At 44.5% G+C, this 141949-nt stretch overlaps 9 protein-coding genes across 15 annotated transcripts in view; 4 read left to right on the top strand and 5 right to left on the bottom strand.

Annotated features, from left to right (window-relative positions):
* plxnb3 (plexin B3) overlaps positions 1-20299 on the bottom strand; it is a 52629-nt gene extending 32330 nt beyond the window's left edge. Inside the window, exons 1-2 of one of the 2 annotated variants that reach the window (XM_074681061.1) lie at positions 20155-20299; positions 4335-4399 (exon numbers count right to left, since the gene is read on the bottom strand). The gene's annotated coding sequence lies outside the window, so the exon portion shown is untranslated. Of the gene's footprint in view, positions 1-306; positions 419-4334; positions 4400-20154 lie in introns of those variants that run through there. The other variant, XM_074681063.1, reaches the window with a different exon arrangement.
* A 1297-nt stretch (positions 20300-21596) lies between these two features.
* Positions 21597-32921, bottom strand: abcd1 (ATP-binding cassette, sub-family D (ALD), member 1). 2 transcript variants are annotated; one of them, XM_074681116.1, is made up of 17 exons: positions 32793-32921; positions 29778-30029; positions 29596-29705; positions 29243-29400; positions 28616-28803; positions 28145-28319; positions 27887-28077; positions 27421-27601; positions 27200-27342; positions 25854-26028; positions 25602-25696; positions 24266-24411; positions 23993-24138; positions 23377-23461; positions 23119-23244; positions 22936-23023; positions 21597-22491 (listed from the first exon to the last, which is right to left on the bottom strand). In XM_074681116.1, exons 2-17 carry the CDS (start codon positions 29904-29906, stop codon positions 22378-22380), a joined length of 2250 nt encoding a protein of 749 aa, XP_074537217.1. In that variant the 5' UTR covers positions 29907-30029; positions 32793-32921; the 3' UTR covers positions 21597-22377. The 2 variants fall into 2 exon arrangements, with proteins under 2 accessions (XP_074537217.1, XP_074537216.1); XM_074681115.1 differs by having other exon boundaries at positions 29778-30033; positions 32793-32893.
* A 76-nt stretch (positions 32922-32997) lies between these two features.
* On the bottom strand, positions 32998-51856 carry ccdc120a (coiled-coil domain containing 120a). Its single transcript, XM_074681117.1, has 11 exons — positions 51503-51856; positions 42178-42361; positions 39694-39808; positions 39325-39452; positions 39075-39188; positions 38817-38958; positions 38541-38597; positions 38336-38435; positions 37443-38218; positions 35985-36249; positions 32998-35905 (listed from the first exon to the last, which is right to left on the bottom strand). The coding sequence occupies exons 2-11, from the start codon at positions 42223-42225 to the stop codon at positions 35800-35802; spliced, it is 1851 nt and encodes a 616-aa protein (XP_074537218.1). The 5' UTR covers positions 42226-42361; positions 51503-51856; the 3' UTR covers positions 32998-35799.
* A 2402-nt stretch (positions 51857-54258) lies between these two features.
* hcfc1b (host cell factor C1b) lies at positions 54259-68493 on the bottom strand. 3 transcript variants are annotated; one of them, XM_074681331.1, is made up of 32 exons: positions 67702-68493; positions 66599-66747; positions 64817-64977; positions 64537-64739; positions 64309-64393; positions 64117-64223; positions 63842-64021; positions 63423-63746; positions 63186-63334; positions 62962-63096; positions 62565-62792; positions 62382-62480; positions 62086-62281; positions 61888-62003; positions 61668-61797; positions 61424-61587; positions 61188-61338; positions 60854-61041; positions 59050-59181; positions 58721-58804; positions 58554-58637; positions 58405-58471; positions 58180-58322; positions 57861-58046; positions 57582-57768; positions 57234-57374; positions 56932-57134; positions 56493-56609; positions 56190-56375; positions 55130-55427; positions 54951-55005; positions 54259-54794 (listed from the first exon to the last, which is right to left on the bottom strand). In XM_074681331.1, exons 1-32 carry the CDS (start codon positions 67868-67870, stop codon positions 54755-54757), a joined length of 4857 nt encoding a protein of 1618 aa, XP_074537432.1. In that variant the 5' UTR covers positions 67871-68493; the 3' UTR covers positions 54259-54754. The 3 variants fall into 3 exon arrangements, with proteins under 3 accessions (XP_074537432.1, XP_074537433.1, XP_074537434.1); XM_074681332.1 differs by having other exon boundaries at positions 63192-63334; XM_074681333.1 differs by having other exon boundaries at positions 54260-54794; positions 61197-61338; positions 67702-68492.
* Positions 68494-69898: 1405 nt separating this feature from the next.
* On the bottom strand, positions 69899-76779 carry irak1 (interleukin-1 receptor-associated kinase 1). Its single transcript, XM_074681506.1, has 14 exons — positions 76510-76779; positions 75862-76029; positions 75503-75705; positions 75259-75426; positions 74819-74883; positions 74026-74137; positions 73806-73924; positions 73496-73703; positions 73339-73407; positions 73157-73244; positions 72920-73014; positions 72044-72701; positions 71007-71105; positions 69899-70473 (listed from the first exon to the last, which is right to left on the bottom strand). Exons 1-14 carry the CDS (start codon positions 76610-76612, stop codon positions 70394-70396), a joined length of 2235 nt encoding a protein of 744 aa, XP_074537607.1. The 5' UTR covers positions 76613-76779; the 3' UTR covers positions 69899-70393.
* A 2854-nt stretch (positions 76780-79633) lies between these two features.
* mecp2 (methyl CpG binding protein 2) lies at positions 79634-89620 on the top strand. 2 transcript variants are annotated; one of them, XM_074681753.1, is made up of 6 exons: positions 79634-79747; positions 81877-82054; positions 82170-82381; positions 82461-82654; positions 82743-82879; positions 83770-89620. In XM_074681753.1, exons 1-6 carry the CDS (start codon positions 79716-79718, stop codon positions 86239-86241), a joined length of 3225 nt encoding a protein of 1074 aa, XP_074537854.1. In that variant the 5' UTR covers positions 79634-79715; the 3' UTR covers positions 86242-89620. The 2 variants fall into 2 exon arrangements, with proteins under 2 accessions (XP_074537854.1, XP_074537852.1); XM_074681751.1 differs by having other exon boundaries at positions 82167-82381.
* Positions 89621-90884: 1264 nt separating this feature from the next.
* LOC141799688 (uncharacterized) lies at positions 90885-97682 on the top strand. Of its 2 annotated transcripts, none has more exons than XM_074682001.1 (10): positions 90885-91136; positions 91627-91800; positions 92807-92964; positions 93047-93245; positions 93381-93477; positions 93582-93753; positions 94108-94151; positions 94241-94397; positions 94483-94634; positions 97604-97682. In XM_074682001.1, the coding sequence occupies exons 1-10, from the start codon at positions 90901-90903 to the stop codon at positions 97640-97642; spliced, it is 1428 nt and encodes a 475-aa protein (XP_074538102.1). In that variant the 5' UTR covers positions 90885-90900; the 3' UTR covers positions 97643-97682. The 2 variants fall into 2 exon arrangements, with proteins under 2 accessions (XP_074538102.1, XP_074538101.1); XM_074682000.1 differs by having other exon boundaries at positions 97593-97678.
* A 7918-nt stretch (positions 97683-105600) lies between these two features.
* fgd1 (FYVE, RhoGEF and PH domain containing 1) lies at positions 105601-124585 on the top strand. Its single transcript, XM_074681373.1, has 18 exons — positions 105601-105924; positions 110268-110570; positions 112338-112536; positions 112632-113364; positions 113458-113547; positions 113620-113768; positions 113844-114000; positions 114077-114215; positions 114307-114365; positions 116516-116662; positions 116742-116834; positions 116927-117006; positions 117080-117110; positions 117201-117302; positions 117456-117584; positions 119503-119661; positions 119795-119941; positions 120034-124585. Exons 1-18 carry the CDS (start codon positions 105867-105869, stop codon positions 120301-120303), a joined length of 3045 nt encoding a protein of 1014 aa, XP_074537474.1. The 5' UTR covers positions 105601-105866; the 3' UTR covers positions 120304-124585.
* Positions 124586-127342: 2757 nt separating this feature from the next.
* Positions 127343-141949, top strand: part of tfe3a (transcription factor binding to IGHM enhancer 3a) — a 15473-nt gene continuing 866 nt past the window's right edge. The window contains exons 1-11 of the mRNA XM_074682282.1: positions 127343-127678; positions 133297-133395; positions 133831-133893; positions 134096-134258; positions 134343-134522; positions 134975-135073; positions 137797-137911; positions 140266-140322; positions 140456-140531; positions 140641-140788; positions 140890-141949. The exon at positions 140890-141949 is cut by the window's right edge and continues 866 nt beyond it. Coding sequence (XP_074538383.1) covers positions 127530-127678; positions 133297-133395; positions 133831-133893; positions 134096-134258; positions 134343-134522; positions 134975-135073; positions 137797-137911; positions 140266-140322; positions 140456-140531; positions 140641-140788; positions 140890-141276 — 1536 coding nt within the window. The 5' untranslated portion in view covers positions 127343-127529 and the 3' untranslated portion in view covers positions 141277-141949. The remainder of the gene's footprint in view (positions 127679-133296; positions 133396-133830; positions 133894-134095; positions 134259-134342; positions 134523-134974; positions 135074-137796; positions 137912-140265; positions 140323-140455; positions 140532-140640; positions 140789-140889) is intronic.

The following is a 141949-nucleotide window of genomic DNA, read 5'->3' as shown; positions in this document are numbered from 1 at the left end:
TTTACACTGATCTCCTCCAGCTGTCATCACACACACACACACACACACACACACACACACACACACACACACACACACACACACACACACACACAGTCTCCATGCTCGGCAGCGAGGCGTTCGTGTGCCGCAGTAAACTGAAGCGTCTGAGAGGGAACTTATCCTCAGAGAGGGAGAGAGAGTCACAGACGGTGTCTCTCTACCCCTGATCTGATTCCTGCAGCGCTAATTAGATCAGAGCAGAGTTAACGAGCGTCAGCTGCCAATCAGCTGATCACAGACAGAGACGGAGAAGGAGACACTTACTTCACGCAGAACCAGCCCGTCTTCCTTTCATTCCTCCAAAAACAGGAGCTGCTCACTGGGCGAGGGAGAGAGGGGAACAAATGAGAGGGAGAGAGAGAGAGGGAGGGAGGGGGGCGGCGAGGGAGGGGGGGCGGCGAGCAGCCGGCTGTAATCCCATTATTCTGAACGACACATTGTTCTGAGCCAGAGAGGAATCCAGAGGGAGCCGAGGGGGGCGGGGCTTGTGTTAAAACAGAGGGGGTGTGGCTTCAAGGGGGCGTGGCCATGACATTAATATTAAATCAGAATCAGAGACGTGAGACACTGAGCGACTCTTCCCTCTCTCTACTCTGTGATGCGTTATTTTCCTGATCTCTGATTGGCTGCTGAGCTTCTGCTGGTGTGAAAGTCATCGTTTATTATTCTGATGAACACACACACACACACCCAGTCATTTATACACACACACACTCACACACACTCACCCTTTAATGTTTCATCTCATCCCGTCATCATCTACTTCCTGGAGTTGAGGATGTGTTTCCATAACAACGGGACATTATGGGATGGTGATGATAGTTTCAGAAACTGGTCTAAAGTGTTACCATGGAGACAGAGTTACAGTTTGTTAACTGAAACATGAGGCCAGCAACAAGACCAGATCCACCCAGGACCAGCAACAAGACCAGATCCACCTGGGACCAGCACTAAGCTGAGTCTCTGCCCAGGTGTGATCTCTGTCCTTTGATTGGTTCACAGCTGACAGGTCACAGCAGGTGACATCACAACATGTTCAGGTCATCGCAGTGACTACAGACTGACAAAGGGTGTGTGTGTGTCTGGTGTGTGTGTGTGTGTGTGTGTGTGTTTATCAGCATCATCTTATCTGTGACACACACTCTGCAGGTTAAATGAGAGCATGTGTGACCCTCATTCATGCATGTGTGTGTGTCTGTGTGTGTGTGTGTGTGTGATAAATATTACATGAGGGGCCTGGTGAGTAGTGGACACACACCCCCAGCTGAGCTCCCTCACACACACACACACACACACACACACACATAGACACCCACACACACAAGGATAGAGTCACATGCACCACTGAACACACATCAATCAAACACACAAAGAGCAAAATACACAAAGCCTGGGGTCTGGGTGTGTGTGTGTGTGTGTGTGTGTGTGTGTGTGTGTGTGTGTGTGTCTTTAAATGTCTAGGAACTGAACTGACCAATAACTGTGATTGTGTCTGTGATGAATCTTAATGTTTGGATTAAACCTTTGATATCTCAACACACACACACACACACACACACACACACACACCGAACACACACACACACGTGAACACATGATGCTCTCCTCTGTAATCACCCAGTTCGCCTTCCAAACCGATCAACCGTCTCAACCACTAACCAACCAACGATATAACCAACGAACTAAATAACAACGTTACCAATTTAACAATTCAACAATTAACCAACCAAATAACTTACTCTTAGTCGGGATGCAGGATTAACCTGTTTCAATATCGGAATCAGCCGATGTTGGTAATTTTTTTAACTTATGAGTATCAACTGATATTTACTAATTGGCTGCCAGCCTTTTTTAGAGCACCTTAAATAGAGGTAGACCGATATATCGGGCCGATATTTGGACATTTGTCTCTATCGGCCATCGGCCGTATTTTCTTTTAAAAAGACGATTTTTGATCCGTTGTATAAAATGATGCAATTTTTGATCAGGCACAAAAAAGATGAGCACCTCAAACTTGTGGAACCACTTGGATACATTACATACTTTTGTTCAAATTATATTAATAAGTTTAAATTTCTTTTTTGACATTTTAAGAAGAGTGTGAATGTTTACTACTGCTTGTTACATTGTGTGTTTACTCAGACAAAATATGTCATTGTTTTGAGAGCTGAATAAATGTTCAGAGGACTGGACACGACTTGTTGTAATAGATTTCTTTTAGTTGCTCAGAAATTGCTGCGTTTCACAAAAATGTGATAAATACATATTTATTTAACAATCGGCCTGAATATCAAATTGGAAAAATCGGCTATGCATATCGGCATCGGATGCCCAAATTTGGAAAGCATCGGCATCGGCATCGGCCCCCAAAAAACCCATATCAGTCGACCTCTAATCTTAAACGATCTTTCAAGACCCTAATAATCTTGTTTTCTCTGACTATGTAAACACCAAAACTACCTAAGAAGAGTGGACTCTCTTCTTTTATGTCTCTCTTCCTGTTTTTGATCCAAAAATTGTACTTTTTTTTTGATTGGTTCGTCTCCGGCGCTCCATCCTTTGATCCTCTCCATGATCTCCGTCGCTCTTTCTCTCTGAACTACCTCGACACATCATCTCAGGGGGCCAAAAGTTTTGTTGCATTTCAGCCTCTCGTTTACACGGAAATGGTGTTTTAGCCTACATCGGCCTAACAGTAAGCCGGCGTTTTCAGTGGAAATGCTGACATCACACTCCGCTTCGTTACGATCGTCGTGGTCTACCGTGTTGAGCTTGTGCTGCTCAATCTGCTGAATCTGTGACTGTCTTAAACAAAACGAGCATCTGTTGCTCCACTTTTGCTCTTAGCATTCACCAATACACCAGATGATCGGCTCAACTCTACTTCAGGGGAGATCTACCAAAAGCTGCTTCTGGATAAGACAGTTATAGCACCACCTACAGGCCTGGCATGCTTACTACAGTGTTTTCAGTCCCTCTGCAGATTTTTTTCACTGCATTTTAGTTTTTTCAGATCAAACATTGTCGTGTAAACGTAAAGGCCTCAGATTGTATTTTTTTCCAGTATTGATATCAGTAAATATTGATTATTAGCCATAATAACAATATTAATGTCGGATATTGGTATTGGCCAGAATTTTCATTTCAGCGCACCCCTCCTAAATAGCCAACTAACCAACCAACCAACCAAAAAATCAAGCAGAACTAAACCAATCAACTAACCAACCCAGCCGATGCTCCAACCAGCAATCAACAGATCAACGCTCAGATCAGGATTTTTTTTTTGGGACAGAATTTTTTATAAATTTTTATAAAGATTTTATCATTTCAGCAAAAAAATGTATAACTGTTTCTGGGTGTGGTATGTGTGTGTGTGTGTGTGTGTGTGTGTGTGTGTGTGTGTGTGTGTGCACATGTTTGTGCGTTTATCAGGTGCAGCAGAAACAAAAGATGAAGGACGAGTGAAGAGGCTTTAAAGAGGAGGAGGAGGGGTGTGTAAGTGTGTGTGTATGTGTGTGTGTGTCTAGAGAGCGTGAAAAGCGGCGTGTAGAGAGCGAGCAGTGAGGCGATGATGAATGGGGGGTGGCGGGGGAGGGGAGGGGTCAAAGGTGTCACAGTAATTGGGAGGAAATGTAGAGAGGAGATGGAGGTTGATCAACACGTCAACTTTACCCATCCTGAAGCTTTTCAAAATAAAACACACACATTAGGAACACATTGAGAGAAAAGACGTACGGAAGCCCCGGAGGCACAAAAACGCTCAGTGTGACAAAGACAGGTCCCATATTAAAAATAAATCACTAAAAATCAACCTCTGTTCACCCGTCAGACACCTCGAGTCAGCGTCTCTGCTCACTGTCACATCATTAACACCCACTGTGATGTCATCAGGTACCCTATGACATCATCACTGAGGTGAAAGTGAGTTAAATCTCCAGAGGGAGGAATCATTTGACTCATCAGAAACTTTGTCGGAGAGAAACAGAGAAGCCAGTGTTCTGCAGAGAGACAAAGACTGCTCTGTTAAACACACACACACACACACACACACAGAGTTCAGTGACACTGAAACAGACAATCTGATCACAGCAACTCCGACAACAGCAACCAGCAGCTCTGAGACTGAGACTGAAACAGACCGAGTTGAGCAACACGTTGAGTCGACCCAAACCAGCTTTTGTTGACGGATGATGACATCATCAGTTAAGAGAAGGCAGCAGCTCTGATGTCATTGGTTACTACAGCAACCGGCATGTTGATTCAGCACATAGAGGGATTATATTTGCACCAACCTGTTCAGGCAACCTGCTGCTGTGTTAGTGGGGAGGGGGAACCTTCGTCATCAGGAGGACGTTTCCTGTGGGAACACAAAAAGAGACGCACATCAGGTCAGATTTATTCAGGATGGGCAGAAACAGCTTCCTACGACCTAAAACTGTGAAGCTAAAGCCAAAGCTGTGTTTCAAACTGCAGTTCCTGGAGTGTCCACTGGGGGCTGTGTGCAGTAACAGCAGGAACCACATACACAGCCATTCAAAAAATCTCTACAGCAGAAATAAACATGTTGACACTTTTCAGATCATTTCCCTATCAGCACACACACGTTTTGTCCGTATAAGGGCATGGCTGTTTGATTGACAGGTGGGCGGTGGCTGAAGCCCCGCCTCTTTACCTCATGCTAACTCCAAAACCACAAGTCAGTCTGTTTCTTTTCTGCTGTTATTCATCAAGAAGTTGAATGGATTCAAGTTATGTTTTTAAATGATGTAATGGGTTTGCATAGCTCCACAGAAACAAGCTAGCTAGTGTTAGCTCATGGATGCTATCAAGCTAACCTGTGGCTAATTGTGACTAAGAAAAAGTCTAGATTTCTGATTTCTTTTATTTCTCCAGGAGTTTAAGGCCAAATTCATCACTGACAAGGCCTCATAAACATATCAACTCAAAATATTCGGCAGTATCAGTCTTTAGCGCAAACACATCATCAGCGGAAACCAGAAACTCCGAAACAACCTATAGCAAAGGAGGATTATTAATAATTTAAAGACCAATTTTTATCCATTCTACTTCAGGTTTTGGAGCTCCAGGTGAACTGGCGATGTCTAACGCTCAAGGGTCTTGAACGTCCGGTGAGGTCCAGCTAGGAATTGGTGCCTTTCACATTTAAAACGATACGGTACTGGTGCCCACGGTACTAATTTTACTACTTTTGTGTGTTAATATGGTGATAAATTTTAATTTTTTTAATAATAAAATCTTAATTTTTTTCAGTTAAACATATTTATTTATTAATTTATAAACTTGCAATGCTGTGTTCATGTCCAGTTAGGGATGGGTACCTTTCACATTTGAAACGATACGGTACAGATGCCCGGTACCTGGCAAATACGGTGCCAATTTTTGGGACTTTTTTGTGGTCATATGGTAAAAATGTAAATTGGTTTTATAACAAAACATCTTTTTTTTTTCGATTTAATATATTTATTCTTCAATATATAACCTTCCAATGATGTGTTCATGTCCAGCATGGAAAATCACCAACTCTTCCACTCCCTCACAGTCACAAGGATGCATTTAGATACTGGTACTCAGTACTACAGATGGAATTCAGTCGGTACCTATAAAAGTACCCAATTTGATACCCATCCCTAGGCCCAGTGAAGAGCTGTGGTATTTTTCAAAATATGCAAATGGTATGCAAATTATGCCCCCCAGCCCTTCCTGCTCCAACCCTCCCCTCCACGGCAAAAGAGTGACGGAGAGTTGAAGCTGAAAAAAGACAGTAAGCAAAAAAAAAGTGTGATTGAAAAAAAAAGTCTTCAAAATTATAAACTCTCTTTGATAAATAAATAAAATAGGATTTTAAAACACCAGAATGCAAAGATTTGTATAAATGAAATGATATAACATTTACCTTTCACATTTGAAATTATACGGTACCGATGCCCTGTAACTGGCAATCGGTACCGGTACTCAACAATACCAATTTTCGGTACTTTTTTGTGTTTGTGTGCAAAAAAAAAAATCAATTTGTTTAATAATAAAATATATATATAGTTTTTTTGATTTAACATATTAATTCCTCAGTTTCTAACCATGCAATGCTGAGTTCATGTCCAGCATGGAAAACCACCTCTTCCACTCCCTCACAGTTACAAGGATGCCTTTAGGTACCTAAACATGGTACCTTTTGATTTTACCTGAATTGGTACCCGGTACTTTTGACAGAATTTGGTCCGTATCCATCCCTAATTATAATATTATTGTTATAATACACATTTTTCATGCCAGTGTTATTTTTTGTAGTCTCTTGTTGTGTTAACGATGCCAAATTTCATTTTTAAAACCAAACATTGAAGCCATAGTTTTGGATTCATGGAAGATGCTCCATGATGGAGGAGGACCAGGACCTGATTAAAGACCCAGAACCCTGTGCCTCTCTTTGTCCCATCAGCCAGCTGTCTGAGGGTCACCTGGGAGGTCAGGTAATGAATCACTTCCTGTGTGTTTGTGTCTCCTTGAGCGAGTTAATGAACAGATCATCAATCAATGAGCATATTGACCTACACACACACACACACACACACACATGGTGTGATCTCCCCTAAAGGTAAATTTCTCTTTAATGTTGTTTTTATTACTAATTAATGTATTTCATTTACTTTTATTACCCTCACACCTGCTGGTTCGCCCAACAGCCAATGAGAAACTCCGGCTGTTGCCCCGCCCCCTGTCCGTCACACAAAGACAATAAAACCTGAAAAGATGCTCAGCTGCTTCTCACACACACACTTAACCACACACACACACACACACACACACAGATAGTGTACTCATGAACATGATGGGACACTGAACCGTGTGTGTGTGTGTGAGTGTGTGTGTGAGAGGTAGTGTATTGCTCAGTGTTGCATCATCAGAAACTCGTCAGGAATATTAGAATATGTTAGAGCTCACAGAGGACTTCATGAACTCATTGAGAGTTATCTTCATCCTGCTGAACTCATCATCATCATCATCATCATCACCTCACTGTGTGAAGGTGAGTCCCTCTGAAGACCCACACCTGGTCTGACCGACAGGTTCAGGTGTTTCTGGGGGCACAGAGGGTCAGATACTCTCAGTCTGATAGTAAAGAATAATGAATAATGACACCCCTCAGACTGTTCAGGATCAGAATCAGGATCAGGATCAGGATCAGGAGGATGGGACTCATGAGCATCTGACAGAAAACCAACCCCGGACCTCATCACCTCACTTCCTGTCCCAGATTGGATCCAAACTCAGATTATTTCTTATTTCTGAGCATAAGACAAATCTAAATAGGCCACCAGTCGATTAAACCTCCATTAAACCTGACCCTGAAACACACACACACACACACACACACACACACACACACACACTCACAGAGGGTAGATTAGGCTGCCTGCCTTCATTCACTAATCTGTGGAGTTAATCTGATGGTTGTAACTCTGAAAACTGAGACATTAGAGCGCTCTAATCTGCATATATGGAACACACACACACACACACACACACACACACACACGCACACACGCAGCCATATGTGCAGCACTCAGACGTTTGGTGCAGATTTTCCTTCCTCTGCTTTTTGTCAGATGAAACTTGAACAGACTCAAATCCAGGTCTTCATCACCTTCAGACTCTGACACACTTAGAGCATCAGTGACATCACTTCCTGTTACGTCTCCTTCACAGTAAAGAGAGTCTGAGAGTTTTCATGATTTCTGCTCTCTGCTCGTAGCTGCTCTCAGGTCAGGTTGGTAAAGGAAACTATGAAACTGAGCGCTGGGTTTCTCTGAGGTGAGAGGTCGTCAGACATCAGAGTGAAAAAAAACGAAGCCTGATCAGATGATGAACTCTAAATTAGTGGGTGATGACAAACGAGGTAAGAAATCACAGAAACACGCCTCTGTGATTCGTCTGGCTGCTCCTGTTTCTTTGTTTTCAGTAAAAACCTCAAAGCTCTGCCTCCGTGTGTGTGTGTGTGTGTGTGTGTGTGTGTGTGTGTGTGTGTGTTTTCTAAGTTGGGGGTGTAACAGATGCCGATGACTGAAGACAGCTGCACTCTAAGATACCAATTATAACACACACACACACACACACACACACACACACACACACACACACACACACACACACACACACACACACACACACACACACACACACAAACACACACACTCTCTCTCTCTGTCAGTCAGTGTATAATCTTCAGTGTAATGTGCTGACATTATTCAACAGCCTGTAATCTAAGGGGGGGGAGGGGGGTTTAAAGGAGCAGTCCGTCTAATGGTGACTGTTTCTTTAAACAGTTAGCCTGATGCTAACGTTAGCATCATGCTGTCAGCTGATCCACACAAAATATCACAGAATATTAACAGGGGACACCTGTGAGACATGTGAATGACATCAGGGCTGCACCTATCGATTATTTTTTCGATTAATCGATTAATCACAATTATTTTGACTAAAAAATAAATTATAATTAAAAATCTTAATTAAAACTCAAAAATAATTATTTTGATTAATTTGACCTTTAAAATGTGCAGACCTTTAAAATTCAACCTGTGTGTTACATTTTCACTGTATTTACCCAGAGTTAGGTTCTCACCTCTGATTGGTCAGCCCTGTGTTATGTCATGTTTCTTTGTTTGTTTGTTTGTCTTAATATAATTCAGGATGACGTAAAAAATATAAGTACTATACAAAAAACAAAACAAAATAAATCTTCAAATAAAGAAGCAGTTAACAAGGAAATAAAGTTGTTTAGGTCTCCATGACAACGCATTTAGAATCGTTTCACTACATACACTACTTACACTTTGCTCATGTGCACTCCACCCCTCCTCCTCCCCGCTAAGTGTTAGCGCTGCAGTGTGAGCTTGAGAGTGAGAGCTCCTTCAGATAAATGTCCTCTCTTTTCAAAAGTTAGGGGAGTTTTGACACTAGTTTGTGACTCAGATCCTGAAAAACTGTTTAAAACGGAGAGTGGAGAAGACTCGCTAAATCACGTGATCAGACGCTAAACTCCAGGAGCTGTCAGGCTGTCCAAGCCGGAGATACAGAGCCTCCGTCAGCGTGCAGCGCTCTCTGGGAGTGGAGTTTTCTCCTCATCAATATTCTTCATGTATGAACTTAGTGATCTTTTCCCATAAAAGTATCCAATAACTGAAGTTACAGATGAGCATTTACCCCCTGGTATTTGATTTCACCATGCGACAATAACAATAAAAACAAAAATACAACGCGTCAACTGTTAAAATTGGCGTTGATGAATCGATTAAGTTGTCTTATCATCGCAGCCCTTAATGACATCAAAACACTGGACACCTGTAAGACATTTGAATGACATCATCAAAATCTGTGAAACATCCGCATGACATCACAAACACTACACACCTGAGGGACACTTGGGAAACATCACAAACACTGGACACCTATGAGACGTCTGAATGACATCACAAAAAATGGACACCTGAGAGACACTGGACACTTCTGAGACACCTGTGTGACATCAGATACACTGTACACATGTGAGACACTAGTGTAACACCTGTGTGACATCACAAAAACTGGACCTCTTTGAGACACCTTGGTGACATCACAATTACAGAACACCTGAGAGACACCAGTGAGACACCTGAGTGACATCACACACACTGGACACCTATGAGAAACCTGTGTGACATCACAAAGACTGGACACCCATGAGACACCTGAGTGACATCACAAACACAAGACACCTGTGTGACACCTGTGTGGCATCACGAACACAAGACACCTGTGAGACACTAGTGAGACACCTGTGTGACATCACAAACACAAGACACCAATTAGACACTTATGTGACATCACAAACGTTGGACACCAGTTAGACACCTATGAGACACCTGTGTGACATCACATGCACTGTACACCTGTAAGACACCTGAGTGACATCACGAGCATAAGACACCTGTGAGACACTAGTGAGACACCTGTTAGACATCACACACACTGGACACCTGTAAGACACCTGAGTGACATCACGAACACAAGAAACCTGTGAGACACTAGTGAGACACCTGAGTGACATCACACACTTGAAAACCTGTGAGACACTAGTGAGACACCTGAGTGACATCACACACTTGAAAACCTGTGAGACACTAGTGAGACACCTGAGTGACATCACAAACACAAGACACTTGTGAGACACCTGAGTGAGACACCTGAGTGACATCACATACACTGTACACCTGTGAGACACATCAAATGATAAAACTATTCATCCCCCCATCAACAGGAATTAACAAAGTCGACTGAATCTGAACCCAGCAATAACCAACTGATCAAAACATAAACAATATTTACTGTTCTGGGCCTTATTGTACTGGTCCATTTTGTTCTGTTCTCATTGTTCTGGTTCTTTTGTTCTGGCTCCTTTTGTTTTGGTGTAAATCATTTTGGTCTTGTTCTTGTTTTTGGTCGAACTGCTTTGGATCTTGTGTTCTGGAGTTTATTCTTATAGGACTTATTCCTCTGGGTCTCTTTGTTCTGGGTCTCATTGTTCTGGTTCTCTCTGTCTGGATCACGTTGATGGGTTCCTGTTAGCTGGTTCTTGCTGACTGGTCTTGGTCCTCAGGCGTTCTGTCCTCACTTTAACTTCAAAGAGAATATTTCATCACACTCAATTACAAACACACACACACATTTTGGTTTCACTATCATTCTGAAGTCCACCTCATTTTGCCGTCAGCTACACTCCTCATCACCACCGTTACCTCGCCTGTCTCCATGGAAACCCCAACCATCAGAGGGACACGCCTGACTGTAACCATGAACACACTCTTATTCTCCTCGATCCAGGTTTCTGTCGACACTCCCGACATCAAACATGAACTTCACCGCTCACCAACGGGGGACGACCTAAACCTGCAGTTCTCTGAGTGTCAACCAGAGTCCGTCCTGGATAGAGCACCATGTTAAAATAAACTGCAGTTCCCTCAGTGTCCACTAGAGCAGGGGTGGCCAACCAGTCAGAGACCAAGAGCCACAAAAACTACCATGGTACTACAAAGAGCCACACCACACACACACACTCCCTCTCACACATAAAAAAAGGACATAAACTAAGAGTAAATACATTACAATTTTCAAAGCAACATTTAAATGTGTTTTTAAATGTGTTTAAATTTGTAGTTGGAGCCGTGTCAAAGACAAGTTTCTGTTTTTACTGCTGAAGATATTAAGTTCCATCTATCTAGATAGCTATGAGCACAATAGGGATGTAGAGAATAGAAACTGAAACTTAAGTATCAATCCCATCACCCAACGTTGTGATCAATACAGAACACAACGTTGGCATCAATATATCAGGATTTTAGATTGATTGGCACACCACTACACATTACAATATAATATATACGTTTTTTTTTTATGAATGGACCAAAGAGCCGCACACCCAAAGGCAAAGAGCTGCATGTGGCTCGTGAGCCGCAGGTTGGCCACCCCTGCACTAGAGTCCGTCTCTAGCAGTGAGTCAGTCCCCATAGAGCTCCATGTTAAAACAAACTGAACAGAAGGAGGATTAGTGGGCGTGGCCTCTTTGACTGACATGACAGGCAGGGCTGCTAAGTGTCCTCTCAGCTGATCCAGTCCCTGACCTCTGACCCCTGTTCTGTGTTTGTGGTGTTGGAGTCTTTTGGAGGTTTGATCGTTTTAGTAGAGTAGAAGACATCAGGATGTACTTTATATAACCCCGATTTCAGAGTGACAGCAGCAACACGAGAAAGTGTATGGAGCAAAACTTCAATGATATATAAATAGAATATATTTTGGATTTTAGGAAGATAAAAAACGAAGTAAGAAATTTCTTGAAAACAATCAGATCAGAAGTTTAAGACTTCAGCCTTTTAAGGACAAAATCTGCTCAGAAACGTGGATTTAACGTGATTTCCTGTCAGATATTCACTCTGTCATGACCTGCTGAGAGCAAAACGCTTTCTTTCTTGCTGTCTCTGCTGAGGTTTGACGCAGTAAGACCGCTATTTCGAATTTCTTCAAAGATCCTGAGGGTTAGGGAACAAAAAGGTCAAGAGGTAGACCCAAAACCATTTCATCAGAGCTGAGCAATCATTTGCTATTTCCTTCCAGGTCTAAGCCACGCCCACCTCGATGAGGTCACACATTTCTTAAAAGGTAAAGTATTGGTCAATGTTTTGTTTTAAACTCCTCAGTCTTCTCTAAATGATGAAGATGAACGATGAAGAGTGGGTGAGTACACAGACTCCTTCAAAATAAAACAACCTCTGCTTCTCAAACTCTTTCTAAAATAAAAGCCCGTTCTTGTTTTCAAACAGTAATTAAATCCTGTTAAACTTCCTGCAGCAACACACAGCTGTCTCACAGGATGGGTGTGTGTGTGTGTGTGTGTGTGTGTGTGTGTGTGTGTGTGTGTGTGTGTGTGTGTGTGTGTGTGTGTGTGTGTGTGTGTGTGTGTGTCTCCACAGGGAGCGATCGAGGGAAACCAGCTTCTTTATGGATTATTAATGTCACCTCCAGCTACACTAGCAGTGTGTGTGTGTGATCTCACACACACAGGGGAGAGGGGGAGGTGTGTGTGTAAGTGTGTGTGAGTAGGGGGGTGTATTCGAGAGATGGGGGGGGGTTGTTCAGGGCGTCTCAGTAGTTTGTGCGATCAAGGACACTTTATTCACACTCCACTTAGAAGTGTGTGTGTGTGTGTGTGTGTGTGTGTGTGTGTGTGTGTGTGTGTGTGTGTGTGTGTGTGTAATCTGCGAGGAGGCCACGCCTTAATCCTGGATCAACAATAGACCCCCCCCCCCAGTCTTCAGCCACCCGCTTTCAGGTCTTTGTGCTTCTTATTTGTTTGTTCCTGTCAGTCCAGGTTCAGGGTAAACCGAGCGTAAGACCGTCCTGAATAGAACAGGAATAATCCAGAATAATAACACATGTATAACCAAATTAATCCAGTATAATAACACAGGTATAACCAGATTAATTCAGAATAATAACACATCTATAACCAAATTAATCCAAAATAATAACACATCTAAAACCAAATTAACCCAGAATAATAACACATCTATAACCAAATTAATCCAGAATAATAACCATCTATAACCATATAATCTAGAGTTATAACACATCTATAATAGAAATAAACCAGAGTAATAACTGATCTGCAGCAAAAAGTAGAGGAATAACACCTATAACAGGAATAGAGCGAAGTAATAACACATCTATAACAAGAATAATCCAGAATAATTATACATCTATAACAGGAAAAATCCAGAATAGTAACACATCTATAACAGGAATATTCCAGAGGAATAGCATGTTTATAACAGAAATGAAGCGGAGTAAATTCATTTCTATTAAAGGAATAAACCAGAGTAATAACATATCTGTAACAGGAAGGAATGTACCGATACAGGTTTTTTGACTGCTAATCCTATCCAATTTCGACAAATCATATTTGTTGTATTAAAGTGAGCCCTGTCACCTCACATAAAAACTGGATTAGTCTCATCACATAAAGAAATTCGATGCTATCTGATCCTCCAAAAATAGCCATATTAGTCGCCAATACCGGATCAGGACTTCCCTAACGACAGGAATATACACCAGAATTATAGCATATCTATAATAGAGAATAACTCCAAATTAAAAATCTATAACAACTTTAAAAGAAAAGGATACCAGAATAATAACACATCTATAACAAGATTGAAAACACAACTAAAACTAAACAATACTTAATTTAGATAACAGACTTATTACAGAGCTATAACACATATGTATTTCTGAGTAATTAAATGTCTATAAAGCAAAGTAAAAACACATCTATATGAGAAATAGATACATGACTTATATCTAGGGATGGGTACCTTTTACACTTGAAATGATGCGGTACTGATGCCCGGTAATTTTTGTGTTTATGTGGTAAAAAACATCAATTTGTTTAACGATAATAAAATAAAAAAAATTCAATTCGAAAAATGTATTCTTCAATACAATGCTGTGTTCGTGTCCAGTATAGAAAACCACTTACTCTTCCACTCCCTCACAGTAACAAGGATGCATTTAGGTACCTAAACATGGTACCTTTTGGTTTTACGTGAATCGGTACACTGTACTTTTGACAGAAATTGGTCAGTAACTGTAAAAGTACCTAATTCGGCACCCACCTACTTATAAGACACATCAATAATAGGAATAAATAGCAAAGTCATAACCTATCTATATAGCAGAAAAATATACCTGAATAATAACGTATCTATTACACAATAGAGGCGTAATAAATAATCTATAACAATAATTGATACCAGGCGCATTACACAACTATAACAAGAATTTATTCCTAAATAATAATATGTCTATCACACAAATAGATCTATTAAAGGAATATATACTACAGTAATAACATTTCTATAACATAAATGTAAATACAAGGGTAATATCATATCTATAAAAAATGTATACACAAGAGTTATAACATATCTTTAACAGAAATACCTGAATGCTTATGTATCTTTTTTAAGAGTAAGATGTAATAAATAATCTATAACAATTATTGATACCAGGCTCATTACACAGCTATAGCAGGAAAATATTCCTAAATAATAATGTCTATCACAAGGTTGGATCTCTATTAGGAATATATACTACAGTTATAACATATCTATAACAGGAATGTAAACACGAGAGTTATAACAAAGCTATTAAAGAAATGTATACACTTAAGTTATTACATATCTTTAACAGAAATATATACCAGAATAATAATGTATCTTTTGCAGGAATTATGTGTAATAAACAATCTATAGCAATAATTGATACCAGGCACATTACAAAACTACAACAGAAAAGTATACACGAGAGTTATAACATAACTTTAAGAGAACTATATACCTGAATGATTACGGATCTATCTTAGGAATGAGGTGTAATAAATAATCTATAACAATAATTGATTCCAGGTTCATTACACAACTATAACAGGAATTTATTCCTAAATAATAAGTCTCTCACAAGAATCTATACTAGGAAAATATACTACAGTAATAACATATCTATAACAGGAAAGTATACACAAGAGTAATAACATATATATAATGGGAATATATACTACAGTAATAACATATCTATAACAGGAATGGATACCTGTGTAATAACTAATTTATTACTGGAATAACTAGACCACATCAATCTGTATTAAACTTCAGCAAACCTGGTTCTTTGGGTTGGTCTGACATCATCATCTCAGTAATGATGTCATCCATCAGTCAAACCCAGACTGGCACTGAACAGGTTGTTTGACAGTTTGAGGCTCGGCTTTATGTTCTAATAATCTGTCAGTGATAACGAGGAGCATCATTTAATGAGATTATAATTCAGATTACCAGAACAGATTATTCATACAGACGCTCTCAGGCGATGTTTTTACAGACTGATCAGCTGCTGTGGGACTGAAACAACCGCTCCATCGCTCCCTGGCTTAGTGTTCAGATTAAAGCATCAGTTACTGAACGCTATCAATACAGAAACGCTAAAAACCACATGACATCACATGACCTGATGGCATCACATGACATTTTATGGCAACAGTGACTTAGTTTAGCTTAAAGACTGAGCGCGCCTTTCTTTACAACCACACATGTGCTGGTATGTGAACATCAATAATACATGTGACAAATCCACACACACACACACACACACACACACACACACACACACACACACACACACACACACTGAACGCAGGGTGTCTAAAGTTGAGATAAACAGATGGTGGAACAGATTGTATTAGAAACTGACTACTAATCAGACACACACACACACACACACACACACACACACACACACACACACACACACACACACACACACACACACACACAGTGTTGTTGAACTTCCTCTCTAACAGTATTTTCATCTTTGAAAAGCAGAATCTGATCTAAGGACAGCTTGTGATCATCAATCAGACGATCACTGAACGTATCAGCAAACGTTGGATCGATCACTCAGATCCTGGTTCCAGACTCTGATGGAGACTCGGCTCTTTGGGTGTTACGGAGGCGAGCTGCTCAGGTGGGCACGGCGTCTCTGTGGAGGAGCTGTAAGGATGTTTACGTGGGAGTCTTTTATGTGGGATCTTCAAAGGAAGAGCTGTTAAATTTAACACATGGGAGACTAAAATATTTTACACATCTTAAACACTTCACCACTCGAAACAACCAGGGGCCTGTACTACGAAGCTGGATTAGCTCTTGGAGAGATAACTTCCTGGATAAGTTTCGGGTTTTCCGTACAACGAATGTGGATCTCTTTGTATCCAGACACGTTGCCCCGGTAACTGATGCTGAACGCCAAACCTGGTCTGGAGCAGGTTAAGTTCCAGGATAAGAGCTCACTGGGTGTGACAGACCGCCCGCTGACCAATCAGTTCTCTCGGACGGGCATAAAAGACCTCACAGTCACCAATTTGCTCAGTGCCCACGTCCTTTTTCCCCACTGCTATTGCATCTGTAATACAAACTGCCTGTAATGAGCGTTTTCCTTGGGATTTGTAGGAAAGTGGACTCTTTCTAATTATGAGGTCAGATATGATGCTGATCACACACACACTGACTGACAACATGAATGAATAAGGACCTGACTGCCCGTGTTGTCACATGATGAGATAGGTCTATTAATATCAGCATTTTGGAAATTTACGCGTTCACAGAGTCAGTGATTTTTTGCAGCAATCCCTCCGGCTTCTCGCAGCTGCAGTCGTGTTGCTCCTGGCCTGGATAATACTGCAGTACTCCTCGTATTTTTACAGGATTATTTGCTGCTCCTGCGCCGTAAAGTAGGCTGCTCTCCTCTCCATTGTGGATAATGCTCCGGGGTCGCTAACCACGCGCATTTTATGTGTGCGCGCACAGATCCCAGACAGAGTCACTTATCAAGTTGATAATGAGCTTCGTAGTACAGCAGATCTGGATGACGGAGATCCGGTGAAGTTCAGTGAGTTGTCGCAGAGTTATCCTGGATGACTTAATCCAGCTTCGTAGTACAGGCCCCAGGTCCTACAACAACCAACTCCTACAACAACAACCAGCCCCTACAACAACCAACACCTACAACAACAACCAGCTCCTGCAACAACCAACACCTACAACAATCACCAGCCCCTACAACAAACAACTTCTGCAACAACAAACAGCTCCTACAATAATTAACTCCTACAACAAACAGCTCCTACAACCAACTCCAAAAACGACAAGATCCTACAACAACCAACTCCTGCAACAACCAACTTCTACAACAACACTAATCAGCTCCCACAACAACCAGCTCCTGCAACAACAATCAGCTTGTATAACATCCACCAGCTCCTACAACAACCAACTCCTACAAAAACAACTAGCTCCTAAAAAAACTAACTCCTACAACAACCAACTCCTACAACAACACTAATCAGCTCCCACAACAACCAGCTCCTGCAACAATAACCAGCCCCTACAACAAACAACTTCTGCAACAACAACCAGCTCCTACAACAACAAACTCCTGCAACAACCAACTCCTACAACAACCAGCTCCTACAACCAACGCCTGCAACAACAAGCTCCTACAACCAACTCCTGCAACAACCAGCTCCTACAATAACCAACTCCTACAACAAACGGCTCCTACAACCAACTCCAAAAACGACAAGATCCTACAACAACCAACTCCTGCAACAACAATCAGCTTGTATAACATCCACCAGCTCCTACAACAACCAGCTCCTACAACAACCAGCTCCTACAACAACCAACTCCTACACGAACAACTAGCTCCTTAAACAACCAACTCCTACAACAACACTAACCAGCTCCTACAACAATTGGCTACAACAACAACAACCATCTTCTACAACTCTTACAACAATAATCAGCTCCCACAACAACCAGCTCTAAAAACGACAAGCTCCTACAACAACCAACTTCTACAACAACCATCAGCTTATACAACAACAAATATCTCCCACAAAAGCAATCAGTCTGTACAATTACCTTCTGTATAATACTTATTTTATTTTAATTTTGTGCTTCACTTAATTTTCCAGTTGTTCAATTATCATTCAAGATTTTTATTTGTTTTGAGATTTAATTCAAGAGGAAAACCTGAGAAAACATTCAGCAGAACTATTTGTAAAGAGGGTTTTTAGATCTCTGATAAAAGCCCCTGCAGTCTGTGGGACCCTGAGGTGTCAGGGAGAGCGTTTCACTGCCTCTTTTATTTCTCATTTTGCTGATTTGCTTATTTTGCTGATGTTGAGGATGTTGCCTTAAGTTGTTGATCTTACTAATGTTGCTCACATTGCTCATGTTGCTGGTTAAGTTTCAGTTAAGTGTGTATGAAGACCTTGAGTTTACCCTGCAGATTAAAGCACATCAAATATCTGTGTGTGTGTGCGTGCGCGCGTGTGTGTAAGTGAGTGTGTGTAGATTATAGGTGATTAAACAGTAATCTGAATCTGGACTCAGACTTAATCCCACAGATTAGTCAAATGGATGTTTCGGTTAAATAATCTCCATCGCACTGATGGTGATGATGAAGATGATGATGATGAAATTGAAGGTTTGTAAATTAGGGGCGGAGCCTGATGATGTTCGTGATCAATGCAGGCCCTGAAAACCTCAATCAGTCCTCACCTTACACCAAAGACACAACAGCCAATCAGCATTCAGCCCAGACCATGTGACCACTCAGCACATAAAATTCAAACTGTTATTAACCTAAATTTTTTATAAATATTTTCTGATGTTGATCTTCAAGAGTTTATAAAAAACACTAATTTACATCAGCTTGAATTTTAAAATAAAGTTAAATGATTGTACACTCACGTTACAGCGCCCCCTCTCCACAGCCTTGACACGCAGCTTTTTGATTTAAACTTTATTTAAACTTTGTTCAGAACAGAGACGCAGGACGAGGATTTTACCCAGACACCACATCACCATCAGTGACAGGGAACCAATCAGAGAGTGACATCAGTTCAAGCATCTGTCGGACTTCAGTCAGTACTGAGCATGTGCAAACTCTCCTGGGTCTTCGATGGTGCCAGTGTGACATGATACACCTGACCCCTGTCTCCCCTACTCCGCTTAACCAAAGGCTCCCATTACCAATCTGAACAACTGCAGAGCCCACACACACACACACACACACACACACACACACACACATTTCCAGTGACCAGTGACACTTGTTTAAGAAAAAATCTTAAAAGTTAAAAAGTTGACTTTGTGTGTGTGTGTGTGTGTGTGTGTGTGTGTGTCGCAGGTGTTGTCTTTTTAATTGTTTATGTTTGTGTTCAGAGGGTCACGTGATGCAGACATTACTTCAGCAAAGGTGACTTCTCAACTCCTCTGCCACAAAAAACACATCAGTGTGTGTGTGTGTGTGTGTGTGTGTGTGTGTGTGTGTGTGTGTATGTGTGTGTGTGTGTGTGTGTTGGAATGTCAGCTATTCAGTATGTGGCTGCGGGCTGAGCAGTGCCGTGCCAGGACAGGCTCACACACTGTCTGTCTGCTTACAGCCTGTCTGTCTGTTTGTCTGTCTGTTTCCTGCCTGTCTGCCTGTCTATCTGTCTGTCTGCTCACAGCCTGTCTGCCTGTCTATCTGTCTGTCTGCTCACAGCCTGTCTGTCGGCTCGGAGTGTGAGCCAGTCTAACTCTGTTGGAGTCTGAACTCTCAGGACCAAACCCCTGTAATGAATCGTGCTCCTCCGCCCGGCGGACAGCAGGCTGCCGGTAACGGCTGTGAGAGTTTAAACACCGGTCACGGCTCAGATATCACACATGAGATCAAACTATCTAAGCCGAACTGAAGGAGCTCCAGTCCCGGGTCTAAAGTCCGTCCCGGTGTTTCCCCTCCCGTGTTTGTAACGGCAGGATCACCGGAAAAGCTCAAACCGTCACTTTTTAAACGGAGTCTGGCGCGCGGCTGTCAGACACGCCTGACTCGCACGCGCCTTCCTTCCTGCAGCAGCTCGAGACAAGTCCTGTCTGAGAAACGGGACCGTGAGGTCCGGGTCAGACTTACCTGAGCTCGGCGGAGTCCACCCGGCTCGACGAAACTTCCAGAAACCACAGAGACCCGCAGAGTCCTAAATCCGCTCGATCCGCACTGCGAGCCGCACAACAGGTCCGACAGAGACCCCGCCCCACTCAGCGCGACGCCGGGAGGCTTTTCTGTCGCTCCGCAGAGCCACTGACGGATCCACGACAGGGAATCGAACCAACGAGCTGCTGCAGGGTGAGAGTCCGGACCGGAGGGGTCAGAGGTCACTCAGCACAGGTACAGGTGAACAACCAGGGCCGGATAGAGGACTGTGATTTCATTATCTCCAACAAGATTACACTTTAAAAACTCCCCACCGACTTTAGTCCCACCCAGAGTGATGAATGCTTTTATTTATCAGCAAGAGAAAATAAATATTCTCTTTAAAACACACCCATCCTGCCCCTCTCTGTCCAATTATTTATTCATCAGACAATTTAATTTTTATCTCTGTAAAGGTTGAAAAATAAGGTTAAAGGTTATGTAAAAAAAAAAAAAAAAAAAATCACACAAGAAATCATTGCGAGGCAGTTGTGAGTAACCAGCAGAATAAACAAATGCAACAAAAAAAATTAAACAATGAAAAACAAAAATAAAAAATCACACAAAAAATAATACAACAAAAAATAAATTAATATATAAACAAAAAACGTAACAAAATAAAACCAAAAACTACAATAACACAAAAAAATGAAAAAAAAATACACAAAAATATATGTAACACAAAATACAAAAAAATACACATAAACACAGCTAAACTTCAAAGTTACACAACAAAGGAACAATTTTAAAACTTACACAATAAAAAAATAAGCACAACAAAAAAACAACAAACAGTCAATAAAAATATACAAAAATATTGATAATAATACAACAGAAATTTAAAAACAGTCCAACAAAGTTAATAAATAAATAAATAAATTTATTGTTACATGACAGGGCACAGGACAGGTGTTTAGTCACCCTAGGCGCCCCCCTCTGCATTGACCAGGTACTGCATTTTAACTGCATGGGACACAGGGCAGGTGAGAAATGCCTTCAGGTACAGTCAGAAAGTTAGAAAACGAAGTCAAACCTCTGAAACACCTGAACTCTTCTTCCTCTGACCAGAACACTCTGACGTTTCCTGTTTCCTGTTCTGTCTGCAGGACTTTATTTTGAAGAGCTTAAGACTGGAAAATGCTTCATTGTTTTATCTTTTTTTCAACTGTTTGGTTTTTCCAGGAAGCGTCTGACTCTTACGTGTTCAAACATCCTGAAGTCGAGGTCTCACAGAAAAGCAGCTCCATGTTTTTAACCTTCCTGAGTGAGGATTCATTTCCACAGCAGCTTTCCTTCCTCCAGCCAGAGCAGAGGAGCCACAAAATCCAACAAAAGATCCAAAACAAGGACTCATGTAGTGAAGAAACCAAACATGACAGGTGTGTGTTTTTCTCCAGCAGCAGTTTATTGGTTTCTGATCAGCTGATTGATAAATCATTATTTATTTTATTTATTTTCAGTCAAACGCCTTTCATAAAAACATTTATTATAAAACTATAAAATATCTAAAATGGCACTCATTAAAAATCACTCACATGACCTTTGACCTCATGTGACCCTGATCTGTTATATTCATAGAGACATGCTGACCATACTGTGTGTGCCTGTGTGTGTGTGAGTGTGTGTGTGTACACGCGACAGGAAGTTGTGATGTTTCAGTGTGTCTACTTCCTGGTGGTAACCATGAGAACTATCAGCTGCTACCTGCAGGTGACCCGAGAGACACACCTGCTTCAGTGGGGATGTGTTTAAGGACACAGCAGAGTGTAGGAAATTTTAGGCAGTGACATCAGTGATGAGATCAGAATCCTCCAAAATGAAACGAAGATTGTTTACGCTCTAAAATATGAAATGTGTGGACGGTGACCCTGTGATCACCTGCGATCACCTGCGTCAGGTTAAAATAAAGTAAATGTCTCATTAAATGGTCGTCTAATTTCATTCGTATGTTAATCATCAGTGATTATATTTGAACAACTAAAACTACCTATGAGAGGTGACATCATCGTGACATCATCGTGACATCATAAGGCTCTTTGCTCCACAGGTAATCTGAGAGATCAGCTGACTGCATGTTTGTCCACATCTCAGTTTAAATAAAGTTATTTTAAATAACCTTTACACAGAGAGCTGCGTTTGTATGTGTGTGTGTGTGTGTGTGTGTCACTCTCCCCCCTCCTCCCCCTCCCTCTCCCCCAGCAGCACACACAGCTCGCTCAGCCTCTGCTGCATCTTGGGAATCCCAGAAAGTTGATTCTCCAAACGCTGCTTCTCCTCCTACAGGAAACAGGAAGCAGGAAACAGGAAACAGGAGGCACGGCGTTAGGCTGAGTTTAATTTAAGTTTCAGAGAGCTGGCTACAAAACAGATCACATGACCTCAGAGGAGCTGGCTCATTGGCTCAAGTTCACTCACCACACACACACACGCACGCGCTCACACACACGCAAATGCAGTAAACCTAAGATGTGTTGATGGCTCTTGGTTACCATAGCAACAGAGAAGGATGCATGTCAGCAGTTATTTTAACATCCTCACACCAGTGTGTGTGTGTGTTTATCAGATGTCTCTGCCTGATCTTCCTGCTCTGGTTGCTGACTCTCAACACTCTTCCTTTGGTATCCGAACTCTTCACCCTTAACCCGAGTCCCAAACCCTGAAAGTCCTGCACCCTGGACCCTGAACCCTGAATCTCAAACCCTGATCAGGAACAAAACTCACCTGTAGAGAGAGACGCGTCGAAGCATCAAGAGGCTCAAACCTCCACCCTCCCTCTCCATCAAACTGCAACAGGTGAGAGTGGTACTTCCTGTGGGGGGGGTAAAAACATCATTCACACCTGAGTGATGTTCACCTGACACATACAGTGAGTGTGTGTGAGAGTGTGTGTGTGTTTGTACTGACCAGAGTGAGGGTCTGTGTGTGATTGACAGCAGAGCTATCCCAGCATCCTTTGCAGCCTGGAAGATTCTTCCCTCCACGTCGATGCTGACGGCGCTTGTACACTCATCCAGGAGAGCGTAACGGGGACTGGGCGAGAGAAAGTCACACAGAACACAGAGAGGAGGGGGAGGGTATCACACTTTGGTTTGGTCTTTCTGAGCTGAGGGACCAGCTGAGTCCACATGGATCTGATCTGATCTGAGCGGTGCTGGTTTTTACCTGTGGTAGAACATTCGCGCCATCCCCATCCTCTGTTTCTCTCCTCCAGACAGGACGTCCTTCCAGTCCCTGACTGACTCCCAACCTGACACACACAACACCTGTTACTATGACAACAACCACAACAACAACAACAAAATCTGTTGGTACAACACCTGTAACTACAATAACAACACCTGAACAACTACAGAACTCCTAAAGCACTTTTATTTGTGGATGCAAATTTATAGTTACTCTTACTCAAATTTATGGTCATCTTTCTCTGTGACTTTGAATTCGTTTTGCACCAAATTTACCTTCATACACCTGTTGCTACAACAACCATGACAGCAACTGTTACCACAACAATGATACAACCACACCTGTTACTACATCACTACAACCACAACAAAACAGCAATAACTGTTACAACATAATACAATGCTTGTTACTTAAACGATACACATCACCAGTTAACACAACAACCACCAACATCTGTTACCATAACAACAAAAATAAAATGATTCCGTCATCGAACAACAACTTTACATTAAGACTGTAGTTAGCCACAGCCCGCTAACATGCTAACAGCCCTGTGTTGTGTTCAGGGACGTGGTCCTGATGGAGACTCTCTCACCTCCCTCTCTGTCCAAGATGTAGAGTAGGTGGACCGTCCCCAGGATCTGCTCCAGATCTGAATCTGTGACTCCTCTCTGAACCATCTCCTCCACAGAGTCCGGGTAGATCACCTGGTCCCTGAGAGTCCCCTCGGACATGTAGGGTCTAAAAGGCAAACAGGACCACATCATCATCTACTGGACTACCACAAGTCTACAACAGGACTACAGCAGTAGTTTGTATCAGTCTCTGATGTGGTCTGTATCAGAGTCTGTGTCGGTGCTTCTCAGACCTCTGTGGGATGTAGAACATGTTTTGGGGTTCTGGTCGGTACAGGACTCCTCCGTAGACCGGCCACAGTCCACTGAGTATCCTGAAGAGAGAACTTTTCCCACAGCCGTTTGGACCTGTGATCAGCACGTTCATCCCCTCATCCACCTGAGACACACACACACACACACACACACACACACACACACACACACACACACACACACACACACACACACACACACGCAGAAAGAGGGTGTAAGTGGGGCTGTCTCTGGTGCATGTGTCTCTCAGGTGTTTGTGAACCTGATCCAGTCTAAGGTAGATCTTCAGAGGAACAACCTGTTAGACCAGCTGCCTCCAGAACCCGGGTCCCTCAGATCCAGTGGGACAGGAATGAAGCCCAACCTGACTCTGTGTGTGTGCGTGTGTGTTTGTGTGTGTCTGTACAGAGAGCTGGTCTGTATCTGAAGCGTGTTAAACTGTCTTCATACATGTGACTCCCTGACAGAACTGACCAATCACAGAGCAGGAGTCAGAGCCAGAGGTCAGAGGTCGCGGCGCAGACAGCAGAGAAGAGTTTCTGTTTCCATCAATGTTCTTTTTCTTCTTCTGTGGTGTTTCCGTCTGTGTTTCCTTCCTGTCAGTGAGAGCCCTCTGAAGAATCGCTCCATTGTGTGTGTGTGTGTTTGTGTGTGTGTGTGTGAATGCTAATGAGCTGCAGCTCTGACCTTTGACCTCAGACAGAGAGTGGATGAAAGGGAGCGATGGAAAATGTGATAGAGGAAGGCTTGGGGGGGTTGCACTGAGCACGCTCAGTAGTGACATCATAAGAATGCTGCACAGACACAAACATGAGCAGAGCAGCAGGATCAGAGCTCGGTGATGAAGAGTCCCCCTGAAAGGATTTTTATCAAAGAGGAGATTAAAAACGGGGAAACAAACAGGACTCAGCAGAACTGATCTGAGAGCTGTGAGCAGCTCAACACTGACCCCCTGTGGTCACTGACACACACTGCAGCACTCTGCAGCACTGTGTACCAGTCTGCTCGTATCTGACCCAGACAGACGCAGGGAGGGCTCTGTACACCTGCTGAACCTGAAGCAAACCAGAGTCACTCTTGATGCTCTCACATGAAGGAGGCGGAGTCAGCAACACCTGACCATTAGGAGTTCAGCATCAGTTACCATGGCGATCTACACAGATACGCCCTGAAGCTTTACATTACTTCCTACATCACTGTGCATGAGTGTGTTCTCTGTGTGTCTGTGTGTGTTTGTTACTCTGTCTGAGCGTGTGTGTGAGTGTGTGTGTGTGAGTGTGTGTGTGAGTGTGTGTGTGAGTGTGTGTGTGTTACCTGGATGTTAAGACAGGAAACCACCACGTCTCCAGTTGGTGTGATGATTGGCAGATTCTCACAGCGAATCTCATTCTCTGTGGTGATCACATTACCTACACACACACACACACACACACACACACACACACACACACACACACTCAGAGCAGTTAGCTCCTCCCTTTCTTTGTGCTGCGCTCTCAGACAAGTGTCTTGGTCGCCCTAGTGTTTAGGTAAAAACGTGTTTCCTGTCAAAGATCAGCTGTTTACCTCTGATCTGCAGAGGACCACAGACCCTCTGACCGTGCTGAATGACAGCTGCTCCTTCTCCTCCTGTGAGCTCCTCCTCGGGGTCTGCAGAGCGACGGTAGATCCCGTTGTTCACGTCCTCAAACACATCCAACATCTCAGACACACGGGAGGTGTAACCTGCCAGCTCTGTTACCTGGAGAGGTCAGAGAAGAGGTCAAAGAAAAGGTCAGAGAAGAGGCCAGAGAGCAGTCAGAGAAGAGGCCAGAGATTAGTCAGCGAAGTGGTTAGAGAGGAGTCAAAGAAGAGGTCAGAGAAGAAGACAGAAGAGGATGGACAATAAGTCACAGAAAAGGTCATCAAGGAGTCGGAGAAGAGGCCAGAGAGTAGACAGAGAATTGCCCAAAGAGGAGTTAAAGAAGATGTCAGAGAATAGGTAAAAGATGCATCATATAGGAACCAGAGATGAGTCACAGAAGAGGTCAGAGATGAAGGCAGAGAGAAAGACAGTAAGGCTAAGAGAAGAGGCCAGAGAAAAAAAAGAAAAGGAAAGATCAGAGCAATGTCAGAGAAGAGGCTAGAGAGAAAGATAGAGAAAAGGCATGAGAAAGGGTCAGAGAATAGAGGAAAGGAGGTCAGGGAACAGGGTGGATAGGAGGTAAGAGAAGAGGCCAGAGAGTAGGTAAGAGAAGAGGCCAGAGAGTAGGTAAGAAAAGAGACCAGGATGTAGGAAAGAGAAGAGGCTAGAGAGAAAGATAGAGAAGAGGCTAGAGAGTTGGTAAGAGAAGACGCCGGAGAGACAGATAGAGAAGAGGTCAGAGAAGGGGTCAAGGAATAGGCTGGAGAGGAGGCCAAAGAAGGGGCTAGAGAGTAGGTAAGAAAAGAGGCCAGAGACAGATAGAGAAGAGGCTAGAGAGCAGGTAAGAGAAAAGGCCAGAGAGTTGGTAAGAGAAGTGGTCAGAGAGTAGGTAAGAGAAGAGGCCAGAGAGTTGGCAAGAGAAGAGGCCAGAGAAAGATAGGGAAGAGGCTAGAGAGTAGACAAGAAAAGAGGCCAGAGAGTTGGTAAGAGAAGTGGCCAGAGAGTAGGTTAGAGAAGGGGTTAGAGAAGGGGTCAGAGACTTGGCTGGAGAGGAGGCTACAGATGAGGCTAGAGAAGACTCAGAGTAGAGGCCAGAGAGAAGTCATCAAGGGGTCAGAAATGAAGTCAGAGAGGAGGACAGTAAGGCGTCAGAGAAGAGGCCAGAGAGAAAGACATAAGAAAAGTTCAGAGAGGATTAAGAGAAGAGGCCAGAGACGAGTAAGAGAGGAGGTGACCAGAGTTACAGCCGAGGTTTTAAGGAGGAGCTGAGGAGCTGCAGGAAGTTCACCTCCTTGTAGGAGCTCATGATCCTCTCCACAGCGTCGGCAGCTGCGTTGAGGAGGTTCCTGGCCGTTGTGAAGGCCTGCGTCCTCTCGCTCACAAGCTCCTCCTCCTTCATCACCAAAGCCGCCTGCTTCACCTCCTCAGAGTCTGAGGACGCCAGAGGTCAGAGGTCACACTGTGTGTTTCAGTGTTTGAAGTGTGTTTGTCTGTGGTGTGTGTGTTTACCAGATTCTGAGTATCCTGTGGCCGTGATGATGGGCACGGCGACCATGACGAGTCCAGACGCGCTCCACACGTACTTCATCATAAACTGCTCCAGCATGATGTACCAGAGACGCTTGAGCAGGATCTGATGGATCTGAGACGACAAGGAGCTGTAGCTCCTCTGCAGCTGGGCCATCTCCACCTACGAATCAAACACACCCATCATCATCATGATCATCATCATCATCATCATCATCATCAGGGCCATCTCCACCTACAAACCAAACACACCCATCATCATCATCATCATCATCATCATCATCATCATCATCATCATCAGGGCCATCTCCACCTACGAATCAAACACACCCATCATCATCATCAGTCTCCTTGTTTGTTAGTTGTAGTTCAGGTGTGTGTCCACCAGGAGGCGACCTGTAAAGCTGTGGTCGTCATGGTTACCTGTAGCTCAGGTGTGTGCGCTCACCTTGTGTCCTCCGTAGAAGGCGATCTCCTCTGAGTTGGCGATGATGCGTGAGTGCATGTATCTCAGGTCGCCTTTCCTTCGCGCCTCCTCGGCCACCAGCTTCCCGAAGCGAGGCGAGCAGGAGCGCAGGACCTTTGCTGTGAGCGCCACCACCAGGCCTGCGATGACGGAGGGCCAGGTGGTGTTGGCTCCTGCAGAAAGGTGAGGGTTAGTCAGGACTGTGGATTCTACAGATGGACTCAGGCGGACTCTGCATACCTTTGGACTGGGCGGTGCGCAGCAGGGTGTAGCAGGTGACCACCACGTCCAGGATGGGTTTGGTCAGGTTGGAGTACAGGTGAGCGATGGAGGCTGAAAACATGACGATGTCCTCGGTAAGAGACTGATCTGGATTGGACAGACGGCCGTCCATGTTGCTGACACGGTAATACGTCTGCAGAGACAAAAGGAGACGCCGTCTCTAAACGTTCACAGGAAGAGGGGGCGGAGTCAGACAGGGCACACCTGGGCTGACAGGTGCCTGACATGTTGACCTGGTGTCTGTCATTCTACCTGAACTCACACCACTCAGTCAGTGGATCACCTTTAAGTCGTTTCTGTTATCTGGAGAATTTTCATGGTCGAACAGAAAAAGAAACCAGAAGTGACCATATTTGGAGCAGGGGGAGGAGCTAGAGGATGCTGGATGCCCCGCCCATCTGGTAAGAACAGCCAAGGACAGCATGTTACCTGGTTGGTGAAGTAGAGCTGGTAAGCATGGTCGACCAATCGGCTCCTGAAGCTCAGAGTCAGCTGACCTTCAAGGAACCTGATGGCGCTGTTGATGAAGGTGGCGGGAACGGCCACGAGGAGCCACTTGGAGAGCTGTAGGACGAACGCCTGAGGGTCCTTCTGCACGATACACCTGACAATCACACCTAAACACACACACACACACCTGATCAGTATATAACACACACGTGAATTCTTTAATCAGGGAATGATTAAAGTCAATCAAGTCCATGGGGCCCTCCATGTCCTTGTAACTCATCTTCCTCAGAGCTAGACTGGCCTTCCCTGGGTCCACTGTCTCTTTCCCAGAACCAAGGCACGAGACAGTGCTAATCTTGCACGTGGTAACTTAACACAACTAAATGCATTTCCTCAAGTTCTGTACTTTAGTTTGATTTAGAAAAAAGTGAATCCATCATTTAGTCCACTTTGTCCTGGATTTGAAATCTTTTATGGTCAATTGAAGCTTATTTGTCCCACAGTGGGGAATTTACAGAGTAACAGGAACAAACAAGAAAGTATGAAGTGAAAAACATTACAATAGGTAAATATTGAACACACACACACACACACACACACACAGACCGTCCAGAGAAGCCACGTAGATGGACAGGAAGGTTCTGGACATCAGGGTCAGAGAGTGAAGGACAAGCAGACCGATCTCTGGACACAGTAACCGTGGAAACAAGAGCTTCAAGAGACGAGACAGTCTGAGGAGGAAGTCCTTATTGACCGATGGAGACCTACACACACACAGACACACAGACACACACACGCACACACACACACATACACACACATATTTAGGGTCTGTCAGAGCAACAAGAAACTGTGACGTGCACACACACACACACACACACACACACACACACACACACACACACACACACACACACACACACACACACACACACACACACACACACACACACACACACCTGTTGTTCCTCTTCTTCTTCTTTCTGGCGTCATCCACACAGGTGGAGGTGTTTCTGACCTCGTCCACAGCCAGGTGAGCACTGCTCAGCTGTTTACCTGGAACGCTCCTCTGAGAACAGAAACAATAATCAGTTTTAATCGCTGACACACACGCACCTGTACAGGTGTGTACCTGTCTCACCTGCAGCCTCCTCCAGACGTACGGCGTCAGTTTCTTGACGGCGTAGGCGGCGAGCAGCACAGCTGTCAGCTTCCTGAGTCTGGAGCTCCGCCTCAGGTGAGCCGGGAGCTTCTGATAGGTCAGCTGCATGCTGACGGACAGGTGATAGGTGACCAATCAGAGCACAGCAACAGCAGCGTGTCACAGGAGGGGTCTGTGGACTGAGGCCTCGTCGTCATGGACACCAAATGATGACCTGTGATGTGTGAGGGTCTACCTGCCGACAAAGATGACACCTGCTCAGGTAAATAATGAGAGAGGTCAGAGGTCAGACAGCTGTGATCTTCTTTAACAAACACCTGAGCTCTTTGATCAGGTAACTGGACAAGTCAGCGGCACCCTCTGCTGGATGATATCATGAACTACACCAAACACCCTGAGGTGAGTGTGTTCTCACATTCAGTCAGCTGATGAGTGAAAACAGGCCCCTCTGTGCTCTTAACACCACTTCCTGTTTGTGGCTGATCCGGTCTCTGCAGGACACTGATCACATGGTTTACTGAGTCAACTCCACATCCTGATCCCTGAGACCCTCACACACACTGAGACCTGAAAACACGTCACTGACAGGTTCAAAGGTTCCTGCAGGTGTCACAGCAGTGAGGTCACTGTGACATGTTTCAGGTGTAACCCTGAAGCTCTAACCCACAGCCCCACCTGCTCGTGTGTTTATCATCTCATTAAGTTATTAATACTTTATAAATCATATGTTTATATGTTGGTAAGACTCTGTACTCTGAGTGATTCTGGCTTTAAAACCTCACCGTACGATCTTTGAACGTGTCCCCTTCCTGAGTTTAACTTGTTTGGTTCAGACTGACCCTCTAGCCCTCGTGTTAGGATCTGTTATCGGTCAGACCTGATCATATCTCTAACCTTTGAGCAGCTTGCTGTGCTGATGGGTCGTTCAGGGACAGTGAGGCCCCTTTACACCTTGACCTGGGACAATCTGTTCATCAGAAGCAGGACTCAGGTTTATGTCAGATATTTAGACTATTTTAAGTTTTAAAATAATATTAAAGGGGACATATCATGTTTGTTTCTCCTTTTCACTATGCCAGACTAGGATGCCTGTAAAGCATTTCTGCCCTCAGTACAAGTCATTTAGTTCCTTCATTGCCCCACAATAGCGTTCTCAATAGCCTCAGTTTAGGCCATTCTGAAGATCTCGTTGAAACGCTCCGTTTGGAGAATGACCTCCAGTAACCTCGCAATGTCACAGCCCTTTGTGCTCTGATTGGTCAGTTCTATCAGAGGGGCGGAGGGGGTAGAGCCAGGGGGCGGTTTTTGCAGCATGGCAGTATTGACAAAATCACCACATTGAATGGAGCAGACCGAGCGAGTTTGCTGTTTGCCAAAACTTCACCGTAAGGCATTAATAGCACTAATAAAATGGCAGAGTGTAGGATACGTCCTTTTGTATTGGACCCAGAGTCAGACCAGGACGGTTCTGCAGCTCAGGAGGAAGAAAATCCACCTGGACACAGATCATCTCAGGACGCTTCAGTGTGGTGAGTCAAACCGGTACTGTAACATGTATAGTTTATACGTGGAAATATAGGCAGACTTCACCAATAAACTATTTCTATAACAGGGCTCCATCCTGCTCCTTCACTTTTCTCTGTCTGTTTTATCCATCATGCTGACAGTGTAGTCTAAAGATCGCCTCTACCGTCAGTTCCTCACTATGTTATTACCACAGCGTTATTGTGGTCCAGGTTCACAGTGCATGTCAGAACAAGCATGCAAATATCACAGTCTCACAAGTATTACGACGTCTGCTAAAACTACAGCGTTTTAACTGCTAATTCACCATGTAAAGCCGAGCTGCTCAGCAGAGCAGAGTCCCTGCATCCAGCATCTGAGGGGGGATACTCGGCTCTTGGTGGGTGTATCCCTCGGTGGTGGTTGTGTGACTAACTGACATCACAGAGGAGGAGCTGCTTTATCAGATTACTCCAATAAAAAGAAAGGATCCTCGTGTCGTCACGAAGGTTGAAATCTCGCGGCCAAATGGCAATGACCTATTTTCAGAGGCATCAAATCTCGTTCTAGGATATCAGAAAAAATACAATATCTCATTTTTTGAAAATTCAGGGGGTGAAAGGTCTTGTTTTCAAATTTATTATATTATATGTAAGTATTAAATCACGGATCTGCATGATATGCCCCCTTTAAGTTTAACTGTCATCAGCATGAACAAGGAACCATGAACAGTGAAGATCTGAAGGGTTATATATAAGGGTCTGTTTGGCCCCATCAGTCTGGAAGTAAGCTGGACTCCTCAGTCCAGACCCCAGCTGGGCCCCACAGTCTCAGAATCCGAACGGGTCCCTGTTAAACACCACAGTTAATAGACTGACTGTACCTACGTTACCCTCCTGACCTTTGACCTCCCAATTAAACCGGCTCAGACACCTGTTGGACACCTCACCTGTCCACACTGAGCAGACCAGGTGCACTGATGCGACCTAGCAGCGGGGGGAGTGCAGCACTGACCCGGCACAGGAGCTCAGACCGGGACCAGGTCGCTCCGGTGACCGTTAGCTTCTAACTGTACAGTAAGTTAGCCCGCAGGCTAACAGTTCAGAGCTAACGGTCCCGTCATTAACAGCGGTTATTTAACGACCTGTGTCGAAAACCCGAGAACTATGGTTTCTGGTACCCCCCACCCCGAGCCGATACCGGACCGGACTGAAAGTTTAACCCGGGTTTAGACTCCGGGAGCTAACAGAGCGATGCTAACAGAGGCTACGTGCTAACAGAGCAGGAACTTTGTTGTTTCTCTGATGTTGGACATGAAGAGGTCAAAGTTTCCAGCTTTAAACTGCTGAACTGATCCCGATCAGACCTCAAACTCTTCAAACACACATTAAACACCCTCCTGGGTCTCCTCCCTGCTCCAAGTCCCGTTTTTTACCAAGTTCGTTTAGTTTAATGTCAGAAAGAGAAGAAGAAAGTTCAGCATCTGTTTACCTGAGAGCCGGCCGCGTCCCAATAAGTTCAACTGATCCCTCCTTCTTCCCTTACCTCACTCCCTACGCACATGTCCTTCCTCCTACTCCTCCTCACACAGTGTAACATGTACAACAGCTCAAACTCACTCGTTTTAATGAAGCTTTACAGCATTAATTAAAGTCTGCTTAATGACAGGCAGGGAAGCAGTGAGCAGAAAGCTTTATTTAAAAACAGCTTGTTTACAAACAGCTTGTTTACAGCCTGTTTATCTTTATGTACACAAAGCGTCTTCAGTTCAAACAGCACAAAGTTCAGAGTGAAAAAAGTACAAATGAGCAAAGAGTCCAAAAGATAGAAAATGATTCTTACAGTGTAACTTTTAGAAAACACAGAAACACAGACGTACAGAGTGCACCTGAATGCATCACACTGACAGACACAGCTGGACAACAGCTGGTCCTGGACCTGAAAGGGGACACAGACCAAACACTGGTCCACCAGAGCACTTCTGATAAACTGAGAAGGACTCAAAGTTCTATGTGAGTGCAGCAATAAATCCTGTCCACGTCAGGGACTCTGAGGGAGGAGACTTAAAACCTGTTTCCCCCCTGACAGGATGAAGTCCTGCTGTCAGAACGAAGACCTCCTGTCGGTGGCGCGGTGAGACAAACATACATGAAGTCAAACTCAATAAAACATGTCTGAAATATTTAAATCTGGGTCCAGGGTTTGGTCGGCTGGTGTTTTTCTGTAACCCTGAATGTTTGACTGGCAGAGTCACCTGATCCTGCTCTGTTCAGACTATATTTACACTGTGTGTGAGTGTGTGTGTGCTGCTTTGGTGTAACACAGGATGGAGGAGAAGAGGTGCATGCTGGGAGTCATATGACAGCTGCAGGAACCAATCAGAAGCTCAGGATGTTGAATGACATCATACTTTCAGGTAAACACTGATCAATAATCGATGAATTGATCTGTCCGTCAGTCAGTCGGTCGGTGTGGGAGGCTGAGGAGTCTTTGGAAGGGGCGGGGCTTGTTGATCATGTTTCCATGGTTTCAGGTCATGTGACGCTCCAAGTAATCAGGACTTCATTTGTTCTTGTGTTTAAAAAAGTGCAGATCTGAGCCATGTGACCGAGACTTCCTGTGGGAGGAGTTCTCTGACAGATTTTGGTTCAGAGTATAAACCGATCATTTTTAACTATCATTAAAATAATTAATCAGCCTGACCAATAATCAGACATCCGACAAGAGCTGGTTTCAAAGAGTTACAATTCATTAACAGTGACAAGTTTATAAAAAAGTGTTTATAACAAATCACTGACAGGAAACAGATCATCAATAATCTGTGATGTCATAAATACTGGTAATGACATCATCAGTACTCACCACAACATCACTGAAATGCACAATGATGACATCAGCGAACACTTTGACCTCATTGGCTAAGACTGTGACATCATAAGCCAACACTGTGACATCATTAGCTTACACTTCGAAGTCATTACTTTATGCTTTGATGTCATAAGCTAACACTTTGATGTCATACACTAACACTGTGATGTCATCAGCTAACACTTTGATGTCATACACTAGCACTGTGATGTCATCAGCTAACACTGTGACATCATTAGCTTACACTTTGAAATCATCAGTTTACGCTTTGATGTCATACGCTAACACTGTGATGCCATACAATAACACTGTGATGTCATCAGCTAATACTGTGATGTCATCAGCTAATACTGTGATGTCATTATCTGATTGTCACTGCAGAGTTTTTCACTTGGACACTCTAAAAGCTTTGCGGACTCTCCGGTCCTGTTATTGCTCTCACTCTGGATCTGGATCAGACCCACTCCCGCAGAGACCTGACTGTGATAACATGAGGATGAGGCTCAGGTCATTCTGTCTAATGTCCAGCAGGGGGGGTGACTTCCTGTTTTTTCAGGCGAGGACTCTGAGCAGTCAGCTGATCGACTTTAAGGTTTACTTTTTGAGTCCTGTTTCAGCTGCTAGCTGAGGATTAGCATTAGCCTCTGATGTTTGTGGTGCATCCTGCTAACCGCTAGCTTTAGCCTTTTCTGATATCTGAGCGCTGACCATTCCTCTCTGTTATCTCCTAAACCAGGTGACGATTAAAGAGCCCGATCTGCTCAGGTGTCCGCTGAGGGAGTGTCCTTCAGAACGTGTTCACCTGTTCTCCACCTGCTGTCACGCCGATCCCTGATGATTGTTTCAAAGTTTGGCATTAACACATTTTTGGCGTCTTATTTCTGAGTTTCATCCCTCACAGTTTCCTGGTGATGACACAGAAACACCTCATGCTCCAGGTGCTCCAGGTGTTCCTGATGATCCAGGTGTTCCAGGTGGTGTTAGTGCTGCAGAGGTTCAGGTGTGGTCTAGATATTCCTGTGGTGCGGAAGCTCAAGGAGTTCCCCTGTGGTCTGGGTGTTCCAGGTGTTCCAGGTGTTGTAGGTGGTCCATTGGTCAGGTGCGTCTCCTGCTCCATATACCGGATCAGCTGACTGGTAGTGCAGAGATTACCTGAAGAGTCTCACCTGAGGATCAAACAGTTCACCTGATGAGTTTACGGTACGTCCAATCTGCTGGTCTGAGCGTGAGCTGGTGATGTCAGCTGGTGGCCGTGTGACCTCAGAGAGTGCAACAGCTTCGTCTTCATTCGTATGAAATCTTCGTATAAAAGCTGGTTTAGTTCTGATTGTCTGAGCGGGGACCGACGCACAAACGGCGAGGAAACAAACACACGCGTCATCGAGGAAACAAACACACAACATACAGAATCTCAGTTTTTTTTTAGCAGTTTCAGACCGAGCCGCAGCCACAGCAGAGTCGATCATAAGGTCAGAGTTCATCCAGAGCTGTGACATCATCACCCTCTGAGTGACATCACAGCAGGAAGAGCTGCAGGTGAGGTTCCCCTGAAGAACCAGCACAGTCCACTCAGGTGTTCACCCCAGGGACCTGCCCGGGTTTGTCTGCCTGATTCTGATTGGCTGGTGAGTCAGACCAGAGTTCCTGGAGACGGCTGGTCCAGGGTCAGGTCTCTGAGAGGAACTTCCTGTTTCTGAGACGGAAAGGAGCTGTGGTAGAGCGTACCATCTACAGACCTGAGAGAAAGACAGGAGGAGAGGCGGTGAGAGGAGGAGCAGCAGTAGGAGTGTACCTGAGCAGGTGGGCGTGTCCTACCTGCCGTGCAGCGGGTGTCCGTGGAAGGTGGCTGAGTGTGGCAGTGACTTCTTGTGGTGACCGGTCTCTGAGTGACAGGTTGTCTGCTGGATATGAGTCTTCAGTCTGTCAGGGAAACCTCCTCCTCCTCCCCCTCCTCCTCCTCCCCCCGACTGACCTTTGACCCCTCCTTTCACCTTAGTGTTCACTCTGCTGGAGGTCTTTCCGTTCACCTGGTTTTCATTCGAGGAGCCAATCGTGTTCCTCAGGTACCAGTCCCTCAGACCTGTCAATCACAGAAGGTAAAATTACGCACTGTACCTTTAAATACTGCACACAGCACCTTTGAATAACACAAACTCTACCTTGAGATAATGAATACGTATAATTAGATATTATTTTAAATGTTGTTGTTCTGCGGTGTGTCCACCAGGGGGCAGCTCCTCCTCTCTGAACGCTGCAGACTGAGGGCGTTTCTGCTGCATTGACCCAGATTTATCTCCTCATCATTAAACATTCATCACACCAATCCTCATACTGTACTGTACTGTAAAGTCTGATCAGCTTCAGGTGAAACACACACACACACACACACACACACACACACACACACACACACACACAAAAAAAACACACACACACACACACACACACAGAATTGACTGGGACACAGAGTGATGAAATCTAAACACACCTTCAGCATCCAGAAAACAAAATCTACGACTGAAGAAGGTTTCATTGTCATCATCAATCCTCAGGTCTGCACATGCTCAGTGAGACTCATTAGCATCAAACACCTGATGCCGATTGTTAAAGGTGAGCAGTATGATTTAAAGTGGTCTGTAGTCTTTCAGGTGGTCTGTAGTCTTAAAGGTCAACTACACGTTTTAAGGTGGTCTGTAGTCTAAAGGTTGTCTGTACTCCTAAAGGTGGATTGCATGTTTTAAAATGGTCTGTAGTCTCTAGGGTAGTCTGTAGTATTTAAGGTGGACTGCATAGTTTAAGGTATTCTGTAGTATTTAAGGTAGTCTGTAGTCTAAGTTAACCACGTGTTTTAAGGTGGACTCCATGTTTTAAGGTGGTCTGCAGACTTAAAGGTCTGTGGGAAAAGGCAGCCACTATGTTTTAAGGTGGTCTGTATGTTTTAAGGTGGACTGAAGTCTTAAAGTGGACTGAATGTTTTAAGGTGGACTCCCTGTTTTAAGGTGGTAAGTAGTATTTAAGTGGACTGCATGTTTTAAGGTGGACTCCCTGTTTTAAGGTGGTCTGCAGTCTTTGAGCGTACAGCATGTTTTAAAGCAGACTTCATTATTTAAGGTGGTCTGTAGACTTAAAGGTCTGTAGTAAAAGACAGCCAGCATGTTTTAAGGTGGTTTGTATGTTTTGAGGTGGACTATGGTCTTTAATTGGTCTGCATGTTTTAAGGTGGTCTGTAATTTTTGAGATCTTTAAGGTGGACTTTCCCCCTGTGATGTTTACCTTCCAGGGCGAGGGCCTTGTGGAGGCTGCGGGTGGCGTCCTCCAGCTGAGCGTCCTGGGTGGGGGGAAGTTGTGGGGGACGAGGCGGCAGCAGGTGGGGGTGGGGGTCTGGCTGGATGGCAGTCAGTGGAGGATTGTGGGTCTCGTTCTGGTCCTGGTGCACCGGGAGGAACGGCCCGCAGGACTTGGTGCGCGTCACTTTGACTCTCCGCTGGTCACCCTGGTGACCACGGTAAGTGGGCGGGGCTACAGAGGGTTGCTGGGAGGAGTAGCTGTTGTAGAGCAGCTGCTGGTGCGACGTGATTGGCTGTCGGTTGTTGGGCTGGGACTGCTGTCTCTGCAGCTGCTGCTGCTTCCCCCAAACGTAGTCCAGCAGGACCTCGCTGTACCCGCCCCCCCCTCTCCCCGCTCCTCTTCCTCGCCCTGCCCCTCCCCCCTCCGTGGCACCATTGGTAGTCCGACTCCGCCCATCTGTTAGTGTCTCTGAGCTCCTGAACACGCCCCCTGTGCTGGTTCCCCTGGACCCCTGCAGACCGTTCAGCCACAGCCCCCCCTGCTGGGCACCCCCCTCCTCCTCAGGGGGGGCGATGCGGTCCAGGAGACCGTCAGAGCTGTTACTATGGCGAGTGGCGCTTATCCTGACCACGCCCTCTCCTGCAGGGTCAGAGGGCGCCGAAGAGGAGGAGGAGTCCTGAGAGCGAGGAGGAGGAGGGGGAGGTTGGGAGGGGGGAAGGGGGAGGAGCTTATGGGACTGAAGGTTCTCCAAGTGGTCACCCCTAAAAACCACAGACCGAGGTAAGTCAGGTGAGCATATGACAGGTGTGTGTGTGTGTGTGTGTGTGTGTGTGTGTGTGTTTGTGTGTGTGTGTGTGTGTGTGTGTGTGTGTGTGTACCTGTTGAGCACAGAGTTCCTCCTGGGTTTGTTTTGGTAAAAAACTTCAACAGGAGAACCAGCAGCGACCAGCGGGGGGCGACACTGTGACACACCATCATCTGAGACACACACACACACACACACACACACACACAGGTTGTGGTGTTAAAAATGTTTTAGTAATCTGTGTTTTTCTGATCAGATCTTAGAAGTTGTCAGGTTACCGTTCTCATGTCCTGTTGAGTCTGACGTGGAGCTGCTTTCTGACCTCACTGCGTTGTCTGAAAACACACACATGCACATACACACAAACACACACACACAGAACACAACAGAGTTTCAGAATAAAAGCAGGAAGGAGCTGATTTCCTCATCTTCCTGAACTCAAAAACTTCTCATCTACTGCCAACAGTGTGCATGTGTGTGTGTGTGTGTGTGTGTGTGTGTGTGTGTGTGTGTGTGTGTGTGTGTGTGTGTGTGTGTGTGTGTGTGTGTGTTACCTGTGTGGCAGCCTCTGTGTACAGTCCTCTTGCCGTGGTGTGTGTGTGTATGTGTGTGTGTGTTGTGTTCAGAGTCGTTGTGTTTCCTCAGAGCTCCGCTGAACAGAGTTTTCTTCGGCTTCGAGCGCTGAGACTCCTCCTCCTGAAACATTCAGCAGCCAATCAGCTGTCAGCATCTCATGACTCACTCACAGGTGATCAGACAGGTGTGATAGCTACATTAGCATGAGGAGCTAACTCCTGGTCACATGATCTCACCTCTGCTCGACACTTCCTGTTTGTTTGGCGAGACGTCCCCCCTCTGCGGCGCACACATGGCGGTTTCTCTCCCGCCTCCAGAGGGAAGTCAGTGGGCACCGTACCTGTCAGCTCCTGACCAATGAGAACACAGGAAACACTCCTCAGGTGGGTTCAGAGTAAAATTCAGAAAGTCGGACACCAGCAGAGAGCTCAGCTGTGATTGGACGAGCTCTGCTAGAGGGAGGAGCATAATGATGACATCACTCACTGCCTCCTGCAGACAGATCCGTCTCAGCTCAGCCAGTCGTGTGCTCAGGAGCGCCTGAAGGCTCCGCCTCCTCTCCTGCAGCTCTGCCATTCGCTCCCTTTGCTTCCTGTCCGTACAGGTGAGAGGATCTGTACACACACACACACACACACACACACACACACACACACACACACACACACACACAGTAACATCCGTCAGCCTCTTTCACTCCATGGTCCAATGACAGTTGAGGCTGAGCTAACTATGCTAAATGCTAAGTGCTAGCTGCTACATGTGTGTTCAAACAGGTGAAATGAAACTCTGCCTCCATGATGATAACAAACTGAGCATGTGCAGAAATGACTCAGTGCAGACCCGTCTTCTTACCGGGTGCTGTGATGAGTTGACCTTTGACCTCCATGGCTTGTGTTTCCCATGTGACCCCGCCTCCTCCCTCCTCACCACTGGACTCGCGATCGTCCTCCAAAACACAGTCTCTCACCTGCACACACACACACACACACAAAATTAATTGATCAGACACACACACACCACAGAATATACAGCAATACCTAAGTTAAATTCAAAACCTTTTTATACTTCCTTTAGATTTTTTATTTTATTTATTTTATTTTTTTCCCCTTTTATTTGAATGAATGTCAGTATGAAATTGGTGTACAATTATGTTTGTCAATTTGTCAACATTTGCCATACAAATATAATCAAATCTCTCCTCAGGTATCACCTTCAAGGATGTGCAACTGGGAACTGGTATACAATCATTTTACAATAAAAAAATCTATAATTAATATGATAGCAGTAATTAAAAAAAGATAACACCAGGAAATGAAATATATAGTTGAAAATGATTAAATACGCCTATGACTCTAATTTTAAACCAGGAACCCTAAACCAAAGGTTTAAATAATGGGCGTCTAGAGGCGTAACAATAATCGACAGATTAATTGAAAAAGGAGAAATAAAAAGCTTCATTAAACTGAGGAGAGAATACGACCTGGAGAACAGAGATTTTTACATGTATCTACAAATAAGGGATTATTTCAATAAAGAGATAAAGCCTGATTCCCCATGTGAACTAAATGGATTGATTACAACATTATGCAGTGCATATAGAGGCACAGTCAGGAGAGTAGTTTCAGTGCTGAACCAAAACACGATAAGAAACAGAACAACTTCCACTCTCTACATTAGAGACAAGTGGGAAAAAGAACTAAAGAGTAAAATAACTAAAGAAGAGTGGCATAACATGTGTAAGACGCAAAGTAAAACATCAAGCTCTAGAACGTGGAGGGAATACGGCTGGAGAAATATAACTAGATTTTTCATCACCCCAAAAATCAAAGGAAAATCCTCACTTGTCCCACAACCTTGCTGGAGACAGTGTGGGGAGCATGATGTGGACCACGCTCATGTGTTTTGGCAGTGTGTAAAAATGAACAAGCACTGGGATGAAGTGTGGAAAGCAATGATAACAATCTTGGGTTTTGTACTTCCTAAGACATGTGAAGTGTTGTATTTGGGAAACTTAACGCAAGAAATTATTCAAAACAAAGACAGATACCTGGCTGGAATATTACTTGTGGCATGTAAAAAGGTCATAACAAGAAAATGGTATGATGAGGACCCTCCCACTTTGAATAACTGGATGAACATTGTGGAGAATTTACATGACATGGAGATCTTTACACACAATTTGAGACTTCAATAATCTATTTGTCAAAAAAAATGGAAAAAGTGGATGGACTTTAAAACCCAGCTGAAAGACTGAGGACAGCTGACTATTTACAAGGAGGCTACATGAACATTTGTTAACTGACACCAAGTTGTTATATAATTTGTTTGTTTTTTGCTGTAACCTCATTAAAACGCGAATAAGATATAAGTATTAAAAAAAAAAAATTAAATACATTTTTAAAAAAAATCCATCAGTGTTTTTTTAAGTATCACAACTCTGAGTTGTACGGTGGCATATCGTATTCACCTGAAAATAAAAAAAAGCTTGATCTTTATGAGATAACTGTGAAAACAGGATTTTTTATTCATTTTTGATTTACCTGTCTCGTAAAAACAGAAATCTAAATAAAAAAAAAAATTCTGAAAATCTCTGATCGCCATCTCGATGAAGAAACATGAAACATGTAACTGTTAACTTAAACACAATAAAAACCTTCTTTCAAAATAATTTGCATTTTCCCATGACAACGATGATCTGTAAATCAAAGAGAAGCCGGCCAGTTTGCTAACCAGCTGAGCGACCACTGAATATGATGTCATCAAAAGTAGACTATGACGCTGAGAATAACCAATCACTAGTTCATATTTAAACGAACTTGCGCGACCAAGACTCTCATAATCTTACAAAACTAAAACCTTTTTTTAAATATCTATAAAACCCCATTCAGCACTTTTACTGGCCCTAAATTTATCACGTTTGATTTATCACCTTTTAATACTTTGATACACACAGACATGCTGACAAACAAACACAAACTGTAGTGGCTCACTGAAGTTTCATTTTCTTTCTGAAGCTTTTCCAAAACATACTTCTTGTTTTACTTTGTTGAGTCGGCGTGAGGCCTCCGTATGTACGGTAAAATAACCATGAAGTTTGCTGCACGCGTTTATTGATCAACAGCACAAAAAACTTCACTACAACACACTTTGTTTTCTGAGCCTGTCACATGACTACAGGAGCCTCCAAGGACAGAAAACACGCATCAAATAAGAAAGACTCAAAAAATAAACAAAATGTTTTTTTTTACTATTATTCAGTAAATAATGATTTCAAAATATTACAAAATAAAAATCTTCATCATTACAGGGCGCAAACACACAGAGTCGGCCTCTCACCTTGAAGCTGGGTTCATCAGAGCTCCAGTAGTTGACTCCTGTGGCCATCCAACACCTGGACACCTCCAACACCTGGACACCAGCCTCAGGAGTGCTGTTAGCTGTTAGCCGTTAGCCGCTAGCTGGAGAGTCAGTTCCTGGGTTGGCCAGCAGAGGGAGTCTAACAGTCTTCAGAGCGTGTGACCTGAAGAAGAGGACAGAAAGGACCAATCAGCTTCCAGGAACAACAACAGGATGAAGATCTGATCGTCCTCAGTGAAACAGTCTGGGTGTGTGTGTGTAAGATTAAAAGATGTGGTATCATGTAGACTACACACACACACACACACACACACAGTCTCTCTGCAGACATAACAGTGTGTTATCTTCAGTGATCTGCCAGAGTCAGTAAACACATCGTGTGGAGGCAGAGTGCTCCTCTGTGATTGGCTGCTGGGGTCAGCTGGTTTGGCGCCTCCTGCTGGCTGAAGCCGATAAGGACATTTTCAACAACATCTTCCTTAAACCAGAACAAAGAAGTTATGTAACCAAGCCCAGAGCAGACTGCCGACCTTTGACCCCGCTCTGTGACCGCAGCTCTGACTGAACGACCCTGAGAACAGGAAGTGCAGCCCAACAGGAAACAGGAAGCAGGAAACAAGCCATGAAAACCAGGAAACCAAGAGGGGGGGGGGGGTGTTCTCAGCAACAGTGGAGTACAGTAAAGACCCAGAGTGTTAATTCTCAGAGCCTCCTCCACTGTTGTTCTGCTGCAAAACCAGATATTTGGAGTTACAATTATTACGCCCTTATAAGGCGATTCACCAATCAGTGATGTCACAGATTGAGCAGATTTAATAAAAACAGCTGTGACACAAAAAAACAAAGGGCTGCAGGTCTGAGGATAGCAGACTGACACACACACACACACACACACACACACACTCACACACACTCTCCATGTGGTGTGTCCATAAGCACCCGACCTCCCCTCCTCCTCCTCCTCCTCCTCCTCAACCTCCTCCTCCTCCTCCTCCTCCTCCTCCTCCAACATTCCAGCTGACTTTGTTCAGACCTGCAGACTGAAGATCAGAGCCTCCATCAGCTGATCAGCGACATCTGCACGTGTGTGTGTGTGTGTGTGTGCGTGTGTGTGTGTGTGTGTGTGTGTGTGTGTGTGTGTGTGTGTGTGTGTGTGTGTGTGTGTGTGTGTGTAATTTTCTGTCTTTAGTTCAACTTACCTCTGATGAAAACACAGGATGTCTGCTTGTTCTTCTGTTTCTACAGGTGTGTGTGTGTGTGTGTGTGTGAAAGTGTGTGTGTGAGTGTGTGTCTCAAAATTAATTTTTTCACCTTTAAACCAAAACATTTAATTTGAAGTCTTTAAAATGTTTAATGTGTGTTTTCATGTTTATAGAAGTGCATGAGTGTAAACACACACACACACACAGTCACACACACACCGACACAGTCTCACACACACACACACACACTCAGTGGGGGATGAAAGGATGCAGCTGCAGACAAAGACATGAATACTGAGTTTAAATATTCAACACACAGTCACAATGAGAGAGAAAGGGAGGAGGGTGGGTGTTTGTACCAATCTCCAGCCTCCTTGTTTCCTTTCCTTGTTTCCTTTCCTCGCCTCCTGCTCCTGCACAGTAACCCTGTGTTGAACCAGGCTGTAAACATGTTTGTTTCTGCTGTAAAGATCAGTTTTATGAATGGTTGTGTATGAGGTTTCCAGCTATTTCTGCACACAGCCTCTAGTGGACACTCGGGGAACTGCAGCAGAAATGAACTTACAGTTAGTTCATGTGTGTTTTTGACTTTTTAATGCCATTTGACATTAATTTAAGACCAACAAAAATGGAAAAAAAATACCCAGCAATTAAACAGGGTAAGGGACAATTAATAGAGTCCCAGCTGCAACCACAACAATGTTTGTTGGTTCCGCTATCATGATTGTGTGATGCTACCACAAGAGTCACTCAGTAAATTACTCAAATAAAAAATTATATATTAGCATTTATTTTGAGATTTGGGACTATTTATAATCATAGTAACATGTTTTAACACTTTTTAAGACTTTTAAAGATGAATTTTAGACGTTTTAAGGCCATCTAATGCCTTGTTTTTAGATTCATGAATGAAATACCTTTAAAGCCTCTTAGCTTCATTGAAAGCAACATGAACTGGATGAACTCAACGTACACAGGAGGCAACATGGGACACAAATAAATAAACACAGTTTGTACCAAGATGATGATGATGACGACAACAACAACAAACATCTGAGATCTAATAACAAGTCAAACAACATGTTTCTGCTTCTCTGACACAACAACAAACAAACAAACAAACTAGTGTTGTTTACTTTACTCATCTCTCAGACTGAAACTCATGAACCAATCTCTGCAGAGGTAAATATAAACAGGAAACAGGTGTAAAGGTTTACATGGAGACAGTGGTTCCTGGAACCAAACCTGACCCCCAACACCTCCTCATGATGACCTCAGAGTCTGCAGGGTCTGCAGGTAAACCCTCAACCTGAGACACACCTGGACCCAGCAAGCTCAGTCTGACTTAGTCTGAATAAGAGAGCTTTAAATACCTGAAAACCATCTCTGGACCTCCAGAGTCCACACAAAGTCAACACAGGTCAGGGGGATCCACACACAGGAGGAATCCAGATTAGATCCAGATTAAATCCAGATTAAATCCAGATTAAATCCAGGGGGAGTCTCCAGATCAGGTGAGTGGGGCAGGTAAACCTGTATCTGAGCTCGGTGTAACCCGGTCTGATCGCTCTCTCTGTCTCCCACTCTGTTTCCCACTCTGCTGTCAAACAGCCCACTGTCACATGACTCACTTCCTGTCTACACCTTCACAATAAAAGCTGAGACAACATTCTTAAATTGCTGTAGGATGAGTTTCTGGCTGTGTGTGTGAAATTCACGGATCAGATGAACGCTATGTGTCCTGATCAGAGCGTCTCTTATCATCATCCTTACATTAAAATATACATTCTTTACAAAGGCTCTTATTTTGAAGGGGATACTTCCTGTGTTGTCACCTATAGCACCTTAATTACGCTTCCCTTTTTTGCTCTCAAACACCACAGAAGAAGAAAGTCTAACAGCTCAGGTGTGTCCCTTTAAAACCTGTCTGACCTCAGACCTGTGATGTCATACAGATGTGACTTCACTGAAACACCTGGAGCAGAAAAAAGTGTTGATCTGATCTGAGCTGAAACTTTGTGAACACACACACACACACACACACACACACACACACACACACACACACACACACACACACACACACACACACACACACACACACACACAGTATTAGCAGGACAAAGACACACACATAGGACAGTTGAATGACAATGATCAGTGTGTGTCTTTGTCCTGCTAATACTTTGTGACTGTGTCTTCCCAGCAGGACTCTGCCTGCAGTGAATTCTGGGTAATGGTCCATGGTGGTGAATTCAGACAGAGGAACAGCGCCCCCTCTCTGCAGGTAAAGGTGAGATTCCTGCTGCTCACCTAAGATCATCGAGGGATTCATTCTTTTTAAAGAAGAGGCTTGAAGGATAGGAAGTAAAGCAAAGGTGGCTCCACTGGAAAAGAACTTGTAGAGTAAAAATGAACATCAAATGATTCATTTTTGAGACCAAAAACTAAGTTGAAAACTTTTCAAAAATGAACTATAGACGTGAACTATCTCATTGAAAGTGGTGTGAACTAAATGTTGAACTAGCTCACTTCTTGTGTGAGATGGAACAATACTGATGTTGTTGAAAGGAAGTAAATTAAGGTTTGTGTTGTTTACAAGAAGTGAAGTGTAGTGTATTGTACGTGAGGTGTAGTTTTTTGGAAGTGTAGTTAGGGGAAAGTGTTGTTTTTGGGAAGTGTAGTTCATGGTAAGTGTAGTTTATAGGAAGTGTAGTTCATAGAAAGTGTAGCTCATGGTAAGTGCAGTTTATTAAAAGTGTAGTTTATATGAAGTGTTGTTTATGGTTAGTGTAGTTTATGGTAAGTGTAGTTTAGAGAAAGTGTAGTTTATGGTTACTGTAGTTTTTAGGAAGTGTAGTTTATTAATAGTGTAGTTTATATAAAGTGTTGTTTATGGTTAGTGTAGTTTATATTAAGTGTTGTTTATGGTTAGTGTAGTTTATGGTTAGTGTAATTTTTGGTTAGTGTAGTTTGTGGTTAGTGTAGTTTATAGGAAGTGAAGTTTATTTGAAGTACAGTGTTTGAAAATGAAGTTTATGGGAAGTGTTGTTTAGTGGTTAGCAAAGTTAATAGGAAGTGAGGTTTATGGGAAGTGTAGTTTATATTAAGTGTAGTTGATGGTTGGTGTAGTTTATAGGAAGTGAAGTGTAATGTATGACAAGTGTAGTTAATTGTAAGTGAAGTGCTGTGTTTATGAAGTGTGGTTTATGAAAAGTGTAGTTTATGGGAAGTGTAATTATTGGTAGGTGTTGTTTATACGCAGTGAAGTGTAGTTTGTTGTAAGTGTAATTTATTTGAAGTATAGTTTATGGTCATTCAGATGTAGTTCTTTGGAAGTGACTGCCAAACTATGACCTCAGAGAGAGTCAGCATTGTCTCTGACTGTCTGTCTTTAATGCCATTGAGAATGCGACTGATCAGGGAACCCAAACTGTAGTTTGCTGCTACCTGTTGGTCCCTGAAGGTACTGCAGGAGGATGCTTACAACAAACACAGAGCTTTTTAAAATTATTATATTATATTAAATTATATATTATATTATATTATATTATATTATATTATATTATATTATATTATATTATATTAAATTATATTATATTATATTATATTATATTATATTATATTATATTATATTATATTATATTATATTATGATACAAAACACTGCTTGAAAAATTAGAGAAACACTTTTTAATCAGAGTACAGCAAACTATCAGTCAATCTTCTGGGGTATTGATCTGCAATTATGAGACGCCCCCGAAATGGGAATAGTCTTCCAGGTCCTCTGACATTTCCTCCCTCTTTGTCTCCTCTGGCTGATTCTTACTGGCTGATTTTTTTTTCCAGGAGAGCTGGACAGGGCCTTACGTGGTCCTTAAACCCTCAGAGGGATTGGTATCTGCTCCTTTCTGCGCCTTCCACACGATAAGGAACGTCCTGTGGTGGGCCCTGCTCGCTAACTAGCATCATATTGATACCACTGACGGGCCCCATGTTCACCTGACCTAAAGCCAACAGAACACCTCCAGGACATTAAGTTTTGGTCAATCAGGAACTGCCAGGTTGCTCTTCAGACAGATATAATATAATATAATATAATATAATATAATATAATATAATATAATATAATATAATATAATATAATATAATATAATATAATATATCGTATCATATAATATCATGTAATATAAAATAATATAATAAAACTATTTCTTAGTGACATTGCTATAATAACAGTTTTTTTTTAAAGAATAAGATAACGATCATTTAGTGGTCATGTGATTGTCCTCCTGCTCTCTGATTGGCTCCCTGATGCTCTGTCTGTGTCCATGTGTTTATAAAGTTAATTCAAAAACCAACAAACAATAATTCAGAGAGAGGATGGAGGGCTGTCGTAAGGTCACAGCGGAGATAGAGCACACACATACACACACACACTCTCTCATACTCACACACACTGCTGGGTGCTCTCAGGTGCTGCGCTGTGTGTGTGTGTGTGTGTGTACGTGTGAATACGTGCGTTTGGTTAAGAGGCATGCAAGCATCTTTATCTCCCTGAGTTTTCTCTACAGAATCGGGGTTGAGTGTGTGTGTGTGTGTGTGTGTGTGTGTGTGTGTGTGTGTGTGTGTGTGTGTGTGTGAATGTAGGTCAGGCTGCAGATTCTCTGCATGGTAACAATGTAGAAATCCCAACTCTGAATCCTTGCGTCTGATTGGCTGAGAGCTCCAGCGAGGCAGCCAATAACCTTTCAACCTGAGGGCATGGTGTGTGTTCATATGTCTGTGTGTGTGTGTGTGTGTGTGTGTGTGTGTGTGTGTGTGTGTGTGTGTGTGTGTGTGTGTGTGTGTGTGTGTGTGTGTGTTAGTGTAAATCAGTGTGTGTGTGTGTGAGATCATGATGACATCACACTTATGTGGGCGGAGCCACAGACAGGAAGTCTCCATCAGGTGTTGAACCTGGGGGGTCCTGGCACATTTCAAACTCCAAATCCCAGAATTCTCTGCTCCTGAACTGTCCAATCAGAGAGCAGCAGGCGCTGTTGCCGAGCAGCTGAGGAGTCAGAGGTTTGTTTTACTGTCTGAGTATGATGTCACTGTGATGTCACTGCTCTGGATGGAGGTCTCCATAGCAACAGCTGCTAGGGCTCATGGGTACTGTAGTACAGCAGACAGACATAGAGGAGGGATGGAGATAGAGAGAAAGAGAGAAACAAAGAGGGAGACATAGAGAGACAAGACATAGATGCTGCATGTGTGTAGAGTGTGTTTATCTGTGCGTACATTTGTTTGGCAACCAAAAGATGTTTTTTACGCCAATTAAGTTTTTTTTTTTAATGAATTAACAAAGACAGAGACAGAGAGAGAAAAAGAGACGGAGCCTTGAACACCCCACAGTGAGATACCTGACTGTGGCACCTAAACACATCTTCAGCAGGACAGAGTCCAAAACTCGGCTCCTCTTCCTTGTTCATCAGTAAATATAACAACAAACCAACTCTGCTCACCTGGTTTACAGGTGAGAACGAATTCACCTCCTGCTGACCAAGTGACCTACAGCTGTCCAGGTGATCTGAGTGTTAAAATCCAATCACAGTTACCGTGTAACAGGTAACAGTCCAGGTAACTTACTAGATAGATAGATAGATAGATAGATAGATAGATAGATAGATAGATAGATAGATAGATAGATAGATAGATAGATAGATAGATAGATAGATAGATACTTATTGTTCTTAACAGGAAATGTGTTACCTGTGTCTGTCCAGGTAAAAGTCCACTTAACGGACCAGGTCACAGTCAAGGTCACAGTCCAGGTTGCAATTCAACCAACAGACCAGGAGACATACCTGGGATAAACCAGGGAACAGACCTGGGAACAGACCAAGTAATAGACCTGGGAACACATCTGGGAACAGACCAGGGGACAGACCAGGTAACAGACCAGGTAACAGACCAGGTAACAGACCAGGTAACAAACCAGGAAACAGACCTGGGAACGGACCAGGGAACAGACCTAGGGACTGACCTGGGGACAGACCAGGTATCAGACCAGGGAACAGAGTTCCTATTGGCCCTCGAGAGACTTTTGTTCAACACACTCAGGTCTTTTCAGGTGTTTTTGTTCTGCAGTGGGCCAGTCTTCCTCGCATCCTGTTTCCCACAATGCAAGGTGCGAATCATCTCATTTTTCTGTTTATTGCTGGAGGCACTCAGTGTTAAGTGTACTACTGCCCCCTACTGGAATGAGTCCACTTAACAACAATGAGAAAGCTTCAGGCTGTAAACTGCAAACTGCGTACAACATGTGACTGTAGTCTGTTGGGTCTGTTTGCATGGGTACATCTTGACATTTAAGTTATGAATCAATCTGTGGAGGATAGTCTTTATATTTCAGGGAGTAGTTCTTTGAAATCGTTTTTTTTTGTGTGTTTTTGGTTCTTTTCATTTTCAGTGGCTTAAGGTTAATTTTACATTCATATAGAAAAAAACAACACATTTTGAAAAATTTCAGTGTCCTGTTTTTTTATGAATCAAGATTTGTGACAGTCATCAAATTATATTTTGACAGAATTAATCTTTGTTGATTTTTAATCTTACACCAAAAGTTGGATCATTTATAGAAAATAAACCTGGAATGGTTTGACTTTTTTATTGCTGATGGGAAAAACTTCTTCCGTGTAATCCACATATGCTTGAAAAAAGTTAATCTGGATTTAAATGAACTCAGTAAAGGTAAACAGTTACATGTGAGACAAGAGGTGAGGTGTTTCTTTCACATCACTTTTACCTCACAGACTGTCTAACGTTAGTGTTGTTGTATTGTAGTTGCAATGCTGACTTATTCCAGTAGGTGGCAGTAGTTTGAGTGCCATTTGCAACAAATAGAAAACTCTTTTAGCAAAGTTAAATTTCCCTAAATCCGTAGGCACTGCGAGTATAGTAGGCAGGTTGGAAAACAGCCTAACTGAGCGCGACGTAAATGTCATCACTTCCTGTTGTTACAGAGCTGATACCATCTCAGCAGTACCTGTTCCCTCCCATAGGCATTAAAGTATAAACAAACCAGGGTGTAACTTTTTTAAACCATGAGCTGGTGATGCAGACGACAGAGGTCTTGGGAGCAGGGGTCACAGAGAAAGACTGGTCAGAGGAGCCAGGTCTGTCCTGGACTGCTCCTTGGACTCCCTGGAGGAGGTGGGTGAGGGGAGGATGCATTAAGGACACTCCCTCTGACCTGCTGGAGGAGACTGTGGGGGTTGTTAGCAGCTCCTTCAGCAGCAGACACAGACACACACCCTGCAGGACGGGCGCTACATTCATTTATTTTTGTGTTAAATCAGAACAACTCTTGCTTTTTCTGTTATTGCAGTTGGAACTTTTACCCCTGTTGCAAAAAAAAAAAAAAGAAATTCTATTTTATTCTACAACAAGGAAAATAACTGTTCATAATAATAATAATAATAATAATAATAATAATAATAATAATAATAATAATAATAAAGGTTTAAATTGGTCTTTAATCCTGTGGTTTATCAATAAATCTCAATGATGTTGTCAGATTATCCTTGATACAGATGTGGTCCGAGAGCAGTGACGCAACTTCCTGTTTCAGAGACCAGGTGACAACATCACCTAAGCCTCGGTTCATCAGTAACACCTCAGTATGTGTATTAGACTAACACCTGACGGTCAAAGAGAAGGGGAGAAGAGCCCTTTGGTAAACACGCGCGCAAGCTGACAGACGCGCGCACGCGCAGCAGGCACGTGGCGCAGGGTGGGGACAGCCATAACAAAAACAAACCGATCGATGATCAAAGCTGATCGATTATTGATGACTGCAAGCTGCAGGGCGTCAGCACGCACCGTGAGCATGATCAATAATCTGATTTCATCTGATCAGTAACACACACACACACACACACACACACACACACACACACACACACACACACACACACCTTTGTTCCTGCCGCTCTGCAGCTGCACTCACACGCTCTCTCACGCATAAACTTTAAATCCTTTTGCCTTGTGTGTTAATGTGTGTGTGTGTGTGTTTCAGTGTGTGTGAGCGCGCTGTAAAGGCGCGTGCAGCTCTCTTACCTGGATCACCTGCGGGCTTCCTCCGCGGACTCCTGACCTCCGGCAGTGATAGAATCTTAGTGGTTCACATAGCCCAGAGTCCGGTCCAGAATCCAGACTCCCGCCGCCCCACTCAGCTGATTGTCTCCTGCAGCGGCTCACGCGCCCTGTCTCACATCAGGTGTGATCGATGACGCGGACTGATTGATGGGTGACGCGGACTGTCGCCTCCTGCAGCCGCCTGTTCCGGGATCGAACAGCGGATCAGCGCGGCCGCGGACACGGGGCGATCAGCGCGGATCGATGATCTGATCCGCTCTTCATCCTCCTCATCATCGATACGGCCGCGTGCTCACTGCCAGCTCCATCAGCACCACGGCGCGCGCACTGCGTATTGGGCACGCGTACGCTCCTGCACGCTCACAGAAAGTGATGCTGCTGACTGATCAGCCAATCAGAGGATGCAGTGATGGATTTAAACCAGACCAAGGGAAGACCTCACCTCAGACCAGACCAGACCAGACCAGAGATATTAATCTGAGTCAAGTATGGCAAGCCCTTTTAACCTTTAACAGCTACATTTGACTCTCTGGAATTAACATTGTAGATATCAACAACATAATTGTGACTAGTCAAAAATACAGTTGGAGATATCTATAATTCAGTTTTGACTAGTCACAATGACAGTTAGAGATATCTGTGACTCAGTTTCCACTGGTCCAAACTGAGTTACAGATATCTGCAATGACTCCCTGAAAGCTGCCCTTCACCTCGTCACCATCCTAAACGTCATTTGCAGATATCTCTAATTCAGTTTTGACTATCCAGAATTACAGTTAAAGATATCTTAATGTGATTTTGACTGTCAGAAATGTGTTCATGACGCTGGACATGCGAGGCTTCCCATTGGATACTGACCCAAATAAACTGAAGGAGAGAAGAGAAAAAATCATTTCAACAGTTTTCTTAGCAGAAGAAATGGTGATTGCCGTCATCGACAAGATATTTAGAAAATGCCATGAAATAGAACAAATTTATAATCAGGGACTTTGTGGAGAACAAGAGCTACGTTCACTGCAGCTAGCCCCTCCTCCTATACCTGTCATAACTTTTGTCATCATTACAGATATCTGCGACATCAATTCGCCTAGTCCAAACTCTGTTTCAAGATATCTGTAATTACACTTTGACTAGTCAAAATAAAAGTTTAAGATATCTCGAATTTGAGATATCTCTAACCATAATTAATTTAAAGATATCTGTAACTTGATTATAGATATCTGCAACTAAATTATGGCTATCATAAATCTAGTTGCAGATATCTACAATTTCATTCTGACTAGGCGTGATTCCAGTTCAAGATATCTATAACGGTACTTTGACTTGTCAAAATGTAATTATAGATATCTATAAATGCTATTATAGATATCTTTAATGGAAGGGGGTTGAAGATATCTTGATTTGGAATTGTGACTAGCCAGAATGAAATTGTAGATATCTGCAACTAGATTTATGGATAGTCATAATTTAGTTGCAGATATCCACATCTCACATTGTGTCTATCCATAATTAAATTTAAGATATCTGTAATGAGAAACCCCACACACATGAACGGGGAAAGGGGCGTGATTTGTCCTAGGAGGAATGAAGTTGTGGATATCTGAAATTACAATTGTGGATAGGAATAATATTACATATCCAGACTAGCTATTAAATGTTAAAGGGGCTTGCCATATTCATAGATATCTTTAATTACATTTTGACTAGTTAAAATGCCGTTATAGATATCTTGAACTGGAATTAGGCCTCGTCAGAATGAAATTGTAGATTTCTGCAACTAGATTTATGGATAGCCATAATCTAGTTGCAGATATCTATAATCAAGTTACAGATATCTTTAAATTAATTATGGTTAGAGATATCTCAAATTTGAGATATCTTAAACTTTTATTTTGACGAGTCAAAATTTAATTACAGATATCTTGAAACAGAGTTTCGACTAGGTGAATTGATGTTGCAGATATCTGTAATGATGACAAAAGTTATGACAGGTATAGGAGGAGGGGCTTGCTGCAGTGAACGTAGCTCTTGTTCTCCACAAAGTCCCTGATTATAAATTTGTTCTATTTCATGGCATTTTCTAAATACCTTGTCGATGACGGCAATCACCATTTCTTCTGCTAAGAAAACTGTTAAAATGATTTTTTCTCTTCTCTCCTCCAGTTTATTTGGGTCAGTATCCAATGGGAAGCCTCGCATGTCCAGCGTCATGAACACATTTCTAACAGTCAAAATCACATTTAAGATTTCTTTAACTGTAATTCTGGATAGTCCAAACTGAATTAGAGATATCTGCAAGTGACATTTAGGATGCGTGACGAGGTGAAGGGCAACTTTCAGGGAGTCATTGCAGATAACTGTAACTCAGTTTGGACTAGTGGAAACTGAGTCACAGATATCTCTAACTGTCATTGTGTCTAGTCAAAACTGAATTATAGATATCTCCAACTGTATTATTGACTAGTCACAATTATGTTGTTGATATCTTTAATGTTAATCCTGGAGAGTCAAATGTAGCTAAATGTTAAAAGGGCTTGCCATACACAGCAGGTAAACACACAGTAGTGTCTGGTTTATAAAAGACCCAGAGTCTGACTAATTGTAACCTCTCACAGCTCACCCGGGCCTGCAGCCAATCAGAGTGCAGTATTCAGCCTGAACAGCTGACGTTTAAAACAGGAAGTGGAGTCCACACGGGGGTAAAAAAAATGCTCTAAAAATCTTTATTGTTCCAGAGAATATTCACAAACATGAAAAATCATTCACTTCATGTTCAAACTGACCAATGGCAGAGCGGCGCCACTGCGGCCAACAAACATCATCAACAGAAGAAGAAACAGAAACCACAGAAGAAGAAACATTCTTAGAAAAAAAACAATCCAAAATAATTTACAACAGCTGGTTTAAGCCCCGCCCCTGTTAGCACCGTGACCTTTGACCTCTTATACCTGTGAGGGTGAGGGCAGGGGGGAGGGAGGGGGAGAAAGAGAGAGCTACTTCTAAATTTCAAATACTCAAACTTTATTAGTTCTTTCAAAGCTCAACAACGGACTCCACCCCTCGCTATGAGTCTTTTTTTTTTTGACAGCTTCTTGAAACAGAACAGGAAACGTCAAAGCTCCGCCGTCTTCTCTCTGTTGACGTAACCAGCTGCAGGGTGGAGGTTAAGACAACAGTAACCAATCAGAGTTCTCAGCAGAGCGTGGGCTACTCCTATTGGTCAGGTCTGAACTTCTTTGGTCCGACAGGTTTCCTGAAGACGACCAGAAAAAAAAAAAGATTAGAGACTGAATCAACAACAACCCAACATAAACAGATCTGACTGATTAAACTGAGTGTTTGAATGAAAACAGAGAGGTCACATGACCCTGTGACATCACACAGGTACAAACACACACTGAGCTCTTACTGATCAGAGGACGGTCCCACTCTCTTCACTGCTGCTTTCGGGTCTTTACTGCTCTCTGTAAACACACACACACACACACCATTAACATTAGCACAGCACTCCTCCCTGCAGCGTTGATATAAACGTGGATATGAATGCTGAGGTCATCAGTCGGACGGTTCCTCAGGTGTGTTGCTCACCTTGTAACCACCTGACCTGCGTGGCCGGCCCGTATCCTTTCTGGTTGCGTGCGGCGATGCGGAAAATAATGGCAGGTTTGGTGGTGTAATCGATGTGGGCGTTGGCGAGGCTGGAGGCCTGGACCAGGCAGGACGGGCTCAGGCCACAGTACACCCTCATGAAGGCCAGCTGGGCCGGACCAGAACTGGAACCAGAGCTTGCCTGGCTGGACTGAATGGCCAGGTACACAGAGTACTCTGTGATCTTACCTGAGGTCACAGCAGGGGGCTCCCAGGTGAGCTGGGCCCCATCCAGGTTCTACAGAAACACAGGGACAGGGTTAGTATGGAGACTACATTACCCATCACCCCACTTTGCTCTCACTTTCTCTGTCCATCACACACTGACACTAGCAGGTCACACAGAGATGTGGTGCCCTCTGCTGCTCACATAAGTAGGGCTGAGCAATTAATCGAATTTTAACCGACATCGCAATGTAACAGAGTGAAATTTTCAAATCGCAGAGTCTGCAATCAAAAAAAAAAAAAAAAAAAAAGTTTCATGTACAAAGACCTGGAGGGGATATAGTAACTTGGTAACTTGTGCCCCTTCTTCCTTATACCAGCAAAAGTCAAAATGCTGTTTTTTCTGACAAAAATATTACATGTCTACAAGGCTTGAAGTTAAATCAATCAGTCAGTATGTTTTCCTTCTTCTGAGATTGTGATGGTTATTTATAAATTACTTGTATCAATTAATGTTTCAATCTATTTCATTTCTCCATAACATGTGTCTGCCCTTCATACTATAGGATGATATAGAATGATTTATTGATGGTTTTTAGTAAACAATGCAAAAGAACCCCCCCAAAAATAAATAAATAAATAAATAAATAAATAAATAAATAAAAATAAAATAAAAAAAAATAATAAAAAAATAATAATACTACTAATAATAATTGCATGCTAAATCGCAATTGTGATATTGGTCCAAAAAAATCGCAATTAGATTATTTTCCAAAATTGTTAAGCCGTACACATAAGCATAATCTGAATAAAAACACACGGTAAGTGACGTCACCTTGCTGATCTTGATGGCGCAGGGCGCTCCAGGGAATCCAGGCAGACACGTTTTAAAGGCAGAGACCTCAGAAAACGCTCCGCGACCACAGATATTTATCCCCGCCACACGGAACTTATAGGCCGTCCCCGGCTGAAGCTCCACCCGCTTCATCTGACTGTAGTCAGGTAACGCACCTGAATCATCCTAAAGAACACATGGATGACATCACCAATGACATCGCCAGAAACCATCATCAGAGGTATCAGTGATGTGAAATAACTCTTCTTTGAGTGTGTGTGTGTGTGTGTGAGAGATTCTTACATCAGCCACGTTGTCTCCATAGGGGATGTAGTAATGTGAGACCACAGTATTGGTCACCTTGACGATGCCGACGTCATACCACTGGCTGTCCTTCGCTGATGACCTCACAGCTGCCTTCTGCCCAACAGTTAGCAACACTTTAGCATCACTACAGCATTTAGCCTTTAGCAGGTTCAAACTCATCATGTCTGTACTAGAATAAATGCTTCATGTGAGCATGATTTTTTTAGCATGTAGCTAACTGTTAGTTAGCAAGTGGTTAACCGTTACATAGCATGCACTCAGCTGTCACTTAGCATGAAGTTAACCTTTAACATCAAGTAAACCTTGAGTTAGCATGTAGTCAACTGTTAGTTTAAATGCATTTAAATGTGAGTTAGCATCATGTTAACCTTAGTGAGCATGTAGCTAATCTCAGTTAGCATGTAGCATATCTTACCCCTGCAGGAGGTGGGTTTCCATTGGTAGCCTCTGTTAGCGCAGCAGCTGTTTGAAGCTTAGCTGGGCTGGCGGTCAGCTGAGGGTTGGGACCAAACGTACTGGCCAATCGGGCGACGGCGCTGGTAACAGCTGATGATGTCAGCTCGTGTCCGTTGCTCTCTGCTGCAGGGTCGTTCAGGCTGTCTGCAGGAGCAAGGCCCTCTGGGTAATCAGAGAGAAAAATAGATATATTAGCAGAGGGGAACATTTGACAGGTGACGGGACACAGTTTAACCCCGCCCACTCTGGGGTCCAATGTACCTGTGGGTAGGCTGCTGTGCTGAGGTTCTGGTTCTGCTGGTTCCGGCTGGTTCTGGACATCCTGAAGCTGCTGCTGGACCAGAGCTGCCAAGTCCTGCTGAGTCAGAACGATGGGGATGGACTGATCCTCAGAGCCCTCACCTGCGCGCACAGAAACACACACACATTTCAAACACACTGAGCAAATCTGATTGGCCCCAGGCTGTACTGTCATCAGTCCTGCAGGTCAGACCAAGTCTTTGACCCAAACTGGGTCTCCTCAGAAACTCTTTTATCTTAACAACTGCTGAAGTGTGTGTGTCTCATTGGAGCCCCCTGCTGGTCAGATAAAGTGTAGCTCTTCCTCACCCAGGTGTCCTGCAGCCTGCAGCACCGCCTGGATTGTCGCCTGCTGAACTGCATCATCTGTTGCCGCGGTAACGCCCAGCTGATCTGGGGTTAGTCCAGTCACCATCAGGGTGGTCGTCCCTGAGACGGCCTCACCTCCATCGCCCTCTGACGACATCAGCTCCTGAGGAAGCCCGTCTGAAGTCATCTGATAGAGACCAAATACACAGTCAAACCCCTGAGTGTGTCTGAGTGTGTCTGTGTGTGTGTGTGTGCGTGTGTGTGTTTGAGTGTGTGTACCTGTGCTGCTGCGTCGCTGCCCTCCACATGGACCTGCATCACTGCAGCTTCTGATGACATCACATGTTCTGATTGGGTGTCAGTCTGCATAGGCTCCTCCCCCTCACCTGCGGCCTCTGTCACCATGGGAACAGCCTCTGCCTCAGACAGCTCCGCCCTCCCCTCTCCAACCAATAAGGAGATCTCCTGCAGACAGTGAGGATCATGGGACGTCAGAGAGGATCATGGAGTGTTTGTGCATGTGTGTGTGAGAGTGTGTACAGTCACAATCAACAACCGTAGAATATCTACACCATTCAAACCTCAGGTGTGTGCTTACAGGTATGGATGGTCCTGGAGTGGGCGTGGCCTGTGTAACTGTGGTCACAGCTCTGCTCTGAGTCGCTACAGAGGGGGCGGGGTCAGAGGAGGAGGTGGCAGGGTCTGTTGAGTCACTTGGCGGTGCATCCCCAGCTTGCTGAGCTGCAGACAGAAAACAGGAAGTGATGTCACTGACAGCTCTGACTTATGTGAAGGCGCAGCTTCAGGTGTGTGAGCAGCTTACCTGTGGCTGTGGTGGCTGTGTTGGTGGTCCCAGTCTCGTGAGTCTCACAGGGAGGGTTCGAACACACCTGGAGACAGAAACAATCTGAGTTGGTCTGCATTCACTTTTAACCAATAAGAGCTCACCTGAGCTCTCAGGTGTGGTCTCACCTGTCTGAGTCCTCCAGTTCCGGCTGTGGTGGCTGTGTTGGTGGTTCCGGTCTCGTGGGTCTCACAGGGAGGGTTTGAACACACCTGGAGACAGAATCACTCTGAGTTGTTCGGCATTGAATTTTTAACCAATCAGAGCTCACCTGAGTTCTCAGGTGTGGTCTCACCTGTCTAAGTCCTCCGGTTCCAGCTGTGGTGGCTGTGTTGGTGGTTCCGGTCTCGTGGGTCTCACAGGGAGGGTTTGAACACACCTGAAACAAGCACACCTTTTAACATATCTGAAAGAATCCTTTACTCTGATTGGCTACAGGGCTCAAAGCACCTGTTCAGGTAAATGTGATAACATCACTTGAGCTTAATGCTTCTACTGGTGTACTATAAAGCTAATAAATATCTCTATGACATCAGCATATTATGGAATGCAACAGAGCCTATGGGTTACCATGGAAACAGTGATGTTAGTGTAAACAGAAGGCATGGCCAGGTGAGGTCTTACCTGTCGGAGTCCTCCAGCTCCAGCTGTGGTGGTGGTGTTGGTGGTTCCGGTCTCGTGGGTCTCACATGGCGGGTTGGAGCAGGTGATCCCTGAGCCCTGACTAACAGAAGTTGAGGGGAGGGTGGAGCTCACCTGTGGACAGAGAGGGGTGGAGTTACCTCACAGACTCACCTGCGTGTCTGCCCATTCATAGGCCCTGTTTCCACTAAGTGGTTCAGTTCGTGGAACTAAAACACTGCAAGCTTGATTGTTCTCGGTAACTAAGAGCAACATGCCAATCACAAAGGAGATGAATTGCTGGATGTCTTCCATTGTTGCTCTTTGTTTAATGTGTCGCATTTTTCTTCTTCATGGATTTATTACTATTTGAGTGACAGAACACAGTGTGTTAAATGTGATGGTCTGTGTTCTGAATTTGTGAGTGTCCATTAGGGGGTCCCACAAGGTTCAGTATTAGGGCCTCTCCTATTCATTATGTACATTAATGACTTAGGACAAAACATGTCAGACGCCAGTATGCATTTTTATGCCGATGACACAGTTATATATTGTTTTGGCATAACCCCAGCTAAGGCTACTGAATCTTTGCAGAAAGCTTTTGATGTTGTCCAGCACACTCTTCAAGAGCTAAAACTAGTTCTAAATGCTGATAAGACCAAGCTAATGTTGTTTAAAAACTCAAAAAAAAGCTCAAAGAATATATCTCAAACTCTCCCCACAGTGTTAACTCTTGAGGGTTAAGTCATAGAGGAGTATCCGAACAAATGCCTTGGTGTGTTACTTGACGACTCCCTCAGCTTCAAGCCCCATATTAACAATCTAGTTAAGAAACTCAGACTAAAATTGGGATCTTTCTTTCGAAACAAATTTTGTTTTTCCTTCGAGTCAAAAAAGCGCCTTGTCACTGCAACATTCTTATCGATTTTAGATAACGGAGATTTGTTGAATATGACTGCCTCAGATCGATGTCTTCGACAGATCGACGCTGTGTATCATGCCTCTCTGAGGTTCATCACCAACTGTAGACCTTTGACCCATCTCTGTGAACTGTATTCTCGAGTGGGATGGCCTTCTTTGTCCACCAGGGGGATGGGACATTGGTACACTTTCATTTATAAGGCCATCCTTGGACTACTGCCTTCCTACATTTGCATCCTGATCACTCAGAGATGTGTTGACTCACTCAAACGCTCAAACGACCTCTTGTTGCTTTCAGTTCCATTTGCCCGCACAGAACAGGGTCAAAGGGCATTTGTATTCTCTGCTCCTTCTGCATGGAACATGTTGCAAAAAGACTGGAAATTAACTGATCTTGTTTCTATAAATGCATTTAAATCCAGATTAAGAGCACTTGGGACAGCCTCCTCAAATTGTAGCTGTTTTTCATAATATTAATTTTTAAATTTTACTGTGTAACTTTGCTGCCTCTTGGCCAGGACTCCCTTGAAAAAGGGGTTCTTAATCTCAATGGGACCTTCCTGGTTAAATAAAGGTTAAGTGAAAAAAAAAAACTACAGGGTGGGTACATTGCATTGCACTGCTATGGCGTCACACTAATACGTAAATAACGCTGCTATTGGCGTCCAGCTTGCACACCCGAACCAAGAAGGGCAAAGTTGGCTGTGGACACGCAAATAAGATCAGGCTTTACTGATCCGTACCGGACCACTTGGTGGAAACAGGGCTTTACTGAGTTGTTATCCATCATTATGTTACCATTCACCAGGATTGCAAATGTCTCTTTAAGTCAACCCAAGAAACAGATAAAGATCCCTGGTGTGAAGTCACCTGACTGTAAGCTCACCTGAGGAAGTCGGTTCATGCTGGCGGCAGCAGTGGTGGCGGTGTTTGTGGTTCCGGTTTCATGCGTCTCACATGGCGGGTTGGAGCACACTCGCTCGTTAACGTCCATGGTGGCCGTGGCGACTGTGGCTGTGTTTGTGGTGCCAGTTTCGTGCGTCTCACAGGGTGGGTTGGAACAAACCAGCGTCACTACAACATCATCAATGACATCATCAGCGACCATATTGACCGACTCACAAAGGAACATGTGTTCATCAAGTAAAACTAAAAAATCACTTCATCAACCATGACACTACTTCAGAGTGAAATCGTACTACTTTTCCAACTCGTAACACCTGTAGCACCTGTAGAGTGTCCACTCTCTTCTGCCGTAGTCGTGGTATTGGTCGTACTTCCTGGTTCCTCTGAGGTGGGAGAAGCCATGATGGAGACAGGTAGATCCTGGACCAGGGACTCTGCCCCACTTGGAGTCGTTATCAGAGTCACCTGTACACACAACACCGCAGTATTACTACAGTATAACTACAGTACTGCAGTCAGGAGCTACTCTTCAGGTGTTTCAGTACGTCACCTGTTTGGGTCCTGTTCCTGTTGCCGTGGTGACCTTGCTCGCTAGAGTGGCGATGGTTGCTAAAGTGGTGATGGGCGTGGTCAGAGAAGCATTGGAGACGGTTACAGCTCCTCCAGCTTGTGAGGATGAGACACTTCCTGTTACTGTCCCCAGACTGGACACACCTGAGACACACACACAGGTGGGTTACATAAGGCGTTCTGCCTATGGAACTAAAACTAGCTGATCAGTCACCTGTGCTTACCTGTGGTTCCCTTGACAACCAGAGTGGTAACTTTAGAGCCAACAGCTCCAGGTGACACCAGTCTGACTCCACCCATCGGGACTGTCCTCAGGATCGTACCTGGCGTACCTGGAGCTCCTTTCAATACCACCTGAACACACACAAACACGTTGAATGTGATACCCCTGACTGAGGTTTATAACATGCCTCAGGTGTGTAAACTGTGTATCAGGTGTGTTACCTGCGTCAGTCCCTGCTGCCCCCCTGTGGTGATCTTGGGGACAGTGGTGATGATTTTTCCAGCACTTCCTGCTGTGACCATCTTGGTGGTGAGGAACGTGATTGGACTGTTAGCACCTGCAGGGGGAGGAGCTTCACTGTTAGTCACCTTGCTTTAAATGAAGCATTCTCAGGAGTGTTCAGGTGTGTCAGATTGTACCTGTTGCCCCCTGCAGTGCGGACATGGGGATGGTCTTGATGATGGTGGTTCCTGGTTTGGTGCCGGTTGCTGGGTTGACGCTAAGAATCGTTGGTTTGGCAGTTCCAGCCTGCGCCGTGCTCAGGATTGTTGTCTGTTTCCCGTCTGATGATGTCACCAGCTTCAGGATGGTTCCTGCAGGGAGGGCGCCCTTAGTCTGACACAGAGGGGGCGTGGTTAGTGTGACATCACGTCACAGTGTTATTAGGCTGTGAACTCTTGGATGCGGTGTTAAGGGGAGGGGGTGTGACCAGTACCTGCAGGATCTGTGTCACTGGGCTGCTCCCAGCGCTTATGGCTCCACTCTGCACTGGTTTGGTCACCATCATCTTACCCAGGTTCCCCAGGTTACCAATCTGTAACAGACAGGAAGTGATGTCAGCAGGCTGATCTTAAGTTAATTTCTGACTTTAATCCCTTTGTGTCAGACCACGACTCACCAGAGCCCCGCCTCCTCTCACACCCAGCGGGCTGTTGACCAGCGTGATGGTTTTTGTGACTCCTCCCACCACGGTGGTGACCACCTGGGCCTGCTGGGAGACCGTCACAGTGCCAGATTTGTGCACCGTGATGATTGGTCGGCCAGGGGTACTTGGAGTGGAGACTACAGAGGCCCCGCCCACCTGAGCGGCAGCAGTCTTCAGGATACACGTGGCTGGGTTTGTTACCTGTGACAGGTGAGAGGAGACATGCTTATTCAGGTGCAGCTGGAGGGGGCGGGGTTAAATGACTTCAGTGACACCTGCTGATCTCAACCTAGAGCATGTTTTCTGTTTTAAACTCAACAGTGACACAAAGTGTACTGTTGTTACCATGGTAACAGTTGGTCAGACTCACAGCAACAGTTTTTACGAGCGTTGCTCCAGCTGGGACGTTGAGTACCGACCCCGTGGAGGGAGGAATCTTCTGAGTAGCTGCAGCAGCTGCTGCCAGCGCCGCCATGCCGCTCATCTGAGGACCGCCTGCTATTGGCTGAGAGACAGGAAGCAGGAGGGTTAACCAATCATAAGCTAGATTTCCTGGACACCACTGTATGTGAGAGAAGTGTGGGAGCTATTTACCGTCACCTGTCCGGCCTGAGCAGGTGCCACCATACGAACACCTGCAGGAAGTGTTGTCATGACAACGGGAGATTTGGGAGCAGCTTGTCTCACTGTGACGATGGAGGCTCCGCCCACTGCTCCTGGCGCTGCTGCCACCTTCAGGACAGCTACAGAAACAGGAGAAAAACTTTCAGATTGTCTTTTCTATTCTGGCTCTATCACCTGTTGATCTACCTGGACAGGTGTGAGACTCACCTGGGACTTTGGCTGCAGCAGCCAATGGGCTTCCAGGAACAGAGGAAGTGGGGGACGGGAGCAGTGTGAGGCCAGTCAGAGGGACAGAATGGCTCGCTGGTGTTGTGGCGATGGGGGCTGGACTCTTTGGGGAGTTTGCGCCAGGTGTGACAGGGATGGAGGCGGGGCTTGAAGCAGGTGAGGCGGCTGCAGGTGTTGCAGGAATGTCATACTTCTGCAGCTGTAACAGGTAAGTGTCCGCGGTCTGAGACGGCCCCCAGCTCACCTCCAGAGACGACGTGTTCGCCCGGACCAGCTGCACCCGGGACGGAGCGCAGGGACGCTCTGAGGACACACAGGTAAGACCAACAGGTGAGAACTACCTCCAGCAGTGAGCAGTTCAAAGTAGTCTGTGCTGACACATCATTAATTCTACTCACCTGTCTCCAGGTACCAGAGGTCCTTGCAGCACACCTGGTTGTTCCAGGCCTTCCTGTATCCATCTCTGCCGCTCCAGATGTAGAGTCTGGAGTTGATGGCCACGCTGCAGTGACCGGCTCGAGCTCTGGGGACGTTCTCCTCTAGACTGTCCATCAGAACCGTCTCCCAGCACATGGTCTCTACACACACATGCACAGACAGGTGCACAGGTGAGCGTGTGTTTACATGTGTGGTGTGTATGTGTTCGTGCATGTGTGTTTGTGTGTGTGCATACCTAGGTTAAGGCAGGCCAGTGTGTTGGTGCACTTCCACTCCTTTTCGTGGGTCGCGACCTTGACGTCATCCATCACCAGAGGAACCCAACCTCCAAACACATACATCCTGACACACACACACACACACACACTCAGGTAACCATTCTCATCATTAATCAAGTCATATGATCTGTGTGTGTGTGTGTCTTTACTTGTTGTTGATGGTGGTGGCAGAGTGCAGACTCCGGGGTAAAGGAGCAGTTCCACCAAGATTTGGTTTCGTCCATGTCAGAGAGTCTGTGACATCATCAGAACAGGAGCCAATCAGAAGTCAGAAAAACAATGGAAAAGAAAATGATTTCTGGTTTTCGACCCCTGGAGTAGGGAGCAGCCCAGACCTGATCGATCTCACTTATTTCATCTTTTAACACCCGTCTCACCTATGTGCAGCACCCACAGGTCTCCCAGCCTGCAGCCGCTCATGCCTCCATAGATGATGAGCCGGTTGTCTGTGCGGCCGCTCGTCACCACGGCGGTGTGGCTCTCTCGAGGAGGTGGCGGTGAACCTGAAGTCAACGGGATCTCCCAGCCAATAACACCTGAGCCTGGCCTCAGCTCCAAACAGTACAGGTCATTCAGATACCTGAGGGGACAGGTGTGTTAAAGGAGGAGTGCTAATAAACGTGTGTCAGGTAACTACGCACAACTGATGTTTCTCACCTGGGTATGTTGTTTTTGGGGTCTTCGCTGTCATTGGCCAGGCCTCCAAACAGGTAGCAGCAGGTTCCGATCATAGAGAAGCTGTGTCCGAGGCGCGGGCAGGGAGGCGGGCCATTCTTTGGCGCTTTGGTCTTTAGTCGTTTCCACTCCCAGCGACTCGCCTGAGGAGACCACAGACAGATACAGTCACTATCTCAGGTATGGGCTACACAGGTAGATCAGCAGCCCACAGGTAAACAGAGTGACCATCACTCATACTGGCAAAAGGGTAGCATTAGCCTGCAGCTAGCTCCTGAGGCTAACAAGAAGCTCACTTTACTGGAGTTAAAGGAGCGTGTCTCTCAGCTAAGCTGGGAAAACAGGACAAGAGTGGGGAGCGACATGCCAGAAAGAGGCCACACGCTGGTTTTGAACCCAGGCCGCCTGCGCAAGGCCAAACCTCATGGAGTGGGACCCAGTCCACTAGCCCGTCCTTTAAATCTTACAACATTAGTATAACCAGTAGGGCTGGGGGTAAACGTTTATTTTTAAAACGATTAATCGGACGATTATTTTATCGATTAGTTGACTAATCTAACGATTAATTGGACAATTATTTTTCTGTTGTTCAATCATTTCAAAACCATAATGTATCCCAAATCATGCCAAAACGATCTCTCTCATAACAGAGCTAATTTAACAACACTGTTTTGCACAGCAAAATGCAAAATATTTAATAAAATTTTAAAAAATAAAAAGGCCAGTCTGTTTACTCTTACAGTCCAATAGGGCTGCAACTAACAATTACTTTTAGTGTCGACTAATCTATCGATTTTTTTTCGATTAGTTAATTAATCACTATTATTTTGAGTTTCAACCTAATTTGGCCTTTAAAATGTGCAGACCTTTATAATTCAACCTGTGTGTTTCATTTTCACTGCATTTACCCAGAGTTAGAATCTCACCTCTGATTGGTCAGCCCTGTGTCATGTTTGTTTGTTTGTTTGTCTTTATTTCATTCATGATGACATAAAAATGTATAAGTACTATACAAAAAAAAAAAAAAATCTCAAAGTGAATGAAGCAGGTAACAGGGAAATGAAGTTGTTGGACAGACCGCTTATTAGTGACTTTGGGCTTGTGTTCTAATGTTTATTTGCTTATTGGGGCTTGATTTGCGCTCTGTATGATCCCGCCTGACTCTCGCCCAACTCTTCATGACAACGCGTTTAGTTTCGTTTCTCTACATGCGCTACTTCGCTCATGCGCACTCCGCCCCTCCTCCTCCCCGCTGAGTGTTACCGCTGCAGTGTGAGCTTGAGAGTGAGAGCTCCATCAGATAAATGTCCTCTCTTTTCTAAAGTTAGGGGAGTTTTGACACTAGCTTGTGACTCAGATCCATAAAAACCGTCTCTAACAGAGAGTGAAGGAGACTCTCTAAATCACGTTATCAGACACTAAACACTGGGAGCTGTCAGGCTCCATCAGAGCCTCCGTCAGCGCACAGCGCTCTGTGGGAGTGGAGATTTTTCCTCATCAATATTCCTCACGTATGAACTTAGTGATCTTTTCCCATAAAAGTATCCAATAACACAGCACCTCATGCTGTGAACTGAAGTTACAGATGAGTGTTACCCCCGGTATTTGATTTCACCATGTGACAACCACAATAAAAACAATAATACAATGCGTCGACTATTGAAATTTGCATCAATGAGTTTTTATCCTCGACTAGTCGATTATGTCGACTAATCGCTGCAGCCCTAATAGCCAGGATGTGTCACAGCAGAGAGTATGACTAACCTGAAGCTCGTACAGGTCGCTGCTGTACTTTCCGTACTCCACCATCCCGCCGAACACCAACAGCCTCGTTCCATCACACACGAATCCGTAAGCGGCACAACCAGGGGGGATGTCACCACGGACAGCCGGGATGAACCACTGGTTGGTGGCTGAAAGGGAAACACGTTGATTAATTAATGTCTGTAAACTCTCTGACACATGAGCAGGCTGAGGTTAACCTCCCCTTTCACACAACTATTAACCTGCACTTACATCTCAAAGCTTCTGCTATTCATTAAGACCTGCATAGATCAATTATTCTTTCAATTTATAGATCAAATTAGTTTCATCTGACAAATCCAGGCACAGCATGCCCATACAGTTTCAATAGAGGCAATAAATGTATGTTTTGAATATTATTATTGTTATTATTAATTATCATCATTATTATAATTACTATTGTTGTTGTTATGGGCAAACCAGGTAAAAAAAACATTTATTAGGCAAAGTAAACTTAGTCAGAGTCCCTCTAAACATAAAGCTGACAGAACTCAGAGTCAGTGCAATCTATCAAATACAACAGTGTGGACTAAAATACGTTAAAAGACACAGGGGATAAACATTTTATATTTTATTTTATGAAAATGTTTAGATTTAACGAGTTAAAAGTAACGAATTAACGGTGAAGTTATTAGTTAAAGTCTTTTGTTTGTTGTTCCGATCGCTTCTGCTGCAGAGGGGCGTGTCCCCGTGACGTCAGCATTGTTTTCAGTAAAAACGCGCCATTTCTCTCCGTGTTTCTGCTCGGTTAGCTCAGCAGCTAACATGTTAGCATGCAGAGCTAGTGCTAAAGATAGCTTCAGCTAACACTAGCTAACCTAGCCTAGCGGGCTAACACCCAGTCGGAGCACCAGTTAACTCTTCATCAGCAGCATCAGTTTAAATCACATCCTCAGCTCAAATCACATCACAATAAAAAACAGCTGTAGGTGCTAAATATTTAGCATGCCAAGCTAGCTTAGCTTCCTGTAGCTTCTCCAAATTTGGTCAAAGCTACCTTATTTTACTCATACTATACAGATTTACATTGAGCATATCAGTGGATTAATAACTCAATAATGTACCTGTATTGTAGACGTGGAGCTCATCCACAATCCCCTCGTTCCCTCCGCCGAACACTACCATCAGTTCTTTGATAGCTACGGCCCGGTGTCCGTGCCGGGGCCGCGGCACCGGCCCGGTCCAGCCCAGGACGCGCTTCCAGCGGGGCTGTAGCACCGCAGGGGTCGCCATGTCGCTGCTGTCTGGGTCTGCGTCTCACGGTACTCAGTGAGACAGTAACGTCCAGAAACCCAACCCACAACAGAGTCTTGTTTAAGTTTTGAATCGTCTCCGGCCCGCTAGTAGCGGCTCGGTTAGCACTTAGCAGCCGGCTAATCTAGCAGATTCGGTCCTGTAGCTTGTCTGAAATGATTAACGAGTTTCCAAACAAACAGAAAGTCTGTTGGAGATACACTCACTTTTGATTAACAAAGGAAATATACGTCTCCTGACGGATCAGTCTGTGGTTCATGGATCAGTGTGACCGGAGTTAGCCCGCAGACTGCAGTCCACAGTCCGCCATTTTAGCCCGGTCAGTGAAGAGGAGCCGCTCAGGCTAACAATCCCGCAGAAAGAAAAACGCACATCCAGCTGCGGGTCAGTGTGTTTCACCGCTGCACCATGCATCGGTGTGACGGAGCACTGAGGGGCCGAGAGTTTAGGTTCGAGAAGCACAACTCAGAGTCGAAGAGCCGGGCAGGCAGCCGCCATCTTGCTGCTAACAGCAACCAAACAATCCAGAGCAGCTAGGTGGCTAACGGCTAACCGATAGGGGATTCACAAGGGGGCGCCAGAGAATCAGGTTTCCACCGCTGCGTCTTTGAGACCTGAATATGGAACCATTCATGCAGTGGAATATTTATGTTGAAATGCTTAGTCAACATTTTAACATATTGTTCTCCTGTGACTTTATTCTTCTTCTTCTAATTCTCCCGTACGTTTATTGATTCGTTAAAAACATTTCAATTTTTGTCAAATTTTCACCATCCAAATTTTAAACTATTCAGCTGCTTCTGACTTTTCTTATCTCTTACCCAGGGGTCTGCAACCTTTACTTTCATAGGAGCCATTTTGCCTCAGCTCACCTGGATTAAAGTCATTCATGAGCCACAAAATCTACCTTACCTTAAATATAAAAACTATAAAATCTATAAAATTCTGAACAAAGTTAAAATCTAAGTAAATAATCACCCTAACAAGAAGCTTTTCTAATAAGTGAAATTGTACATGAAATTTCTTAGTTTTTTTTTAAATAAATTTGCAAAAATGTAAAGAAATTTCGAAGTTTTAAAATTTTGCAAAAAATTAGCATAAATTTCAAAAACTTTCAAAGTTTCCAAAATTGGAAATGTAACAAATCTGAATAATATTAATAATACTATTTAAAAACTTGCAAAGTCTTCCTTAAAAACTTTGAATTTCCAAAAATTAGCAAAAAAGTAAAAAAAAGAAAATTTAAAAATTTGCAAGAATGAAACAACAATCACTCAATTTAAGCATCTTAAAATTTTTATATACATAAAAAAAAAACATTTTCAAAAGAAATTTTAATTCTGAAAAAAATGCAAAAATTAAAAAAAAGATGAAATTTAAACAATTTTCACCCCCCCCCCTTAAAAAAAGAACAAAAAAAATGAAAGAACAAAAATGAAATAAAATTTTTTAAAAAAACTTTAATTGCAAAAAATTCTTATTTTTCAAAACAAAAAATGAATTTGATAACTTGTAGATAACGTTACGCAGCTCATTAATTAGGTGGTTTACTCATGTCTCGCAAAATATCAAGCATGTTACTTAGGCTAGCCTTTTGAGAGTTAAGGAAAATAAAAATTATTTATTTTAATAATATTTTTTAGAGCTACAAGGAGCCACTGCAAAAGAGTCAAAGAGCCACATGGGGCTCCAGAGCCACAGGTTGAAGACCCTTGCTTTAACCCTTTAACTTTTTGATTTATTCAGCTTTTTCTGAAAATAAATAAATAAATAAAAATTCTGTACCTGAAATGAATGGGGATCTGCTCCTCTCGCTCCTTAATTTTCCTCTACTTTGAGATGCTATAACTTCAGCAAACTTCCACATTAAATACACCATTGTTGCTTTAAAATGTTCACTGATCTTTCTGCTCTTCATAAACGATACAACTTTTACGATATCTTTAACAGTTTTTCAGATTTAACTGTTTAATGCAACTTCTCTAGTTTTTTCATATCATTTCCACCTGTACCACATAAAACCAGATAAACAAAATAAAATAACTGTTTCACTGGAAGTTCTTGTTCCCATCATACTTAATCTGTTTAACTGAATACACTGCTACCATAATTATTAACATTTTATTAATACAGATTTTAAATACTGTTGTCATGTAGCTCTAGGTCAGCAGGTCAAAGGTCAAACAGAGTCATATGATCTGTTTTATTTATATCTTTAACGGACATATCAGTTATTACAAATGTGACAGAATAAGTCCTGTTCTTGTATAAAAGTATAAAGTCATGAAGTAATAATAAATATGAAAATGAAATGTATCTCTCAGTGAGACAGAGAGAGCATCACTCTGTATGTGATTACAGAGCAGGTCTGGTTCCTCCACCTAGTGTCAGACCGTCAGAATCAGAACACTTTATTGATCCCCGATGGGAAATTTCAGGTGAGACAGGCAAGAGGATGGTGCAGTAACACACGTAAAGATGAGGAGCTGCTCTGTGACTCTGTCAGGTGTGCTGGGCAGGAAGAAAATCCAGGTCGTCACTCTCCTCTGGTCCCCTGCTCCCCACAGAGCTCCCTCCCGCATCTGAGGAGACGGAGACAGAGAAGGGACAAAACACAGTTCACATGAGATCCAGGTCTGAGCATGACAAACACATCACCCCATAAAGTCTAATCTCTTTTTGGCTCTTACTAGTCCAGAAAAACACTATCCACAAAAATGGCAGCTGTCAATCCTCATTAAACGTGATGAAAAACCCAGTTTTTAACCTTTAATAACTAATGAAAACGAAACTTTTCAGAAAAAGAGGAACTTGAACACAACGCAACCTAATCATATCTTCATATCACCACAGCATACAGATATGAGAAACATTTCTACCAGGTGTATTTATTTTTTAAAGTTTGACCACAGCCCATCTGGAATGACTGGGGAGACTGAAGTTTTAACCTATACTGCAGCCAGCCACCAGGGGGAGCAATTTTTGTGGAGACCTTACAGCCGATTATAGACCATTGTTTACATTATTGGTGTGTTTAAAAAAAAAACACAACAAGTAGATATTGTGGGTGTAATATCCAATGTGTGTGTGTGTGTGTGTGTGTGTGTGTCCGTACAGAGGTCTTCTGCAGACAGCAGCTCAGGCGTTCGGATCTCTCCGTTGTCGTACAGCGTCTTTTTCTGCAGGAAGCGCAGCTTGCTGGGGTTGATGACCACTGAGCACAGGACAGAGATCAGAGGTCACGCAGCTGTCACACACACACATGGAGCAGTGTTCCTGTCACTGAGTCCACACACTCCTCTTATCTGACTCATACTGTAAATTAAACGGTTCGATTCCCTCTGAAGGTTTTCAAGTGATACTCCTGGATGGAACAAGTTGGGTCCTATCACAAGGTTTAGGCCAGAAATTACCCCTACAGCAGTGTTTTTGTGCAGCAGAAGCCCAGAGTGCTCGCACCAAACACCCCCTCCCTGCTCCTCTGCTGGTTTCCTCTGCACTCAGACGGGGCCATATTTTACTTGACCAAAAACACAAATAAACGGACTCCCACTGAAAAAATCTGATATGGGTCTGCATTCATGCTTTATTTAGAGAATTTTCAGCACGTTACTTTCACATAAAAACACCGCTAAATAAGGCTCTAGCTCTCATCGTGTCTCTTCGTCCTGGCAGACTACCTGCGTTTGTTTATATCTGGCACGCCGCGCGCGGACTGATACACTAAGTGGCGAGCGCCTCGTAGCCAGCTGTGGCTCTGCAGCGGAGGTAGCGCCGTTTTACGACACGATGAGAACTAGAGCCTTATTTAGCGATGTTTTTGTGTGAAAGTAACGCGCTGAAAATTCTCTGAATAAAGCGTGAATGCAGACAGATATCAGATTTTTTCAGTGGGAGTCCGTTTATTTGTGTTTTGGGTCAAGTAAAATATGGCCCCGTCTGAGTGCAGAGGAAACCTGCAGAGGAGCAGGGAGGGGGTGTTTGGTGCGAGCGCTCTGGGCTTCTGCTGCACAAAAACACTGCTGTAGGGGTAATTTGGCTTTGGCACCCCCCTGTGGACAAACTGATAGCTCTCATTTCTTTTCAGGAGGACTCAGACGCCCTGTTGATGGACTGACTGAACTACTGTGAGATCTGGTGTTGTTTTGGTACCTGGGGACCCTGAGGATGAGGAATGCAGGGACCCCACAGGGGTAAGGGTTCCTGGGGTCCCTCCTGTAGTTGGTCCTCTGGTCTCTGGTCCTGGGGGTTTCAGGACTCTGGCCCCTGAGGAGCTGCTGGGCACTGGAGGGAAGCTGTACTGGTCCTCAGTGGGGACAGAGGGCTGACTGACAGGGGGCTCTGAGGGCCTGGCTGGACCTGTGTTCTGGTCTCTGGTGGATGGGGACAGGGATCTGGAGCTGGTCCAGTTTGACCTACACTGGGAGCGAAGGTTGTACTGGGAGAAACCTTGACTCTCATCTGTTTCACATGGACCAATAAATGAAGAGGAGGCGGGGGATAGGGAGGAGGAGGAGAGGGGGAGGGAGGAGGAGGAGTGTAGTGGAGAGGGAGCGGGGAGAGAGCAGGAGGAGGAGGAGGAGGAAGAGGAAGAGGAAGAAGAGGAGGACATGGAGAGGTGGTAGGTGTCCTCCAGTGGTCCCAGTTTGGACATTTTTTGGGACAGAGCTAAAACACTGGAGTCCAGGGGGCGGGGGGGTCTGGGGGGGCACATGGAGGGAGGGGCAAGTCGAGGAGGGGGATTCAAGGGGGAGGAGGAAGACCCGGTCCTCCTCAGACTCCTGTGGATGTCCTGCAGTTTGTCAAAGACCTGAGAGAGGAACAGAAACCAGAATCAGACGAAGACCCAGAGGGGAGCCCTGAGGAACTCCAATATAGACTGAAGAGACTCCAGTGCCCCCTGTAGGCTGCACAGGGTACTACAGCCATGGTATGGAAACCTCTCTCTGTTCTTCTTTGTAATATCACACACACACACACACACACACACACACACACACACACACACACACACACACACACTCTCACCTCAGTCATGTGCGGCCTCTCACGCCTGTTCCTGCTCAGACACCTGCACGCCAGAGACGCCACCTCCATACAACCAACAGGCTCTTCAGCGCCCCCTGCAGAGAAATATCAACACATCAGCTGGAGTTAGGCAGACAACACACACACACACACACACACACACACACACACACACACACACACACACACACACACACACACACACACACACACACACACACACACACAAGCAAAGACCTGAGAGCAGCCGATGGTCGAGCTGTTTCCTCCAAGCTGCCGCACACAAACCAGCCGGACTTTCCTCCATCTCCTCCACCAGGTTTTTCTGCACCACCACAACCAGAATCAGAACCAGGACCAATTTCAAGACCACAAATAAATAAAGAAGTGTGTACGTGTGTGTGTGTGTGTGTTCTGACCAGGTATCTCTCTCTAGTCTTCTGGTCCCTCTCTAAAGCTCGCCGACCTGTGAGGACTTCCAGTAACACCTGAAACACACACAAACGTCCTTACTTCATCTGAAGTTGTTATAGAACTCACAGACTACATATCCCATCAGCCCTTGCAGCATCTCACCACTCCAAAGCTGTAAACATCCACCGCAGGTGCCAGCTTTCCACTCCTCACGTACTCATCTGGCAGGTACGCCATGGTCCCCCGAACTGTTTCCGTTTTACCGAAAGACATCGTCTTCGAGTGGTTCGATGGGCCGCCACACACGAACCGAGCAAGACCGAAGTCTGCCAGCTTCGCCACCAAGTGCTGGTCCAACAGGATATTAGAGCTGCACACAGCAGAGAGGGAGAGAAACCATGTCTGGATCACACCAGGTGAGACCAGAGACCCAGCTCTGGTTTAAAATGATGTCATGTGATGTCATAACCACCTTTTGACGTCCCCGTGGATCAGGGGTTTCTGGTCTTTTGGGGGGCCGTGGAGAAACTGCAGAGCTTTAGAGGCTCCTTCAACAACACTGAGCCTCTGTGGCCAGGAGAGGGCGCCACCCTGCAGAAACACAAACACGTACACATGTATTTGTAATTGCAGTCTTAATAAAGAGTGTGTTATTTTGTGCATATGTGAGTGTGTGTGTGTGTGTGTATTACATTGTGCAGCTGGTCATCCAGAGATCTGTTCTCCATGTAGCTGTAGATTAGACACACACACTCTGGGACCTCACAGACGCCGAGCAGATCAACAATGTTTGGGTGTCTGAACCTGAGACACAACCAGGAGTAACATCCGGTTTAGGAAATGAAGCCTGTGTAGGAGTTCTGAAAGCTGCAGTTCACTGAGTGTCCACTAGAGGCAGAAATATCAGAAACTACGCACACCAAGCCAAAAAAACAGACTTTTATGGCACTAAATACATATTAACAGCCTAATTAAAAAATAACTTGGGTGCGAATCGCTAAAATCTCCGACGACACACTCTAAGTGAGGGGTGAATTATTTTCTAACATGCAATGGCATCACAATCAAAACAGCATCTCACGGAGAACATCTCGAGGAACAGAGAACGTCATGATGCAGTGTGCGCCATTTCAGCTTCAGTATCCATAGCAACAGCTGCAGCAACAAAAATGGCAGCATGGTGGAAAATTATTGATGTGGATATCCCGGTAGACATACACATGACTAAATATTTGGGTTAGGAAAGGAGTAATCCAGGAGTGTTTTTCAGGTTTTCAAAAACAGGAATATGAGCATATTCCAGTTTTTAAAAAAGGATTACTGGTGCCGTGCACAACCGGGTTATAGCTAATATTTCCAGTATGGCCCCCACCGGTGACTGGCTTCATTACTCTGCATCAGGGACAGATGGATGACATCATAGAGACTACATCATTATACAGTCAATGGACACAACACACACTTTGCTCTGACACATGAACTCACCTGGTCAGTTTGTCCACCTCAGTGTGAAAACTCTCCTTCAGGTGAGCCCACTCCAACACACGGTCCTACATCAACGTAAACAACAACAACGATAGTGTAAATACCAACATAAACAAGGATTCAAAAACAACAATGTAAACAATAATAACAAAATTTTTAAAAAATTAGGCTAATACTTTTACTACTTAATAACTAACATAAACAACACCAACATCAAAAACAGCAACAACACTAACAGGAACTTTAAAACACTGTAAACAACAACAATGTAAACAACAACAACCCAAAGTAGAAATAAGGTCAAAGGTCAGAGGTGTGTTCAACACGTTATGGTAGGACCCTGTATGACCTCAGCGTCTCTCTCAAATCAGGGTTTGCATCATGTGACCTCAGTTGAGCCCCGCCCCCTCAGTGTGTGATCTGTGCTGTGATTGGCTGACCTGTTTGAGTCTCTTCACAGCGCAGTCGGTCTTCCTCAGCGTCGCTCTGTACACCACCCCAAACCCCCCCTCCCCAACCTGCAGGGAGGGTGAGAACCCGTCTGTCCCAGCATGCACCTCTTCATATGACCAGCTCATCACCGTGCTGCAGGGCACCTCCAGGGGGCGCTGAGGGGCAACATCATTGAAGTATCAATATAAATAACCGTGTGTGTGTGCATGCATGTGTGTGTGTGTGCATTACCTGGTCAGGGACAGACTGCAGGCCAAAAGGGGGCGGGGCAGGTTTGGGGAGCGGCCTTCCTCCTCCTGGAGGAGGAGGTTCTTCTGACAGCCTGCGGGTGTCCTCTGTGGGCGGGGCCGCAGACAGTTTCAGGGGACACTGAGGTGGAGATGTGGGGAGGGAGAGGGATGGAGGGGGAGGAGACGACCTCAGACTGGACGACCCTGCAGAGACGGAGAGGTCAGAGGTCAAAGGTCCTGTACACCTCATAGGGGGCGTTTCTTGTTCTCTCAGGTAGAAACAGGTAAACACAGGTGAGTCATGGTGTATGAATTAAAAAAATGGAGAGGTCAAAGGTCACTGCAGGTCAGTTAACTTACATCTCTGGATGACATCACGGGGGCGAAGCAGCTGCAGACGCTCCAACAGGCCAATCAGCTCACACACGCTACCGTTCCTGTTCCCCCATTGGTTCATCACCCACTCGGTCCGCCTCTCCCTCCTCTCAGCCAATCGCAGAGAGGTCTGATCACAGAGCACCTCAGAGGCTAAGGGGGAGACAGGTGAGGAGGGAGAGACAGGTGAGGAGAGGGAGACGGGAGAGGGGGAGAGACAGATGAGGAGAAGGGAGGGGGAGACAGGTGAGGAGAGGGAAACAGGAGAGATGAGGAGAAGGGAGGGGGAGACAGGTGAGGAGGAACAGACGGAACAGGTGAGGTAAAGGGAGGGAGGGAGACAGGTGAGAGAAAGAAAGCAAAAGGTACAGAGTTTTTACTGAGTCATTACAGACAGACATATCTGAGTGATTTAGTCATTACTGGTGATCATTGTTTAAAGTTTTTAGGTGAACAGGTTGGTGTTTCTGGTTTAAAGTTTAGAGATTTTAGTTTTAAACTCTATTCTGTCCTCGTGCTGTGATTTTTATATTCGTAGTTTGATTCTCTCCTTATTCTTCTTCGTTTTATAAATGTGGTTTCGTATCTGGGGCAGTTTTTCAGTCTCTGGTTTCTGTCATCGCTCAGACTCACCAAAGCGGGTCCAGTCAAAATCTGACAGCCCGTCCATGATCCAGCAGAACTCACAGAGTACGGAGGCTGGCAGGTCGAAGATAAACGGTCCTCTGGTCGCCATATTTCCCAGACTGAAGCTAACAGGCTAACGGCTAACACGGACCCGGTCACTCCGGGATCCGGGCCACTCAGAACCAGTCCGGGACAAACTTTTAACAGACTTTACAAACTCTGGACGGAATGAGAAGTTAAGCCCTGTGATGCTTCCGCCCACTGCGTCACTTCGGAACATCCGGTTTATGCTCCTTCACAATAAAAGCATTAATAGCGTTGCGTGTCATACGGGGCTCTCGCTGTCCTAAACAACAACAGCAACCAAAATAACTGTCTAAATAACCCAAATAACTGTCTAAATAACCAAAATAACTGTCCAAATAATAAAAAAACTGTCTAAATAACCAAAACAATCGTCTTCCTAATCAATACAACCATCTTAATAACCAAAATAACTGTCTTAATAGCTACAACTGTCAAAAATAACCAAAATAACTGTGTAAATAACCTAAACAACTGTCCAAATAATAACAAAAAACCTTCCTAAATAACTGAAAGAATGTCCAAATAACCAAATACTGTCTAAATAACCAAAACAACCGTCTTCATAACCAATACAAACATCTTAATAACCAAAATAACTGGCCAAATAAACAAAAAAAACTGTCTATATAGCTTAAACAACTGTCAAAAATAACCAAAATAACTGTCTAAATAACTAAACAACTGTCAAAATAATCAAATGACTGTCCAATTAACCAAAATAGCTGGTCAAATACCCCCCCCCCCCCCCCCCCCCAAAAAAAAAAAGTATATATAAATAAATAAATGAATAAATAAATAAATAAATAAATAAATAAATAAATAAATAAATAAATAAGATAAATGAATAAAAAATAAATAAATAAATAAAAAATAAAAATATAATAAATAAATAAAATAAAATAAAATAAAAATATAATAAATAGATAATAAAAACAATCAATCAATAAATGAAATAAAGAAAAATCAAATACAATTTTTTTAAAAAAAGGAAAAAATAGTAGTCTCAATAGCTAAAACAATTTTCCAAATAAACAAAAAACCCTTCCAACAACCACCTCAAGACCTCACCTGGAAATTTGTAAGGCAGATTTTCTGCTGTGATAATAATATATGGCACAGTCTCTGAGTGAGTGAGGGGTTCATACTTAACACCTCAGGCTCAAACACAAAGACTCTTACATGCTGTAAGAGATATTAACCTCCCAGACACCTCAGTTAGAGAGATTCAAAATGTGGTCAGATAATGGTCACCTGTGTGAAGACAAAGAGAACACAACACCTGGTCTCCTCACGTCAAGATACTTGTCAATCTGTGCAACTTAAGACTGACTTTGAGTCTAAAACCTGCTGAAAACACCTAATCTCCCAAACTATATCACAGCTTCTAATTAATGAAATCTCAGAAACATTACACTTTAAAAGTTTATTTTTATATTCATGTATTTCTTTGTCTTTAATTTTACTCCAAATTGAATCAAATTAGGGACTTTTATTCGGTGAAGGAAAAACTGGGTGACGTCTGAACTGACTCATTTCCTGTTTTGGGGCTTTTGCTTGGAGTGTGAAGTAACTTACATCTGTCATAAAAACACTGAACTCTGCATGTGTGTTTGTGTGTGTGTGTGTGTGTGTGTGTGTGTGTGTGTGTGTGTGTGTGTGTGTGTGTGTGTGTGTGTGTGTGTGAGTGTCATGCTTCCTCCCCTGCAGACAGAAATATCTCTGTGACTCTGTGGTTTACTGAGCGGTACCTGAACATATCAGTGTGGGTGTCTTCTTTTCCCTGTGATGTCACAGACTGGTGCTGTGCACCTGGAGGATCATCTCTATGTGACAAGTGACACCTGCAGTAGACCCACCTGAAAACACCTGGAAACACCTGGAAACACATGTGCCTGCAGCAGACATGGAGCTTTGTGATGTCACAGAAAGCTTGAAAGCTTGAAAGCTTGATGTTCTCTCTAAGCTCTACAGCCCAGCAGAACACACTGAGGGGACATCCTGTGACCTGAGGACACCTGAGAACACCTGAGGAGCCTGTAGGAGGTATTTCGCTGGGTAAAAGAAGGTGTGGGTCAACTCTGGATGAAAATTTTCATCCAGAGAAGAAAATCTGTTGGGTGATCTTCAAAAACTCATGATGGATTAATCCTGTGATGCCTTCTGAAGGAAATAAAACTTAATTTATATTTTTATCAAATGGAAAAAGGCTGTGAAAGCTGCACCGTTAAACTGTTTTATTCTATTATTCAACGACTGTTATCGGGGTGTAGAAACAATCATGGTAGGGGCGCAGGTGGCCTAGCTGTCTAAGTCGCGCCCAATGAGGTTTCCTACGTGTCATTTCCCTTTTTCATTCATTTCCCAGCTCTATCCACTGTCCTGTCCTCTCGAGTCAAAGGCATTAAAAACCCTTCCCCAAAAACGTAAAAATAAAATAAAATATAAAATGATAATTTTTATAATGGTTAATGTATTTTGAGTTTAAGATTTAAATATTAATCCTACTGTGTGTCTTAATTTAATCTACATAATCTACATTAAATAGACATTATAATGTACGCTGTGTGAAGAGTTCAGCGGGGTCAGAGGTCAGTGTCCTGCCAGACAACATGTGAAACCAACTTCAAATTAATTAGATCATAAAAAAAAGTGTGCTTGTGTGTGTCCAAGTCTCATTTCTGTTATATGTGATCATTTTCCTTCATTGTGTTTTTGTGTGCTCTGAGTTTTATATGTTTGGTTGTTGTTTTTTGCTGTTGACTGTAATTTAAGGGGGTGTTTTGTTTCAATCAGTTTCTTTAAAACATGTGTGTGATAGTTGTTTGTTGTATTTGTATTTTAAATGTTTTATAATCTGATATCCGTCTTGAAGTTGTGTTATAACTTCTTACCAACGCTTTTTAAGGTGAGGAAGTGTTCTGTAGTTAACGGTTTGTCCTGAACGTCACAGCTGAGTTCACATCTCGCGGGACTACGCCGCCCTGCGCCGCGGTGTTGACCTCACTGTGGCGCAGATCTCGCGGTGTTTGTGGCTAACGGCGGATGGAGCTGTAGATGGAGGGGGCGGGTCGCAGCAGAGATGTTTGGAGCTTTTTTTTAATATAAAATTATTTATTTAAATAAAAATGGCCGCCGTGGAGAGCGGAGAGGAGAGACTGTAAGTGTTTGGTTTTTATATTTTATCCTCCTTAAAGAGCTGCCGCCGCCGCCGCCTCCGACCAACAACAACCGTTTACTGTCGAGTGTTTTATTGAAGTCAAAGTGCGTTGGTTTTTACCCCGGCCTGTCTCCGCGGAGCGGGGTTAGCGGGAATACGTCACCAACTTACTGCTGTGTGTGTACTTTAGCTGCTGGAGCCGGAGCGGGCTTTAGGCACAGCTTAGCCCGCTTTCCGCGCCCTGCCGGCCCGCTCAGACCTCCACACAGCTCCCGGGAAGTCACTCCGGTGTGTCCGCCTCAGAGCCCTCAGCCCCGGGCACCAGAGCTGTGTCCGCCCGCCTCCGTCACACAGGCTGCTAGCTCACAGGCTGCTAGCTATTAGCAAACACTACGAGTGTGTGTTTGTCTGAGGAGGATGAAGCTGAGTGTGTGTTCTGGTGCTCAGTAACCTGGTTAACCCCCCCTGCACACACACACGCACATACACACATACACACACACACAACCCGTTACATGGCCCACAGCCCCAACGCCCCCTAAAAGCTAGCTGGATTAGCAGGCAGCTGCCTTAGAGCCGCTGAGCCAGGCAGCAGCGAGCAGGACTCGAACCTGTGACTGTGTGTAGGTGTGCAGGATGCTGTGTCAGAGTGGGAGCAGCTCAGGTCCCATACCTGTGTCATCACCTCCACCTGCAGCTTCGTCACTCACACACAAACACACACACAGGTCTTAACCTTATGAGGCATTGTGACATCACAGAGCAGTGTGCAGGTGCCTGACTGTTATTAACACCTGTGTGTGATCTGTGCGTTCAGGTAAAGGTGAGAGGTCAGCAGGTTTCAGAGTCTTCAGACTGACACCAGGTCACATTACTGATTTATTTATTATAATTATAATTATTATAACTATTATTATTACAAATGATAATAATTATTTGATAGATAACAGCTCCTGAGCGCTCTCTATCTGTGTGTGTGTGTGTGTGTGTGTGTGTATTGATGTGTATTGAGATTGATATCCTAGCCGTAGATGATCAGTTTCACTCAGGGGACGTATAAATATTAAATTCATTTCTCTTTGTCACATTAATGCTAAAAACTGCGCTGTGTATTCTGCATTTCCTGAAGTTTAAATAATTCCAACCAATCAGAATAAACCTTAGAAACACACTCTTTCTGTTTGTTATTTAATAACAATAAAAACTTTTACAATCACTTCAATATTAATTTTTAAAGATATAACTGATAACTCAATACTGCCAGAACATTTTAATGTAAAATCACAGTTTTCTTCGCTTAGTACTTGATGTTTCTTTTATAAATAATCAACTAATACTTTTAGCTCCAAACTCATTGTAAACTCTAAATGTGAGCTCTGGATCTGGATCTGGACCTGTAAATAATATAAAGAGGACTGATTGGATCCTGAAGTGATGCTCTGGGCAAACCTCCCAGAATAAAACAGGACACTACTCGCTGAACCAGTTAGAAGTCAGAACAGGTGTTAAAGAGTTTTCAGGAATTGAGTTTGTGAATGAAAACGTGGAGCAGAGAGACAGGCAGGATCAGCTGTCAGTGTGGTAGTAGACATCACTTCCTGTTTACAGCCAGCTGCTGAAGCTGAAAAACTGTTTCCTGAGATGATTGAAGTGTGAAATTTAACCACATCACTGATCCTTCGACAGGAAGTCTAACCTGGTGATTGCTTTCATCCAAATCAACTGAAACCTTCAGAGAAAACTCATCAGTCCTGATCCTTCAGGTCTTTAGACTCTCCTCATGTGGCCCTCCTGATGGTGTGTTCAGGGACACCAGGGAACTCTTATTTTGGATTACGTGGTCTATCTCAAGCAGTGAGTCAGTCCCCATAAAGCTCCATGTTAAATTCAACTGCAGTTCCCTGAATGTCCACTGGAGTCTGACTCCATCAGTGAGTCAGTCCCCATAGAGCTTCATGTTAAAAATAGATACTTTCAAATCTGACCAATTACTGTCGATTCAGAGACTTTAAAAAATGTTCCTCAGGAGATGTTTGGCCAAAAATGTGACCCATGAAACTTTCTGGAGCTGTTGATGATGTCATCAGTTATGTGACATTAACAGGAGTGATGTCATCCCTTGTCCTCAGGGAAGAGGGTCAAGAGGGAGAGGAAGGACCTGTTGACCCTCCCAGTAGAGAAAGAGACAGGTCCCACAGTAAGACCAAAAAAGGTCGCAGAGAGCGTCGCCATGCCGAGGCCGAATCTACAGCCGCGCCCCAACCAGCTACACGCCAGCCACAACTGGAGGCCAAGCCACAGACGCAGGTAAGACAGGTGTTTTCAACAGTATGAATCCAGTTCCAGGTGGACTGGGTTTTGTGCCCTCTCAAACCAACAAGCTTATTGTATAAAGATGGATCCTGTTGTGTCCTCCCAGCAGGAGTCAGAGCCACAGGCAGGGCCCTCAGAGGAGGGGGGGTCTGAGTCAGTGGCTGGCAGTGAGTCAGCAGGTTCTCCCAGGCAGCGGCGCTCCATCATCCGGGACCGTGGGCCGCTGTATGACGACCCATCACTGCCTGAAGGCTGGACCCGCAAACTTAAACAGAGGAAGTCCGGACGCTCTGCGGGGAAATTTGATGTTTACCTGATCAAGTAAGCTGTGCCAGCGCTGAGTCTGAGTCTGAGTCTGGTTTTTATCAGTTAATTCTTATTCAATCATTTTGTCTTCCAGCTCGGAGGGAAAGGCTTTCCGATCCAAGGTGGAGCTCATAGCCTACTTCCAGAAGGTTGGTGACACGACTACTGACCCCAATGACTTTGATTTCACTGTCACTGGACGTGGAAGCCCTTCCCGTCGCGAGAAACGTCCACCGAAAAAACCAAAGGTGGTAAAACCATCAGGTCGAGGCCGTGGGCGGCCCAAAGGTACTCGGGTTCTTACGCAGAGTCTTCACCTGAAGTTCTACAACGAAAGCCTGTGAACGTGAACTCTTGTGTTTCTTGTGTTTTTCAGGCAGTGGGAAGATGCGACAGGCCACAGAGGGCGTGGCCATGAAACGCGTGGTGGAGAAATCTCCGGGCAAACTGCTGGTCAAGATGCCCTTTGGCAAGGCAGAGCCCTCCACAGGCTCCACCTCTTCTGCCTCAAAGGTACCATCAGTTTGTCATCCCATCCCCCGTCCTGTGAGGGTCAGTTCACACCACAGGTAGAGTCAGGTAAAAAGGTTCAGGAGAAACCTTTACAGAACCGTAACAAGAAAGTTATCGGTCTCCTCGTAGTCAGCTAATTCAGATGAGGATCCCGCAGTAGTGCCAAGGCCAGACCGGAGTGGTTCAGTCTCTATGCTGTGCATCCATCACATGTGGTGACTAGGGCTGGGTATTAACCGAAAAATTTTGGAGACCTGTACCAATACTGATACCTCCACTTTGGTTCTGGTTCCTCAATGATGCTTTTTTAGACACCAATTTAGTGTTATCAATTCTAAAAGGAAGACAATTACATTGTGCCTTTCACTAAAAATCTTTACTTTTCCCACCCCAGGCAGTTTTCTCATACTAGAAAATAAACAACAAACAATTCCCTGCGCAAAAGAACGGTAGCATACAAGTTATAGTCACCTGCTCTGACTGCAGCAGCGAGGGACTTGACTGTATTTTGGATAGGCGAGGGGCTCAGCACCCATTGAATGTTGAAAAGCAGTGGGTGCCTGAAATTATCTCATGCTTTTACGTCAGAGTCTCCAAACTTAACAAAAGTTTCTGGGTTCGTTGCTCAGTTTGTCACTACTTGCTTTCTTGAAAAGAAGTTGCCAAAGGGGTCTGAAAAGTCACTAAATATAGCCACGAAGTTGCTAAGTAGGCAACACTGACCTGCATGCCGCAACCACGTGAAGCTTTACAGCCAATCACTAGTACTATTACAAGATCTTGATCACCCGATTAACCTTCCAAAACTTGGCACCAGTACCCAGCCTTAGTGGTGACATCATTCAGTGCCAGCTGTAACTCACTGTGTTGCTGTGGTTGCTCCTCTGCAGGTGGTACCACCCGCCGCTGTGCCCAAGTCTCGTCCCGGCAGGAAGAGGAAGTCAGAACAGGAACTTCCAGTGCCACCACAGACTGCCCCCAAGAAACGAGGCAGGAAACCAACCTCGACCTCAGCAGCGTCAGCGGTTGCCACAGCGTCAACTTCCTCAGCATCAGCCTCTGGTAGCTCAACAGCTGGAAGCTACGCCGCAGCGGCCATTTTAGCTGCAGAGGCCAAACGGAGAGCCGCCAAGGAGTCTTCCACCAAACCTGTCGTCCAGGAAACAGCCCTGCCAATCAAAAAACGCAAAACAAGAGAGACCGTAGAGGAAAGAGAGAGCGTCCAGACTCCCACCGCTTCAACGACTGAGACTGAGAGAATGGTTGCCGCAGAGGGGGAAGGCGAAAAAGGGGAGGGAGTTCCTACCTCAGAGACTAAGCCCGCCCCCTCTGAGCAGAGCCAGTCCCAGTCCACGGCCTCAGATGAAGGCAAATCACATGGACACAAGACACATAAAGGGAGGAAGCACAAGGAGAAAACAGCATCGGGAGAGGGGGACAGAGGGGAGGAGGGGGACGAAGATGTGGGTGATCAGGGGGGAGACGGGGGAGGAGGACGGAGTAGCAGCAGCAGCAGTAGCATTAGTCCATCAAAGAGACACAAAAGGAAGGACAGACCGCCTCACAAACACCACCATCATCATCACCACCACCACCACCACCACCATCATCACCGCCACCAATCCTCCTCTGCGTCAGAGGATCAGCCTCCTCCAGCCTCTGGACCCCCAGAACCCCCCAACCAGTCCAAGCCTGAAGCCGAGTCTCAGGCACTGCCTCAGCTCAGCCCGCAGCCCTCCCAGCAGAGTCCTCCAAGACCACAGTCCAAGTCCGTGACTCATTCCCCTCCCGAACCCCGACGACATGCTCCCTCTCAACCTCGCCTCCTTCCCCAACCCCGTACCCCCCAGCATCCTCAGAACCAGTCCCCCCCTCAGCCCCAAGCCCAGCCTCGGTACCCTGCACCCCAGCCCTCTCCCACCAGGCATGACCCTCCCCAGTCAAGGCCCCAAATACCCCTGTCCCAGACCCAAGGTCAGACCCAGGCATCCTCCCAAAAAGCCCAGTCAAAGCCGGCCCACTCCTCAGCTCAGCACCAGACCCAGACCCAGGCTCTGCATGCTCCATCTCACCCACACCCTCCTCAGTCCACATCAGTCCTCCAGGCTCATCCACCTCAAACACGACATCCACATCTACAATCCCAGTTCCCTACAGCACCCCAAACCCAGACGCAGCACAGGCATCCATCCCAACCCCAACCCCAGCTCAAACAGTCTCAGCTGGAGACCCGGCAGTCTCTTCAGCCTCAATCCCAGTCCAGAACCCAAATTCAGACTCAACCCCAAGCCAGGACTCTACTTCAGACCCAACTTCAGTCAAGGACCCAACTTCAGGCTCAACCCCAAGCCAGGGCACAACAGCAAACTCAACCCCAGTCCAGGACCCCAGCCCAACTTCAGACCCAGCTCCAAGCCAGGACCCAAATTCAGACTCAACCCCAGTCGAGGACCCCAGCCCAGTTACAGCCTCAACTTCAGTCCAGGACCCAACAAGGGACTCAACTGCAGGCCAGGACCCAACAGCAGACTCACCATCAGGCCAGGAGCCAACAACAGACTCAATCCCAGGCCAGGACCCAACAGCAGACCCAATCTCTAGCCAGAATCCCAGTCCAACTTCCGCCTCAAATGCAGTCCAGAACCCCTGCCCAAACCCAGCCTGAAACCCAGTCCAGAACCTCTACCCAGCCTCAACCTCACCTACAATCCAGGCATCAAGTGCAGCCCCATCCGCAGGCAAGACACCTTCCACAACACCAACCCCAGGCTCAATATAGACCCCAGCTCAGACAGTCCTCCTCCCAGCCGAGACCATCACAGTCCCAAGCCCAGTCCCAAGCACAGCAACCCTTTCAGCGGATTCAGAATCAGCCACGTCCCCAATCCCAGCACGCCCCTCACCTTACCAGGCCCAATGTGCAGCACATTTCATCCCACCGCCCCTCACCCAGCCTAACCAGGACCAACTTGGTCCCTCTTTTGCAGAACCAGAGTGAGCAGCCCCAAGATCTGAGCACGACGCGGTCTGGCCGAGGGAGTCTGCTGCCAAATCGAGAGTCCACCGTGGAAGGAGCCAGGGCCCAGGGGAGAGGGGATCTGGTAGCGTCAGAGAGCAGAGAGGTTGTAGGGGGTGAAAGGGGGTCCAACAGCACCCCTAGGTCCATGCCTCCTGGATCCTCAGGAGGGTCTGGGGTTGGTCTGGTTCCGGGGGCAGAGGGTAGGGCTAGGCTCCGGGCAGAGCCGGAGGCAGCAGGTGAGGGAAGGGAGCTCAGAGACATTGTCCCCCAGTCTGCTGTCCCCTGTCCCAGCCGAGAGGAGACAGTCGAGTCACGGACTGTGGTCAGCGAACGAGTCAGCTGATCGGTCGGGCCAGCGAACAGGCGGACTGTTGGACTGAGTCAGAACCAGGTGAAGGAGAATCGGACTGTGTTGAGGTTCTGTGGTTTTACACTGTTTTCAGATGGAGGTGAAGGTACACAAAGCTGGTCGGACTGTTGCAGCTTCTGGTCTCATCCTGTCTGAAGACTTTATAAAGTCCTGGATCTGAGAACCTACATGAGACTGAGGGACCGCTGGAGACGAGCCTGGACGGTGTCTTTTTCTAGGAAAAACAAACAAAAAGGAAAACGATAAACAAGTGTGTGTGTGTAAATATAATCAAAAGGCAGCTGTTGTGTCCCGCTAGTCTCCGTAGGGAGGGGGGGAGTAGTTTGGAACTAAAACCAACGCTTAACAACACATTACTCTGAACGAAACGTTGCTTCCGGAATATAACCTCCTTTTTTATTTGTATTTTGATAGTTTATTGTTCTGTCTCTGTTACAGCTTTAAACTCTGATATTATTGACTGACAGTCCCTTATTATTGTCGTGCTGCTGACTGACGGTCCCTTATTTAATGTCCTGCTCTTACAGACGGTTTCACTCGCTGATAGCCCCTAACGGAAAGCCTCGTCGGAGATGTGAGGCGGCGGTTTGCACCTTAAACTGGTTTCTTAGAAATCTCACTTTGTTTTTCGTTTCCATGAAGCCCTGATCCATCAGGTCCGTTATGTTTCCACCCTCTTCCACACTGCCCCCTAGAGGTAGCTAGTCTGATGCAGGAGTTCCTGGCTCTGCACGGACCTCATTCTGAGTTTTAACCCACTCTTTTGGAGTGTTTGAGCGTCTGGAGGAGTTCTTGATAAGACTCTGAACAGACGAGGTAAACCTGGAGACCTGCTCGATCGTTTGTCAGATGCAGAGAAATGTTCTTCCACGGTAGGGATTCTTCCACTCCGGCCTTCATCGAGTCTGTTTCTGTCCTTTTTCTGTTTCCAAAGGAAGCGCTTTGAATACCAACCAAACCCACCTTACCGTAGCTTTATTTTGGTTTCTAGTCCAAATGAATGAGTGGGAATGGAGTCATTTTTACCGTGTCTTCGTGTTGAATGTCTGGAACAGTTTGCACTCCAGTTTGTACAATCAACCGCCTGCATGTCGCTCAGACGCCCTGTAGGCCTTCAACCGGGGCGGCGTGTACGCAGAGCACCACCTCCGCGGGCTCACTGTCAGCCATGTTAGCCACAGGAGTAACGACGCAGAGCAGAACCCTGATGGAGGTCCGGTTCAGCTTCAGGTGGAGTCACGTGCTGGAGACAAAAAACACAAAACTGAACCCGACGTCGAGTCTGGGGATTCAGATCTGAGAGCGTGAAGAGAACCAGGACAGAGAGAGACAAACAGAACGCAGCGCCTACGGCTTATAGATACAGATACTCTACATACAGAGAGGAGAGGAACCCTTCAGACCACACGGGTCCCCTGATCCCAAAACACCCCCCCCCTGGGGAGTATACTGAATCAGTGCCTTTACAGATGGCCCCGACACGTCCTCACAGGCTCAGACAGGAAGTCATGTCATGAAGGGAGACACGTACTGGGCCCCTGAAGGCCCAGAAGCTAGTTTTCATATAAATGAATGATATAGAGCTAGCTACGGTTATGAGAGGACAGCCTCTAGTGGACACTCAGAGAACTGCAGCTTTTGGGACTTTATTTTAATCTTGATATGATATTATTAGATTAGTTTGGATGGCTCCACCTAGTGGCAGAAACACTGCAGCACACCCAAAGCTGAACAGATGGAGCCTGACAACCTCATCAACATTAGCTCACCGTTAAATCAAAGGCCTGGGATTGGCTTTTTCTACAACAAATGCCCCCTGGGTGATGAAGTTTACTTCTCAAAGCTTTTTTTTATTTAAGAGGAGCTGATACATTTAAAACTTTTATTTCACAAGTAACTCTGAAAACAGAAAGGAAACCATTACAACAGCTCCTCTGTTGGATCCTCTGATAGTGCCTTTTTAATGCCTGTTAGCTTCTGTGTAAACTACTCAGTTAGCCTCACTGTTAGCTTCTCTGTTAGCTTCTCTGTTAGCTTCTAAGGTCAGCCCCTTTGGGCGCTCCATGGTTATCTCCTCACTTAGCTCCCAGGTTGGTCTCTTTGTGAACTCCTCTGTTTGCCTCTTTATGTTCTTCTCTGTTAGCCCCTCTTTCAGCTCCTTTGTTAGCCACTCTGTTAGCCACTCTGTTAGCCCCCGGGCTTTTAGCCCCTCTGTTAGCTCCTTTGTAAGTTTTCAGTTAGCCCCTCTATTAGCTTCTCAGTTAGTCTCTCAGTTGTCTGCCCAAATGTTAGCTCTGCTGTTAGCTCCTCACTTAACTCCTCGGTTAGCCTGTCTTTCAGCCTCTAAACCCCTGAACTTTAAACAACTCAAGAATATGAACCCTTAGCTTTGAATAGGACTGAACGATATGAACAAAATTTCATATCTTGATACTGATACGATGCGGTCTGACTATTGGTTCAGTAAAAACTGAGAATTTTTCAGAAAAAAATTGAAAACATAATACAAAGGATGTGGAAAGTCCAGTTTTATTTACTTTAGCTCATTGTTACTCATTAAAATTAACAATAATTGACCACTATTGAGGAAAAACTATATTGCTGATATTGTTGATTTTTTGAATGTTTAAATCTAGATACAGATGACGTGACAATATATCTTTCAGCCTTAGTCTGAATCCCCAGACTCAAAACCCCTGGACTCAGACTCTTAGATCCTGAACCCTCAGACTTGGACTGTTGGACCTCTCGTGGTCAAACCCTCAGAGCGTCTCTCGTTGGCTCCAGCACGTCAGCGCGTCGTCGGTTTAACGAGTTTTGAACCTTTCAGCAGAAATAATCGTGAATGTGTCAATGCTGGATATAATAAATGTGCCTCGTTCTTCTTACTCCTCCCACCTGGTGTGATGTCATACAGGTGACATAGTTTGACTCCACCTGAGGCCGAGGCGTCCTCTCTGCGTACATGGCGCCCCGTCTGCCGCCCGCTCTGCTGGGAGCAGCTAACCTGTTAGCATGCTGCTGCTGCGTGGTGCAGCTGCAGAATCAAACGTCCCTCTGTGAGTCCACAGACCGCCCCGCACAAACACAGTAACCAGCCACCATTTTGCATGTTCCAGAGTTTAGTGCCTATAATATTGTGCGTCTTGCCAGAAGCCACCATGTCAGCCAAGCCATGTTGTGTTTCTAGACTTAGTAGTGATGTGTGTGGTGACTTCATAGTTGCTAATATCGAGGATGAATATTCTGCTTCTCTGGTTGGATCAGTCAAATCTCAATACACTGTCGCTGTAGACTCGACTAGTTTTTACCTGTTTTCTTATTTTCATTTCTAACTAAAAGCGTTTGTTGTCCCCTGATCTGCTGTCTGCGTCTGACTGTCTCACACACACACATACACACATATCAACTGAAACATAAAAAGTCTTTGTCTCTGAGAGGAACACAAACCCTCTGAGCATGTGCGGTAGAGTTCTTTATCCTGCAGCAGGTACACAGGCTGTAACTCTTTAAGGTAAATAAATCGATAGATAAACAAATAAATAAATAAATCCTTAGTTCTGGATCCAGGTAAACCTCATAATCCAAACTCACACATTCGCTGAGTGCGGCTGCAGAGAAGGGATAATAACACTCTGAGAGTTTAGAGAGGTCAAGGTTACCATGAGTCTGCGATCATCAAACCAGAGAGAGTCCAAATCCCTCAGATCTTCTTCTCATGAACTCAGAAACCACAACATGAGTTCAAACAGTGTGAGAATGTGTGTGTGTGTCTCAGGAGTGTGTGTAGAGACTGGTGTATGAGTGGTGCAGTATATAATGCGGTCCAGCAGGGGGAGATTCCAGAGGAGAGGAGGCTGTTAGGTGAGTGCAGGTGTGGTTTTAGCCCTGGTCCTGGTCCTGAAAGTGGAACATCTAAACTTCATGAGTCTGTCATAGTCCAGATCAGTCTGTACTGAAACTTAAGGTTCAAAATCACTATATCATGCACCCAGACTGCATATCCCAGGATGCACTGCTGCCGTCGGCTGTCTGCAGGACCAGAGAAATAAGTCAGGATGCTGTTGTGAATTAATTCATGTTTGCAGAGATTTAGATTCATAAATGATCTGTCTATTTAACTCAAGCTTTATCAAACCTGAATCCATCACACTCTGTGTTTCTGAGTACGTGAGATCAGGTCCAGGTGTCCCAGGTGTCTCGGGTCAAAGGTTTCTTTAGCTTCTCTCAAACTGTTGGCAGATTGAAAACTATCACTAAAGGTGTGTATCACCTGCTGGACCAGAGTGTGATGCATCGGGTTATAGTCTACTGGATCAACCTTGATATTTAATCATATTAAAAAAATAAAATAAAATGAAAGGAAATATATAAATTAATAATAATGATAAAAGATAATAATAATAATAATAATTAAAAAAATAAAATAAATAATAATAATAATAATAATGATAATAATAATAATAATAATAATAATAATAATAATAATAATAATAATAATAAAAGGAAATCGATCATTAAAAAATGAATAAATAAGGGATTTAAAAATCTGTGACCCCTGACCTCCCCGTGACCTCTGACCGACTGCGAATCCTGCCCCATGATTGGCTGAGCCCGCAACCCCGCAAACAGATGAACATGTCCGCTCAGGTGTGTGCGGTGCTGCTGCTCGGACTCTGCTTCGGTTCCGGTTCGGACTCTGAGCGCGGGAAGATGGAGCTGCGGCGCGTGCGGAGCCTCGCTGCTCAGCCAAGGTTCGGAGAGTGCTGGGCGCGAGCTCTGGACCACCTGGACTCGGGCTGCAGGGATTTGACGTCAGAGAGCCAGAGCCGGATAGCGCTGGGCTTCACGCTGTGTCACCTGAGCAGGTGAGAAACTGACAGAGCAGCTCTCAGGATCTCAATGGATTTATTTAAATCACCAGCAAAGAGCGTCATGACTGCTGTCACACCTGAACAGGTAACACACACCTACACCTAAGGCATCACTGAGGAGAGCTCTGAGTGTTGTTATGAACAGGTATGTGGCTGAGCTGAACAGGTGAACAGGTGTGCAAGGCTGTTATTGGTGGTTTGATACTTGGGGGACCAGGTGATGAGTGAACTCAGAGCTCAGGTAAAGGTGTCTCTGTGTGACGCTGTGAGTGGTGACAGGTACAGGTGGCTCTGGAGAACACCTGCAGGGTCCAGGTCCACTGAGCTGGTTTAAAGGCTCAGTGATTGAACAGCGCCCCCTGGCTGTAGAGACTGAACATTAATCAGTTTCACCCCCTCAGTGACGAGTAACTTTTTACCTGACACCTTAAGTATAAGAACCTGAGATCAAACTTCTCTCCGTATCTGTTTCTCTGTCTCTCAGCTCAGGTAGGGATGTCCCATCATGCCCTGAGGGGTCAGAGGTCAGCAGGTGTACAGGTGCAATGGACTCGGTGGCCTTCAACACCTTCACAGAGTTCTTCACTCACACACACTCCATGTGTCACTTCCTGCAGTCTGAGGCCTGGCAGAGCCGAGCAGAGAGCACCATGTACAGGTAACACACCTGAGCAGGTAACACACACCTGAGCAGGTAACACAATGTACAGGTAACACATGAGCAGGTAATACACACCTGAGCAGGTAACATACCTGAGCAGATATCACACACTTGTATAGGTAACACACAACTACAGGGGTAGAAACACACCTGAACAGGTAACACACACCATGTGCAGGAAACACACACCATATACAGGTTACATACCTAAGCAGGTAACACACACCTGTAGAGGTAACACACACAAACATCTGTAGAGGTAACACACACACACACACACACACACGCACACACACGCACACACACGCACACACACACCTGTAGAGATAACACACATCTAAGTAGGTAACACACCTGTAGAGGTAACACACACACACACACCTGTAGAGGTAACACACACCTAAGTAGGTAACACACTTGTAGAGGTAACACACACACACACACACCTGTAGAGGTAACACACACCTAAGTAGGTAACACACTTGTAGAGGTAACACACACACACACACACACACACACACACACACACACACACACCTGTAGAGGTAACACACACCTAAGTAGGTAACACACCTGTAGAGGTAACACACACCATTTACAGGTAACACACACCTGTAGCGGTGACACACGCACTTGTAGAAGTAACACACACCATGTACAGGAAACATACATGAGCAGGAATCACACACCTGTAAAGGTAACACAGGACATGTGCAGGTTATACTCACCTGGATAGTGAGTTTATATTGCACAGGTGTTTTTTTGTGTGTTCAGGTGTTTCATAGCATCTTTAGGTCTTTTCGGGTTTGTTCAGGTGTGTACAGGTATGTTTGGTGTGCACAGGTCTGTTTAGGTAATTTCAGATATTTTCAGGTGTGTACAGGTTTGTTCAGGTGTGTAGAGGTATGCTCAGGTGAGTGCAGGTATGTTTAGGTGTGTACAGGTGTGTTCAGGTATGTACAGGTGTATCATCAGGCTCAGGTAAAGTTATTCCTCCTCACAGGTTAACGGAGAGCTCAGCAGGTGTGGTGGAGCAGCTCCAGTCCACGCAGCAGATGGCTGAGGACCTGATTGAAGCCCAGAGCGCGGCCTTACAGGCGCAGCAGGAGATCCTGAACAACGGAGAGGAGCTGAGGGTCACGCTGAGGGACTCCACCCAGGGTGAAATACTCCACTCACCTGTCTGCTCACCTGTCTGCCTCACTGTCTGTTTCACCTGTACAGCTCACCTGTCTGTGTGCAGGTCTGCGGGCCGTGTTCTCTGAGCTCAGCAGTGTCTCAAGGGAGCAGCAGGTGGCGCTGTCCGAGCTCTTTAACAGAGTTAGCTTCCTGCAGAGCTTCCTGATGATGGAGGCTCACAGTCTGAGCTCCTGCTGCTACAACGCTGCTGCTCTCTGCGCCTCCTTCCTCATCACCTCCACACAGCGCTCCTCCAGAGCCAGGTGACTCCTCCCACCTCCTCCCACAGACAGGTGACGTCTCTCTGTCTAAGCTCAGAGATTTTATAATTTAATAAATAGTGTGTGTGTGTGTGTGTGTGTGTGTGTGTGTGTGTGTGTGTGTGTGTGTGTGTACAGGTTGTTCCTGCTGAGTTTGGTGTGTTTGAACTTCTACCTGGAGAGGAAGATCTACCTGTCCGTTATAAACTCTGATCATCCTGAACACACACACATGGTGAGTTTGGCTAACATGCTAATGCTAACATCCTGCACAGAGTGGTTAATGTGTGTGTGTGTTTGTGTGTGTTTGTGTGTGCTTGTGTATGCTTGTGTGTGCAGGAGTTGGTCAGTGTGTATGTGAGCATGTGCAGGAGGGTCATGGTGTGTGTTGCAGTGTGTGTTCTGCTGTGTGTGTGTGTCCGGTACAGGGACCCGGTGCAGCAGAGTCTGCAGGTCCTGCAGCAGCTCAGGGAGACCCAGAGGAGCCTGCAGGAGGCGCTGCAGCACGCAGGTGAGTCCACACAGACAGACAGGTGAGTCCACACAGACAGACAGGTGAGTCCACACTGACAGACAGGTGACCTAAATGTTGTAGTGGAAATATTGAGTCCCTGAACTTCTTATGACCTCACCTGTCTGTCCATCTGACTGCTTACCTGTCTGTCTGTCAGTCTGTCTGTCTGTCCCCTTACCTGTCTGTCTGCCTGTCTACTTATCTGTCTGTCTGTCTGTTTACCTGTCTCACCTATGTCTCTTTACCTGTCTGTCTGTCTGTCCCCTCACCTGTCTGTCTGTCTGCCTGCTTACCTGTCTGTCTGTCTGTCTGCCTGCTTACCTGTCTGTCCTCTCACCTGTCTGTCTGCAGAGGCCCTTGGTGAGGATCAGAGGAGGAGTCAGTCTGAAGTGAAGGTGAGGCCTGAAGCATCATGTTGTCACTGTTCTCGATCACTTCCTGTGATGTCACATCCTCTGACCAATCAAATCCTCCGACCCTCCAGAGGAGGTCAGACAGCAGGAGAAGAAAAGAGGAGACGCTGAGGAGGAAGGAGCAGATAAAAAGACCAGAAGAAGAAGAAGAGGAGGAGGAGGAGGAGGAGAAGACTCTGGTGTGTCTGACCACAGACAGCTCAGACCTGTCTCACCTCTCCATCACTGGTCAGTACCTGTCTCACCTCTGTGTATCACTCCTCCTGTGTCTACCTGTCTCACCTGTGTCTCTACACCTGTCTCACCTGTGCAGGTTGGTGTGAGGACAGTCTCCTCAGCAGCACGCTGAACGGCTCAGCAGCTGATTCCACGCTGCGGCTGAATATTACCCATAATGCCTTAGTGACTTCTGTGAGTCGTCGTGGCTCTCCAGAGGTGTACAGCGTGCTGGTGGAGGACAGACAGGTGAGTGTGTCAACAGAAGTAACAGAGAGATCCTGGGTCTTCCGCGTCATCTTCCTCAGCTCAAAATGAGGTCGCCACAAAAACTGCTCCCCCTGGTGGCTGGCTGCAGTATAGGTTAAAAATTCATCTCCCCAGTCATTCCAGATGAGCTGTGGTCAAACTTAAAAAAAATAATCCACCTCGTAGAAATGTTTCTCACGTCCAATTGTGACAGTGTCACTAAAAACGTTTGATTAAATAAGGGAAGTGTTGTTGTGAATGAAATGAATGTAAGTGCCATTGATGAAATCAAAAGAAGTTTTCAGTATAATGAAAACAAATCCCTGTTAGAAAAAAAAATGTAAGATAGGACGGGGTTCCTGTTTGTTTCCTGATTTGGTTTATGGTCAAAAAAGAAAAGAAAAGAAAGGACGAATTTATAAAAGGAGGACGTGGTGTCAGGGAAGGGGCGTACACAGACCGACGGTTTGGTGGATTTAAGTTGTTCCAAGGGTGGTGAGAACGTTTGATTTTTGCATTTTTTCCTGGTATACCAGTGTTTTTCTGTTGATCGATCACGTTTTTGGGGGTTTTGGTTTTTTTTTTCCAGTGTGGATTACTTTCGGGGCTTAAGAAGATTCACTATGGCTTTCGTTGGGAAAGTGGACCCACAAACTGTGTGAAAGACATTTTAAAAGGACTCGAAAAGGACAAGCGGGATAATTTTCGTTAGAAAGGAATTTTTGCTTTCATTTAGAGAGGGAAAAGACTGTTTGGGGCTCTGTTTGAGAAAATATTTAAGTTTGAGTTTCATGCGCAGGAGAGGCGTTCTTTGATTTTGATTAAAGGATAAACTTTTGTTTGATTTAAACACCGTCTCGTGAGAGTTCATTGATTTCATTTGTTTAACCTCTATTGTTTGATCTGCTTAAATACACTTTTTTGAGTAAATTTATCAGTTTCCTAAAAGTTACCCCCTTGAGTGTTTTAACGCTGACTCGTTAAGGGTTGGGTCGTTACACAATTTGTGTTACTTTCAAGTTCTCTTTTTTTCTGGAAAGTTTTGTTTTCATTAGTCATAAGAGGTTAAAAATAGGGTTTTATGTCACGTTTAACTATGATTGATAGCTGACGTTCTTCTATCGTTTTTTCGGGAATGGTAAAATCATAGACTATACATAGAGTGGACAGCGTGGCTCTGGCATTTCCCATTGTACAGTTTTGAAGCCAAAATTCCTCCGTCACAGGCGCAGCCATTGGGAGCAGTTGTGCAGCCAGAGTCTGTGCAGTAGAGACCAGGGTTCCCGCGGATCCTTGAAAAGTCTTAATAGGCATTGAATTCATAACTCTAAAAATATGGCCTGAATTGGCATTAAAAAGTCTTAAATCCAAATTTCAAAAGTCTTAAAAATTTGAACACATTGGTTAGATTTATGTTAGTTTGAAGTAAAAAAATATTAAGTAACATTTATCTATTTTTCTAAATAATTTCCTGATTTACTCTCGTGGCAACATTGCGTATTCACAATAGCGGAACTAACAAAACGGTGATGTGGTTGCACCAGGAACTTTTAAAACAGACGCATGTCTTGGTTCTACCTCAGGTGCCTGGAGAGAGAAAAAAATGAGGAAAAATTGGCAAAAAAAATCCAAAACTGGCTTAGGGAAATTGATTATGGCAGCAAAATTGAAAATTAAATTTGAAATTAAATTTCAAAAACCATGTAAAAATTTCAAAAATGGTTGTGACGGTGGCCAAAAGAGATGAATGGGGGCAAAATAGGCATAAAGTTGTAAAAAATGGGTTAAAAAAAGGTAAAAAGTGATATTGTATGTAAAATAAACATTGGGTTAAAATTGCCTCTAACCCAGGTAATTCATGTGGTGTTTTTGTTTGTTAGTTTTGTTTGTTTCAATTGTGGTTCGTTGTTGACTTGTTTTTAAATTTGATTTCCAACATCATTAAAAAAGTCTTAAAAAGTCTTAAATTTAACCGTAGGAACCCTGAGAGACAATGAGGGATTCTGGGAGAATCTGAGTGGAGCTGGGTGACAAAAATAATAATTATTTTTTTCTTTCAAGAGTCTGATCACTTCCTGACTCTACCTCCCAACATATTTTACAATCCTCGAAAAAAAATCACAAGAACAGCAGCTGTCAATCATCGTTAAACGTGACATAAAGCCTCGTTTTTAACCTCTTATAACAATGAAAACTAAACTTTTCAGAAAAAAGAGGACCTAAACACAAGGCAGCCAAATGATATCTTTAAATCACCACAACAATCAGACGTGAGAAACATTTCTACCAGGTGTATTAATTGTTTAAAGTTTGACCACAGCCCATCTGGAATGACTGGGGCAGTGGATTTTTTGACCTATACTGCAGCCAGCCACCAGGGGGAGCAGTTTTTGTGGTGACCTCACTTTGAGCCTAGCAAGATGACCATTTTTTTACAGTCTATTGGTAAAATATACATATTTTTGTCACCCTGCTCCACATGGGGGCGCCTGTGACGGGGGTGTTTTGGCTTGAAAACCGCCTCATGGTAAAAACGTGGTCAGACCCGTCTCTGAGTGGACCGTGTGCAGCATCAGCATGAAGTAAAGTTTATTCTGCATCTTTTAACCAATCAGAAACAAACAGGAAGCTGTGAGGTCATCGCCCTCTTCAGACGTAGAAACAAGCAGAAATGTTCTACATGCTAAAGCTAATGCTAATTCTAGCTGAGTGATTGATATCTTTAGCTCTGTTAGTTTAGTTAGCTGTGATAGCTTTCTAGCTCCATTAGCTGTTAGCTACATGACGTCACGTTCTCTTAACAAAACATTCTGTCGGATTTAAAGGGACATACCGTAAAATCTGCCAAAGGTTACCTTAGGTCACTGTTGCAAAATGTAACACAAAAAACTGATCTCTGCTCTGTCTGTGTTCTCCATCATCATCATCATCCCCTTCCTCTTCCTACTGATTGGTCAGCCTCGTTACAGCCTGAGGAGCCGGAGGTCAGAGACTCGTTGATCCTCTGACGACTTCATGGGAATTCTTTAACCTCGTATTTTCTAAACGTCAATAAAAGTGTTTTAAATATTTGGCTGAGTCGATCCTTTCAGAGGAAAACTTCTCACACACGCACACACACACACACACACACACACACACACACACTGCCTGATCAGACAGGAAGAGGTCAGATATTTTAAAAGATGACTCTTGAATGTCTGAAAGTTTAGGTCAGGATCTGGGTGCTGTCGCCCTCTGCTGGCTGCAGACCGACCCTGCAGGTTCACGGGGAGTCATGAGGAGGCAGAGATGTGGAGCAGAGACGGAGGAAAATAAAAACACTGCTGGAATTTCTCTCCACAGTTTTCCTTTCGCTTCAGATTTCAGCTGCTCGGAAAAAAGGGAGACAAAATGAAAAACAGACCACAGCGAGAGGGAGGCTGGGAGAGGAGGAGGAGGAGGGAGGGAGGTGGGGGGAGAGGGGATCAGATGTCTGAGGAGGAGGAGGAGGAGCTGTGGGGTCCGTCTGCAGCTCAGATTTTTACACAAAAGCTCAGAGAGAGAGACGACCGAGTGACCGAGTGTTTGAACAGAGGGAGAGAAAGAGAAAGGAAGGAGAGGAGGACGAACTGAAGGAGGACGAGGAGCAGGAGGAGCAGGAGGAGCAGGAGTCAGAGAGGAGCTCAGAGTTGAAGGAGCTGAGCGTCGGGAGCTGAGTCGGCACATTCTGGATTTCTGCTTCTCCAGGAGGAAAAGTTTCAGACTCTGGATCTGTGTGTGTATGTGAGTGTGTGTGAGTGTGTGTGTGTGTGTGTGTGAGCAGCCTGCAGACCGTCTGACTGGACTCTGGATCAGTGTTTGCTGGCGGTTCGGTCTCTGGATCATGTGAGCTGGACTCTGCTCAGCGAGCCGGGATGGAGGGATGGGTGAGGGGGGGAGGATGGAGGGGGGAGGACTCAGACTGGACCAGGGTAAAGTTTGACCTGTTGATGAACTCCACAAACAGGAAGTGATCCAAACCTTCACAATAAAAGACTCAGAGAAAACATGGCGATGAAGTGAGACGGGCCCAGCTTGACCTTTGACCTCTGACCCAGGGCGTGTTCAGGTGACGTACCTGTGCAGGTACCAGGATGAACCGACCTCGCAGCTCTGTGCTCGGCCTCCCCCCTCCTCCCCTGTGTCCCCCTCCTCCCCCCTCCTTCTCCAGTCAGTTTGGCACCTTGAGGTTCTCCTACCACCTGAGCACGCCGCCCACGCCACCACCACACCGCAACGCCCCCTGCAGGACAGGTGAGTGACCTGCACCCTGTGTGTGTGTATATGTGTGTTGATTTTGGCGCCCCCCTGTGGATGAACTTGTGCTTCCCCCTTTTTGAGAATCTGTTCTGTTCATGGATAATTTCACCTGAAGCATTACACACTTTCCACACACACACTTTACACACACTCCATCTCTGAGCTGATATTCAGGAACGTTTGATTGACAGCTGTATCAGCCAATCAGAAGCCACAGTTTGGACGAGGAGTTTCCTGGTCATTATTGAACAAGTGTTTAATTATTTTCACGTCACAGAGTAGGAGCCAAAAGATTCAAACATCATCTCAGTTTGACTCCGCCCCTTCACCTGGGGTTAGACACACCTCACAGGCTGTGTCTCAAAACGATAAGCTGCAGTCTCCTCTCTCCTCTCTCACTCGAGGCATCGGGAGTACTGCTTGAGCCGCCATATTGAGTGGCGTTCGAAAGCTTAAATTCTGTTCAGAGGGGAGAGAAGACCCAAGATTTTGCTTCGTTGAAGTCTCTCCATGCTTCAGCAGCTCAGACTTCTCTGAAATCACATCAGCGGAGTATAATTAGCGCTAAAAGACGAAGCTGTGAAGAGTTACTGAGGATCATTCTAAAACAGGTCAAAAAGTTGGGATTTAAAAAGTGTTTGATGTGAGTTTGGAGAACAAACTACTGAACACAACTGTCTTCAAATCAATAGCAAAGTCATTTTTGCTTTTTTTTTCTAATTTTGACAAAATTTTTGAAATCAAACAAAAATTGAAATTTAGAGTTTTTTGAACTTTTTGCATTTTTTATTTGGAAAAATTTTAACTTTTGAAAACGTTTTGCAAATTTTTTGATGTGAAAAAATTGAAATTTACACTTTGTGTAATTTCAAAACTTTTGGAGATTTTTAAAATTTTTAGTGAAAGCTAATTTATTAAATTTAATTTGAAAAATGTTTTGCAAAATTTTTAACATTGGAAAAAAAACCAAAATTCTAGTTTGCGTAATTTCAAAATTTTAGACATTTTTTAAATGTTAAATTGAAGCAAATTTATCAAATTTAATTAAAAAAAATGTTTTGCAAAAATTTTTACATTGTAACAAAAAAGAAATTCTCACTTTGTGTAATTTGTACATTTTTTGCCTTTTTTTCAAATTTTCATTCTAAAAAAAATATTACATTTCTATTTTCTTTTAAATGTTTTGAAAAAAAATTAACATTATGAGAAAAAAATGATATTCACACATTTTTTATAATTTTCAAAATTTTGGACATTTTTTTTTAAATTTCAGTCCAAGCAAATTTATTAAATGAATTTAAATTAAATGATTTTTTTCAAAACATTTTTATGCAAATCTTTTGAATATTGGATTTTTAAAATATTTTTTCTGCCTATTTTTTTCTACTTTCAAATTTTTTGAAATACTCACAAATTTATTGAAAAATTAAACTAAAACATCAAATGTACTTTTATTTACATTAAAAAAACGTACTGTTCAGAAAAGCTTTTCCATATATTTTAACTATGTTTAGAATTTGATAATAATTGTCTCTTTCATGAAGATAAAGTAGATTTTGTGACTCTGCAGTGACTTTTATTCACATTAGCTGAGGCGAAATGGCTCCTATGAAAATTAAGGTTGCAAGCCCCTGCTCTAAATAAAGTAGCTAAATAAATAAGCTAATGATGACGCATTTTACCGGCAAATTACCCTGTTTATTCTGTTAGGACTTTGAGACCATGGACTGTAGAATAAACAGACGTAAAGATTAGCTTCTTGAATGGCTGTCTATGTGGTTTCTGCTGTTTCTGCACGGCCCCTAGTGGTCACTTAGAAAACTGCAGTTTGAAACACTTCAGCTCAGGCTTCTTATTTAAAGATCTGAGGTTTCTGATTGGATAACACGACCTCCAATCAGAAAACAGTGGATTTTTTTAAGGCCTGATCTCTGATTCGAGCGTCTTCAGTCTGAAACTGTGAAACGAGGAAATCACTGTGTGTGAGTGTGTGTGTGTGTGTGAGTGTGTGTGTGGAGTTGTCATGTGAGAGCAAGACAGGAAACCACAGACAACGTGGCAGAGACCCTGACACACACACACACACAGACACACACAGACACACACTCGCACTCAGAGAGGGGGTTTCTTGTGTTCAGCGTGAATCAGACAGAAACAGTCGAGTCAGGATCAGATCAGCTTTCATCACCTCACATGTCAGGGATTTTATTTTGAAAGGGTGTCTGGATTTCACATTTATGAGAAGAGTGTGTGTGTGTGTGTGTGAGAGACTCTGATAACAGCTGATTGGTTATGCACTTTTCTTTATGACAAACAACACACACACACTCAAACACACACACACACACACACACACACACACACACACACACACACACACACACACACTCACACACACACACACACACACTTACAGTAAGATAAGAATGAAGAGCTGTGGTTATAAATAGATGATGGAGCTAAATGACCTCCAGCTGACACACACACATACACACACACAGCTGACCCAGTGCGTGTGTGTAGTGGGTGTGTGTTCTGTTCAGAGTTTCTTCAGTGGTTTATAAAAGCTGAACCCTGAACCCATCAGTGGTTTAATACAAACACACCCAGCAGTTTAAAAGGAAGCAGAATGGCTGATGAAGAATAAATCAAACGCACCCTTGGGCATCTGAGCCGACACACACACTAACCCCACCCGGCTCTGTCTGCCTCACAGGAGGGAAAACAAACACACACATCTGAGGAGAGCAGAAACAAACACACCCTTTTATCATCTGACAGGGGAGGAGATAAAGCTACAGGCTGACCTCTGACCTCTAACACACACACACACACACACTCACACACACACACACACACAGCTCCCCTCCCCCTGCAGGAGCAGAGAGCGACCCAGTGACCCGGGGAGAGACGGACTCGCTTGTCCATCCCTCTGGAACATTAAATCAGTGTGTGTGTGTGTGTGTGTGTGTGTGTGTGTGTGTGTGTCCTTGAAAAGTCTTAGTTCAGCTGTTGTTGAGGATGTTAGAGCACTCCTCACCGTCTGTGTTAAATAGCTCTTAGGAGACAAAACAAACTATAGATGGATGGTTAAAGAGAGATCAGTCCGCAGCAGAGAGTAAAAGAGAGGAGCGAGGAGCAGTGAAAGAAAAAAAATTAAAAAAAGACATCTCATAAACTAAAGAAAACACACACTACACACACACACACACACACACACACACACACACACACACACACACACACACACACACACACACACACACTGTTGGTATTTCATGATGCTATGGTATTAGTGACCTGAAAGGTTTAGGTCTCTGAGTGTGAAAAAGACCCCATTATCTCACTGTCCAATATCTAGCTTTATGTTTACCTACTGTCCAATATCTCACTGTCCAATATCTAGCTTTATGTTTACCTACTGTCCAATATCTCACTGTCCAATTTCTCAATGTCCAATATCTCACAAACATTTTCTCACTGTCAAATATGTTGCTTAATATCAACTCACTCTCCAATATCTCAATAAACATAATCTTACTGTCCAATATCTCCCAGTCAAATATCTCACTTTACATTATCTCACTGTTCACTATCTCACAGTCCTATGTCCAACTGTCCATATTCTAACTGTTGAATATCTAAGTGTCCAATATCTCAATGTCCAATATTTAGCCTTACATTTACTCACTATCAAATATATCACAAACATTATCTCACTGTCAAATATCTCGATTATAATCTTACTGTCCAATATCTCAAAAACATTATCTCACTGTCAAATATCTTGCTTAACATCAATTCACTGTCCAATGTCTTGATAAACATAATCTCACTGTCCAATATCTCACTGTCCAATATCTAGCCTAACATTAACTCACTGTCCAATATCTCACAAACATTATCTCACTGTCCAACATCTCACTGTCCAATATCTCACTATATATGATCTCACTGTCAAATATCTCACTGTCCACAATCTCACAGTCCTATGTCCAACTGTCCATAATCTAACTGTTGAATATCTCAATGTCCAATATCTTACTGTCCAATATCTCAATGTTCAACATCTTACTTTACGTTATTTTACTGTCCAATTGCTCACTGTCCAATATCTCACTGTCCAATATCTAGCCTTTCATTAAGTCACTGTCAAATATCTCACAAACATTATCTCACTGTCAAATATCTCGCTTTACATCAACTCACTGTCCAATATCTAACTGTCCAATGTCCAACTGTCCATCATCTAACTGTTGAATATCTCAGTGTCCAATATCTTACTGTCCAATATCTCAATGTTCAATATCTTACTTTACGTTATTTTACTGTCCAATATCTCACTGTCCAATATCTAGCCTTACATAAACTCACTGTCCAATATCTCACAAACATTATCTCACTGTCCAACATCTCACTGTCCAATATCTCACTGTCCAATATCTCACTATACATGATCTCAGTTTACATTATCTCACTGTCCAATAAATCACTGTCCAATGTCTAGCCTTACATAAACTCACTGTCAAATATCTCGCTTTACATCAACTCACTGTCCAATATCTCGATTAAACATAATCTCACAGTCAAATATCTCACAGTCAAATATCTCACTGTCAAATATCTCACAAACATGATCTCACTGTCCAACATCTCACTGTCCAATAAATCACTGTCCAATGTCCAACTGTCCATAATCTAACTGTTGAATTTCTCAGTGTCCAATATCTAACTGTCCAGTATCTTGCTTTACATTTTGTCAGTGTTTAATTGTTTGCTACACATTTTCTCACTATCTCACTATATTCCTTCACACTTTTTCACTGTCTAATATCTTGCAGTCGAATATCTCACTGCCTACTTTCTTACTGTACATTATCGTTGTCTTATATCCTGCCTTACATTGTATCACTGTTCAATATCTTGCTTTACAATATCTCACTATCTCGCTCTATTGCTTTACATTTTGTCACTATCATCTATCTCGCTATACATTATCTCATAGTCCAATATTTTCCTACACATTTTTTCACTGTCCATTACCTTTCTTTATATGATCTTAATCTCAAGTATCTTGCTATAAAATATCTCACTGCCTACTGCCTCAGTATACATTTTGTTTACTTGACATTATCTTGCTTTCTATACGTTATGTCGCTTTACATACTCGTTTTATACATTATCTATACTATCTTGCTACACCTAATTTCCCTGAAAAGTATCTCACTGCACATTATCTGAAAGTGTTTGAACGTATGTCACTTTACATAATCACACTGTTCATTATATCACTTTACATAATCTCTCTGTAAATTATCTTCCTGTTCACTATCTATCTGTACTTTATCTCGCTGCTCATCACATCACTGTACATAATCATACTATACAGTACGTCAATAAAATATACTCTTTCTGCTCATAATCTCACTGTCCAGTATCTCACTTCAGTAATCCCACTATGATTATCTCTGTGCTTTAAGGCAACGCACATTTTTTCTGTACATTATCTCATTTTACATTAACTTCCTGTACAGTATCTCACTATACATTATCAGTCTTCATTGTCTTACATTACAATATCTTGTTGTTCGACTCACTCTTGACAAACATTAATGTTACATTATGATTTTTATAACGAGGAAAACAATCAGTGGATTATTTATAAACAATCGACGGATTATCTTCATTTGTCTGCAAGAGAGGAAAACTCTATTTGTAAGTGTGTGTGTGTGTGTGTGTGTGTGTGTGTGCAGCAGATGGTCAGGCTCTCAGGGGAAATTGGAGGTAAATCTCTTTATTTAGAGCGGAGACAGATTAAACGTTTTTACGGTTTCATAGAGAGAGGGGGGCCGGGGCTCACCTGTCTGCCTGTGCTCACCTGTCTGTATGTGCCCACCTGTCTGTCTCTCTGCCTCAGCTGATGTCCTCGGTCACTATTTTGACAAAGTCAGCTGATCATTGGCGGCCTGAGGAGAGTCGGCCCCCCCACTGAGGCTGTGGCTAAGAGTAGATCAAACACACTCTTTAATCCAGGATCAGTGTGAAACTGAAATCAGTGTTTGTGTCTGAGTCAGCTGAAGTCTGAAGAAAACTTGGCAGGAACCACCACGGACCTGTTTTCCTGTGGGAGAGCTCACTAACACCTGATCAGTGCCTCCTGCCAACAGCAGGGGGCAGCGGTAACCTCAGAGCATCGTTAGGATAAACTAATCGACTAACACCTGGCTGAAAAAATACAAAGCTGCAGTTCCTTGAGTGTCCACTAGAGTCTGTGTCCAGCAGTGAGTCAGTCCCCATAGAGCTCCATGTTGAAATAAACTGCAGTTCCCAGAGTGTCCACTAGGGGTTGCTGAAAACACACCAGCTCTCACTCTACTCCTCTTCATGTGTCTGTCAGCCTGTGATGCGGTTGCCTAGCATCAGTGCGTCTCCTGTTGTCTGTGACTTCCTGTCCTCCACCTGGCGCTGGGAATCTCTCTGAACTTCCTGTAGAGTGTTAACATGTCAAACAGGACATGTATGTATGTATGTAGGTCACATGCAGCTGGATCTGATCATGTGATCACATATCTTCTGTTTGTCAGTCTGATCGAATTCACACGGATGCTGTGACCCCTCCCCCTCATCATCTGTTGTCAAGGAAACCAACATGGAGGAGAGATAGAGGCACAGCATCTCTCCCCTCCCTCCCTCCCCCTCTGCCGCCGCCCGCCGCTCTCACACCGGGCAGCCCTCTGCATCAAACCGAGCGGCTCTGCCTCTGTCTCCGTCCTCAGCAGCAGCCCGTCGGTCTGTCGGAGCGTGTGTGGGTCTGAACCGCTCCTCCCGGTCCGGTCCGGTCGGTGCCTCGGTGTGTGTGTGTGTGTGTCAGTGTGTGTGTGGCTGACCCGGTTTCTTCTCCGTGCTGTGGACCGGGAGAGCCGCTCTCTCCCCGCACCGACAGACTCTTTAATGACCGGATTTGTGTTTTGCTGCGCGATGTACATGGACAGAAGCAGCCTGAGCAGAGGTGAGCCTGCAGCGCGCGCGCGCACACACACACACACACACACACACACACACACACACACACATTGACACACACTGACAGGTTTAATACCTGCTGTTCACGCGCACATGCTCGCGCAGCCTGTGCATGCCTCATGTATGTGATGGTGAGCAGAGTGAGGATCATGTTCATGTTGGGGGATGACATCCGCGCGCTCACTCAGCTTGTCGCGCACGTGCACACACTGACCGACATCTCGCCGCAGTGAATGTAGGCTAGTATGGCTGACTGCGGGTCTCCAGCTGTGAGCTCTGCTGCTCCGTCCTCAGGCTCTGTGTGACGTCACTGATCCTGATCGACTCCGATCGATCATTAATGACGATCAGCTGATCGATCCTCACACACACGCGCACACGCACACCCCCCAACCAGAAAGGAGGACAAATACAGTCAGACTGTGTGTGTGTGTATGTGTGTGTGTGTGTATATGTGTGTGTGTTTTCAGTGTGTGTGCGTGTGCGTGTGCGTGCGTGTGTGTGTGTCTGTGTGTGTCTGTGTGTGTATACGTGTGATTGGTATGATTCTGCAGACAGACGGACACACCCCCTCCTCCACACACACACACACATACGCACACATACACACATGCACACACACGTTAACCCCTCACATGCTGAGACCTGCAGAATCAGAACATGTCTGCAGCATGATGCTGTAGTCCGGTCTTTGTAGACCTGGTCCCAGTCACCCTCTAATCCGGATCAGATGCACATCAGTTCTTCAAGATCTGTCGGTGCAAAGATCCAGATCAGGACTAAAAGATCCCCTTAACGTCACTCAGACCTAGAAAAACCATCGGATGTATGTGTGCGTGTGCGTGTGTGTGTGTGTGTGTGTGTGTGTGTGTGTGTGTGTGTGTGTGGGTTGTAGAATCCTGAATCCTCTGTGTAAGAGCCCGACGGACGACATGTTGTTCCTGATCAGTCTGTACTCATCCCACCTAAAGAGAGTAGAACCAGAAGAACCCTTACAGACCCTTATCAAAACCTTTACAGACCATCAGTACCTTTACAGACCATCAGAACCTTTACAGACCATCAGAACCTTTACAGACTGTCAAAACCTTTACAGACCATCAGAACCTTTACAGACCATCAGAACCTTTACAGACCATCAGAACCTTTACAGACTGTCAAAACCTTTACCTTACCTTGATGATCTGCTGAACCATCTGTTCCCTGAACAGGGACCCTCTTTCCCAGCTCCTGCAGAAACCCTGATTGACTCTGGACCTTTGTGAATGATCAGGAGCGTCTTTGGAATCTAGCAGAATGGGTCCAGAGTTCTGTTTAACCTCCTGACCATTAAAGTGACTGAACATGTCCACATAATGAGCCAGGAACTTTAGATTTGACACCAGTACCTCTGACAGTACACCTTGGACCCAGGGCCTTAAGACCCTAAGAGGGAGATGTGTATGAGGTCCTTAATCTCCTGGACTAACTCTGTGACCTCTCTGAGGAGTGACACCGTCTCTTTAAGAGAGGCTGAAACCACCTTTAGAATCTTTAGTACCTCCACACACCCCAGAACCCTCTAAAGGAGGTCTTAGGGCGTATTCAGACCTGGACTGTTTGGTCCACTTTAAACGGACCAGGGTTCGTTCCCCACGCTGGTGCGGACTTTTCATGCAGGTGTGAATAGACACAAACGAACCCTGGTGCAGACCAAACAACCAGACCGAGACCCACTTTTTGAGGTGGTCTCGGTCCAATCCCAAACGAACTCTGGTGCGGTTCGTGGTTCTCCGGTGCAGGTCTGAATACAAACCAAGGTCCATCTGAACTAACTACAGGATAAATGCGCCTTTTGGGCCTATAAAGCCACCGTAACCTAACCGTCTTTGGTTCATACCTGATCCTCCGCCTTCTGTTTAGCCACGCTGTTGCTAGCATGTTGTGGGTCAGGACACGCAGAGCGTAGCGCCTCCTTGCTGCGATCATTGGTCTTCCTGTTCCTAAATTGTAAACGGTGTTGTTAAGCTGCTTTGAAGGAGCTGCTCTTGAAACTGAAAATGATTTAGCAGCTCTAATAAGAGCACAAACACATGTTTACCTCCATTTCTGGGTCTGTACTCTGTGTGCCCCCCTCTGTCAGTGCTGTCCAATGAGAGCACTGATCCTCACACGCCTGGATGTGTTTACAGAATATAGTCCACTTGCAAAAAGTACAGTCTGAATGTCATCAGTCCAATTATCGGCAGGTGCGTTTTTTCCTGCAGCCTATGAACGCATCAAAGTACAAGCTAAAAAAAACACACATCTGGTTCAACAGAGAATGAGAAACTGTTTTTGAAACTCAGTGTGAATTGATCTAGGTTGCAAGAGACTGAGTACCAGATCACAATTTACTGACTGCTGATATCTGGCAACCATGTTGCTGTCATCGTTCCTCCCCACAAACTACAGTGACGGGCATTTTCCAGCTGCTGAACGTACGCGTGTACTGCTCCACCCTTTGAGCTAACCGAGTTGTCAGATCTGCATGACGACAGTTGTTAAAAAAAGCCCATTGGCCCAAAAAGATGTCCATTTCAGGAAAACCACACAGCTGGCTGCGTTAAGGCGATCTGCGTAGCTGCTCAACTGAAGGTGAAATTAATCTGTGGATTGTTGTATCTGATGTCATTAATGAGTTGAAGAGAGTTAGAAAGGCGGGGCTTAAGCCTTCTCATTAAAAGCTACAGGGCACCCACCTGTCAGTCAAATGGCCATGCCCTTATATGGACAAAACATCCATAACGTTTAATAACTTTGTAAGTAGGTGGTCCCTCTTCCCCACTTGTGTGTGTTGACAGTGAAATGATCTATTCTGACTGAGACCCTGTTTTGAACCAGGCTGTGAACATTTTTATTTCTGCTGTAAAGATCGTCTTTTTCAATGGGTGTGTATGTGGTTTCAGCTGTTTCTGCACAGCCTCTAGTGGACACTCAGGGAACTGCAGTTTATAACGTTTCAGCATCAGCTTCATATTTAAAGAGCAAAGCTTTCTGATGATCTGGGTTAAAAACCTTCATGGAGGGCTTCATTACAGAGGGAGTATGGATGCTGAAGGATTCTGGGTAATGTAGTTTGATGAGGGAAGCTGCCTACAGGCTGAAACTACTGACCCAGAGAAAATCTACACACACACACAAACACACACACCATCTGCTTTACATTAGCCTGTTGATTTTTTTCTCCTGACCTCTCTCATCATGTTAACATCTGCACGCACACACACACACACACACACACACACACACACACACACAAGTGGTGGTAAAGTCGTGTACTTTGAACATCGTCGTCACGGTTGAGTCGTTTCCTGACGAGAAGATTTTATTCTCACTTGTTGTTAAACCACGCAGCTTCACCGGCCAATCAGATCGCCTGTCTCCTCTGAGAGGTCAGGAATGAGGGGTCAAAGGTCAGGCAGGCGTCCTTTGTCTGAGGGAGCAGAGGCGTCTCAGAGCAGTGATCGATAGGTCAGTCCTCTGCAGGAGAGATGAGAGGACGGTTTTTAATCCTGATGAATAAACCATCAGAGGAACCACGAGTCAGCAGAAACAGCCTCTCCTCTCCTCAGACCAGATCCACTCAGACCAGATCCACCCAGACCAGATCCTCTCAGGCTGGAGGACTGTACACCTGGACCTGTTTACATACAGGTCATACCCTGACTCACATCGTTTTAGTGTTTCTGCATGTGTTTGTGTGTCTCTCAGTCTGCAGTCAGTTGGTGAGGGGGTTGCAAAGCCTCCTGGGAGTTGTAGTCTCCATAATATGATCGAAGAACAGGGGTTTTAGAAAGATTCAGTGTTTCTTCAGTCCGTGGGATTCGTTTTCAGTCTGTGTGTGATCCTTTCAAATGTTTCCCATCGACCAATCAGTCGTCAGGAAGCAGCAAGTCTCGACCAATGAGCTGCAGCCGTCACTAACCACAAAAATCTGCTCCGTCCTCCCCGTGGAGGTTATTTCTGTCCAGCTGCCGGAGACCTCATGTGGAAGCTATTACTGTGTGTGTGTGTGTGTGTGTGTGTGTGTGGAGGCTGTTTTAACAATTAACTGATCTGAGGGCGAGTTCACGCACACACACACACACACACACACACTCTGACGGCTCTCAGTCTGGGTCTGTAGTTCCTCCAACAGCTGATGTCTAACTGTGGCTGAAACTTTCTGTCTCTGAACTTTTCCCACAGGTGGATCAAAACGCTTTCTGAGTCTATGTGAAGTGTTTTTTTAATCTCATGCTTTTAATTTGGCGGGGTGTGGGCGTGGCCTGTCTGACAGGTGGTCTCTGTGTTACCTGTCCCCGTCAGGTCCCTCCTCCTCCTCCAGTCCCAGCTTGCTGACTAAGAGTCTCTCTCTGGAGCCGTCCTGCTCGCCGTGCGGCCACCAGGGGGCGCTGGATGCTGACACTCCCCAGCAGGCGCTCTCTGACCCCGGGCCGAGCTCCTCCTCTTCAGGCCCTACGTCCCTCGAGGGAGGGGCGGAGCTAACAGAGCGCCGCAGCTCAGCTAGTGGCCTACCATTGGTTAATGACACGGGGCCGCCGGAGCTGCCAGCAACCACGATCACACCGCCGAGCAAGAGGGCGCCACTGCCCGGACCAAAGCCTCAGGGTAACGAGATTAAGTGTTTTTTAATTAAATCTACAGTTAATTAATCTAAAGTTATTAAATCCAAAGTGATTTATTCCGTGGTTATTTAATCTGGTGTGTAAATATGAAGAAATTCAATCTGAAGTTTTGTAATCTCAAGTTATTTTATCAGGAGTTATTTAATCTGAAGTTATTCAATCCCTGTTTTTTTTTTTTAAATCTGAAGTAATATAGTCTGAGGTTTTTCATCCAAAGTGATTTAATCTGAAGTTATTTGGTTTTACTCAATTTAATCTTTGGCTACTTTCTCTGTAGTTATTTAATCGAAATTTGTTTATTTTTAATTGAACCTGGAGTTAACTAATATAAATAATTTAATCTGAAGTCAAATAATATTTGGTAATCTGAGAATATTTGATGAACGTTATCTTCAATCGAAAGTTGTTTACAATAATGTAAATAGAGCTATAGTCAATCAATCAAAATTGATACAATCTGCGTGATTTAATCCCAGGTAATTTAATCTGAAGGTATTTAATCATAAAAATATTATCTTTGGTTATTTTGTTTTATCTGCAGTCATTTAGTCTGAGAATATTTAATCTGAAGTGATTTAATCTGAGGTTTTAAAGTCTGATCTTACTTAAAGCATGTTTTTTCCCCTTAGCAATTAAATCTAAAGTTAAATAGTCTGAGGTTACGTGATAAGTGATTATATAATTTGAAATTAATAAAATTTGCCTTATTTAGTCTGGATTAATTATATGAAAATTATTAAAACTGAGGTTATTCAATCTGAGGTTATTTAATCTGACTAAATCTAATATTTGTTTACTTTCTCTGTAGCAATTTCATCTAAATCTATTTTAATTCTAATTAAATCTGGAGTAAACTAATCTGAAATTATTTGATCTGAAGTCATATAATCTGTGGTAATCTGCAAATATTTGATAAAATCTATCTTCAATCTAAAATTATTTATGATAAAGTAAATAGAGCCAAAGTCAATCTATAATAATTGATACAATCTTTGTGATTTAATCCTTGGTTATTTAATCTTAAATTAATTAATCTGAAGTTTTTTAATCTGAAGTCATTTAATCTGAAATTTTAAAGTCTGATTTTAATTAAAGCATGTTTTTCCCCTTAGCAATTAAATCTAAAGTAATATAGTCTAAACTATATATTTGTCTACTTTCTCTGTAGTTATTTCATCAAAATTTGTTTAATTTTAATTAAATCTGGAGTTAACTAATCTGAAATTATTTGATCAGAAGTCATATAAACTGTGGTAATCTGCAAATATTTAATAAAATTATCATCAATCTAGAGTTATTTATGATAAAGTAAGCAGAACTATGGTCAATTTATCAAAATTGATACAATTTGTGTGATTTAATCCCAGGTTAATTAATCTGAAGTGATTTAATCTGAGGTTTTAATCTATGATCTTAATTAAAGCATGTTTTTTCCCTTAGCAATTTAATCTAAAGTTATAAAGCCTGAGGTTATGTGATCAGTGGTTATTTAATTTGAAGTTGATTAATCTTGCATTGTTTAATCTGGATCAATTATTTAAACATTATTTGATCTGATATTATTTATTCTGAGGTTATTTAGACAGTTACGGTTGAATCTGAGATTATTTAATTTTTTGTGATTCATTTAATCCGTGTTTTTTTAATCTGACGTCATTTAATCTGGAGTTAATCTGAGGAGAGTTAATCTTTCATAAATGTTTTCAAACATTTTCTAAGTATTAATGACATAACGACTCTGCCTCCACAGTCCCTCCTAAACCGCCTCACCTCCAGCAGCAGGCAGGTGTACCTAGGCCACGCCCCCGGGCTCCTGAGAAGCCCCTCCCTCCGACCCCTCCATGCAGACCTCTCCCAGCTGACCCCTGGGGGGCCCGAAGTCCCCCAAACAGGGCTGATGGGACCGCCTCCCCGACCTGCGTGCTGTCGCTCATTGAGAAGTTTGAACGGTAAGATTTGATTGGTCAAAGAAGGAGTGATGTCACCAGTTTAAAGTTGTGATTAACGTGTGTGTGTGTGTGTGTGTGTGTGTGTGTGTGTGTAGGGAGCAGATCATCATGGTTCCTGACATCACTGGCGGTGCTCTGTGTCCCCGCCTCCCTGACCCCCCCTCATCTGCTTCACCTCCACCATCATCACCATCAGTAGCTCCGCCCCCTCCTGCTGAGGAGCCCGTCCCTCAGCAGACGTGTCATGATGACATCACAGAGACAGAGGAAGGGGAGGACCTTCACGTCGAAGATGAGGACCACGATGATGATGAAGATGATGATGAAGAGCTGGTGGCGGCGTGCCGTGATGACCTCCATCAGAAGCGTCTGTCCATGGAGTCGGGTTACAGCCCCTCAGAGAAACACCTGGAGGACGACGTGGTTGCCGTGGAGATGAGGGAGCAGCAACAGGAGCCACAGCTGGACCAATCAGAGCTCCCGTCTGAGCGTCTGTCCCTCCCCTCGTCACAGACCGATGGGAAGCTGGCCAATCGGGACAGCGGCATCGACAGCATCAGCTCGCCGTCGCACAGCGAGGAGCTCTGCTTTGTCGGCGTGGATGACGGGGGCGTGATTTATCCCTGCAGCCCCGCCCTCATCCCGCGGCTTTCTAGCTCCTCCTCCTACGCAGGGGAGGGAGGGGACGGGGAGGACGGAGAGGGGAGGGGCGGAGCCAGACGGAGGAGGGAGTTTTCTGAGGAGGGAGACAGTGACCTGGAGGAGGAGGAGGCGGAGCTTACTATAGTGCTGCCGCCACCGAAGACGGAGAGGCAGGACTCTGTGGAGGTGAGACAGGAAGTCAGAGTGGGGGGGGTGACAAAGACCTGATCCCTCCACAGACCAGTTCAGGGACTCACTGTGAGTTTTCTGTGTCTCCAGCTGTCGGTCCAGCAGAGGGTCTTCAACATCGCCAACGAGCTGCTGCACACGGAGACCGCCTACGTCTCTAAGCTCCACCTCCTGGACCAGGTGAGGCTTCCCGCAGTCTGTGGAGACAGGTGTGGACAGGTGACAGGTGTTGATGGTCTGTTCCTTCTGCAGGTTTTCTGTGCCAGACTCCTGGAGGAGGCCCGGTCCCGCTCCTCCTTCCCCTGTGACGTGGTTCAGGGAATCTTCTCCAACATCTGCTCCATCTACTGCTTCCACCAGCAGTTCCTGCTGCCCGCGCTGCAGAAACGCATGGAGGAGTGGTGAGCAGGGTCAGGGTCTGGGTCTGAGTCTGGGTCGCCTGAGGTCTTCCTCTGACCCGTGTCTTCTGTCTGCAGGGACTCCAACCCGCGGATCGGGGACATCCTGCAGAAGCTGGCCCCGTTCCTGAAGATGTACGGAGAGTACGTGAAGAACTTTGACCGAGCCATGGAGCTGGTCAACACCTGGACCGAGAGATCCGCTCAGTTCAAGACCATCATCCAGGAGATCCAGGTCTGCATCAAATCCAGATCAGCAGTGTGTCCTTCTGTGTGTGTTTTTGACTCTATGTGTGTGTGTGTGTGTGCAGAGGGAGGAGCGCTGTGGGAACCTGACTCTGCAGCATCACATGTTGGAGCCGGTCCAGAGGATCCCTCGCTACGAGCTGCTGCTCAAAGACTACCTGCACCGCCTGCCGGAGGACGCCCCCGACTACAGGGACGCCCAGAGTACGTCTCTCTCACACACACTCACTCACACACACACACACACTGATCCTGCAGAGGATGGAGGAGTTCAGATGTTGTGTTTCCTCTACAGAGTCTCTGGAGCTCATCGCCACAGCGGCTGAACACTCCAACGCCGCCATCAGGAAGATGGTGAGACATTCACACACACACACACACACACACACACACACACACACCCTCACCGCCTTGTTCTGTCAGTTTCTCATTAACCTCTCCCTCTTTAATTAAGCTGCTCTAATTACAGATCTCAGCTCTGACTTGTGCAGACTCACTGATTAACTTAAACTCTAAAGACCAGGACCTGGAGCCAAGACCAGACTCACTCTAACCACAGACTCACCTGTCAGTCAAAGAGGCCACGCCCTCTTGTCCATTGACGTCATCATAAAGATGATAAAGGCGTTCAGCTCCATTCGTTCGTTCTTTGAATAGAGCAATCGCTACAGAGCTGCCGGTGTTTTGGAGCAAAGGGTGACCGTGCTAACTGGTGACTCTCAACTGAGCGTGTCAGTAGCTGCGTTTCCACTACACCTTTTTTTCAAAATCAAAGCTATATTTCTGGAGTTTAAATAAAATAAAAATTACACCTCCATTAAAACTAGAATGGCGCACAGCTTGAGTAAAATAATACATAACATCCAGACGCAAGTTTATGTCTTTATAGAGGGAAGTATAATGGTTTGTCAACTGACATGGAGGAGTTTACCACCAAAAAACACATTTTTAAACTAATTATCATCACTTTCTGTTTCAGTGTAAAATGTTACCCTGTTAAAGGTCCCATGTTCTGCTCCTTTCCTGCAGTTTAATCTGGATCATTGATGTCTTCATGAAATGGTAGTAACATGTTTTGGTCCAAAAAGCCAATAAATCAAGCACAGCAGCATTGTTTCCAGGCTCTCATAGCCCCTCTGTTCAGAACACTCTGATTTAGTGGGCGTGGCCTTCATATGTAAATGAGCTACCGCTGATACCGCCCCGCTCTTCCACGTCACTGAGAGCGGCGCCATGAGCTCCGAGTGCACAATGTTTAGAAAACAGAGAAGCTCGTTTACCGTAACATTACAGGCTAAAACAACATGCTAACCGCAGCTAAAGTTAGCATCCTGAAGCTAAACACAGAGACAGGGGGGACACTGAGGAAAAGCTCTTCCATCTGCTCCACAGCACACAGCATTTAAAATACTCACATTTCCAGGGTCCCAGGTTTGTTGGAGGATGGTTGGTAATGCGCCTGGATTCAGGACCAGTCTATTGGCTAGCCCTCTGTTGGACTGTCCAAAGTTGGAAAAGCAGTCGGCCGTGAAGTGACTAGCACACACATGCACAGTTTTACTGAGTGTAGCTGGAACATTTCCTTGATAAATGAACTCTAGACACTTAGTCTGTCTTCTTCAGAGATGGGAAGCTTGAGCATGGAACTATGTGGCTGTTTACAGCCAAAAACAGAGCAGTGATGGCTCTTCAACCTCAGCAGTCTCCTTCAGCGGGGAGGGGAGTGGGCAGCGAGTTGAGCGGTATCTGCTCCAGTGGACCAATCAGGTCAGACTTGCTCCTGATTGGTCAAAAAAGGGAATCACTGATGTCAGCAAATCCCTGGAAATTCCAAACAGCTCGTTTAAGGTCAGGATTTTACATTAACAAGCTCTACTAGGTACAGGTTTTGTTATTAAATATCACATTTTGTGGGCTGGGAGGAAAGACAAAGACCCACAAATTTCACTAAAAGACTTAATAAAGTGAGTTTTGCATAATATGGGACCTTTCATCACTGAGACCTTCGGCTAAGAGTCACTAGTTAGCATGGTCGCTATTAACTCCAAAACAATGGGTGTGCTGTGACGTTCCAAACTTGATAGATGTTGCCTCTGTTGTATGATATCGTTTCTAAAAAATGACCAGAGAACAACCGTACATTTTGATGCTAACAGGTTAAGTTTAGAGTTTAAAAAACGCTAACTCGTCCGAATGAATGGAGCTAAACGCTGCTTCTGCGATCAAAATACATGCGCATCTTTGCAATAACGTAGATTGATAATCCCTCTACATTTCACAGTCTTGTTAATCTGCTGTGAAGCTTTAACATGGAGCTCTATGGAGACTGACTCACCGCTGGAGACAGACTCTAGTGGACACTCAGGGAACTGCAGGCTTTGGGACTTAAACTCCTGTGTTTCAACATGCCAGCCAATGAAGTTGTCTGATGACCAGCTCTCATTCTGTTTTTCCACCTGACCACCTGTCTTCCTGTTCTGTCTGTCCACCTGTCTGTCTCTCAGGAGCGGATGAGGAAGTTATTGAAGGTGTACGAGTTACTTGGAGGAGAGGAAGACATCGTGAACCCGACTAACGAGCTCATCAAGGAGGGACACATCCTGAAACTGTCCAACAAGAACGGGACCACACAGGACAGATACCTCATCCTGGTACTCACCTGTCTCCTACCTGTTCTCTGATCACCTGACCTCTACCTGTCCTCTGAGTGACACCTGTCTCTCTCTGCAGTTTAACGACAGGTTGCTGTACTGCGTCCCAAAGCTGCGTCTGATTGGTCAGAAATATGGCGTCCGCGCTCGCATCGATGTAGATGGCATGGAGGTGAGACGATCAGCTTAGTAACACCTGTGATCCTCGACAGGTGCACCTGAGTCAGATCTAACCTCTGTGTGTGTGTGTGTGTGTGTGTGCAGCTGAAGGAGGCCAGCAGTGCCGCGGTCCCCAGGACCTTCCTGGTCTCTGGGAAGCAGAGGTCATTGGAGCTTCAGGCCAGGTGAGCTCAGAGACACACCTTTAGCCCAACAGGTCCCTGTAGACCCTCTCTGACAGTTTCTGTTTGTGTGCAGGACCGAGGAGGACAAGAGGGACTGGATCCAGGTAAGACCACAGAGACCTGTGCTCCTCTGAGTATGCCAAAGTGATGTCACTGGTCTATGGATTTGGTCTCATGTCTCTTTTTGTCCCCAGGCCATCCAGGCCACCATCCAGAGACATGAGCAGACCATGGAGAGCTTCAGACAGCTGAACTGCTCCTTGAGAGACGAGGAGTCCACCCCCCCTCACTCCCCGGTAACTCCGATAGCTGACCCCAGACCAGAGGACAGACTCAGACCAGAGGACAGACTCAGACCAGAGGACAGACTCAGACCAGAGGACAGACTCAGACCACCTGTAGCAGCGGCAGGTTAATGTCCCCTCTCTGTTTCTCCGTCTCTCCCTCAGAGCTGTGTGGAGTTAGGGAAGCGAGCTCCGACCCCGATCAGGGAGAAGGAGGTCACTCTGTGTATGAAGTGTCAGGAGCCGTTCAACTCCATCACCAAGAGACGCCATCACTGCAAAGCCTGTGGACACGTATGTAAACACACCTGTGACATCACATGGAGAATATTATGACATCAGAGTGTGAGATGTTAATGGAAACACCGAGGGAGGGTTCCGGAATGCTGAGATTCTAGAAAGTTCCGTAAAGCATTACTCTCCTTAAAGAGACAGTTCCATAAAGCCTTATTGTGTCATAAAATGAAAGTTCCACAGTGCCATAGTGTCTTCTAAAAGAGACTGTGAAAAGGGCATTTACATCGCTTAAAGAGACAGTTCCATAGATTCTTGACAATTCTTAAAGAGACAGTGTCAAAGAGCATTAATGTTTCTTAAAGAGACAGTTCCAAAGACCTATAATTTTCTTGAAGAGATATTTCCATGGAGCCTTAATTTTTTTAAGAGCAAGATCCCAAGAGCCTTAATGATTCTTAAAGAGACAGTCCCGTGATGTTTCTTAAAGAGACAGTTCCATAGTTCCGTAATGTCTCTTAAAGAGACAGTTCCATAGTTGCTTGATGTTTCTTAAAGAGACAGTTCCATAGTTCCGTGATGTCTCTTAAAGAGACAGTTCCATAGTTGCTTGATGTTTCTTAAAGAGACAGTTCCATAGTTCCGTGATGTGTCTTAAAGAGACAGTTCCATAGTTGCTTGATGTTTCTTAAAGAGACAGTTCAATAGTTCCTCAATTTTTCTTAAAGAGACATTTCCAAGGAACCTTGATGTTTCTTAAAGAGACAGTTCCATTGAGCCTTTAAATAATTTGAAGAGACAGCTTTATAGTTTCTTGATGTTTCTCCAAGATGTTTCTCCACAGTTTCTAAGGGCAATATTGTTTCTGAAAAAGAAAGTTTCATGGAGCCTTCACATCTCATAAAGAGACTGTTCAACAAAGTCTTGATGTTTCTTAAACAGACAGTTCCAAAGATCTTTAATTTTTTCATAAAGATACAGTTCTAAAGAACCTTAAAGTTTCTTAAAGGGACAGATGCATAGTTCCGTAATATTTCTTAAAGAGACAGTTCCGAAGAGCCTTGATGTTTCTTAAAGTGACAGTTCCTTGGGACCTTGATGTTTTTTAAAGCCTCTACATGTCTTAAAGTGACAGTTCCATAGTTTTTGATGTTTCTTAAAGAGACATTTCCAAAGAGCCTTAATGTTTCTTAAAGAGACAGTTCATAGTTCCTCAATGTTTCTGAAAGAGACAGATCAATAGTTCCTCAATGTTTCTTCAAGAGACAGATCAATAGTTCCTCAATGTTTCTTAAAGAGACAGATCAATAGTTACTCAATGTTTCTTAAAGAGACAGTTCATAGTTCCTCAATGTTTCTTAAAGAGACAGTTCAATAGTTCCTCAATGTTTCTTAAAGAGACATATCAATAGTTCCTCAATGTTTCTTAAAGGGGGGTTTCATCAAGCCTTTACATCTCTTAAAGTGACAGTTCCATGGAGCCTTAACATTTCTTAAAGAGTCAGTTTTATAAAACCTCAGATTCAGATTCAGAGAACTTGTTTATTTCACATGGGGCAATTTGTGTGGATCACCCTCCTCAAGACACATACGCAAACAGGAACAAGGACACGTTGACATAAAAGCAACGGTAAAAGAACCACACAGAAGTTAGAAGATAAGGACATAAAAGACTGAAGGAGAGGAATAAATATGAATTCCAAAAACTAAATAAGATGAACGATAGATAAAAGATGAGAGAACCTCTACATTTCTTAAAGAGACAGTCCCATAGAACCTTTACGTTTTTAAAGTGACAGTAGCTGAAATCAGTGTTTTAAAGTCAACATGTTGAGATCAGTAAAGAGTGTTTCAGCTGTACAGTGTATACTATTCAAAGGTTTACTGTGTAACATTTAATGGTCCAGTGTGTATTTCAAAGCACAGTGTGTTGTATTTAAAGGTACAGTTTGTACTCAGCTGACTGTTTCTGTTCCAGGTGGTTTGTGGGAAATGTTCAGAGTTCCGTGCTCGTCTCTCGTACGACAACAACCGCACCAACCGCGTCTGTATCGACTGCTATGCCATGCTAGTGGGAGCCTCGCCCTCGCCCGCCACGCTGACCAGCAGCACCACCAGGAGGCGCTCCATTCTGGAGGTAGGTGTGACCTGACTGTGACATCATCAGATGGTGTGGTCATGTGACTATTTTTGCAGGTGAACCTCACATCAAAATCAGTCATTCTTCAGTGTACTGATGTCTCCCTCCGCTTTGTCTCTCGTTGCCATAGAAACAGGCCTCCCTGGCAGCAGAGAACAGTGTGATTTGTAGTTTTCTTCACCACATGGAGAAAGGAGGGGGGCGGGGCTGGCAGAAGGCCTGGTTCGTCATCCCTGAAAACGAGCCCCTGGTGCTCTACATCTACGGAGCTCCACAGGTGGGTCAGACTCTGCCCCCTGCAGGCCACAGCATGCATTACACAAAGCAGCTACCCTTACTGAGTGAACATGTGGTGTGTTTTCCCCCCAGGACGTCAAGGCACAGCGCAGCGTCCCTCTGATTGGCTTTGAGGTCTCCCTCCCAGAGTCAGGTGACCGCCTGGAACGGCGCTACGCCTTTAAGATCTCCCAGAGCCACCTGACCCTGTACTTCAGCGCAGAGGGGGAGGAGCTACAGCAGCGGTGGATGGACATCCTGTCCAGGGCCGGGAGGGGGGAGGAGCCTCAGGTCCACAGGCCAATTGTAGAGAGTGTGGAGGAGGAGGGGGAGGAGCTAGCAGCTGAGGGGGAGAACACATGATTCTATTGGACGAGGAAAAATGATGAAGACGGTTCGCTGAAAGATGATGACCAGTTTACAAACAGGAACACACACACACGCACACACGAACACACACACTTACACACACACACTGTATTTACGTCTGCATGGCTCCTCCTCCTCCTCTCTGTCTTACCTTCTCTTTGGTTGCCTGTGAGGTGGGCGGAGCCTCTTCCCCTGCTTTCGTTCCCACAGGCAACCTTAGAACACTACAGTACCCATAAGCCTCAGCAGCTGGTAGCACAGGTGTGACCTCAGCTGCATGGAGCTCTCTGATTGGACGGTTCCGAATGTTATCAAACATAAAGCACATTCATGTTCCTCCGTGTGTGACCCCTCCCCCTCACCTGTGTTTACCTGTGCTCACCTGTGGGGGTCTAACTGTGACCTTAACCCTGAGCTGATAGCGGCGGACTGCGTTGGCTCACTCTGTAACATTACCACGTTAAACCAACACACGCAGAGTGAAGATACGCCCCCCTGAAGGTGGACCAGCTCAGGGTCAAAAGGGGTCATCAGGAGTCATTTTGGCCTTCCTGCTGAGACAGGATTAAGTCTCTGAGGACCCCCCTCCTCCAAATTCAAAACCTCAACAAGCACACGTCGTCACACATACGACTCAGACAGAGGACGAACCCCGGGGAACAGGTCTCAAACAGGAGTCTGGACTCCTGAGCTGAACCAGGATCTGGATCTGTTCAGAGGACGAGACTCTGAGGAGCTGATCCTGTCCTCTTTGAATGCACTTATGAAACGTTTATAAACCCAAATTCCCCCTGAAGATCAGACTCTTCAGATTCTGTTTTCTACCTGTCGCCCCCGGCAGAGCGCTGGGCGTGACTCACCTGAGGCCTCTCCGCCCTCTGCTGGTGAGAAGAGGCGCTGCAGGTTTTTTATAAGATCCCTAAAGAGAACCATCAGAGTCCTGAAGAAAACCCTCAGACCTCTTCATGTTTCTATTTAACAGTTTATCTTTCGGCTGTCTGGACGACTTCACGTGTTCAGTTCTCAGATTACAGACGAGTTCTTCAGACTGGCGACAAAAACACTTCTTAAAAACCTGACGCTGAGATAAACGACACGCCGTCCATCCATCAACACATAAACTACTCTGTGTCCTCCTGTAAATATGTTCATCTGCTCCGAAGCTCGAAACACAAAGTGTGAAGAAGTCGACTGAACTCTGAGAACAGACTCTTTCTGATCTGTGTTGAATTAAAAACTGATTTATCACCTTGTGACGTCTGAGGTTTCTGCAGGACTCTGAAGGTTTTTGTTTTTATTGGACTCAGATGTAAAAAGTTAAAAGTTAAAGTTTTTAAAGTTGGAGTTTTTAAAGCTGGATGTGAAGGACTTGGAGAGGGTCTAAAAGGAACCACAACCTGGACTTGACTGAACCTGTATGTTCCTGTTGAGTTCCGAACATGATCCAGGACTCAGGTCCCAGGATGTCCACTGAATCCAGCGGTTAGACGGAGCCGTTGTCGACTGAATCCAGGAGTTAGATGGAGCCGATGTTGACTGAATCCAGCAGTTAGACGGAGCCGAAGTTGACTGAATCCAGGGATTAGATGGAGCCGGTGTCAACTTAATCCAGGGATTAGATGGAGCCGAAGTTGACTGAATCCAGGGATTAGACGGAGCCGGTGTCAACTTAATCCAGGGATTAGACTGAGCCGATGTCGACTGAATCCAGCAGTTAGATGGCGCCGAAGTCGACTGAATCCAGGGGACAAAGACCTTGTTTGTGTGGATCCTGTTGGTGGTGGTTCAGTGGTTCTGCCTCTGTAAAGGACTTTTGGAAAAAGTGATTTTAAAGTAAAGCAAATATTATTCTGAATCTTATTATTATGAATATTGTTCTCCTGATGAGTCTATCTGATGCTATAATGAACAGACAGATTGTTGTTGGATATTTACGTGTTTCTGAGTCGCGGTCGTGTTCGGTGTTTGCTTGATGCAAGAAAAAGAAGAGAAACCTTTTTGTAAATATAATTTATTCTCCTGTGGCCGCTTGGTCATGTGACTTTGTATAGGTTAAAGGTCAACGCTTACTGTTCCTCCACTCTCTGCAGACCTTCATGCAGCCGCAGCCAATCAGACAGCTCAGATTTCACAGTTTAAAGAAACGGTACGAGGTGAAGTTTAAAGGAGCAGCCTGACGTGTCCCCTGTCAGCTGCTCCTCTCAGTCCGGACACACAGTTAGCCTAAAGACAAGCTAGCGTCTTTAGCCTAAAGACAAGCTAATGCTGTTGTCAGCAGTCTGTAGCCTCTATGTTAGCATTAAGCCGGCTCTTGCTTTGTATCTTTGATAAGGATGCTATCTGTGCCCCAAGCTAACAAACTACAGAGCTTCATGGCTAAAGCTAACTCCTGTTTGTTAGCTAACATTTGGAAGCTAGCTTAAGCCTGAGTTTAAAAATTTAGCCTGAAGCTCCACCTGACTGATGGTTAGTGAGCACTCTGGAGCTGTTTGAGTACAGCTAGGCTAGCAGTCCCAGTGCTAAGCTAGGCTAAAGCCATGTGGCTGAATCATTTGACTCTGAATTACAAAACCTTTAAAGCAGATTTTAGAAATGTCAGCGTGCTTCTTTAACTTCTACCTCAGCTGTATCTGACATGGTGCTCACTGTGCGCGTGCAGTGTGTTCTTAGCGTGTCCTTAGCGTGTTCTTACTGTGTTTTTAGCCTGTTAAGCGGACTCAGTGCTGTGTTCTTTGCGCCCATTAGGGAAAGAAGGAAATGGTCAGCCTTACAGCCCGTCATCAGCTGCAGAGAAGTGTTCAATCTGAGCGTCTCATTCTTCACTTTCATCCTGTTTAAATGTCTGAGGCTTTCAGTGTCCGGCTGCGTCCGGTTCTGACCGGGTCCTGTCAGTGTGTGTTGGATGTTGGACAGTGGTGTGTGTTGTCTGTTGTGCCAAAGCACAGGCTCAGAGGTAGACAGCGTGGTGACAGTCGGAGCTGTGAAGGGTTAGCTCGAGTATCAAACCGTCTTTATGTTCGGCGTGTTTCTGGCTCATGTAACTTTTTGTTACTACTTAAAATCCAAAAAAACTTTTTATTACTTTTTGTTTGCCTTCTCAACATGTTTTCATGCTAATGAGAGCAAGCTGCGGCTAGCTGTAGCTTGTTTTCAGTCTGCACCCAGTTATCAATATGTTAGCTTAGCCCGGGTGATCAGAGCTAATCCCAGTTTACACCTGCAAAGATCAACAAGTTCAAGGTTTTATCTTTAAAAAAAATTAAAAACAATTAAGACTGGTAAGAACCAGTACTGGTAGGCTGGGTAGTTCTGTTGTTTAAACCAGTCTGATCTGGTTCATACTAGTGTAAAATGGTCTGATCTGGTTCCGTCTGGATAAACACAGTTCGATCTGGCTCTGTCTGGTTTGGGCCGGCCCATTTGGTTTTGTTTGGTTTGAACCAGTCTTATCCGGATCTGTCTACACTAAACTAGTTTTATCCCGGTTGTGTCTGGTTTAAACTGGTCTGATCCGGTTGTGTCTGGTTAAACTGGTCTGATCTGGTTGTGTCTGGTTAAACTGGTCTGCTCTGGTTGTGTCTGGTTAAACTGGTCTGATCTGGTTGTGTCTGGCTGTAGCTCTGTGTCTGTTCTGACTCGGTGTTGTTGCCTTACGCTCTCTGACGTGTTGGTGCCGATCAGACGTCAGAGTTGATGTTTATTATCGATCTCTCTGATTTTATTTTTTCACTTTGTTTTTTACTTCCTGGTGTGATGCTGACCCTCACCTTTACCTGTTACCTTTACCTGCTTTCAGCGTCATGGACTGTTACTAGCTGCTGTTACCATGGAGACCATCACCTGTACACACAGACTCTGACACCTGCATGAAACTCACCTGAGGACTGTCACAGCCAATCAGCCGACGGCTTGGCTGTGATGTTTTTTGGTAACCTGGTGACTGCCAGGTTTCTGGAGCAGTGTGTTACCACGGTTACAGCCTGGATCCCAGTCCTCCTTCCCAGTGTTGCCATGGTGACCGCGGAGGCAGACCTGGTTCTTTGTTGCCATGGTAACCACTGCACTCCCCCCTCTGGGTGTAACAGCAGCATGTTGTGTATTCTTCTTCTTCTTCCTGTTGTTCTGCTGGTATCCTGTTCTCATTGGTTATTGAGTATTAATCAGGTGATTGGTCAGTGGCCGGCCACTGCCTCCATCCTGTCTGTTTCCCATCATGCACCTCTGTAAGAAAATACAGTGACAAGTGTGGACGAGGTCATTGATGAAATAAAGACGTCAAAACAAACTGTTGTCTGACCTCTGCTTCAACAAAAACTAAAACAATACTACAACTAAACTACCACACAACTACAGCACAACAACCACACAACAGAACTACAGAACAACACAATGTAACTACAACCAACTACCACACAACTAAACAACAGAAATACAAAACAACAAAATATAACTACAACCATTTACCACTCAACACAACTACCACACAAATACAACTAAACTACCACCCAACCGTACCAAACTACCACACAACACAACTACAAAACAAGTACCAAACAACTACCAACACAACAACTACACTACAAATACAACTTTACTACCATACAACACAACAATGACACAAATACAACACAACTACAACACAATTACCACACAACTACCAAGCAACACAACCTTTCAACAAATACAACACATCTTTTACACAAAAAACTAAACTACAACTTAACCACAGCTAAACAACACAATAAAACTACAACTCAACTACAACACAATGCAACTACCACACAACTAAAAACTAACCTACAACACAACTACAACACAGCTACAACACAATTACCACACAACTACAACACAACTACAAAACAATTACCACTCAACTACAACACAACTACAACACAATTACCACTCAACTACAACACAACTACAACACAATTACCACACAACTACAACACAACTACAACACAATTACCACTCAACTACAACACAACTACAACACAATTACCACACAACTACAACACAACTACAACACAATTACCACACAACTACAACACAACTACAACACAATTACCACACAACTACAACACAACTACAACACAATTACCACTCAACTACAACACAACTACAACACAATTACCACACAACTACAACACAACTACAACACAATTACCACACAACTACAACACAACTACAACACAATTACCACTCAACTACAACACAACTACAACACATTTACCACACAACTACCGAGCAACACAACTTTTCAACAAATACAACACATCTTTTACACAAAAAACTAAACTACAACTCAACCACAGCCAAACAACACAATAAAACTACAACTCAACTACAACACAATGCAACTACCACACAACTAAAAACTAACCTACCACACAACTACAACACAATTACCACACAACTACAACACAACTAAAACACAACTACAACACAATTACCACACATCTAGAACTAAACTACCACACAACTACCAAACACCACAACTATACAATAAATACAACACAACTGTTTCACTAAAAACTACAACACAACTACAGCCAAACTGCTGCACAACACATATACTACACAGCCACTACACAACATAAGTACAATACAGCTACTACACAACTTTAACACAACCACAGCACAACACTACTACAACACAGCTCCCAAACAACTTCCACATAACACAACTGCAACACAGTTACCACACAAAAACCACACAACACAACTACTACACAACTACTACACTTTAACCACACAACACAACTACAACACAACTACTAAAAAACAAAACCCAACACAGCACAATGACCACACTTCATTTATTAAGTCACATACAGTTGAACTACAGCTTCCCTTTAAACAACTACAGTAAACTACAGCTCAGAGTTTGCAGCACCTCTACCTGAAATAATCTTGGTATTGTCAGAATAACGCTGTCTCCTTATCATTAAATATCTGTTAAAGGAGTCTGCAGCTCTGTATCAGGTATAAAAACGTCTCTTATTGATGATGAACACATGACGCAGCAGCGCCCCTCAGTGGTGACATGAAGTAAGAGAACACATCTCTGAGGAGAGGAAAAGACTTCACTGACTCTTTGTTTTGATCTGATGCTGCGTTCAGTGAATGGAAAATAATATGAATCAGAGCTATAGATGATTAAAAAAAAAAACCTTAACAGCAAAAAAACAGTAACAGGATAAAACAGACCAAACATCAGCGTTTTAACGATTTAATATGTGATTAAAAAATAATGAATAAATAATCAAATTGAGTCCCATTCTATGATTAGCTTCACACTTCACAGAAACACATCAGTTGTGTTTTAATTTTCAGTTGTTCGTGACGTCACTCGTGCTGATGAAACATGTTGTAAAATCAAACTTTCCATTTCCGCTGTAATCAGTCCCGCCCCCCGTCTCCTCCCTGCCTCTGATTGGCCAGCTCTCCTGTCACTCTGAGCTCGGCAGATCAGACGTAGGGGGGCTGATGTCACCGCGGATTTCCCCCCCACCCCCCTACGCTCACTTCCCGTAAGAAGACAAAAACAAACAAGATGGCGGCCTCTCTCTGAGCCCGAGGCTCAGCAGCGGATTGGTCCGCGAGATCAGTCCAGGCAGAGAGCCCCGCCCCCTGTTAGCGAGTCACACATAGAACTAGAACAGATAGAGCTCACCTGAGCCCACAGACGGACTCAGGAGGACTCGGTAGACTACAGGGGGGCTCACATGAGGACTCAGGTGGACTCAGGTAAGAATGTGAGGTAGATTTTCTGTTTCTGTGCTGGCATTAAGCTCGAACAGTGACTTTTATTCAAGTTCCTGTGCTCAGGTTTTTATTAAACTTTATTTAAGACTCTGTGTGTCAGAGTGCAGCTCTGCTCACCTGGACAGGTGTTTAAAATCTGACACAGAGGATCAAACCTGAGCTCAGGGCGTTAAACACTCCTTAGGGGATAAATGTTTCATTATGATCTGACTGTCTGATCTATGTGCTGTACATCTACACTCAGAGCTGCCAAACACACACTCATTCTCTCTCTCTGTCGCTCAGTCCGTGGTCCAGTGTGCAGACTCCTCTGGTCCCTCTAACAGCTCGGTTCCGGACTCGAACCAGACCCATGTCTCTGCTGTGATTCTGTCTTTGTGGGTCTTTGGTCCCGCGGTGTCTGCTGGGAAATAAAACTCCTCTCTGGTGGATCGTCTCAGTCTGTCTCTGGAGAAATGTCAGCTGTCAGCCCGGACCATGTCCAGGTCCAGACCGGGGAGCTGAGCCGAACCGGAGCCGAGCCGGAACCACAGGGGGCTGGGATCCTCCAGCCGCAGACCGTGTTCGTCATCCTGGACTCGGCTGAGACGCTCAATCTGGTTCGGTGAGTCCGGAAGTCTTCTGGTCCCGTTACTCCAGCTCAGACCAAACCCCATTCAGAAATCTGCATATTTTAGCAGCTCGGAGCGGGGCGCACAAAGAGGGCTTTCTGAGACCCGGAGAGGGGACTCAGTCTGATCTGAAGGTCCCCCCTTATGATCCGGCTCATGAATTATTCATCTGAAGAGTTCATTTCAGAGGATTTTCATTCAGACAGATAGAGATAAAGAGTTTGCACTTTGAGGCTTCAGGAACACCTCAGAGAAAGACCAGAGAGGATTGAGGTGGAGGTGTCTCACCTGTTCAGGTGTTTAATGATGAAGATAAGGGTGTCACAGACTGGTTTGACTTAGACTAGAGAGGACTTGGAGGATCCTTTATCCTGTCCCAGACTGAGGTAAACTCTCTCAGGTGACAGTTTACCTGAACATGATGAAAACATGAATGGAGTCTGGTGTGCAGGGCTTGACCAGGTGTGTGATGTTCCTTTAAGAAACAGGTTTAATGTGTAACATGGATGATACTGAGGATGATGATGATGAGGAGGATGAAGATTATGCCTGTAGTTTATGAAACCGGGCAGCGCAGGTTGTTGTGCTAACTCTCTGACCTTTGACCCATGATCCTCTTTGCCTCCTAGTGCAATGAGTCATCATCCAGAACACACACACACACACACACACACACACACACACACACACACACACACACACACACACACACACACACACACACACACACACACACAGCCTGGCTCTCTCTTGGATTTTCCCACAAGAAAACAGACAAACAGGCGGAGCAACAGGTCCAGACTCGTTACGACCTCCTCGGTGTAGCCCCCCCCCCCCTCGCTTCTCCAACCTCATCCACCACACCCTGCAAACACACACACACACACATACACACACATACTTATGTAATGTGTGTGATTTGACAGAAAGCAAAAGTAAAAACAAGCTTAGTCGTCTGTTTGTGATCAACAGGAGAGACTCTGAGGAGGAGGAGGAGGAGGAGGAGGAGGAGTGACGAAGGCTGTCTCTGTGTTTCTCTGTGAGCTGTTTGTCAGGGTGGAGACCAGAGAAGATGATCTGATTCCTGTAGTTACATGTTTTAACAGTCACATGAGCAGGCTGTAGTTCTGCTTCCCTCAATGATGGTTTCAGAGACTCTGTCCTGTTGCTGACCCTGAGGTTTGTGCTCCTGTCTCTTTATCTGGGGGAGACTGAGACGTGCTGGCTAATATGCAACTTTGGAGCTGTGAAGCATCAATTCAGGGTAGGGAAAACCGAGCAGGACAGGAAGCTGTGCACGGAAACTAAGTAAGAACACTGAGTGAGTTTCAAAATAAAACAAACCGTGTCAAAACCAGATCAAATTTAGCTCGACTACAACAACAAACCTACAAAATGAGCCGAGCTAGACCCGTAGTTGACAGGTTTAAGATTTTGCAGCCTAACATAGAGGGAGAGAGGCTTTTGAATGGAGTGGGAAGCATGGGAACTCCTCAGTCTCTGATTAAAGCTGTCTGTCAGTTATGCTGCTTGACAGACCAAACATGGCCATCAAGATGTGATAGAGCACAGTCTGACTGCAGTCATATCTGGTATATTTCAGAAGTGCAATATCTGTAAGGGGTCTACAAAGTTTATCATAATGGAATTACCTTATAGTCTGGTATCATACAATTGTATCCGATCATATCTTATTGACCATCCAATAGTATCATAATGATTGTACCGTATCCTAATGATCTTATTGAAATGTACCGTCCCGTATCGTAGCAATCTTACTGTATCCTAATGATCTTTTCATATTCTACAGTACTGTATCATAATCATCATACCGTATCATAATGATTATACCATATTGTACCTTCTTGTATTGTATTGTACCGTACCAAATTATAATGATCTTACTATATCCTATTGGTCGTATTCTATTTTAATGTACTGCATCATAATGATCGAAACAAACCATAGCGTATCATAATTATCATATCCTATCATAATTTTCATACCATATTTTACCGTACCTTATAATAATGATCCTATTGTATTGTACCGTACTATATCGTAATTATCTTACTGTATCCTAATGATCGTATTAAATTCTACTGTACTGAATCACAATGGTCATACCGTGTCATAATGATCATACCATATTGTACCGTACCTTATCATAATGATCCTATTGTATTGTACCGTACCAAATTATAATGATCTCACTATATCCTATTGGTCGTATTCTATTTTAATGTACTGCATCATAATGATCGAAACAAACCATAGCGTATCATAATTATCATATCCTATCATAATTTTCATACCATATTTTACCGTACCTTATAATAATGATCCTATTGTATTGTACCGTACTATATCGTAATTATCTTACTGTATCCTAATGATCGTATTAAATTCTACTGTACTGAATCACAATGGTCATACCGTGTCATAATGATCATACCATATTGTACCGTACCTTATCATAATGATCCTATTGTATTGTACCGTACCAAATTATAATGATCTCACTATATCCTATTGGTCGTATTCTATTTTAATGTACTGCATCATAATGATCGAAACAAACCATAGCGTATCATAATTATCATATCCTATCATAATTTTCATACCATATTTTACCGTACCTTATCAAAATGATCCTATTGTATTGTACCGTACCATATCGTAATTATCTTACTATATCCTTATGATCGTATTAAATTCTACTGTACTGAATCACAATGGTCATACCGTGTCATAATGATCATACCATATTGTACCGTACCTTATCATAATGATCCTATTGTATTGTACCGTACCATATCGTAATTATCTTACCGTATTCTAATGATAATGTTATATTCTACACTATCATAATGGTCCTATTGTATAGTACTGTACCATATCGTAATTATCTTACCGTATTCTAATGATCATGTTATATTCCACCGTATCATAATGGTCCTACTGTATGGTACCGTACCATATCGTAATGATCTTACTGTATATATTCTATTGTATCTTATGATCGTACGGTATCATAATCATCGGACCATATCATAATGATCTTAATTTATCCTAATGATCTTATTGTATTGTACTGTACCATAGTGTAATGATCTTACTGTATATATTCTATCATATCTTATGATCGTAAAGTATCATAATCATCGGGCCATAATATAATCATCGGACCGCATCAGAATGATCTTACTGTATCCTAATGATCTTATTGCAGTGTACCGTACCATATAGTTATAATCTTACTGTATTCTAATGATTGCATTGTATTCTACCGCACTGTATCATAATGATCATACTGTATCATAATGATCATACCATATAATGATCATACCATATTGTACTGTACTGTATCCTAATGATCCTATTGTATTGTACTGTACCATATCGTAATGATCTTACTGTATCCTAATGATCGTGTTATATTGTACCGTACCGTATCATAATGACCATACCAAATCATTATGATCCTACCGTTTCCTAATGATCGTATCGTATTATACCACAATGTTTCATTATGATCCTATCCTATTGTACCGTACCAAATTATAATGATTACTTTATCCTAATGATAGTATTTTATTGTAATGTCCTGTATCATAATGATCAAATCAAACCATAGCGTATCAGAATTATCAACCTCTATCACAATGCTGTAAAAATAATGATTACACTGTGTTGTAATTATTGTATCATATAGTACCATACTGTGTTGTACCGTACCATATCACAATGATCAAATTGTACCGCGCCGTATCGGATATTGATAACGATCGTATCTAAATGTCATCCTCCTCCCATCAGTGGTCACATTTTGTCCATCCATTGAAACCTTTGGTGCAGAGATATGAACAAGTATATCATAGATAATCTCTCTTAACAAATTATAAGAAACAATCTGAGTTATATCCTTTGATTAAACTTTCAAACATTCTAAATTGATAAATTTGTAGAGTTCTAGACCTGGGGGCGGGGTTTCTCCTTCTCTTTGATCTGATGATGATGATGATGGTCTCCTCCTCAGTGTGCTTCCTCCTCAGGTGTTTTTCTCATCTCTAAATGTTTCCAGATGTTTCTTTAAACCAGAAACACGCTGTTCTTTTTTTAACGGTCATTTTTTACAGTGTAAACCGGCTCCACACTTCATGTTTATCTGTGCTGTGATTAAAGGGCCAGTCTGTGGTTTTTTAGTCTCTGTGCTGTAATTAAAGGTGCAGTCTGTAGTTTTTTAGTCTCTGTGCTGTGATTAAAGGAGCAGTCTGTAGTTTTAAATCTCTGTGCTGTGATTAAAGGGTCAGTCTGTAGTTTTAAATCTCTGTGCTGTGATTAAAGGAGCAGTCTGTAGTTTTAAATCTCTCTGCTGTGATTAAAGGGCCAGTCTGTAGTTTTAAATCTCTGTGCTGTGATTAAAGGAGCAGTCTGTAGTTTTAAATCTCTGTGCTGTGATTAAAGGTGCAGTCTGTAGTTTTAAATCTCTGTGCTGTGATTAAAGGGCCAGTCTGTAGTTTTAAATCTCTGTGCTGTGATTAAAGGGTCAGTCTGTAGTATTTGGTCTCTCTGTCGTTTGATTAAAGGTGCAGTCTGTAGTTTTTTGTCTCTCTGTGGTTTGATTAAAGGTGCAGTCTGTAGTTTTTAGTCTCTCTGCTGTGATTAAAGGGCCAGTCTGTAGTTTTTAGTCTCTCTGTGCTGCAATTAAAGGCTCAGTCCGCAGCTTTTAGTCCCCTCTGAACAGATAAGAAATGAATCAGTTTCTCTTCATGCAGCCTGAGAGTTAATCTCTCAGACTTCGTTCCTGTGGATGAAGAGTTAAGTAACACACCAGTCTGATTTTCTGTGTGAGGTCTTTTTTTAAGTAATTCTTTTTGGTTTCTTATGCCTTTAATTAAAGAGGAGATGACAGTGGATAGAGCAGGAAACCGTGTGAAAGTGGGGAATGATGTGGGAAACAGGCCACAGACTAACCTCGAACCCTGGTGGCCTGCATCTGTGTAAGGTCTTATAGGCTGTGATCGCCTCAGTGGCTCCACCTGCTGGTTATAAAGAAAAAGCAGCTTATTTTGTGTGTTCAGTTCAGTTTGAATGATCTTTGTTTGAATCTAAACTCAGAGCAGCAGCTGTATGAACGATATGTGTGTAAGTGTGTGTGTGATGATTGAAGCTGTTATTCCTGGCCAATCAGCCCCTCTGATTGGATAAAATCTCATGTTTCAGCTGTTTGTGCTGCAGTGTTAAAAACTAGGCCGAATATTTTTTACAGTGCAGAGGAAATGTGTGTGTGTGGACGCTGGATTACAGGGACATGACTCAGCAGAAACACACACACTTAAACACACACTGAGTGGGATTGAGAGCGGTTAAAGTGCTGACAGATGTTTTTCTTTTACATTCTTCTTCTTTAGGGTCCAAAATAAATATTTTCAGCAGCTCAGTTCTCAGTTATATCTGTGTGTGTTTGTGAATGTGTGTGTGTGCAGAGGAGCTGTTTGTTGAACTTTGTTTTCTTACTTCACTTCAGTCAGTTTGGTCACAGCAGCACCCGGTGGCCGTCAGAGGAACTGCAGCCCTGTTGACAGGTCTCTCTCTCTGTGTCTCTCAGGGTGGAGTCGGGGATCGTCGCTGACATCGAGGTCGACAGTTTGCTGCCGTCAGAGAGTGACACCTTTTACCAGATCAAGAGCCAGCCAATCAGCATCAGGTACAGCACACAGGCCTGACCCCTGACCCCTGACCTCTGACCCCCCAGCTGTATCAGTCCCCTCCTCTGGGAGTCTGCAGACTCTCTCAGGGGGTCTCTGACCCTGAGCTGAGGAACTCAGCTGTGTTTGGAGGTGATGTTCCTCAAGATTTAACCTCAAACCTTTAAACACACCTGACTGTGAAACATGGAGAACGCTTCTTAAAGACTCTCACCTGCTCAGGTGAGCTCCAGGTCTGGTCCTGGTCTCTGAGCTCCAGGTGTTACTCTAGTCTCTGGACCTCGCTCTGACCCTTAGCCCTTCCATTAATCAGTCTGTATTAAACCAACTTCCTGTCTGCAGGTGACCTCACCTCTCTGACTGACAGCATGATGTCATCAGCCCAGAGATGATGTCATCACCTGAGTTAATAAGATCTCTCTCTGTCTCTTTAGCTCATCCACGACAGCTTCTTCCTCTTCGTCTTCATCCTCTCTGCCGTCAACTATGTCATCCAGGTAACACACACACGCACACACACACACACACACACACACACACACACACACACACACACACACACACACACACACACACACACACACACACACACACGCAGGAAAATGTTGTGAAGTAGGGATTTTCATCACAACAGGGGGCGCTGTGTGTCAACATCAGCATTGAAACACTAAAGACATCCTCCTCTTCTCCTCCTCTCAGGGTTTTGATGCGTCAGGATCTGATGCGTCAGCAGGCTCTGGAGGAGGAGCAGAAGGAGGCGCAGCAGCAGCTCCTGCGCTCGTCCGACTCCTCCTCCCCGATCTGCGTGTCGGTGTCGTCCTCCTGCAGACCTCCTGCTCAGGTCCCTGTGGAGGTGCTGAAGGTAAGAGAAGGACTGAGACCTGTTGAATGGCCTACGTTTCCCACGATGCACCTGGAGTCTAATCAACATGATGTTGTGTCTCAGGTGCAGACTCACCTGGAGAACCCCACCAGGTATCACATCCAGCAGGCTCAGAGGCAGCAGGTGCGTCAGTACCTCAACACCAAGACAGCCAATCAGGAGCCAGATGGAACACCAAGCCCCTCCCCTCAGCTAGGCTCCGCCCCCAAACTCCAAACTGCAGACAACAGACAGAAACATGAGGTAAACACACACAGGACACAAACTACACACTGACTGGACAGAGGGAATACACACCGAGACACACACAGGGTGCTCTGAGGGAAGCTTTAAAGGAGCAGTTCGCTGTTTTCTCTCCACTCAGCAGCTTCACAGCACTTCCTGTCTGACTAACCATCCGCTGAGTCAGCAGATTACAGGATCTGACTCTGCACAACGTTCCTGTTCCCATTAGACACTCAAACCCACCAGAGTTACCGACACACACACCTAATCTGTTCCACACATTTACAAGAAACGACCCCTCAGAGCTTCAGCGTGAACACTGTCGCTTTAAGAAGTTTAACCCCCGCTTTAAAACTCCAGACTAAAGTGATCCTGAAGTGTCTGTTTGAGACACAGGATCAGATTCAAACTATGAAGTGTTTCATTTCTCTATATGTGTATGTAACGTGCGCTCTGATTGGTTCTCTCAGATGGAGGACGCTGTCATCGATGACATCATCAGCCTGGAGTCGAGTCTGAACGATGAGTTTCTGACGCTGATCGATTCTGGACTGCAGCTCGCCAACACGGTACAGAAACAACACGTTATAAACATGTGTTAACACACACACACAGAGGTTTGAACTGCTTCACACACACACACGTACACGCAGGTAAATGTGTGTGTGTGTTTGTGTGTGTGTGTGTGTGTGTGTGATGCAGACTGAGTTGAAACCAACTGTTTTGCAGAAGAAGAGATCCTAAAACAAAAGCAGAAGATCAGATCCTGCAACAGCTGTGGGTGGAGCCTGTGTGTGTGTGTGTCCAGTGTGTGTGTGTCTGGTGTGTGTGTGTGTGTTTGGTGTGTGTGGGACAGATAATGAGGGAGGGTTTTTCTGGCGTCTTTCTTAAAGAGACGTTTCCCCATTTTTCAACAGTCGACCAAACAGAAAGAGGAAGAGAAGCTGCTACGTGTGTGTCACTCTGTGTGTGCATGTGTGTGTGTGTTACTGTGTGTGTGTGTGCACATGCATGTGTGTATGAGTGTGTGGGGGATCAGTGAAGATGAGGATATTAGTTTTACTGCCGGATCATGAGAAGAGGAGGATTAAATCTGAGGTAAAGTTTCTGTCGTTGTTTGGGTCGGACGGTTTGAGCCGTGACCTTTGACCTCTGCGTTCGACCGTTTCTGATGCAGGGAGGTTAGACGCTGCAGAGGAGGGAAACAGGAGTTTAGGCTGTTAGAAGTCTGAAAATCTGACTTTCTGTCTCATTTTAACTGAGTGTGTGTGAGTGTGTGTGAGTGTGTGTGAGTGTGTGTGTGTGTGTGTGAGGCTGTTATCATTGCAGCAGCCTTCCTGTTCGATCAGCAGATTCCTGAGTCTGAGCAGAAACCTGAAATGACTCTGGATCAGATCAAACAGTCTGAGGACTGGCTCAGGCTGAACAAACAGTTCTCTGATCAGACTCAGAGTCCACGTAGAGAGACCAGGTTCTCTCAGCTGAACCAGGAACCTCCACCGAGGAAAAACTCAAACCTTTACAGAGCTTAAACTGACAAATCCTGAAATCAGAGTTTTTACTAACCTTCTTCCTTTAGCCTGTTGACTGTTTGGCTCCTCAGCGCTACAGTCAGACTGATGTCTGCTAACTTCAGCTCAGTTTGTTGTTCACAGTGAAACTGAGACTCACTTTCTGTCTTTATTCTGGTTAATTCCTGAGTTTTTAAAGTTGTTAATCTTGCGAGAAAGTGTGGTTTGCTTCAGACTCCTCTCTGGCCTGATGACGCTTTACATAGTGAAGCTAGTTTTGCTAGCTGGTTTAACTGATATCTTGCAAAGGGTCATAGTGTATCCTCCTCCTCCTTTCTTTTTCCTCCTTTTTTGTTTCTGTTCCCTTAAAGTGATACTCCAGGATGGAACAAGTTGGGTCCTATCACAAGGTTTAGGGCAGAAATTACCCCTACAGCAGTGATTTTGTGCAGCAGAAGCCCAGAGCGCTCGCACCAAACACCCCCTCCCTGCTCCTCTGCAGGTTTCCTCTGCACTCAGATGGGGCCATATTTTACTTGACCAAAAACACAAATAAACAGACTCACTGAAAAAATCTGATATCTGTCTGCATTCACGCTTTATTTAGAGAATTTTCAGCGCGTTACTTTCACACAAAAACACCGCTAAATAAGGCTCTAGTTCTCATCGTGTCGTAAAACGGCGCTACCTCCGCTGCAGAGCCACAGCTGGCTACGACGCGCTCGCCGCTTAGTATATCAGTCCTCGCGCGGCGTGCCAGATATAAACAAACGCAGGTAGTCTGCCAGGACTAAGAGACACGATGAGAACTAGAGCCTTATTTAGCGGTGTTTTTGTGTGAAAGTAACGTGCTGAAAATTCTCTAAATAAAGCGTGAATGCAGACCGATATCAGATTTTTTTGGTGGGAGTCTGTTTATTTGTGTTTTTGGTCAAGTAAAATATGGCCCCGTCTGAGTGCAGAGGAAACCTGCAGAGGAGCAGGGAGGGGGTGTTTGGTGTGAGCGCTCTGGGCTTCTGCTGCACAAAAACACTGCTGTAGGGGTCATTTCTGCCCTAAACCTTGTGATAGGACCCAACTTGTTCCATCCCAGAGTATCACTTTAAATATAGGTAGAGTCACAGATTTTATAGACGAATCGTCCTCCACCGCTCTTTGAGGTCACATTTTGGCGTTGACAGATGATTTGATTCATGTTTGGTGTCAATAAAGATCAGTTTCTGACTGTTAGCTCAGCCTAAACCAATCAGAAAGCTTTGCTATTTAAATATAAATCTGATGCTGAAGTGTTATAAACTGCAGTTCCCTGAGTGTCCACTAGAGGCTGTGCAGAAACAGCAGAAACCACATAGACAGCCATTCAAAAAGCTGATATTTAAAACAGAAATAAACATGTTTATAATGTGGTTTCAGAGTGAAAGCTACCAGCTAGCCTCTGACCTCTGACCCCTTCCCAGCTGAGCTGTGATGAGTCTCAGTCTCACCTGAAGTCCTGACAGCCTCAGATAACCTCCGGAGGGGGAGGATGGGGAGAAAGAGGAGGGGAGGAGAAGAAAGGGGAGGACGGTGAAGTCCCCTGATGGTGTCTCCAACATGTTTCAGGACATTTCACAACAGATGAAAGTGTGTGTGTGTGTGTGTGTGTGTGTGTGTGTGTGTGTGTGTGTGTGTGTGTGTGTGTGTGTGTGTGTGTGTGTGTGTGTGTGTGTGTGTGTGTGTGTGTGTGTCATGTCTCTCTCTGTGTCAGCTGCTGACTCTGTCCTCTGATTGGTCGGTTCCAGCTCCCAGGGAACATGCTGGACGTGTACGGCGGCAGTGGAGGGATGGCCACACCCACCATCACCGTTAGCAACAGCTGCCCGGCTAACCTGCACGCCATCAAGACAGAGCTGAGCGGTGAGTGACCACGGAGAGACTTTTTCTGATTTAACCTTTGACCTCTGAGCCCAGGCTGACCTGAATAAAAACCAGCACATCATCCTCATTACCATCCTCATCCTCACTTCACACAGTCTTTATGTAACACTCTGCAAAGCTGCGTTCTGATTGGTCCTCTCAGACTGAACCTTCCCCCCGTCTCCTAAAAGTCTTCCTAAAATCCTCCTCACTTTGATGAGTTGGCAGCAACACTTCCTCAAAACACATACACACACACTCACACACACACACATGCACGCACGCAGCCCGTGGTTTTGCCCACGTCATCAGTTCCCACTTCCTGTTCAGTCCACATGGAGGTTTGTTCTGCTGATTCTGGGGAACGCCGCTCAGATTCAAACCGTCTGTTTGTGTCAGACGCTGTGTCCTCCACCCTCAGTCCCCACAGCTCCCCCTGCTGAAGGCTCAGAGTAACACACATCGAATCAAATCACCTTCATCTCTATCTTCATCTTCACCTCAGCCTGAAATCAATTTGTCTCTAAGTTTTGAAGAGAAGGGATTCAAAACAGATCTCAGCTGATGACTCAGACTTATCCTGGTGGAGTTCTATAGTTCACATAGAGAGCTGTGTGTGCGTATGTGTGTGTGTGTGTGTGTGTGAGTGTGTGAGCTCAGGTCAGGCTGCGATACATGAGGATGGTGTTATTGACAATGTTTTTAACAGTGTTGTTGACTGTGTTATTGTCAGTGTGACTGAAGTTCTTATTGGTGGTGTAATTGATGGTGTTGTTTACAGTGTTACTGACAGTATTATTAAAAGTGTTATTGATGTTGTTAAGTGTGTTGTTCATGGAGTTGTTGACGACGTTATAGACTGTGTTATTGGTTAAGATGTTGTTAGTGGGGTTATCGGTATTGCTGTTGACAGTGTTGTAAAGGGTGTTACTGATGGTTATTGATGACTGTGTTACATAGGAGGTTGTTGATGTTCTTGGCGGTATTTTTAACGTTATTGACCATGTTGTTGACATTGCTTATAGTTTTGTTGATAGTTTACTGATGGTGATATTGGCAGTGTTGTTCACAGTGTGACTGAAGTTCTTATTGATGGTGTAATTGATAGTGCAGTTGATGGTATTGTTTACAGTGTTTTTAAATTTGTAGGTGACCATGTTATTGACAGTGTTATTAATGGTGTTGTTTAGTGTGTTGTTCATGGTGTTGTTGACAACATTATTGATGGTGTTATTGACCTGTTATTGACAGTGTGGTGACGATGTTATGAGTTGTATTATTGACAATGTTATAGACTGTGTTGTATAGGGTGTTGCCGATTGTGTTGTTGAGGGGGTTGTTTTTGTTGTTGATAGTGTTTTCAACAACATAATTGACCATATTGTTGACGTTGTTGATGGTTTTGTTAATAGTGTAAATGACAGTATTGTTGACAGTGTTTTAGACTGTGTTATTGAAGTGTCATTGACAGTGTGGTCAAGATGTTGTGGGTGGTGCTATTGACAATGTTATTGATGGTGTTTTGACAGTGTAATTGACAGTGTGGTATAGGGTGTTAATGATGGTCTAGTTGACTGTGTTACTGATCATGTTGTTTAAAGTGTTATTGATGGTGTTGGTGGGGTGGTTGTCTACGGCGTTTTTGCTGGTGTTGTCGACCTAGTTGTCAACACTGTTATTGACTGTGTTGTTGATGGTCTAACTGACGGTGTTGTATTGGGTGTTATTGATAGTATTGTTTATAGTATTAATGATGGTCTGGTTTACTGTGTTACGGATGATGTTGTTTACCATGTTACTGAAGGTGTTGATGACGTTGTTATTGATAGTGTTATTCATGATGTTGGTGGCGGTGTTGTCCATGGCATTTTTGCTAGAGTTGTCAACCTAGTTGTCAACAGTGTTATTGACGGAGTTGTTGATGGTGTTTGGTGACGATGTAGATTCTTTCGACTAACACCAGTAAATTTGGCTTGAGGTGTTTATGTGAAGAACTTCCTCAGACACGCTCTCTGGTGCAGCATTAAAACCAACGTCTAATAGGGTCTCTGTGTGCGGCAACCCCTTAATTTCTGTGTTTACTCACTTTTCTTCTTGAACAGTTATGGAGCTCATATGAATTCACAATCAAATGTTTAATTCAACACAAAGAAACACAAACTCACACTGCATAAACTGTTTGCCTCCTCCAACACACAGCTCTTTACCTGAGCTCACCTAAATGCATTTCCTGGTGTTAAGCGCCACCTACTGTTAACTTAAAACAACATATGCACTGAAATAAAACAAAGAGAAAACTATGTAATGGCTCCAACAGACGGTGTTGTTGACGGTGTTGTTGTTGTTTGTTGTAGATGTGGAGGCCAAAGCGCTGGTCAAAGAGAGACAGAAGAAAGACAACCACAACCTGAGTGAGTCCTACAGCTTAACGTTACCATGGAAACACACACAGAATTTAAACATCAAACATTTATGTATGAAAGTATTTGTAGTTATATGAAGAAATATAAACGATGTGAATGAACAGAGTGTGTTTGTTTTCAGTTGAAAGGAGGAGAAGGTTCAACATCAACGACCGGATCAAAGAACTCGGAGACCTCATCCCCAAATCTACCGACGCGTCAGTAACACACACTTTAACACACAATAACACAAACAGTGAAGTATAAATGTGATACTTGTTTGTGCTGCATGTGTTAACGAGGCGTGGCCTGTGATTGGTTGATCAGGGAGACCAGGTGGAACAAAGGAACCATCCTGAAGGCGTCGGTGGACTACATCAGGAAACTGCAGAAGGAGCAGCAGAGGGCGAGGGACATGGAGGAGAGACAGAGGAGGCTGGAGAACACCAACCACTCCCTGCTGCTGCGCATACAGGTGAGGAGGGGGCGGGGCTACAGGCTGACCTGGTTCTTCTGGATTTTGTAGTCCTGGTCTGGGTCTTTAGGAGGTTTATGTTTTCTGGTCTGTGTCTGCAGGAGTTGGAGCTTCAGGCTCGCCTCCACACCCTCTCCTCCTCTACCTCCTCACCTGCTCCAAACTCCTCCCCCTCCTTGGACCCCCAGGCCCTGCTGTCTCACCCCTTCTCCTCCTCCTCCCCCTCCTCCCCCCTGGTGACCCCCTCTCTGGGTCTGGATGCGCTGAGCTTCGTGGATCTGGATGAGCCTCAGGGAGCGTCTGGCGTCTTCTCCCCGGACCTGCTGAGCGCCGCGGGGCTGACGGAGCTCCACGGGCTCGGAGACATCCTGATGGAGGAGGGGGGAGGAGGTGGGGGAGGGGGGATGATGTCAGACCCCCTGCTGTCCTGCGGAGCCTCAAAAACCAGCAGCAGGAGGAGCAGCTTCAGCATGGACGAAGACCTCTGATGACATCATCACTGCACAGCCGTCTGATTGGCCGGAGCTGTTTTTATATTGGATTGAACTTTTTCATAATCAGTGACATCATCAAACGCACATGTGACATCACAGGGAACCACTGAGTGTGAACAGACTCACAGCTGATTGGCTGATCGTGGTGTGGCTGGTCAGAGCTCCAGGTGCCTGCAGGTGAACAGGAACTCAGGTCTGACTCGCCAAAATAAAAGTCTGAGGAGGATTAAAAAGATGATGAGTTTTAATTCTAAACACTTAAATGAATTTTATTCTCCAAAGAAAAAGTTAAAGAAACACTCTTTATCCTTTTTAACAGAGAGATAGAAACTCCAAACAGTTTTTACTTCCTTTGAGTTTTGATTTTGACGGCATGTCTCAGGTTCCTCTTCAGCTGCGCTCTCTGGAGCTCCTGAGTCCATCACATCAAAGTTTTTCGGTGATGGTTAACGCAGCCTCCTGAGCTCCTGATCCTGAACCTCTAATCCCCGTGTGCTGGAACGAACTCTGAGGAGAGGAACTGTTGGTGGTGTGTTTGTGATCAGGTTCATTTATTCATTTATCTTTTATTTCTGATGTCACGAACGTTTAAACTGCTTCATGTTTTCAGGAGACAGAAGGGAACTTAAAGAAGGAGAATCTTTTTTCTCAGCGCTGTTCACTTTCA

Source organism: Halichoeres trimaculatus, unplaced genomic scaffold (assembly GCF_033239565.1).
Source record: "Halichoeres trimaculatus isolate MK-OKI-2021-1 unplaced genomic scaffold, fHalTri1.1 fHalTri1_scaffold_11, whole genome shotgun sequence".
Taxonomy (NCBI): Eukaryota; Metazoa; Chordata; class Actinopteri; order Labriformes; family Labridae; genus Halichoeres; species Halichoeres trimaculatus.
The sequence above is the reverse complement of the archived record's forward strand: the minus strand, read 5'-3'. Positions and strand labels throughout refer to the sequence as shown.

Coding starts and splice junctions, on each gene's coding strand:
- irak1 (XM_074681506.1), bottom strand. CDS start 76,612: ATGGCGACCAGAGGACCGTTTATCTTCGACCTGCCAGCCTCCGTACTC. Junction 73,925..74,025: donor TGGATGACCAGCTGCACAAT/GTAATACACACA, acceptor GTGTTTCTGCAG/GGTGGCGCCCTCTCCTGGCC. Junction 71,106..72,043: donor CTCATCCTCAGGGTCCCCAG/GTACCAAAACAA, acceptor TCCTGTGCTCAG/TGGTCATCAACCCCAGCAAG.
- fgd1 (XM_074681373.1), top strand. CDS start 105,867: ATGACCGGATTTGTGTTTTGCTGCGCGATGTACATGGACAGAAGCAGC. Junction 114,216..114,306: donor CGACTACAGGGACGCCCAGA/GTACGTCTCTCT, acceptor TTTCCTCTACAG/AGTCTCTGGAGCTCATCGCC. Junction 117,303..117,455: donor CCACCCCCCCTCACTCCCCG/GTAACTCCGATA, acceptor TCTCTCCCTCAG/AGCTGTGTGGAGTTAGGGAA.
- mecp2 (XM_074681751.1), top strand. CDS start 79,716: ATGGCCGCCGTGGAGAGCGGAGAGGAGAGACT. Junction 82,055..82,166: donor AGGCCAAGCCACAGACGCAG/GTAAGACAGGTG, acceptor GTGTCCTCCCAG/CAGGAGTCAGAGCCACAGGC. Junction 82,655..82,742: donor AGGCCGTGGGCGGCCCAAAG/GTACTCGGGTTC, acceptor TGTGTTTTTCAG/GCAGTGGGAAGATGCGACAG.
- LOC141799688 (XM_074682000.1), top strand. CDS start 90,901: ATGAACATGTCCGCTCAGGTGTGTGCGGTGCTGCTGCTCGGACTCTGC. Junction 92,965..93,046: donor GCTGAGGGACTCCACCCAGG/GTGAAATACTCC, acceptor GTCTGTGTGCAG/GTCTGCGGGCCGTGTTCTCT. Junction 93,246..93,380: donor CAGCGCTCCTCCAGAGCCAG/GTGACTCCTCCC, acceptor GTGTGTGTACAG/GTTGTTCCTGCTGAGTTTGG.
- ccdc120a (XM_074681117.1), bottom strand. CDS start 42,225: ATGGCCACAGGAGTCAACTACTGGAGCTCTGATGAACCCAGCTTCAAG. Junction 38,959..39,074: donor ACAGGAAGTGTCGAGCAGAG/GTGAGATCATGT, acceptor TGAATGTTTCAG/GAGGAGGAGTCTCAGCGCTC. Junction 38,598..38,816: donor ACACAGAGGCTGCCACACAG/GTAACACACACA, acceptor GTGTGTTTTCAG/ACAACGCAGTGAGGTCAGAA.
- abcd1 (XM_074681116.1), bottom strand. CDS start 29,906: ATGCAGCTGACCTATCAGAAGCTCCCGGCTCACCTGAGGCGGAGCTCC. Junction 28,320..28,615: donor AGCTCTACTTCACCAACCAG/GTAACATGCTGT, acceptor TTGTCTCTGCAG/ACGTATTACCGTGTCAGCAA. Junction 26,029..27,199: donor TCATGAGCTCCTACAAGGAG/GTGAACTTCCTG, acceptor TGACCTCTCCAG/GTAACAGAGCTGGCAGGTTA.
- hcfc1b (XM_074681331.1), bottom strand. CDS start 67,870: ATGGCGACCCCTGCGGTGCTACAGCCCCGCTGGAAGCGCGTCCTGGGC. Junction 62,004..62,085: donor CGCACTGCAGGGGGCAACAG/GTACAATCTGAC, acceptor CTCCCCCTGCAG/GTGCTAACAGTCCAATCACG. Junction 57,375..57,581: donor GCAGGCTGCAGGACACCTGG/GTGAGGAAGAGC, acceptor CTGTGCGCGCAG/GTGAGGGCTCTGAGGATCAG.